At 54.6% G+C, this 137,561-nt stretch overlaps 10 protein-coding genes and 2 pseudogenes across 18 annotated transcripts in view; 8 read left to right on the forward strand and 4 right to left on the reverse strand.

The window, feature by feature from the left end:
• Window positions 1-17,764: 17,764 nt before the first annotated feature.
• Window positions 17,765-20,560, reverse strand: LOC117004194. The gene is made up of 5 exons (XM_033074774.2): window positions 20,409-20,560; window positions 19,324-19,664; window positions 19,001-19,199; window positions 18,586-18,625; window positions 17,765-18,252 (listed from the first exon to the last, which is right to left on the reverse strand). Exons 1-5 carry the CDS (start codon window positions 20,447-20,449, stop codon window positions 18,124-18,126), a joined length of 750 nt encoding a protein of 249 aa, XP_032930665.1. The 5' UTR covers window positions 20,450-20,560; the 3' UTR covers window positions 17,765-18,123.
• Window positions 20,561-21,247: 687 nt separating this feature from the next.
• LOC117004451 lies at window positions 21,248-23,242 on the forward strand (annotated as a pseudogene).
• Window positions 23,243-25,467: 2,225 nt separating this feature from the next.
• On the forward strand, window positions 25,468-28,378 carry LOC117004452 (annotated as a pseudogene).
• Window positions 28,379-29,675: 1,297 nt separating this feature from the next.
• On the forward strand, window positions 29,676-35,099 carry LOC117004547 (signal-regulatory protein beta-1-like). Its single transcript, XM_033075350.2, has 5 exons — window positions 29,676-29,742; window positions 30,066-30,081; window positions 33,450-33,793; window positions 34,004-34,315; window positions 34,465-35,099. The coding sequence occupies exons 1-5, from the start codon at window positions 29,676-29,678 to the stop codon at window positions 35,055-35,057; spliced, it is 1,332 nt and encodes a 443-aa protein (XP_032931241.1). The 3' UTR covers window positions 35,058-35,099.
• On the forward strand, window positions 30,057-31,046 carry LOC117004546 (tyrosine-protein phosphatase non-receptor type substrate 1-like). Its single transcript, XM_033075349.2, has 2 exons — window positions 30,057-30,416; window positions 30,858-31,046. The coding sequence occupies exons 1-2, from the start codon at window positions 30,161-30,163 to the stop codon at window positions 31,013-31,015; spliced, it is 414 nt and encodes a 137-aa protein (XP_032931240.1). The 5' UTR covers window positions 30,057-30,160; the 3' UTR covers window positions 31,016-31,046.
• Window positions 35,100-35,892: 793 nt separating the features above from the next.
• On the forward strand, window positions 35,893-42,399 carry NSFL1C (NSFL1 cofactor). Its single transcript, XM_033075184.2, has 9 exons — window positions 35,893-36,037; window positions 36,704-36,801; window positions 37,381-37,455; window positions 38,543-38,708; window positions 39,025-39,117; window positions 39,767-39,876; window positions 40,291-40,428; window positions 40,918-41,082; window positions 42,011-42,399. The coding sequence occupies exons 1-9, from the start codon at window positions 35,936-35,938 to the stop codon at window positions 42,171-42,173; spliced, it is 1,110 nt and encodes a 369-aa protein (XP_032931075.1). The 5' UTR covers window positions 35,893-35,935; the 3' UTR covers window positions 42,174-42,399.
• A 15,546-nt stretch (window positions 42,400-57,945) lies between these two features.
• FKBP1A (FKBP prolyl isomerase 1A) lies at window positions 57,946-67,010 on the forward strand. Its single transcript, XM_033074970.1, has 5 exons — window positions 57,946-58,069; window positions 58,176-58,223; window positions 64,004-64,116; window positions 64,835-64,987; window positions 65,981-67,010. The coding sequence occupies exons 1-4, from the start codon at window positions 57,946-57,948 to the stop codon at window positions 64,961-64,963; spliced, it is 414 nt and encodes a 137-aa protein (XP_032930861.1). The 3' UTR covers window positions 64,964-64,987; window positions 65,981-67,010.
• Window positions 67,011-68,944: 1,934 nt separating this feature from the next.
• Window positions 68,945-73,041, forward strand: SDCBP2 (syndecan binding protein 2). Its single transcript, XM_033075300.2, has 8 exons — window positions 68,945-69,740; window positions 69,862-69,937; window positions 70,509-70,612; window positions 70,746-70,907; window positions 71,143-71,318; window positions 71,387-71,558; window positions 71,685-71,776; window positions 71,859-73,041. Exons 1-8 carry the CDS (start codon window positions 69,687-69,689, stop codon window positions 71,911-71,913), a joined length of 891 nt encoding a protein of 296 aa, XP_032931191.1. The 5' UTR covers window positions 68,945-69,686; the 3' UTR covers window positions 71,914-73,041.
• SNPH (syntaphilin) lies at window positions 72,286-84,816 on the reverse strand. 2 transcript variants are annotated; one of them, XM_033075292.2, is made up of 6 exons: window positions 84,677-84,816; window positions 84,476-84,535; window positions 78,206-78,282; window positions 77,247-77,447; window positions 75,563-75,712; window positions 72,286-74,768 (listed from the first exon to the last, which is right to left on the reverse strand). In XM_033075292.2, exons 3-6 carry the CDS (start codon window positions 78,247-78,249, stop codon window positions 73,631-73,633), a joined length of 1,533 nt encoding a protein of 510 aa, XP_032931183.1. In that variant the 5' UTR covers window positions 78,250-78,282; window positions 84,476-84,535; window positions 84,677-84,816; the 3' UTR covers window positions 72,286-73,630. The 2 variants fall into 2 exon arrangements, with proteins under 2 accessions (XP_032931183.1, XP_032931182.1); XM_033075291.2 differs by lacking the exon at window positions 84,677-84,816 and having other exon boundaries at window positions 77,895-78,282; window positions 84,476-84,491.
• Window positions 84,817-86,841: 2,025 nt separating this feature from the next.
• On the reverse strand, window positions 86,842-103,910 carry RAD21L1 (RAD21 cohesin complex component like 1). 8 transcript variants are annotated; one of them, XM_033075294.2, is made up of 14 exons: window positions 103,827-103,907; window positions 99,706-99,969; window positions 98,025-98,154; window positions 96,450-96,549; window positions 95,395-95,501; window positions 94,834-95,019; window positions 94,124-94,225; window positions 93,049-93,159; window positions 91,821-92,050; window positions 90,894-90,996; window positions 90,045-90,184; window positions 89,309-89,389; window positions 88,691-88,762; window positions 86,842-87,927 (listed from the first exon to the last, which is right to left on the reverse strand). In XM_033075294.2, the coding sequence occupies exons 2-14, from the start codon at window positions 99,745-99,747 to the stop codon at window positions 87,715-87,717; spliced, it is 1,617 nt and encodes a 538-aa protein (XP_032931185.1). In that variant the 5' UTR covers window positions 99,748-99,969; window positions 103,827-103,907; the 3' UTR covers window positions 86,842-87,714. The 8 variants fall into 8 exon arrangements, with proteins under 8 accessions (XP_032931185.1, XP_042635749.1, XP_032931187.1 ...); XM_042779815.1 differs by having other exon boundaries at window positions 99,706-103,690; window positions 103,827-103,902; XM_033075296.2 differs by having other exon boundaries at window positions 99,833-103,910.
• A 4,603-nt stretch (window positions 103,911-108,513) lies between these two features.
• On the reverse strand, window positions 108,514-115,347 carry PSMF1 (proteasome inhibitor subunit 1). The gene is made up of 7 exons (XM_033075260.2): window positions 115,171-115,347; window positions 114,255-114,407; window positions 113,645-113,727; window positions 112,898-113,074; window positions 111,691-111,744; window positions 109,713-109,871; window positions 108,514-109,588 (listed from the first exon to the last, which is right to left on the reverse strand). The coding sequence occupies exons 1-7, from the start codon at window positions 115,297-115,299 to the stop codon at window positions 109,537-109,539; spliced, it is 807 nt and encodes a 268-aa protein (XP_032931151.1). The 5' UTR covers window positions 115,300-115,347; the 3' UTR covers window positions 108,514-109,536.
• A 21,171-nt stretch (window positions 115,348-136,518) lies between these two features.
• Window positions 136,519-137,561, forward strand: part of RSPO4 (R-spondin 4) — a 7,536-nt gene continuing 6,493 nt past the window's right edge. Inside the window, exon 1 of the mRNA XM_033075103.1 lies at window positions 136,519-137,055. Within this exon, the coding sequence (XP_032930994.1) occupies window positions 136,977-137,055 (79 nt within the window). The 5' untranslated portion in view covers window positions 136,519-136,976. The remainder of the gene's footprint in view (window positions 137,056-137,561) is intronic.

The following is a 137,561-nucleotide window of genomic DNA, read 5'->3' on the forward strand; positions in this document are numbered from 1 at the left end:
GGAGAATGGGGACATCCCCGTGCTGTCCCCTCAGCGGGAGCCTGCAGCAGGAAGAAGCGAGAGCCTGAGGACATGGCAGCTGTAATTGTAGGCAGGGCTGAGGAAGAGGAGGAGGGTGTTGGGGTGTCAACATCCATGGGATTCATGTCCCTGCAGTACCCTGCTTCTCCCTGACACTCCTTCCCAGGGGAGTCACAAGGACACATTCTCCCCTGTCTGCACCTGTCACAGCTCACACTGCCCAGGGGCACTTCAGCCGGGCCAGGCAGGTACCTGGGATGCCAGGTGCAATGCTGGCAGCTCCCAGCAGCGCCCCGCTGTCCCCTCTGCCCTCCCAGGGATGGGGCAGACACTGCAGAGCGGGAGCTCGCAGCTCACCCAGCATCACCTGCAGCATCCCCAGCAGCACACATCGCACCAATCGCTCTCCCACACTGGGCTGGGTCCCCGAGGACAGCGCTGGGTGCCGTACTGGAGGACCCGCTGCCGGCTCCCCCCTCCTCCCCAAGCAGCCGCCAGGGCTGTCGGTTTTATTTAGAGCCTCGCACAAACACAGCCGAGATATCTGAAGTGACTTGGCACCATCAATCTGCGCACGGCGCCCGCCTGCGCATCCCCGGCCCCGCCAGCCTCCCCCTCAGCCCCAGCTACGCCCATGGGGCACATCCAGCCTCAGTTTAGCACTGCTGGGAGCCAGGATCAGCTCCCCAGGCTTCTGCACTCACCTCCCTCTGCGATCCCCTGGCAGCTGGAGGCTGCACTCGAGGGTTATGGCCAGTTCTGCTCCCACTAGAAAAGCTTTTTTGTGACCAGCAGCGTGGTCCTGGAAAGCCCAGTACAGCCATCATTTCCCTTCACAGTGCTGGCCAGAGTGGCCAATAAGGAGCAGGGATGCAGAGGATCCCTGGATTTGGCCTTTTACACGTAGCAATATTTTTTTTGCACAGGGATGGGACACAGGGACACATCACTACAGTCCACAGGCACCTCACAAGAGGAAGCAAAGGGGCAGGTGCTGAGCTCTGCTCTCTGGTGACCAGTGATAAAACCCAAGGGAGCTGCATGAAGCTCCATCAGGAAAGTTTGAGATTGGATATTAGGAAAAGGTTCTTTTCCCAGAGGGTGTTTGGATACTTTCTAAGGCTCCCCAAGACACTGGTCCCAGCTCCAAGCCTGCCAGAGCTCAAAAAGCATTTGGACAATGCTCTCAAGCACAGGGTGGGACTCTTGAGGTGTCCTGAGCCAGGACAGTAGTTGAACCCAGTGACCCTTGTGGGTCACTTTCAGCTCTGGATATTCCATGGGATTAGCAGTGGTTTGTGGAAACCCTGAAGCTCCACCATCATGGGCAGTGCACTCCCCCCAGCCCAAGCCCAGACGCAGGAACCTTCAGGGCAAGTGGGTGCCCAGCAGGAGGGCAAGTACCAGGGACACCCTGCAGCCATTCACAGCCACCTTTCCCGGTTATTTTTACATGGAAGCACAGATCTGGTTGGCTTCAGCCTGTCTGGGATGTTCTACTCGGTTTGAAGGTGCAGACAACCTGTTCTGAGGCGATCACAGCACAGAGCCAGCCCGCACACAAGCAGCAGCCACCGCAGAGCGCTCGGGAAGGGAAGTTAGAGCTTAAAAAAGCTCTGCAAGAGAAGGTACTGCACAGAGCAGATGGCACGGCGCGAGCTTCCCGGGAAGAGCTGCTATTGCTCCCCATTAGGAAGCATATGGGCAGGCTCAGCTGCCTCCCCTCCTACCCATGGCCCTTCCACTTGGCATCACAGGGGCCCTGCTCCAACACGAGAGGTTTGGAGGATACACCCTGGCAGGGCAGCCCCTGCCCTGTGCTTGGCAGGGAACCAGAGGGAGAGGAGCATTCTGCTTCTCCTTGTGTGCCAGTGACAGAGGGACAATACAAAATTTTGGGAGTGCAACTCAGCCATCATCATCATCCTCCTTCTGCACAGACCACCCACAGTGAGCAGGAGGCTGCAGCACTGCTTGGCAGGGTGGGCAGTGCTGCCAGGCTCTCTGTGCTGCCAGCGGGCACCCAGGCTGTGCTCACTCTGCAGCATCTCTGTGCTTCAGCTCAAAACCCCTGCTCCGGCAGGGAGGATTCCAGAGACCCTGGAGGATTCCAGAGCTTGGCTCTCCCTGGCCCCAGGAGCTGGGCAGCAGCCAGCATGGGGACAGGGCAGTGTTTCAGGAGAGCTTTTCAAGAACAAGTTGATTTTCACAGCTTTGAGGCACAGTGAGGAACTCTGATCACGCTGCTAGCACTCATTTGGGGAAGGCACATGCTCCGTGTGGCAGAACTCAGCCACCCCCATAGGTTTGGGTGCTGGGCAAGCAGGGGTCTGCTCCCCTTCCCTGTTCCCAGTCAGAACCACAGGCTCAGTGTTCTTTTTGCATTCCCTTGTTCCCAGCTGGGCAGCTCTGCAGGATCTGCTCCCTCCCCAGGAGGAGCTGCAGACCCATCCTCCCACAGGGACCCCCAGCCAGGGCAACAGCACCCCATCTCTTGTCAGAGCCTGGCAGCCTCCAATGGGAACAATTACAGCCTTGCCAGAGCAATCCCAGTGGAAAGTCTTGCAGCACTGGTTTTGCCCAGACTGTTCTTTCATGCCTTAATCAGCTGCCTGTCTGATCCTCTCCCAGCCCCTGTGGCCCCCGGGAGCAGCGGTGGCTCACTCGGCTGGAGGGGATTCACAGGGGATGGAGATGGGAGAGGTTCCAGTCTCTGCCCTGCAGGGCCAAACCTGGGCCTGTTGTTGAGTCACATTTCACCAATGGAGGTGACTGCAGTCTTTCCTTTTGTCCCTCATGATCCCCACTCCAGCAATGGGATGGCACAGTGGGAGAAGCACCAACAGCCTGAGTGGCCGCATCACACCAGGACACAGCAGTTGTCCCAAAATGCTCATTCACCCTTCAAAATCCAAGCCAGCTTAGGGATACAGTAAAAAAACCACCAATATTTCAGACATCAGCCTGGAAAACACTCCAGATTTGGCATCCCATTTTGGGACTGTGGGCACATAGCCATGCCCAAGCATCAGTGAGTAGCCAGTGCTTGTGGGAGCCCTCCACAATAATGACTCAATGATCTTAGAGGTCTTTTCCAACCTCAAAGATTCCTTGATAAACCAAAACACACAGCGCTAAACATGTGGGACTCACCACCATGGGGAAACTCAGAGCCATCCTGGCCCAGTCCCAGGCACAAACATCTCCCAGCCCAGCCCCCTGAGAGATGCTACTTTCCCAGCTGACCACAACAGAACACCCTGTGGGACCACATCAGAGCACCAGGCCCACACAAGCTCTGTTCTGGCACCTACAAGTCAGTGCAGCCTCCATACAGCCAGAGAGCAGCATGTTCCTCCATCCATCCTCCAGCTTCAAAAACAAATTCAGGACCCCTCAAGGACTAACAAATTTCAGGGCCACCTCACCAAGGTGGACACATCCTATAGCCCCCTCACCTCACCCTCCCTTCTCAGGCTTCAGTCAGCACCCAAAGAGGGCTTTCAGCTGGGAGAGAAACACAAATGTCTCTAGAAGCAGGGAGCACCAATTACACTGCTGATATTTAGGGCTTCCAGCACAACAAATGGAGCTGCAGCTTCATTAGGTACCTTGCCAATTTAATCCGAGACATGCAGTACAGGGGAAGCTTAAATTAGTTTATCTCATGTTAACTTATAACAAGCAATATGTTAATGTGGGCATGGTTTTCATGGACTGTGACCCAGGGAAGGGGCACCCACAGCCCTCTAAACATGGATTTAAGAAGCAGAGGTACGTATCCTACCTGTCTCCTCATACTCCTGTGATGGCATCCACCACCATAAACATCCACCACATCATTCTCTTATATGGGAGAGACCCTGGAGAGGGTGGTGAGCTGCAGGGGCCTTGTTAAGGCTGAGATTGGCAGGAGAAGGGTGAGAGCAGCCAGTGCATGGGCTTTGCCCCTCACCTTTTGAGGGGGCTCATGGGAACTACCTGCAATTGTTTTAGCCAAGCTTTTATTGGGTGATTTAGGAGTTACAGCTGAGTTATTTCAGCTCTGTCAGCTCTTTGTTAAGGTTCTGAGGCCCAGTTAGTGCAGATGGTATGGAGGGATGAATGGGGTGGAGGTGAGGTGCCCCCTGGCATGAGGCATTCTCTGAAGAGGCCCCTCTGTGCACACTGACCAGACCTTTTCTGCCCCCTCCTTAGGCAGCAGGGCTTCAAATCACAGCCCACTTAATTTTAGTGTCCCTCTGCCACTGAACAAATCCCCAGCACTGTCAGGATCAGCTGGTTCCCTCCAAGCCCCTGAAATGACTTTCAGGGAGGATGAGGGAGGGATACAGCTCTGCCTGCCCATGCTGGGCTTTGCTGGGTTGGAGTGATGCTCTGAGTGCCCTCATGGCACTCACACAGTCACCCCGGGCATCAGCAGTGGCAGCAGAGCCCCGTGTCAGACCACCCACTGCCTTCAGAATGTCCATCACTGTCTACCAAGCAGGAAGGAAAACCCACAGGCTATAGCAGGGACTGAATCCACAGGGCAGCTCAGCCATCCCAGGGCTGGCTGTGCTCCCAGGCTGCTCCCACCCCGCAGTGCTGCCCTATGGGACGCTGCAAACGGGTGAATTGACTGGGCTTCCTTAATGCAGCCCAGCACGCTCACACTCTGGGGGAATTCCTCATGGCTGTGTCAGAGCAGGAAAGGTGGTTTATATCCTGTGCCTGGCCTGGAAACGGCCTGCCTGACCTGAGGTGAGGGGTTTTAGGGTAAAAGTGCTGACAGGCTGGGAAAAGCCAGCCTGGTGTTGTCTGGGAAGGACACGGCTGGCAGTGCTGGCGCCTGTGCCTGCTGAGGTACCCGAGCTGGCAGGACTGTGCTGACCTTTGCTGGCAGACAGGATCCTGCCCCTTGGCCCAGAGGAGGGTTTGCTCTCTGCTATGGGTCTGCAACACGTGCACAGCCCCGGGACTAAACTGTACAGGAAGTGGTGCAGTGACCATCCCTGAAAGTGTTCAAAAAACGGGGATGTGGCACTTGGGGACGTGGGTTTGTGGTGGGCTTGGCAGTAATAGGGGGATGGTTGGACTGATGTTGGGGCGCTGTTCCAACCTTGACAGATGACAGGGACAGGGGAACAAGAGAGGTCTCACTCAGGGCAGCTCAGCAGGGACACAGGGTGGCTCCAGTCCTGCACCCTTTGTTCCAGTGATTGCAAAACTGGGAGACATCTGTGCTGTCTGTATGGGGCACGACTGGGCTCACCCCAGCTCTGACGTGCTCCAGAGACACAGAGAGCTTTGGTCCCCACCCTGGGACCCTGCCCCAACCCCAGGAGCAGAAGTGCTGTGGAGGAGGAAGTGGCAGGGGCAGGGGGGAGGGCAGGGAGCTCCAGCCATGCAGGGACATTTCAGAGCTGGGTGTTAATCATTGATGGGAGCTGTTTGAACTAAAGCCTCCCTCCCCCCTCTGCAGGGGGAAGTTCTGCACTGTGCTGGCTCGTGGGGATGTGGTGGCAGTGCCAGTGCCCAGCTCCCTCAGCACACAGCCAGCCCCATGGAGTGATGCTGGAGAAGACCTTGATCTCCCCTTGGTGATACCACCAGGACTGTACTGCAGCTCGGCCGAGGGAAGAGCGATATCATCTCAGTTTCTAATGCCAGTTGTCTTTTTTTTTTTTTTTTTTCTCTGCATCCTCTCCAAGTTCTTTGTTGATTGCAAATCGTTATCATGAAAGCGCATCCGAGGCTGCAGCAGCAGATAACGCTGTGCTGCCGGGCCAGTGGCTGGAGCTCAGCGAGGCTGCACTGCCTGAGAGTCCTGCGGCAGCTGCGGATGGAAATAAAACTGCTAACGTGGGGGATTGATCATGTTCAGCCAGCTCAGCCCATTGCTTCCTGCTTGGCAGAGCCCTTGCTGTGAAGTGCTAAAATCCAGGCTCAGAGGTGGGATTTGTGCTGTGGAACCTGGTGTGTGGGTATCGCCGGGGTGATGCCCCATGGAGGGCTGAGACACGGCACACGAGGTGCAGGAGACCTGGTACAACCCCTGCACTCTTTACTGCGCAGGAAGGTGGTGTGTCCAGCAGTGGGGGCTTCATGGGGTCACTTGTGAAAGTGCTGGATCTGATGCCTCAATTGCTGAGATGCAGGGGGGCTGCACCCCCTGAAACAGCCAGACCAAGCCTTTGGACGAGGATGCTGGCCAGCCCTCAGGGCCATCCCAGCCCTCCTGCCAGGCTGTCCCTGTGGTTCCTATCCCCATATTGTCCTCATAGCAGCTCCAAGGCTCAGGAGCCACATTCCAGACCCGTTGCCTCTTTATTTTGGCCCTGTTCAGATCAAACACATCCAAACTGCCTGACTCAGCACTCTCAGCTCTGTGGGGCTGGGGTTATTCTGGGCCTGCTGCTGGAGGCTGGATGGAGAAAAACACTTCTCCAAGGGGTTTGTGTTGGTCTTTTTTGTGGTTTTTTTTTTAAGTTGGAAGGCAACAAAAATCTGTGGGATTAATTCTGGGTCAGCAGAATCCACCATGCTCCCGGTGACTGCATCACTCCAAGGGGCTGGCCCTGCTGGCCCTGATAAGGAGCTGCAAATCCGAGCTGCCAAGTGCTGCCATCCCGCTGAAGCCTTGGAGGGGGATCAGGGATTTAGAGGGTCTGTGTGATGTCTAACAGGTTTAGAAAATATTGTCTGGGATTATCCACTCGCGGCGGTGACCGGAACCTCTGAGCTGCAGCAGGAGCCGGCACCGGCTGATGTTGGCTGAGGGGGGTCCTGCATGCGGGAAATCTCATCTGTGTGTGCCTGTCTGTGTTCCTGTGCACGTTCCCTCGTGTGCACACGCGTGGATGTGCAGCAGCAGCAGCTCTGGGGTGGGCTGGAGGTGGGAATGGGGCTGGTGGTCCCCTGACACCCCCTGAGCCGTGCTACCAGCCCCGTGCTGGGTCTGGGGTGCCAGAGGGGTGCTCCAACCTTTGCTGTGCTGCAATCCTGTAAGGGCAGCTCCTGACAGCCAGCGTTAATGATATCCACCCAATTAGCCCAGCCTAGCCCCAAGGATTAGCGGATGGAATCATCATCCCAAGGCGTAAGCGGTTAACGCTGCTAATTAGTCATCGCGTGAATCCCAGCCCAAGCACAGACCGCAGCGGCCGCGGTAGCCGTGGGCAAGGGGTGATGCCCACCCAGCCGGGCTCCGGGAGACGGGAGCTGTTTACGGAGAATTTGCCGGGCTCGGGGATTCGTTATTTTTACACGTTGCCATAGCTACTGATACCATTATAAAATTAAGCCTGAACCATGTGGAAGAAATGGATCTGTCAGAAGGAATTATTTTCGGGAGTGCATTGTGGGTCCGAGCAGTGCCCACCCCTGGGCCGGCGGGGGGTGATGGGGGTCCCCGCTGGAGGCTGCTGCATCCTGCCCACGGGCACGTCGCTGGAACGAGGCGCCGGGCAGGCTGCGGGGCTCCGGGATCGCCGGGAGCCACCGGCGCCAGCACAGCCCCTCCGGGCTGGCAGCATCGCTCGGCACGTCCAGGGCGAACAAAAGCCCGCTGAGAGGGAGCTTTCAGGCCGTGCTGTGCTCCCTCCCGCAGCGCCTGCTTTCCCCCTTCTCCTGCCTCTCTCAATATTTTTCCCTTTCCCTGCACTTCTCTGCAGAGGGACGCTTGTGCCGGGCTCGGGGAGCCAGCGCTGGGGCCACGGCCAAGCACAGCCACGCTTTAAGGTCGCTCGGTGCCGGGAGGAGCTCCAGGGACCCCACAGCGTCCTGCCCTAGGGACAGGGAGCTCCCCAAAGGGTTTCCCTCCTCTGAGCTCTTCTCGCTGGACAAAGCCACCTGGAGCATCCCCAGGAGCTTGCACAGCTCACGTCGGGTACAATGTACATGTGGATTTTGGGAGGACCAGGACCACTCCAGAGAGACACCAACAGCTGATCCAGCATGAAGAGCCTCAGGAGCTCCAATGCAGGCAGGACCCCCCTCCCACTCACTCTGGGACCCTCGCTTGGGCACTGGCAGGACCCAGCACTGCAGCTCCATCTGCTCTCCCCGTTGCCGGCTCCAGAGGGGATTGTCCCTGAGCAACGTCCCGTCCAACACTGAAAGCACAATTTGAGTCTTTCATAAGCACTGGATGTTCCTGCTTGTCCCACGGCCCTGGAAACCCCTTTTTAATCACTGCCAGGGTCTTGGCCTCATGGTGTCCTGCAGTGAAGGACCACACGGGCCAAAGGAGTGTTGGGCACAAAGGATGTGCGTGACACTTTTCAGTTTCACTGCCTATCCCCTCTCCTTGTGACTGAAGAGATGAGGAGCAGTCATAGGGCAGGCCCCCATCCACACCACACCCCTTCAGCTCCAGGGATTTAATGAAAACTATTCCAGGGTGGCCAGAGAGGTTCCCAAGTAGCAATAACTGCAATAGCACAACCTCCTACTGGACACCAGAGAACCCACAGGGAAAAGCAGCATCCTCCAAACACCTTCAACTCTTCTCAACTTAAAGCCCTGGTCTGCAGTCTGGGGGTCCCAGTTTGTTTCGTGGGCATGGCTGGGCAGTGCCTGGGAGTCCATCTCCTCCCTGAGCATCCCGAGTGTCCTGCTGCCGTGGGAGGCTGCCCTGTACCCCAGCTGTCCCTGGGGCTGTGCCTGTGGTGTGGAGATGCCCCGGCCGTGCTGGCCAGAGCCCTCACTCTGTCAGCAGGGGATGAGGCTGGCAGTGAGGCTGTGGCACAAAAACAGTTCCTATGACAACCCCAAATCCCAGACCTGTTTATCCCCTTTGGTGAAAATCCACAATAACTGTGAAACCAGGGAATAAGATTCAATAGTAAGACGTGAAATAAATCAGAGCCAGTGTAAAACATGTCACCGTTTTACTCTGGCTTCATTCCTTTCCAAGGAAAAGCCTGAGAAAAAGGGCGCTGCAAAGGGGTGAGCTAACAGATTTGGAATTGGAGGGAGCAGATTCCAACCATTCAGCATCCCAGGACTTCTCCCTCCTGTTGTCTTTTCTGGCTGGAAACCAGGCCAGGCCAGCCAGCAGGCACAAACAAGACCCATGAGGCATTTTTGGGGGACAATCAAAGTGTCTCCAAGACCCTCTTACTCCCTTCAATCCCCTCAAAGCACCCAACTGCTCCTCCAGCTTCTCCTGCTGCTTCCTCCTGGATGCTGGCACAGTGTCCCCATGGCATTGCCTGATTCCCTTGGTATCGTGGGGTCCCTGTGGGGGTCCCAATGGCATTGGATGCTCTCAGACCTGTGGCTGTTTGGGTGATGTTGATGTGCAAAGGGGCTGGCTTGTCTCTCCCTGGATGGACTTGTGTCCACCACAGTCTCACAGTAGCTAGGACAGGGCTGGGGACAGGGATGGGGACAGAGCAGGGGCACAAGGGTGTCTTGGACAGAGACATCCACAAACCAGGCCCTTGGGCTGGAACTGCTGCCCTGTCAGACACTGGAGGAGACCAGCTGGAGTGATGACTGCTCCTGGAGACACAATATCCCCTGGGCACCTACCCCTGTGGCCGACACTGTGGAGTGCCTCTGCTTCTCATCACTGAGCTGGAGCACCCCAGGACAGGGCTCAAGGCATTTATCTCTGGCTCTCCACTTTTCTCTTTACCAGCCCTGGCACCAGCACAGCTCAGCATTGTCCCATTCCCCATGAGTGCAGCCAGCCCTCTCCTGTCCTCCAGGACACGAAGGAGACCCTGTATCTCCCCATTCCAGCCAGCCCACACACTGGGACCATACTTTTCCTCGGTGAATTAAGTCACTGCTTCCCTCCCCTCTCTGCAGTGACCAGCCCCTTCCATCAGCCGCACTCCAGGCTGATTGCTCTCTGTGTTGGAGGCTGATGCTCCCCCTTGGCTCCTGGCACAGCCCACGCTCCCCACTCTGTCTCTCTGGCAGACATACACAGCATGGCACACACCATGGCACACACCATAGCACACACACGAGATGGCACACACACCATGGCACACACACCATAGCACACACCATGGCACACACACCATAGCACACACCATAGCACACACCATAGCACACACACCATAGCACACACCATAGCACACACACCATAGCACACACCATAGCACACACCATGGCACACACACGAGATGGCACACACACCATAGCACACACCATGGCACACACACGAGATGGCACACACACCATGGCACACACACCATAGCACACACACCATAGCACACACCATGGCACACACACCATGGCACACACCATAGCACACACACCATGGCACACACACCATAGCACACACACCATAGCACACACACCATAGCACACACACCATGGCACACACACCATGGCACACACACCATAGCACACACACCATGGCACACACACCATGGCACACACACCATAGCACACACACCATAGCACACACACCATGGCACACACCATAGCACACACACCATGGCACACACACCATGGCACACACACCATAGCACACACCATAGCACACACACCATAGCACACACCATGGCACACACACCATAGCACACACACCATGGCACACACACCACAGCACACACACCATGGCACACACACCATAGCACACACCATAGCACACACCATAGCACACACCATAGCACACACACCATAGCACACACACCATGGCACACACCATAGCACACACCATAGCACACACACCATAGCACACACACCATGGCACACACACCACGGCACACACACCATGGCACACACACCATGGCACACACACCATAGCACACACCATAGCACACACACCATAGCACACACCATAGCACACACACCATAGCACACACACCATGGCACACACACCATGGCACACACACCATAGCACACACACCATAGCACACACACACCATAGCACACACCATAGCACACACACCATGGCACACACACCATGGCACACACCATAGCACACACACCATAGCACACACACCATAGCACACACCATAGCACACACCATAGCACACACCATAGCACACACACCATAGCACACACACCATAGCACACACCATAGCACACACACCATGGCACACACACCATAGCACACACACCATGGCACACACACCATAGCACACACACCATAGCACACACCATAGCACACACCATAGCACACACACCATAGCACACACACCATAGCACACACCATGGCACACACACCATGGCACACACACCATGGCACACACACCATGGCACACACCATGGCACACACACCATAGCACACACACCATGGCACACACACCATAGCACACACACCATGGCACACACACCATGGCACACACACCATGGCACACACACCATAGCACACACCATAGCACACACACCATAGCACACACACCATAGCACACACACCATGGCACACACACCATAGCACACACACCATAGCACACACACCATGGCACACACACCATGGCACACACACCATAGCACACACACCATAGCACACACCATAGCACACACACCATAGCACACACCATGGCACACACACCTTAGCACACACACCATGGCACACACACCATAGCACACACCATGGCACACACACCATAGCACACACACCATGGCACACACACCATAGCACACACACCATGGCACACACACCATAGCACACACCATAGCACACACACCATGGCACACACACCATAGCACACACACCATGGCACACACACCATGGCACACACACCATAGCACACACACCATAACACACACCATGGCACACACACCATGGCACACACACCATAGCACACACACCATAGCACACACCATAGCACACACACCATGGCACACACACCATAGCACACACACCATGGCACACACACCATAGCACACACCATAGCACACACACCATAGCACACACCATGGCACACACACCATAGCACACACCATAGCACACACACCATAGCACACACCATGGCACACACACCTTAGCACACACACCATAGCACACACACCATGGCACACACACCATAGCACACACCATAGCACACACCATAGCACACACCATGGCACACACACCTTAGCACACACACCATAGCACACACACCATAGCACACACACCATAGCACACACACCATGGCACACACACCATGGCACACACACCATAGCACACACACCATAACACACACCATGGCACACACACCATAGCACACACACCATGGCACACACACCATGGCACACACACCATAGCACACACACCATGGCACACACACCATAACACACACCATGGCACACACACCATAGCACACACACCATGGCACACACACCATGGCACACACACCATAGCACACACACCATAGCACACACCATAGCACACACACACCATGGCACACACACCATAACACACACCATAGCACACACACCATAGCACACACACCATGGCACACACCATAGCACACACACCATAGCACACACACCATAGCACACACACCATAACACACACCATGGCACACACACCATGGCACACACACAATAGCACACACACCATAGCACACACACCATAGCACACACACCATGGCACACACCATGGCACACACCATGGCACACACACCATAGCACACACACCATAGCACACACACCATGGCACACACACCATGGCACACACACCATAGCACACACCATAGCACACACACCATAGCACACACCATAGCACACACACCATGGCACACACACCATAGCACACACCATGGCACACACACCATAGCACACACCATAGCACACACACCATAGCACACACCATAGCACACACACCATAGCACACACACCATGGCACACACCATAGCACACACACCATAGCACACACACCATAGCACACACACCATAGCACACACACCTTAGCACACACACCATAGCACACACACACCATGGCACACACACCATGGCACACACACCATAGCACACACACCATAGCACACACACCATGGCACACACACCATAGCACACACACCATAGCACACACACCATGGCACACACACCATGGCACACACACCATAGCACACACACCATAGCACACACCATGGCACACACACCATAGCACACACACCATGGCACACACACCATAGCAGACACACCATGGCACACACACCATAGCACACACACCATAGCACACACCATAGCACACACACCATGGCACACACACCATGGCACACACCATGGCACACACACCATAGCACACACACCATGGCACACACACCATAGCACACACACCATAGCACACACACCATAACACACACCATGGCACACACCATAGCACACACCATAGCACACATCATAGCACACACCATAGCACACACACACCATAGCACACACCATGGCACACACACCATAGCACACACCATAGCACACACACCATGGCACACACACCATAGCACACACACCATAGCACACACACCATAGCACACACCATGGCACACACACCATAGCACACACACCATGGCACACACCATAGCACACACACCATGGCACACACCATAGCACACACACCATAGCACACACACCATGGCACACACCATAGCACACACACCATGGCACACACACCATAGCACACACCATGGCACACACACCATGGCACACACACCATAGCACACACACCATGGCACACACACCATGGCACACACACCATGGCACACACCATAGCACACACACCATAGCACACACCATGGCACACACACCATAGCACACACACCATAGCACACACACCATGGCACACACACCATAGCACACACCATGGCACACACACCATAGCACACACACCATAGCACACACACCATGGCACACACACCATAGCACACACCATAGCACACACACCATAGCACACACCATAGCACACACCATGGCACACACACACCATAGCACACACCATGGCACACACACCATAGCACACACCATAGCACACACCATAGCACACACACCATGGCACACACACCATAGCACACACACCATAGCACACACCATAGCACACACCATAGCACACACACCATAGCACACACACCATGGCACACACACCATGGCACACACCATGGCACACACACCATAGCACACACACCATGGCACACACACCATGGCACACACACCATGGCACACACCATAGCACACACACCATGGCACACACACCATGGCACACACACCATGGCACACACACCATAGCACACACACCATAGCACACACACCATAGCACACACCATGGCACACACACCATAGCACACACCATGGCACAGACACCATAGCACACACCATGGCACACACACCATGGCACACACACCATGGCACACACACCATGGCACACACACCATGGCACACACCATGGCACACACCATGGCACACACACCATGGCACACACACCATAGCACACACACCATAGCACACACACCATAGCACACACACCATGGCACACACACCATAGCACACACACCATAGCACACACACCATGGCACACACACCATAGCACACACACCATGGCACACACACCATGGCACACACACCATAGCACACACACCATGGCACACACACCATGGCACACACACCATAGCACACACACCATGGCACACACACCATGGCACACACACCATAGCACACACACCATGGCACACACACCATAGCACACACACCATAGCACACACACCATAGCACACACACCATAGCACACACCATAGCACACACACCATAGCACACACACCATAGCACACACACCATGGCACACACCATAGCACACACACCATAGCACACACCATGGCACACACACCATAGCACACACCATAGCACACACACCATAGCACACACACCATGGCACACACACCATAGCACACACCATGGCACACACACCATAGCACTCACACCATGGCACACACACACCATAGCACACACCATAGCACACACACCACGGCACACACACCATAGCACACACACCATGGCACACACACCATGGCACACACACCATAGCACACACACCATAGCACACACACCATGGCACACACACCATAGCACACACACCATGGCACACACACCATGGCACACACACCATGGCACACACACCATAGCACACACCATAGCACACACACCATAGCACACACACCATAGCACACACACCATAGCACACACCATAGCACACACACCATAGCACACACACCATAGCACACACACCATGGCACACACACCATAGCACACACCATAGCACACACACCATAGCACACACACCATAGCACACACACCATGGCACACACACCATGGCACACACACCATAGCACACACACCATGGCACACACACCATAGCACACACCATAGCACACACACCATGGCACACACACCATAGCACACACACCATGGCACACACACCATAGCACACACACACCATAGCACACACACCATAGCACACACACCATGGCACACACACCATAGCACACACACCATGGCACACACCATAGCACACACACCATAGCACACACACCATGGCACACACACCATAGCACACACACCATGGCACACACACCATAGCACACACACCATAGCACACACCATGGCACACACACCATACCACACACACCACAGCACAAACCACTGCCCAGCAAACCCTGCCAGCCCTCTCACTTTGTTACCTCCAGGAGATGTTTCCCACTTCCCAGCACCAGGAGTGGATCAGATGCCAGAGCAGTCTCTGAACATCCCCTGGCTGCTCAGAAACCCATCACAGTGCAGGCCACATCAGCCTTCCCAGCCCCCTCCTCTGGCCTTGCCATTACAATAGGTCCTGGCACCAGGCTCATACACCATGCTGAAGAACAGCCAAGGTAAACCTGGCATGGCACCACCCTGTGTCCATGCTCTGGGACACAGCCCAAAACCTGCTTGGAGCCAGAGTGTCCTCTGCCCCTGGGACACATACACTGTCCCAGTACCCATCCAGGCTCTGCACTGAAGTCCCCAGCTGTGGCAGGAGGAGCCAGGTGGGTGCCAGCCTCAACCCCAGCACTGCCCTGTGCCCCCCTCCCCTCAGCAATGGCAGCTCCTGACCTCCCACACACACCCACCGACCAAGCAGGTCACTTAAAGGCATGTGACAACCAGCAGCACCAGGAAAACAGCATGGATGAACAGTGAATCCATGAGCCCAGCACTCCCTGATGTTGCCCCCTGAGCGAGGCTCTGCCCCCTGAGCGAGGTTCTGCTCCCCAGCACGCTCCTACCTTGTGTCCGTGCCCAGGCGCTTGTTTGTGCTTTCACTGCCGGCACACCCCAGGCTGGTGGCTTAAAGGATTTTCCTTTAATAACCACCAAATCCCTCCCCTGGGCAGTAAGCTGCAGACCTGGGCCCTTTCCTAGGTGCAGAGCATTCTGTTGGTGCTCTGCTCACTCCCTGCTTTGCATATGCTCCTATCAAACTGGATTTCCCCCCTCCTGATTCAGCCCAGTGTATATAAAGCCCTAAATCCCCTTGAATTTCATTTCCTCTGGTCCTCGAGGTCTGTCCCCGGTTTCAGTCTCACCCACGTATTTTACATACGTGTGTTCACAGCCTTGATGTGAGATTTCTGCCGGTTTTGGTGTTGTCCCTGCTCAGAGCCTGGGCAACCCAAGTCCTGCTGAGAGCAGCCACTGCCTCAGCTGAGAAATGATCCATGGCACAGTCGTGGCCCCTCTCAGGAAATAATAATGAGAGAGGCTTCATCCCCACACCCCAACCCCACAACCCCCATTGAGGGAGACAGGCTGAGACCGAGGCTGGAGCCCTGACCCGGCAAACTGACCACCACCATGCCTATGGGGTGCTGAGTGTGTCCCCAGGCTGTCCCTGAGAAAGGGCTGACCCCAAACTGTCCCCACCTCACATCCTCAGAGCAGGGGACTCTTATTTAGTCGTACAAATGAATTTCCGCAGTGGCTTTTCTCCCCGCTGTGACAATTCTGTCCCCTCAAGGATCTCCCTGCCAGCCCCACTCCCCTGGGTCACACTGTCTTGTTTCACTTCTCTTTTCTCATTTCACAGAAAAAAGTAGATACAGCTGAAATCTGGTGACTGATCAGCTTTCAAGGTCACAGGCAGCGGTGCTGGCAGCAGGTTCCTCTGCCTGGAAAGCCTGTTTTGGCTTCAATTCCCCCTGCTGGGGCCACACGTGGTGAGAGCTCAGCTGCCACAGCTGGGGAGATTGGGGTCTGTGTGGTGGCTGGGTGTTGCTGGGGGCTGCAGCAGTGCCCAGTGTGGAGGGTGATCTGCAGCTTCCTGCCATTGCCGCCCCTGCCCTCTGGCTCCCTGCCACTGGCCCGCTTCCCTTGGAGGTGGGCACGAAGCAAGGAATGTGCAGGGGGCAGATGTGCATTGAGCAGTGGTTGTGCACAGAGCAGATGTGCAGGAGCAGAAGATGTGCACGAAGCAGATGTGCACACACTGGCTGGGAGTGGAGCTGAAGATGTGCACGGAGCAGGGGAAGGGGCAGAAGGGCCAGCTGGTACCAGCTGCCCTGGCCTTAACAGCATCATGAGCCCCTTGAGGAGGGCACGGAAAGGTGGGCAAGGGCTGGGCCTCAGCCTGCAGCAACCAGGGGCTGCTCCTGAGAGGTCCCTGCTGCCTTGCCAGGAGATGCAGGTTTCATGGGACTGGGCAGGTTCCCTGCCTGGGGCAGGTGGGAGTTGGGACCAGACCAGCAGTAGCACAGGGGGGGCTGTGTGGGGCAGACATTCCCCCAGGAGCCTGCAGGACTGGCACTATTGCTCTAGCTCTGAGCACAGTAGGACTGCACAGAAGGCTGTTTGCTAGCTTTATTGAGGGCAGAGAAAAGATAACACAAATTATGGACCTGTGGGCTGGGAAAGGGCTAGTGGAGGCCCATGCTGGTGGACACAGGTTTGTGTGAGGTCCTCCTGGTGTCATCAACATCAAACAGCTTGCACAAGGCAGAGGTGCTTGGCCTCCTGGTCTCATCCTGTGGTCGAGATGGCTTCAGGTCCTGGGAGAGCTCCTCTGAGATGCAAGCACGATGAGCACAGTGTGCTGAGCTGAGATTGGGGTGCACCAAGCAAACAGCTCCACTTCTTCATTGTGCCCTGCAGAAACATCCCTTCTTCCACCCTGACAGGGCCTGGCCGTGGCAGCGGTGCCACGCGTCACTTGGCACCCACCCTGAGGCTGGCATACTCGGTGGAGGCTGTGCCCGGGCTCCTGCTGCGCCGTGGGGCCGAGGACAGGGGCTGCAGGTCAGCATAGTGGATGTTGTTCTCTTCCTTGCTGCTCTGCTGCAAAAGTGTGCACAAATGGGGAATGCTGCATGGAAAATCTTGCCAAAATAACCCTTAACCACAATGTTGAGAGTTGGATGTGACCCACAAGGATCACCGAGACCACCTCATGGTCCTGCACAGGACAACCCCAAAAACCAGGCTCAAGCCAGGCTGGTGATGCCACAGCTGCAGATGTGGCCCTGTGCTATGGTGCAGAGTGTGCAGGGACCACAGGCAGGCAGCTGCTGCCCACCCAATGCCCCCCCTGGCCCCAGAGTCTTGCAGGGCTTCTGCAAGCCAGGGCATCTGCATGGGATGTGCTCCCCCAAACTCACAGCTCGCTCTTACCTGGCTGGGCAGGTGGGAGCTCTCTGCATCCAGGCCTTCACTGTAGGGACAAGGATAAGGACAGCCATCAGAACTAAAGGAAGCTGGGTCCTTTCCACATCCAGCACAGCCCTCAATTCCCCTCCCATATTTCAGCAGGATGGCTCCACTGAAGGCAGAGAGTAGGGACAGAGTGTTGTCTGCACAAGTGGGCTGGGCTCAGACACACGGTGAGGGGCTGCAGGGGGCTCCCTGGTACTGGGTGCTCCCTACCACAAAGCCTCTGTGAAATGCAGAGAGAACAGTGCACTTACGAGTAAAAAGCCATTTCTGGGGAAAGTTACAGCTCCAGACAAGAAAGGAAGTCAAAATAAAGCAGGTGGATAAGACAGTTAACTCATTAAGGGTGCAGAAGGAAGAGGTGCTGAGTACAAACCTGGGGGTGCTGGGGGTCCCTGCACAGCACTGCACAGGGACAAACGAGAAGCTGCCCATGGCCACTGTCCTGCCCGGGCACGGGCTGCCCACCCCAGCTTGGCGCTTCCTCCTGTACATGCAAAGGGCGATGAAGAGGAGGAGGAGGAGGAAGCAGAGCCCTGCAGCTGCAGCCACCATTCCAGGAACCAGGGTTCTCTCTGTGGAGACAGAAGCAGAGCAGGAGATGGGGGTGGGTGCAGGGCAGAGCAGAACCTCACTGTGGGCAGGGTGGGGACTGTGGGATGGGACCCTGGGAGCAGCGTCCTGCTGGGCTGCACTCACCTTGCACGGACACCTCTGTGCCACGGCCACACTCAAACAGCACATCCTCACCCTTATTCCCCTTGCAAAACTTCACACAGTAGTAGGTGCCCATGTCCTCACGTGTAACGTTCCTGATGTAGATGGTGAAATCTGAGTTGGACCCATTCATTGCTCTGATCACACGGGGTAAGGACTCTCTCTGGTCATAGATGGTCTTGCTCTCACTGCCCCAGCCCTTCAGCCACCTCACAGGACATGGGTCAGCCATTTCAGACGTGGTGCAAGTCAGGGTGAGCGTCTCCCCCGGTGCCACTGACACCTTGTCGTGGGGCTGGTGCAGACTGAAGTTTGACGCATTCCTGAGCAAAGAGAGAAGAGTGACCAGGGATGAGATGTGGGGCCAGGCAAGGGCTGCCTTACAGGCAGAGAAGCCCCAGTGTCCACCAATTTGCAGCTGAGAGATATCCTGGGATGAGGAAGAGACAACATACAGGCACTGGCAGGGAGGAAACCCTTCAAAAAGCGGTTCAAAATGAACAAGGGGCAAATCTGAAAAATGAGCAGAATGCCCAGGGCACTGGTGGAGTCACCATCCCTGGAGGGATTTAAATGACATGTAGATGTGGCACTCAGGAACCACCGGCAGGAAAAACTCCTGAGTGCTGTTGAACATTAACACCCTGGCTCTGTTCCACACCAGCCAGGATCACTGGGGCTCTGAGAGGAATTGGGGATCACACCCAGGAGCCAGCCAGGATCCAGTGTCCCAGGCAGGGACGCTCAGCCCTATAGTCCAGTACAGCCCCCGATCCCTCCTTGTCGCCAAATCCCTCCTGCTCCCCAAAACCCCTCCAGTCCCCAAACCTCTCCTGCACAAAGTCCCCGACACGTGTGACAGAGGCTCGGCAGGGCTCGACCCGGCTCTGCCATCGCCGGGGCTGGGGATGCTCTGCACCCCCGGGGCCGGACTGACACCAAAAGGTGCTCGGGGAAGGAGCAGCGTCCGCCCGACCCGGTGTTTGTCTTTGTCACCCGCCCGCGTTTATGGGACAGACGGGGCAGGGGAGCTCCGAGAGGTTTTTGGGGCCCCAATTCGGACTCACCCGGTTCGGACGGGACAGGACTGGCTTCCCTGCCCGGACATGAGCGGAGCTGCTGCCGCGGCCCTGGGTACTGCCCAAAATTTGGGAAGAAAAAGAGGAAGCGGGACAGGAAATGGAGGCGAACGGGTGGTTAACGCTTTGGTGTCTGCCCGGGGCGGGCGGGGTCGGGCAGAGCCGCCGGGCATGACCCCCGGTGGGCATCACCCTGCTGGACCCCGCCGGGTATCACCCCCGGTGGGCATCACCCTGCCGGACAGAGCCAGGCATCACCCCCGGTGGGCATCACCCTGCCGGACCCCGCCGGGCATCGCTCCCGGGTCACCTGGCACCCAGGGGCTGCTCTGGGATCCGGACAGGGAGCGGCTTTGAGTCCTCCCTGTCTCGGTGAGGGGCAGGAGCACCGGGGCATCGGCATGTGGGACACTCGGGGTATCCCGGGCACTGCTCTGCACCACTCACCCATGGCAGACAGCATCCCACACCCCGATCCTGCTGGCAAGGGCTGGGAGTCCCCTCGGCACCCCAGGGTGCTGAGCCACAGGCTGGCCATGGATGGGGGACCGTGCTGGAACCAGGGTTCCTCTTGCTGGCTGCTCAGTGCCTGTGCCCATGGCTGTGGCACATCTGAGGGGAAAGTGGGGTGGACATTGTCAATATGGACCAGCGTTGTGACAGGAGATGATGTGGGCAGTGATAAGCAAATGGGACATGATTGCATGGAGGAACTGGACTGCTGCTGGCCCCTTTCCTTCCCCTTTGCTGGGTGTGAGCTGAGCACCCCACTAAGCTAAGCTGAGCTCAGCCCAGCAGTATCAAACGGAGCCGAATCCAGCGGAGCAATGTCCAGCTATCAGGGAGCAAGACGTGGAATATCCATGGTTCTGGTGATGCAGCAACTGCGTCTCGTGTGCCTGATGCTCCTCCTGCTCTGCAAAGACCCAGGTAAGTGGGGCCAGCACAGCCCCACCACGTTTCCCAGGTATTCTGCTAGCCTGGCAGTCCTTCCCTGTGCCCATGGGTAACCAGGGATCTCCTCTTGCTGCCTCCCTTCCTGCTTGCTTTTGTCTCCAGATGAACTTTAGTTTACTCCAGCAAGAGTCTGGACTCTCCTCATCCTGCACTCCTCAGCAGCCTTAGGTAGAAGGGACAGGAATATCTCTCTGTCCCTGGCCCCAGGCTCAGGGCTGGGGTCTGATGATGCCTCGTGCTGTGCCCCAGCCCTGGGGCCTCTTGGCAATTCCAAACCTTCCTGTTGCTGTGACCAGGTGTGGTTGCCCAGCAGTTCAGTCTGCACCAGCCCCAGAACAACGTGTCGGTGGCAGCGGGGGAGACGCTCACCCTGAACTGCACCACGTCTGGAATGGCTGGACCAGGTCCTGTGAGGTGGCTGAAGGGCTGGGGCAGTGAGAACAAGACCATCTATGACCAGAGAACGCCCTCATCCTTTCCCCGTGTGATCAGAGCCGTGAGTGACTCTTACACAGACTACACCATCTACATCAGGAACGTTACACCTGAGGACACGGGCACCTACTACTGTGTGAAGTTTACCAAGAGAGACAAGGGTGGGGATGTGCTGTTTCAGCGTGGCAGTGGCACAGAGGTGTCCGTGCAAGGTGAGTGGGGCTCCTGGAGCAGCTCCTGATGGGAACCAGCCCAGCGGGCTCTGCTCAGGCTGCACAGGGATGGGGAAGGGGCTCAGGGCCTGTCCAGGAGAGGATCCCATGAGCCATCCCTGTGCCCTTGTAGGAGACTCTGCTGCTGGCAGGCCCAGGGCTGGGCAGGGGCCAGAGCCTGGTCTGATTGCCCCGTGCTTCTCTCCACAGCCAAACCCAGCCCCCCGATCGTGTCTGGGCCTGAGCAGAGAGTGAGGCCGGGAGAGTCGGTGCCTTTCACCTGCACCACTGGAGGGTACTCTCCCAAAGAAATTGGGGTGAAATGGTTCAAGAACAAGAACTCCATGACAGCTCAGCAGCCCCAGGTCACAGAATGGCGGGTGAAAACCTACAACATGTCCAGCACCGTGAGGGTGACCCTGCAGAAGGACGATGTCCCCTCACAGATCACCTGTGAGGTGCAGCACTCCACACTGCTGGCCCCACTGCGTGGGAGCTTCCAGCTCAGCAGAGTCCTGCGAGGTGAGCGCTGGGGGACTCACACTGGGGTGTCCTGCTCCTGTGGGGCTGGGGTCCCTGGGAGGAGGACAGGGGTACCTGGGGCAGGGACAGGGTGCCCTGTGGCAGCAGAGCCAGGGACACCAAACACCAAGCTCTGCCTCTCTTCCCAGTTCCCCCCACTGTTGAGGTGCGCGCTGAGCCGAGCTCCGTTGAGCTGAACACAACCGTGACCTTCACCTGCCTCGTGAAGGAGTTTTACCCACCAAACCTGTCTATTTCCTGGCTGGAGAATGGAAAGGAGATGAAGGTGAAGAACATCTCCCGGCCGTCGGAGCTCTCCGGGGGCTTGTTCCAGCTGAGAAGCTGGGTGGAGGTGCAAGCGACAGAGGAGAAAAACGGATCCACGATCGCCTGTGTGGTGGTGCACGATGGCCAGGCCCCTGCCAACTCCTCAGCTGTCCTGTGGATCTTCAACACAGCCCAGAGTGAATGGAGCAAGGAGTCCCAGATGCTTAAGGGTGAGTCTGAGCTGCTGGCATGGGGTGCCTGCCAGGGCAGCTGTGTGGTGTCACCCCCTGGGGAAGGTGCAGTCCCAGGAAAGACTCCCTGTGGGGGTTGGGATGCCTCTCCCCGAGCCCTGGGCACTCACATCCTCTGTCCCCATTGCAGGTGAGAACTTTCTGTCCAGCCTCATCCTCCTGGGGCTTGGTATCCTGCTGGAGAAGGCGCTGTTTGGTGGGCTCCTCTACTACCTCATCAAGCGCATGAAAAGCAAAGCACTGGAGATGTTGCCTTATCCTGTTCCATCCCACTCCCTGGCACCACGAGCTGGGTCTCAGGGCATGGCCACTGCCAGCAGTGATGTGTGAAGCTGGAAATAAACTAACCAGGATGCAGAGGCTGCCGTGGGTTGCTCCGTGCCGCCAGTCCCAGCCCCGCCTGTGGCCTTACACCCGCCCTGCTCTGGGGCTTGGTGCTGCCCATCCCCGGGGCTGGGTGCTGCACACCGGGGCTCACTTGGTGCTGCCCATCCCCAGGGCTGGGTGCTGCACACCGGGGCTCACTTGGTACTGCCCATCCCCGGGGCTGGGTGCTGCACACCGGGGCTCACTTGGTGCTGCCCATCCCCGGGGCTGGGTGCTGCACACCGGGGCTCACTTGGTGCTGCCCATGCAAGTGCTCAGAGCCCAGAGCTGTACACACGATGCCTGGTGCCTGATATCTGGTGCCCCTTGCTGGGTACCCCGTGCCTGGTGCCTGGTGCTTGGTAGCTGTAACTCGGTGCTCTGTGCCCAGTGCTCCCAATTTGCAGTTGAGAGATAGCCTGGGATGTGACAGAGACAACATGCAGGAACTGAGAGGAACGAAACCCTTCAAAAACCGATTCAAAATGAATAAGGCACAAATCTGAAAAATGAGCAGCATGCCCACAGAAGTGGTGGAGCCACCACCCCTGGAGGGATTTAAATGACATACATGTGGCACTTAGGGACATGGCTTAGTGGTGGCCATAGCAGTGCTGGGTTAACGGTTGGACACGAGGATCTCAGAGGGCTTTTGCAACACAAACACTTCTGTGATTCTATGATTTGATAAATCTGCATCCTGTTCTGCCATTTGCAGGGCGTGCTGCAGCTGCTTGGAGGGCAGGGAGGTGCAGAGAGAGCCAAGGGGAACTCCTGGCAGCAAAAACTCCTGAGTGCTGTTGAACATTAACACCCTGGCTCTGTTCCACACCAGCCAGGATCACTGGGGCTCTGAGAGGAATTAGGGATCACACCCAGGAGCCAGCCAGGAGCCAGTGTCCCAGGCAGGGATGTGCAGCCCTGTAGCCCAGTACAGCCCCCGATCCCTCCTTGTCGCCAAATCCCTCCTGCTCCCCAAAACCCCTCCAGTCCCCAAACCTCTCCTGCACAAAGTCCCCGACACGTATGGTAGAGGCTCGGCAGGGCTCGACCCGGCTCTGCCATCGCCGGGGCTGGGGATGCTCTGCACCCCCGGGGCCGGACTGACACTAAAAGTTGCTCGGGGAAGGAGCAGCGTCCGCCCGACCCGGTGTTTGTCTTTGTCACCCGCCCGCGTTTATGTGGCAGACGGGGCAGGGGAGCTCCGAGAGGCTTTGGGGGCCCCAATTCGGACTCACCCGGTTCGGACGGGACAGGACTGGATTCCCTGCCCGGACATGAGCGGAGCTGCTGCCGCGGCCCTGGGTTCTGCCCAAAATTTGGGAAGAAAAAGAGGAAGCGGGACAGGAAATGGAGACGAACGGGTGGTTAACGCTTTGGTGTCTGCCCGGGGCGGGCGGGGTCGGGCAGAGCCGCCGGGCATCACCCCCGGTGGGCATCACCCTGCCGGACCCTGTCGGGCATCACCCCCGGTGGGCATCACCCTGCCGGACCCTGCCGGGCATCGCTCCCGGGTCACCTGGCACCCAGGGGCTGCTCTGGGATCCGGACAGGGAGCGGCTTTGAGTCCTCCCTGCCTCGTTGGAGGGGCAGGAGCAGCGGGGCATCGGCATGTGGGACACTCGGGGTATCCCGGGCACTGCTCTGCACCACTCACCCATGGCAGACAGCATCCCACACCCCGATCCTGCTGGCAAGGGCTGGGAGTCCCCTCGGCACCCCAGGGTGCTGAGCCACAGGCTGGCCATGGGTGGGGGAGCGTGCTGGAATCAGGGTTCCTCTTGCTGGCTGCTCAGTGCCTGTGCCCATGGCTGTGGCACATCTGAGGGGAAAGTGGGGTGGACATTGCCAATATGGACCAGCGTTGTGACAGGAGATGATGTGGGCAGTGATAAGCAAATGGGACATGATTGCATGGAGGAACTGGACTGCTGCTGGCCCCTTTCCTTCCCCTTTGCTGGGTGTGAGCTGAGCACCCCACTAAGCTAAGCTGAGCTCAGCCCAGCAGTGTCAAACGCAGCCGAATCCAGCGGAGCAATGTCCAGCTATCAGGGAACAAGACGTGGAATACCCATGGTTCTGGTGATGCAGCAACTGCCTCTCGTGTGCCTGATGCTCCTCCTGCTCTGCAAAGACCCAGGTAAGTGGGGCCAGCACAGCCCCACCACGTTTCCCAGGTATTCTGCTAGCCTGGCACACCTTCCCTGTGCTCATGGGTAACCAGGAATCTCCTCTTGCTGCTTCCCTTCCTACTTGCTTTTGTCTCCAGATGAACTTTCATTTACTCCAGCAAGAGTCTGGACTTTCCTCATCCTGCACTCCTCAGCAGCCTGAGGGACAAGGGACAGAAATATCTCTCTGTCCCTGGCCCCAGGCTCAGGGCTGGGGTCTGATGATGCCTCGTGCTGTGCCCCAGCCCTGGGGCCTCTTGGCAATTCCAAACCTTCCTGTTGCTGTGACCAGGTGTGGGTGCCCAGCGGTTCAGTCTGCACCAGCCCCAGGACAACGTGTTGGTGGCAGCGGGGGAGACGCTCACTCTGAACTGCACTGTGTCTGGAATGGCTGTAGTAGGTGCTGTGAAGTGGCTGAAGGGCTGGGGCAGTGAGAACAAGACCATCTATGACTACAGAACGCCCTCATCCTTTCCCCGTGTGATCAGAGCCGTGAGAGGGTCTGACACAGACCTCACCATCCACATCAGGAACGTTCAGCCTGAGGACACGGGCACCTACTACTGTGTGAAGTTTACCAAGAATGACAGGGGTGAGGATGTGCTGTTTCAGCGTGGCAGAGGCACAGAGGTGTCCGTGCAAGGTGAGTGGGGCTCCTGGAGCAGCTCCTGATGGGAACCAGCCCAGCAGGCTCTGCTCAGGCTGCACAGGGATGGGGAAGGGGCTCAGGGCTGGTCCAGGACAGGATCCCATGAGCCATCCCTGTGCCCTTGTAGGAGACTCTGCTGCTGGCAGGCCCAGGGCTGGGCAGGGGCCAGAGCCTGGTCTGATTGCCCCGTGCTTCTCCCCACAGCCAAACCCAGCCCCCTGATCGTGTCTGGGCCTGAGCAGAGAGTGAGGCCGGGAGAGTCGGTGCCTTTCACCTGCACCACTGGAGGGTTCTTTCCCAAAGAAATTGGGGTGAAATGGTTCAAGGACAATGTCCCCATAAGAGCTCAGCAGCCCCAGATCACAGAATGGAAGGACAAAACCTACAACATGTCCAGCACAGTGATGGTGACCCTGCAGAAGAACGATGTCCCCTCACATGTCACGTGTGAGGTGCAGCACTCCACGCTGCTGGCCCCACTGCGTGGGAGCTTCCAGCTCAGCAGAGTCCTGCGAGGTGAGCGCTGGGGGACTCACACTGGGGTGTCCTGCTCCTGTGGAGCTGGGGTCCCTGGGAGGAGGACAGGGGTACCTGGGGCAGGGACAGGGTGCCCTGTGGCAGCAGAGCCAGGGACACCAAACACCAAGCTCTGCCTCTCTTCCCAGTTCCCCCCACTGTTGAAATGCGCGCTGAGCCGAGTTCTGTTGAGCTGAACACGACCGTGACCTTCACCTGCCTCATGAAGGAGTTTTACCCACCAAATGTGTCCATTTCCTGGCTGGAGAATGGGAAGGAGATGAAGGTGAAGAACCTCTCCCGGCTATTGGAGCTCTCCAGGGGCTTGTTCCAGCTGAGAAGCTGGGTGGCGGTGCAAGCGATGGAGGAGAAAAACGGATCCACGATCGCCTGTGTGGTGGTGCACGATGGCCAGGCCCCTGCCAACTACTCAGCTGTCCTGTGGATCACCAACGTGGCCCACGGTGAGTCCCAGATGGATAAGGGTGCGTCAGAGCTGCTGCCATGGGGTGCCTGCCAGGGCAGCTGTGTGGTGTCACTCCCTGAGGAAGCTGCAGTCCCAGGAAAGACTCCCTGTGGGGGTTGGGATGCCTCTCCCCAAGCCCTGGGCACTCACATCCTCTGTCTCCATTGCAGGTGAGAACTTTCTGTCCAGCCTCATCCTCCTGGGGCTTGGTATCCTGCTGGAGAAGGCGCTCTTCGGTGGGGTCCTCTACTACCTCATCAAGCGCAAGAAAAGCAAAGCACTGGAGATGTTGCCTTATCCTGTTCCACCCCATTCCCTGGCACCACGAGCTTGGTCTCAGGGCATGGCCACTGCCAGCAGTGATGTGTGAAGCTGGAAATAAACCAACCAGGATGCAGAGGCTGCCGTGGGTTGCTCCGTGCCGCCAGTCCCAGCCCTGCCTGTGGCCTTACACCCGCCCTGCTCTGGGGCTTGGTGCTGCCCATCCCCAGGGCTGGGTGCTGCACACTGGGGCTCACTTGGTGCTGCCCATCCCCAGGGCTGGGTGCTGCCCATCCCCAGGGCTGGGTGCTGCACACTGGGGCTCACTTGGTGCTGCCCATGCAAGTGCTCAGAGCCCAGAGCTGTACACACGATGCCTGGTGCCTGATATCTGGTGCCCCTTGCTGGGTACCCCGTGCCTGGTGCCTGGTGCTTGGTAGCTGTAACTCGGTGCTCTGTGCCCAGTGCTCCCAGTATGCAGTAGAGAGACATCCTGGGATGTGCCAGAGACAACACGCAGGAACTGAGAGGAACAAAACCCTTTAAAAACCAATTCAAAATAAACAAGGCACAAATCTGAATAATGAGCAGCATGCCCACAGAAGTGGTGGAGCCACCACCCCTGGAGGGATTTAAATGACATACATGTGGCACTTAGGGACATGACTTAGTGGTGGCCATAGCAGTGCTGGGTTAACGGTTGGACACGAGGATCTCAGAGGGCTTTTGCAACACAAACACTTCTGTGATTCTATGATTTGATAAATCTGCATCCTGTTCTGCCATTTGCAGGGGGTGCTGCAGCTGCCTGGAGGCCAGAGAGGTGCAGAGGGAGCCAAGAGGAACTCCTGGCAGCAAAAACTCCTGAGTGCTGTTGAACATTAGCACCCTGGTTCTGTTCCACACCAGCCAGGATCACTGGGACTCTGAGAGGAATTGGAGTTCACAGCCAGCAGCCAGCCAGGAGCCAGCCAGGAGCCAGCCAGGAGCCAGTGTCCCAGGCAGGGATGTGCAGCCCTGTAGCCCAGTAAAGCCCCCGATTCCTCCTTGTCACCAAATCCCTCCTGCTCCCCAAAACCCCTCCAGTCCCCAGACCTCTCCTGCACAAAGTCCCCGACACGGATGGCAGAGGCTCGGCAGGGCTCGACCCGGCTCTGCCATCGCCGGGGCTGGGGATGCTCTGCACCCCCGGGGCCGGACTGACACCAAAAGGTGCTCGGGGAAGGAGCAGCGTCCGCCCAACCCGGTGTTTGTCTTTGTCACCCGCCCGCGTTTATGGGACAGACGGGGCAGGGGAGCTCCGAGAGGTTTTGGGGACCCCAATTCCGACTCACCCGGTTCGGACGGGACAGGACTGGATTCCCTGCCCGGACATGAGCGGAGCTGCTGCCGCGGCCCTGGGTTCTGCCCAAACTTTGGGAAGCAAAAGAGGAAGCGGGACAGGAAATGGAGACGAACGGGTGGTTAACGCTTTGGTGTCTTCCCGGGGCGGGCGGGGTCGGGCAGAGCCGCCGGGCATCACCCCCGGTGGGCATCACCCTGCCGGACCCTGTCGGGCATCACCCCCGGTGGGCATCACCCTGCCGGACCCTGTTGGGCACCACTCCCGGGTCACCTGGCACCCAGGGGCTGCTCTGGGATCCGGACAGGGAGCGGCTTTGAGTCCTCCCTGCTTCGATGAGGGGCAGGAGCACCGGGGCATCGGCATGTGGGACACTCGGGGTATCCCGGGCACTGCTCTGCACCACCCACCCATGGCAGACAGCATCCCACACCCCGATTCTGCTGGCAAGGGCTGGGAGTCCCCTCGGCACCCCAGGGTCCTGAGACACAGCCTTGCCATGGGTGACAGAGTGTGCTGGAACCAGGGTTCCTCTTGCTGGCTGCTCAGTGCCTGTGCCCATGGCTGTGGCACATCTGAGGGGAAAGTGGGGTGGACATTGCCAATATGGACCAGCGTTGTGACAGGAGATGATGTGGGCATTGAGAAGCAAATGTGATTGCATGGAGGAACTGGACTGCTGCTGGCCCCTTTCCTTCCCCTTTGCTGGGTGAGAGCTGAGCACCCCACTAAGCTGAGCTCAGTCCAGCTGAGTCAGATGAGCCCAGCCCAGCAGAGTCCAACAGAGCTGAATCCATCTGAGAAAAGCCCAGCTATCAGGGAGCAAGACGTGGAATACCCATGGTTCTGGTGATGCAGCAACTGCCTCTCATGGGCCTGATGCTGCTCCTGCTCTGCAGAGACCCAGGTAAGTGGGGCCAGCACAGCCCCACCACGTTTCCCATGCATTCTGCTGGCCTGGCAGTCCTTCCCTGTGCTCATGGGTAACCAGGGATCTCCTCTTGCTGCCTCCCTACTTGCTTGCTTTTGTCTCCAGATGAACTTTAGTTTAATCCAGAAAGATTCTGGAGTCTCGTTATCTCTTAGTCTCCAGCAGCCTGAGGGACAAGGGACAGAAATATCTCTCTGTCCCCAGGTCCAGGCTCAGGGCTGGGATCTGACAATGCCTTGTGCGTTGCCCCAGCCCTGGGTCCCCTTGTCATTTCCAAACCTTCCTGTTGCTGTGACCAGGTGTGGGTGCTCAGCAGTTCAATCTGCACCAGCCCCAGGACAAGGTGTCAGTGCCAGCAGGGCAGACGCTCACCCTGAACTGCACCACGTCTGGAATGGCTGGACCAGGTCCTGTGAAGTGGCTGAAGGGCTGGGGCAGTGAGAACAAGACCATCTATGACCAGAGAACGCACTCATCCTTACCCCGTGCGATGAGAGCAGTGGATGGGTCTGACACAGACTTCACCATCCACATCAGGAACGTTCAGCCTGAGGACACGGGCACCTACTACTGTGTGAAGTTTACCAAGAATTACAGGGGTGAGGATGTGCTGTTTCAGCGTGGCAGTGGCACAGAGGTGTCCGTGCAAGGTGAGTGGGGCTCCTGGAGCAGCTCCTGATGGGAACCAGCCCAGCGGGCTCTGCTCAGGCTGCACAGGGATGGGGAAGGTGCTCAGGGCTGGTCCAGGACAGGATCCCATGAGCCATCCCTGTGCCCTTGTAGGAGACTCTGCTCCTGGCAGGCCCAGGGCTGGGCAGGGGCCAGAGCCTGGTCTGATTGCCCTGTGCTTCTCCCCACAGCCAAACCCAGCCCCCTCACTCATGTCTAGGCTGGGTTGCGGCCCAGGGGCAATGGAGCAAGTGGTCCCAGATGGATAAGGGTGGGTCAGCGCTGCTGGCATGGGGTTCCTGCCAGGGCAGCTGTGTGGTGTCACCCCCTAAGGAAGCTGCAGTCCCAGGAAAGACTCCCTGTGGGGGTTGGGATACCTCTCTCCGAGCCCTGGGCACTCACATCCTCTGTCCCCATTGCAGGTGAGAACTTTCTGTCCAGCCTCATCCTCCTGGGGCTTGGTATCCTGCTGGAGAAGGCGCTCCTCGGTGGGCTCTTCTTCTTCGTCTTCAAGCGCATGAAAAGCAAAGCACTGGAGATGTTGCCTTATCCTGTTCCACCCCATTCCCTGGCACCATGAGCCGGGTCTCAGGGCATGGCCACTGCCAGCAGTGATGTGTGAAGCTGGAAATAAACCAACCAGGATGCAGAGGCTGCCATGGGTTTCTCTGTGCTGCCAGTCCTGGCCCTGCCTGTGGCCTTACACCCGCCCTGCTCTGGGGCTTGGTGCTGCCCATCCCCAGGGCTGGGTGCTGCACACCAGGGCTCACTTGGTGCTGCCCATCCCCAGGGCTGGGTGCTGCACACTGGGGCTCACTTGGTGCTGCCCATCCCCAGTGCTCAGTGCCCTGTGCTACACACACGGTGCCTGGTGTCTGAGACCCAGTGCCCAATTGTTGGTGCAGGATACTTGGTGCCCCTTGCTTGGTGCGTGTGTCTGGTGCCTGACACCCCATGCTTTGTGCTCGGTAGCCCCTGCTCAGAGCCTGTGCCTGGTACCTGGTGCCCGGTGTTCAGAGGGTCCAACCATTCCAGATGTGGTGCAGTTCAGGGTGAACATCTCCCTCACTGCCACCAACGCCTTGTCCTGGAGCTGCTGCAGACCTGACCTTCCTGGGCAGCCACGTCTGAGCACAAAGAGAGGAGTTTTAAGTCATGAGTGATGGGGTCAGCCACGGGCTGCCTTACAGGCAGAGAAGCCCCAGTATCCACCAATTTGCAGCTGAGAGATATTCTGGGATGTGGCAGAGACAACATGCAGCACTGGCAGGGAGGAAACCCATTAAAAACTGGTTCAAAATGAACAAGAGACAAATCTGAAAAATGACCAGGATGCCCAGGGCACTGGTTGAGTCATCATCCCTGGAGGGATTTAAATGACATGTAGATGTGGCACTTAGGGACGTGGTTTAGTGGTGGCTTTGGTAGCGCTCAGTTAATGGTTGGACAGAGGGCTTTTGCAACCCAAACACTTCTGCGGTTCTATGATTTGATAAATCTGCATCCTGTTCTGCCATTTGCAGGGGGTGCTGCAGCTGCCTGGAGGCCAGAGAGGTGCAGAGGGAGCCAAGGGGAACTCCTGGCAGCAAAAACTCCGGAGTGCTGTTGAACATTAACACCCTGGCTCTGTTCCACACCAGGCAGGATCACTGGGGCTCTGAGAGGAATTGGGGTTTGTCTTTGTCACCCGCCCGCGTTTATGTGGCAGACGGGGCAGGGGAGCTCCGAGAGGCTTTGGGGGCCCCAATTCCGACTCACCCGGTTCGGACGGGACAGGACTGGATTCCCTGCCCGGACATGAGCGGAGCTGCTGCCGCGGCCCTGGGTACTGCCCAAACTTTGTGAAGAAAAAGGGGACGCTGGACAGGAAATGGAGTCGAACGGGTGGTTAACGCTCTGGTGTCTGCCCGGGGCGGGCGGGGTCGGGCAGAGCCGCCGGGCATCACCCCCGGTGGGCATCACCCTGCCGGACCCCGCCGGGCATCACCCCCGGTGGGCATCACCCTGCCTGACCCCGCCGGGCATCGCTCCCGGGTCACCTGGCACCCAGGGGCTGCTCTGGGATCAGGACAGGGAGCGGCTTTGAGTCCTCCCTGCCTCGGTGAGGGCCAGGAGCACCGGGGCATCGGCATGTGGGACACTCGGGGTATCCCGGGCACTGCTCTGCACCACTCACCCATGGCAGACAGCATCCCACACCCCGATCCTGCTGGCAAGGGCTGGGAGTCCCCTCGGCACCCCAGGGTGCTGAGCCACAGGCTGGCCATGGGTGGGGGAGCGTGCTGGAACCAGGGTTCCTCTTGCTGGCTGCTCAGTGCCTGTGCCCATGGCCGTGGCACATCTGAGGGGAAAGTGGGGTGGACGTTGCCAATATTGACCAGCGTTGTGACAGGAGATGATGTGGGCAGTGATAAGTAAATGGGACATGATTGCATGGAGGAACTGGAACTGGACTGCTGGTGGCCCCTTTCCTTCCCCTTTGCTGGGTGAGAGGTCAGCACCCCACTAAGTTAAGCCCAGTCCAGCTGAGTCAGCTGAGCTCAGTCCAGCAGAGTCCAACAGAGCCAAATCCAGCGGAGCAATGTGCAGCTATCAGGGAGCAAGACGTGGAATACCCATGGTTCTGGTGATGCAGCAACTGCCTCTCGTGGGCCTGATGCTGCTCCTGCTCTGCAGAGACCCAGGTAAGTGGGGCCAGCACAGCCCCACCACGTTTCCCATGCATTCTGCTAGCCTGGCACGCCTTCCCTGTGCTCATGGGTAACCAGGGATCTCCTCTTGCTGCTTCCCTTCCTGCTTGCTTTTGTCTCCAGATGAACTTTAGTTTACTCCAGCAAGAGTCTGGACTCTCCTCATCCTGCAGTTTCCAGCAGCCAGAGGGACAAGAGACAGGAATATCTCTCTGTCTCCTGCTCCAGGCTCAGGGCTGGGCTCTGATGATGCCTCGTGCTGTGCTCCAGCCCTGGGGCCTCTTGGCAATTTCAAACCTTCCTGTTGCTGTGACCAGGTGTGAGTGCCCAAGGCTTCAGTCTGCACCAGCCCCAGGACAACGTGTCGGTGGCAGCAGGGGAGATGCTCACCCTGAACTGCACCATGTCTGGAATGGCTGGACCAGGTCCTGTGAGGTGGCTGAAGGGCTGGGGCAGTGAGAGCAAGACCATCTATGACCAGAGAACGCCCTCATCCTCTCCCCGTGTGATCAGAGCCGTGAGTGGGTCCCAAACAGACCTCACCATCCACATCAGGAACGTTCAGCCTGAGGACATGGGCACCTACTACTGTGTGAAGTTTACCAAGGGAAACAAGGGTGAGGATGTGCTGTTTGCACATGGCAATGGCACAGAGGTGTCCGTGCAAGGTGAGTGGGGCTCCTGGAGCAGCTCCTGATGGGAACCAGCCCAGCGGGCTCTGCTCAGGCTGCACAGGGATGGGGAAGGGGCTCAGGGCTGGTCCAGGACAGGATCCCATGAGCCATCCCTGTGCCCTTGTAGGAGACTCTGCTCCTGGCAGGCCCAGGGCTGGGCAGGGGCCAGAGCCTGGTCTGATTGCCCCGTGCTTCTCCCCACAGCCAAACCCAGCCCCCCGATCGTGTCTGGGCCTGAGCAGAGAGAGAGGCTGGGAGAGTCGGTGCCTTTCACCTGCACCACTGGAGGGTTCTTTCCCAAAGAAATTGGGGTGAAATGGTTCAAGAACGGGAACCCCATGACAGCTCTGCAGCCTCAGGTCACCGAATGGTGGGACAAAACCTACAATATGTCCAGCACAGTGAGGGTGACCCTGCAGAAGGACGATGTCCCCTCACAGGTCACCTGTGTGGTGCAGCACTCCACGCTGCCGGCCCCACTGCGTGGGAGCTTCCAGCTCAGCAGAGTCCTGCGAGGTGAGGGCTGGGGGACTCACACTGGGGTGTCCTGCTCCTGTGGGGCTGGGGTCCCTGGGAGGAGGACAGGGGTACCTGGGGCAGGGACAGGGTGCCCTGTGGCAGCACAGCCAGGGACACCAAACACCAAGCTCTGCCTCTCTTCCCAGTTCCCCCCATTGTTGAGGTGCGTGCTGAGCCGAGTTCTGTTGAGGTGAACACGACCGTGACCTTCACCTGCCTCGTGAAGGAGTTTTACCCACCAAACATGTCCATTTCCTGGCTGGAGAATGGGAAGGAGATGAAGGTGAAGAACGTCTCCCGGCCGTCGGAGCTCTCCAGGGGCTTGTTCCAGCTGAGAAGCCAGGTGGAGGTGCAAGCGACGGAGGAGAAAAACGGGTCCCTGATCACCTGTGAGGTGGTGCACGATGGCCAGGCCCCTGTCAACTCCTCAGTTGTCCTGTGGATCACCAGCGTGGCCCACGGTGAGTCCCAGATGGATAAGGGTGGGTCAGAGCTGCTGGCATGGGGTGCCTGCCAGGGCAGCTGTGTGGTATCACCCCCTGAGGAAGCTGCAGTCCCAGGAAAGGCTCCCTTGGCAAGGCGAGGGGTGGGATACCTCTGCCTGAGCCCTGGCCACTCACATCCTCTGTCCCCATTGCAGGTGAGAACTTTCTGTCCAGCCTCATCCTCCTGTGGATTGGTATCCTGCTGGAGAAGGCGCTCCTCGGTGGGGTCCTCTTCTTCCTCTTCAAGCGCATGAAAAGCAAAGCACTGGAGATGTTGCCTTTTCCCACTCCGCTTTAGTCCCTGGCACCACGAGCTGGGTCTTGAGGCTTGACCACTGCCAGCAGTGATGTGTGAAGCTGGAAATAAACCAACCAGGATGCAGAGGCTGCCGTGGGTTGCTCCGCGCCGCCAGTCCTGGCCCTGCCTGTGGCCTTACACCCGCCCTGCTCTGGGGCTTGGTGCTGCCCATCCCCAGGGCTGGGTGCTGCACACCGGGGCTCACGTGGTGCTGCCCATCCCCCATATGGGTATCCCGTGCCCGGTACCTGATACCTGGAGCTCGGCAACCTGTGCCCAGTGCCCGGTGCCCGGTACTCAGTGCTTGGTGCCCTTTCCCGGTTCTCTGTGCTCGGTACCCCATGCTCAGTGCCCGATACTCGGTGCCCGGTGCTTTGTGCCCAGTGCTTGGTACCCCGTGCTCGGTGCCTGATACCCAGTGATCGCTACCCCGTGCTCGGTGCCTGGTGCCCGGTACCCGGTGCTCAGTACCCTGTGTCCGGTGCCCGGTCTCCGATACCCAGTGTTCGGTGCCCTGTGCCCGGTGTTTGGTACCCTGAGCCCGATACCCGATGCCCAATAGCCGGTGCCTGGTGCTCGGTGCCCGATACCCTGTGCCCGACACCCCGTGCCCGGTGCTCGGTGCCCAATACCCCATGCCCAATACCCGGTGCCCGGTGCCCGGTGTCCGGCGCTCACTCCGGCGGTGCAGTGCCACCTCCTGGCCGGCAGGGGCCGCTGTGCGCGGGCCGGGCGCCGCGCGTCGCGCCGGTGTTTCCGGCCGGGCGGGTTTGGCGGCGCACGCGGGGCGGTGCGGGGCAGCCCGGCGGGGTTTGGGCGCTGCACCGCGGCAAGATGGCGGACAGGGAGGAGGCGCTGAGGGAGTTTGTGGCCGTGACCGGCGCCGAGGAGGAGCGAGCGCGGTTCTTCCTCGAGTCCGCTGGCTGGGATCTCCAGGTACCTTTGCCTTTGCCCTCCGCCCTCCCCCGCCCGGTGCGGGGATCGGCGGGGTCGGGGCTCAGGAGGCCGTGGCGCTGGCGAGGGGCCGGAGGTCGGTGTCCCGCAGGCTCAGGCCTCGCCCCCGTCCGTCTCCGGGCTCTGCCCCTGCGGCGGGGCCGTGAGCTGGCTGAGGCTGAGACCCCTCCTGGTTCTGTCGTTCACTTTGCAGCGCGAGGTGGGGGACAGTGAGGACGGGGTTTGCCGGGGTTATGTAGGTTTTCCTGGAATGCTGGTGAGGTTGTCCGTGCTGTGCTATTGGCGCTGTCAGCAAACAGACTGAGTGGGAGGCAGCCACCATTCTGACCTGCTCCTGTCGCTGCTTCTCAAACTCACTGTGTTAAATTCCGAGTCTGCTCATGGACGACGCAAAAGCTGCTGGTTGAGAGCAGTAATTTTGGCATAACTGCTGCATATGAAGAGCCCTGACATTCCCTGACAGGGAGGGTGACATCCCTGCAGCAGTGAGTGTCCTGCCATGACACAGCCAAACAGCACAACCTGCTGAGGCCTCGTCTTTGCCAGGACCTGCAACAGGGAAAATGACATGAAGTGTCTTTAGTGTGAGCTACCTTAGGAGGTCCAACCTGACAGATGCTTCAGCTGGGTTGTGGTTTTCCTTTCCAGATTGCACTTGCCAGTTTCTATGAGGACGGGGGTGATGAGGACATCCTGACCCTTCCCCAGCCCACGCCCAGCTCCATATCCAGAGGCACTGGAGCCAGGTGAGGAGGGAGCTTCAGCTCCATGGTGAAAAGCTGACAAAAAAACACACCCTCTAAAGCACTGATTGTGTTAATTTTCAGGAGAAGTAGCTCTGTGTTTAGGTTTGCTTCACCTTGTGTGGCTCTCTAGAAATTGTGAAAACCTGAGTGTTTGTGCACCACAAGCATGGGTGTTATTGCACAACTAAGCCAGAGATCAGTTAGGAAAACTTGCCTCACTGCTCAGGAAAAGCTTGATGTGTCTTTTGACATTAAAAACAGTCTGGTGGTGACCTTTCATTTAAGCAGATCATATCTCTGCAGGAAGAATATTTTCTCATTTTGTGGGACACCTGAGCTGATGAAGCCAAGCATTTCATAAAACACAAAAGTGAATTTTGCCTTACCAAATCCCTTTGAAATAAGGGAACGCTGTCCAGTTCCAAAGAGGAGTTGCTGCCTTTGTCATGAGGGAAAAGTGCTCTTGGGTCAGGTATTGGTGAGCAGAGCCCACCTTGCAGTAGGAGCCTGTTGCAGTGTGGAATGTTCCAGCTGGGAATGTGTCTCGAGGCTGACACCCTTCGTGCTGGATTTTTGCAGTGACCATCGAGTAACCTCATTCAGAGACCTTGTGCATGCGCAGGAGGAAGATGATGAAGAGGAGGAGGGACAGAGGTAAGTTTGCAGCTGAAGGCTCACATTCTGGGTATTTATCCCTTTGCTTTTGGGAGAGCTTGCTGCTTGTGTACAGCTTCTTTGACAAAACAGGTTTACATGGTATGAAGTTCCTGTAATGAAATGTTTGAGGTTTGACAGGGTGGGTTTGTCAGTGCAAAGCCTGTGCTCAGCTGTGTAAGCACCAGCTCTCAGCAGTGAGAGAAAGCCTAAAGTGGGGTGTGGAATCTCTGGGTTAAGAATAGAAAACAGCCCAGATCCTCATTTGTGTCCATAGAGAACAGAAATGCGGGAATTATGCAGGGATTGGTTTTCTTACTGCTTGGGGTTTTGGGGGTTTATTTTGGTTGGGGTTTTGGTTTTGGTTTCTTTTTTGATTAAGTGTTGCTTAAGGGTAAAGTAATGGAGTGTGGAGTCAGAAATAAAACTCTAGGGCCCCTTTGCAGGGGGAACGTGGAGTATTAGCAGGCCAGTCTCCCACAATGTCAGCAGTAAGTAGTTAAATACCCTTAAGGTTGACAGGCAAGGTAAATGGAATGGAACTGATGTATCTGAAGGGGTGGCTGAGCCTGGATGGGCTGTGGTCTGCAGGCAGCTGGGAGCCCACTCTGTGTGTTACAAGCCATCTGGAAGCTAATAAACCCAATCTTCCAGAAGTGCTTAATTGCACTCCACTGACTGTGCATCCATTGCTTCCAGTTGAGCTCCGTCCTTTGTGTGGCATGAACGTGTGCCTTCCCTCAGAATTCCAGCTGCATGTTGCTCTGCCAGGTCAGAGATTTGCTGGAAGCCTTGCTTAGCTGGGTAATCGAGCTGGTACTGGTGTTTAAAACTGGGCTTGTCCCTCTGGGCTGTTCTCTTCCCAGGTCTGAGCATTGTTACCACTTTATTGCTATTGATCCACAGGTAATTTACAGTAATGGACATAAAAAGAAAGTCTTTGCAGCACAGGAGCTTGCACAAGGCTGCAGTGGGAGACACACTGGTGGTAATCAGTGTTTGTACATCCAAGGGGTTTCACTGAGCTGCACAAGCACGAACAAGTGAGCCCTGATCCACCTGACCAGGGCTGGCTGCTTTCTGTTAGGTTTTATGCCGGTGGCTCAGAGAGAAGTGGCCAGCAGATCGTGGGTCCTCCAAGGAAGAAGAGTCCCAACGAGCTGGTGGAGGATCTGTTCAAGGGAGCCAAGGAACACGGCGCCGTGGCGGTCGATCGGACGGCCAAGAGCGGTGGCGAGACGAGCAAGCCAAAGGTGAGGAGTTCTTCCTTCTGTTCCTCGTTTCAGTAAAGGTTCCACTGTGCCAGCTGTTCAGTACTGAGGAGTCCTGGAATTATCTCAGCAGCTACGTCTGGACTCCTCTCAGTGCAGCTCCATTTTGTGTGTCACAGTGGCAAGAAAAGCCGCTCTGGTGTGCCACATTTAGTAACTTGCTGAAGCTGGCACTGCAGGGCAGGAGATGATGCTGATGCCATGAAGCCCCTGTTCACCCACAGGGCTGGTGGGGACAGGGAAGCAGCTCTTTGGGTCTGTGTGGTTCTGTAACCCTGTGCCTGCCTCTCTCTCACAGCCTTTTGCAGGGGGAGGGTATCGCCTTGGGGCTACTCCAGAGGAGGAGTCGGCTTATGTGGCAGGAGAGAGGAGACAGAACTCTTCTCAGGATGTGAGTATCTCTGCTCAGGTTTGTAGCTGTCACTCCAGGGGTATCTCTGCTCCAGCTACTGAGCTGGCCAGCCCCAATAGTTACAAAGCTTGATAGAAATTCACAGGGACGGAAACATGGTAAATACTGCTTCTGGTGGGATTTCCAAGTAGAAAATAATAGATTATGAGGTCTTGGGTGAGCAGTTTTCTGGTGATCTTTTAATTAAGAATCTGAGCCTTTCTTAGAAATGCAGACTGGGAAAAATAGTGTGCAAAGAGCATTGAGAAATCAACTCTTCTTTATCTATTGTGTATGTCTGATATATGCCCATAGATGGGAGCTGACAGCATCAGTTCAAGATTCCCTTGCTCTTGGTTTATGACCAAAGAAAGTCGTGGCTGTGGTGGGAGCCTCGTTTAGATTCCTCACCCAGCACATTCAGCCATATTTATCCAAAAGGGGACCATGGTGGCACCTTCTAGGAATTGACACCTGACCATTACATAAAAGGCAGTTCTTTGAGTTTTTACCTTAGCTCAGAGAAACCTGCTGGAATGTTTCTGCACCTTGAAGCTCCTCTGCCCATGCAGAACTTTTCACTTTGCTTCAGTTTTTGCTGTCACCAGGATGCTCAGTGAGGCTGATTGTTCTTTTGGGGCTGCTGCAGGTGCACGTTGTACTGAAGCTCTGGAAGAGTGGATTTAGTCTGGATAGTGGAGAGCTGAGGAGCTACCAGGATCCGTCCAATGCCCAGTTCCTGGATGATATCCGCAGAGGGTACGTGGTGAGGGGAGAAAAGGGACAGCTGTTTTCTGAAACATGAGTGTCTGTGGAATCAGGCTTCTGAATCCATGGCACATTTCACCTGAGCTTTGTTGCAAGAAATTTGTTACTCTTAATATGGAACATTTGGTTTAGGTAAACAGGGAGTGGGTTTGGTTTATGTGGGGCCTGGAGAGTTTAAAGTAAACAAACATGTTCATATTTGTGTTGAGAGTTTCTGGTGCATTGTGTCACTGCAGGTGAGAGCTAGGGAGAAGTAACCTTTAATTTGTGTCTGTCAGTGCATCTGCCCTGTCAGTTAAGCAAAGGCTCTGTGTGATTCCTGGAATTCCAGAGGTCTTGGTCTTTTTCTCCCTGCATTCCTGCCATGCTGCCTCAGGCAGCTGCCTTAGGACACTCTCTTTGCAGGGAAGTCCCAGCTGAGCTGCGCAGGTTAGCACGGGGTGGACAGGTGAACCTGGACATGGAAGATCACCGTGATGAGGAGTATGTGAAACCTAAAAGTGTCTTCAGAGCTTTTACTGGAGAGGGACAGAAGCTGGGCAGGTGAGAAGATGGTGACACTGGTTTTACTGCATGTAATGTGAGAGAGTCACTCGAGCCTTCCAAGGCGGAGCCTTCTGATTCATCCTTCTGAAAGAAAGGCACTGGGTGCCTGTGGGATGGGAGGTGTTCCTCTAAGGAAACAAGGCTCACTGACATACACTGTGGGGTGGCTCAGCCTCCCCCTGCCAGGAGCCAGATCCCTGGTTTGGAACCTCCATGGTGTGTTGCATTGGAGCAGTTTTTCCAAGTCACACTTTCCCCTGTTAACTTGTGGGTGTCAGGACCCATGGCACCAAAGGGGATGGTAGAGTTTAATTTCTAGACAAATTCCTGCTGACTGGCTGACTCAAAAATCGTGACTTCCAGTGTGCTTGTGCAGGAGCCCTGGTAGCTGGGGCTGGCAGGCAGTGAGCTCGCTGCCTGATCTGGTACCCTGCAGCCAGGTGAATTTGGTTTCTAACAGTTTGCCTTGCGTCTCCCTGTTGGCAGCACTGCCCCCCAGGTGATGGGCACCAGCTCACCAGCCCAGCAGGCAGAGAACGAAGCCAAAGCCAGTTCTGCCATTGTGATTGATGAGTCAGAGCCCATCACCAACATCCAGATCCGGCTCGCTGACGGCGGGCGCCTGGTCCAGAAGTTCAACCACAGTCACAGGTATGAGCACGACAGGGACAGGCAAGGCATAAATGGCCCTGCAAGACAGGGCACTCGTGGGAGAGTGTTAAAATCCTGGATAGCCTGCCAAAAGGAGCTCTGGACATCTTTCTATAGGAGTGAAAGGGAATAAAATTGTTGTGGTGTTTTTGAGACAGCTGCTAACCATTGAGTAGGATTTGTTTTCCAAATTGGGATAAATTACAGCCAGTGACCTGACATCTGGAACTGTGTTATCAGCAGAACTTTCCTTGATGTGACCTTTAAAAAACTGAATCTCTTCTAAAGGCTTTGGAAACTGGCAGATAATTAGGAACCTGGTTCAGTTACTCTGACTCAATTTAGACATTTCTATGAGGCTGTTCCCTGTGCTGAATGGAGCACCAAGGGATGCTTTTACCACAATTCTGTTCCTTCTACAAGGTTAGATATACCAGCTGCTTCATTCAAAATCTGTTGAAATCTTTCTCACCTTCCTGCTCTCATAATTTATACTAATTTCTCCAGTTTCTATAAAGGTCAGGCTCCGGGCAAAAAGTTACAAAAATCTCTGCCTGTGACTGAGTTCAGGAAATGGAGCTTGTGTCACTATGTGGCTGCTCACAGGAGCTGAAATCCTCTGGGTTTTGCTGTGTGTGACGAGCTCAGAAAGTGTCATTTTGTTAATTGTTCATCGTGAAGGGTTTGGAGGCTTTCGGTTTCAGATAACCCCTGACAACACAGACAGAGAACACTGAACTCAGTCTGTAGCTCAGAAAACAGCTGCTACTATTTCACTAAATGGGAGCAGGTTGAGTCAGAATAGCCTGGTGTGGCCTGTGGTGAGAGCTGGAATACAAAAGCAGAGCTGCACACTCTGGGCAGAGCAGTCGTTTGTCCAGGCTGTGCAGTAACAGCATCACTCTGTGTGTTTGATCCCTTCGGACAGGATCCGGGACATCCGGCTCTTCATAGTAGATGCTCGGCCAGCGATGGCTGCCACCAGTTTCGTCCTCATGACCACCTTCCCCAATAAAGAGCTGACTGATGAGAACCAGACCCTGAAGGAAGCCAACCTGCTCAATGCTGTCATCGTTCAGCGGTTGACATAAAGGACCCCAGCTCTGGCCACACAGCCGCGGGGCCGTCTCCTCCCGCGCGTGCGCCGGCGCCGTGCCACGCAGGCCCACATCTGCTCCTAGCTCTGGGTTCTTAGGTCTTGGTTGGACTTTTTCTCTTTAGTTGCATTTCCCATGGGGTTTTTTGTGATGATGGTGATGATGATGATGATCAGTGGACTTCAAAATAAATAAACGAAACGAATTCGTTTGGAAAGGAGCTGCAGCCTCTTGTGCCCCAGATTCCCCCAGGAGAGTTCAGTTACCTTGTGGATTGAGTTACTGCACTCGGAGAGGGGAGGAGGGCAAGGGGAAGGGAGCTCCAGGGAGCAGTTTCTGTCTGGACTGCTCACCACGGTCTTTTCCCTCCAGGGACTGCTGTAAAGTACTCCGGTTTTTTTCCCTACATTAAATATAAACTATCTGAGAATGGGTGATCTGATTGTCAGGATAATGGTTACACTCCTGCAAAAGCATTGTGGGGGAAGTCTTTGTGAAAGAGCTCAGTGTGGGGAGAACTCTGACATGTGTAAGGTGCAAGGTTTAACACTTCCCGTGCTTTTCTGGAGAGAAATTCCTGACCTTCCTTCCCTCAGCAGAGCTCTTGGGGCATACATTGCATACATGTTCTGCCTTTTTCTGATAGGCCAGACTGGCTGCAGGTTTCAATTGCTGTACTGCATTTCTCTGAGAAACGCTGCTGCCGACTTCTTTCCAATAAGGCTCACAGCTGAATCAGCTGGAAGTGACTGGAAGTAAAAGGCAGAGTCTGTCTTACTGGAAAGCAAGTTCTGTTGTGAGAGGTGAATTATTGAAATGATTGCAACAACTTGGGTGGAAAAACTCAAGGCTGTAATACCCTTTGATGTATTTCCTCTCCTCTCCTGAGGACTAACATAGCTGAACTCCTGGAATTCTCCAGTGTTAATCTGTTCTGTTTGTGTTTTGGGCTCAGGTCTTCATCTCTTTCCTTCCTTTGAACAGAATCCTGTGGGTGAATTCCTTAGGCCTAGACAAGGGGCACTGGTAGCGCTGGCGTAGCTACCACGGAGTGTTGTGCAACAGCACTTTGCACTGCCCCTCAGCTGCTTCTGTCTTTGTTCAGGGTTTCCAAGCAGAGCCCAGAGCTGTGCTGAGTTGTGGGCTGCACCCACCGGCTCCATGGGAACGAGGTCCTTGGGAAAGGCTGCGCTGCTGCCCTGCTGAAGGCTGGAATGCTCCCTCCCCGTCCTGCCTTAGGCTCACCTGAGCCCCCTCAGCGCTCAGAAACTTCCAGGTCCTCCCCTTGGTGTGAGCAGAGGGAGCTCGGGAGCAGCCTGGGGAGGGCCGGCAGGTTGGGCAGGTTCAGCGTGAGGAACTCGCTTGGCTGCCTGTAGAACACAAACCAGAGAGCAGCCCTCAGCAAGGGCATTTTTACAGCAGTTTCTCAACTGAGAGCTGAATTAACTCACATTTTTCATTACTAAATGGACATAGAGTGTGCGTAACGACCAATTTGTAAATTATTGTGAAAATTGCCATTAAAAGCCCACAAACAGGAAAACAGCGTTCGACCCTTTCTAATAACAGCTGCATCTGGTCTCAGATTTTGGATCGTGTTCATTGAGGGTGTCTCCTCTTTGGGCTGCTCTGCAAACAGACTTCCTGTGCTGAGCTGTCTTCTACTAAATGAGATTCAGCCTCTCAGCAGCATTTCTAAAGATTATTTTTTGTGACAGGAGAGCTTGGGCTTCACCTGCCTGTGCATCCCTTGGTGTATATTGTAACCAGTGAATAACCTGTGTGAACCAGTGCAGGGAGAATTGAGAAAGGGAATTTCTGTCACGGCTAAATAGAGTCACAACAGCCTCGTGGAGTTCTTGAATCCTGATCTTCACATGTGCCATTTTGGGAATTTGGGACAGCATTTCCAGAGTGCAGGACAGGATCTGCCCCTAGACTCAGAAAGAAAGTTTATCTAACAGAAAGGGTGCAAGTTACTTGTCTCCTGTTTGTGCATTTGTTAGCCAGGGGCATCAGAGCACTGAGCTGGTGTCCGTGGTCTTTGGATGGACTGGGCACATTGGTGCCCCCAAATTCAGTGAGTGTTGGCAGCCAGACAGCATCTCCCCCAAACTGCTGATCCCAAGGTTTTGCTGTGCAGATTCTGCTCACGGATGAGAACTTTCACATCCAGCTTTGCTGCCAGTTCTGTCCTTGCTGGTGGGAGGGAAAGGGGATAAACCCAGGGGCTCAGAGACTTTTCTCTGCCAGGAAGAGAGAATTTTCCCTGGAGCCAGAGGGTGGCAGTGCTGCAGAAAAGCCGCTGTCCCTCGAAGGCTTCTTTGAGAAGCTCTGCTGACTCCTGCTGGGAGCTGCACCTTGTGCTCCAGTGTGTCTGTGGGCACCTCTGGGACTGCCAGCTCCTCCTGTCTCTGTTTCTCTCCTTGTTTTTGTAAGTAATGAGCAGTGCTTATCTCCTGGTGAGCAGCTCAGCTCTGCCTCACTGCCCGGGGCAGTGCTGAGGTGGGATCAGTGACCAAGGTGGACCTGTCTTCTTCTTCTTCCAAACCTGACAGAAGAGCCTGTGGAACCAACTGGAAGTGACATCCATGCAATCTCCTATATTAAACTGTCTCCTTCTGTGAGCTGGTGAAGTGTTTTGCTATAAAATAAAATAAGCTGTAGAGCAAAAATGAGAATTAATGAGAAGGGGTAATACACCAGAACAGGAAGGGAAAAAAAAAAGGAAAGAGACACTGTGATTTTGTAAAGAAAATCACCTTGTCACTTGCACAGTCACATTCCTGAAAGAGTTCAAGGTCAGGTTGGACAGGGCTTGAAGTAATCTGATCTAGTGGAAAATGTCCCTGCCTGGGGGTGCCCCTGGCAGGGGGTTGGAACAAGATGAGCTTTAACATCCCTTCCACCCCAAACCACTCCTTAATTCCATGATTCTATTTGATAGTGTGCCACTGCAGTAGACAAATCCTTATTTCTGACACTCGTGTGTCAGCTTTTGATTATTGGTGAGTTTGACTTCCTCTCTAGTAAAATCTCTTGCCTTCAATTTCTGTGTTCTAACAAAGTCATAGCCGTGATTGGGCTTTTCTAAAACTGATATTTATGGTCACATAAAGTCTTTTTTTTCTCCTTCTTTGCCTGAGAATTGTTTCCCTGCAATTTTTTTTTTTCATTGATCATTTTTCCACAAGGAGGTCATGCCTGTGTTCCTGGTCTTTAACACCCCACTGTTAAGGCAGTGCTCCACATATCACATGAAAACTCAATTTCTTTTCAATTTCTGGGTTAGATACAGCTCAGTTTCAGGACTGTGCTGTTCTGTCTGGAGCTGATGTCTTTCACTGTATCCAACTGTTTTCTCCAAATGCTGCATTTTAACAGTTTTCCTTGGTTGGGTAATTGTAGAACTTCCTGGGATTTTTTTTCCTTCGTTTGCAGTTCTTTGTTTCCTCTTCTTTCCTTTCACATGTCCTCGTTGCTAAGGTTTAGTTCCTGTGTTTTCTGATAGCATCTCACACCATTTCCTGGGAACTTTGCCTCCCCCTCTGTAATGCTGCTTGTGCTGTGGGATGTTTCCTGGCCTGTTTTTCTTACGTGCTCAGTGCTCTGCTTACCTCAGGAGGTTCTGCTATCCCAAGGCCATGCAGTTTTTCAGTGATCCTGCTGTAGAAGCACCCATTTCTAGGTGTAGCTGTACCTTCAGCTGCCTGTTCAGGTAAAACAAAATTAACAGCACAAAAGCAGCACGTTTTGATTGGCTTGTTTTGGCCCCAAACTCAACTAGCTCAGCTGGCAGATAAATGGAAGCTGCATAAAAGATACAGAGAAAGAAATCCCAGTGGGTACAGCAGCACTACTAGAGGATGACTGGAAATTTAGGCCTTTTTTTTTTTTTTGTCTTGTTGCTTTTTGTTATAATCAGTTATATTCAGTTTAGGCTTTGCCTCTCATTTTTAAATAACCCTACATCCTTCCAGAAGGAAAAAAGTGACCTCCTGCTTCTTGAGTAGGTCTTCAGCTCCCTGTGTCTTGACTTAGGGGAGTGATTAAAAGAATGTCAGTTTGCTCCTGGGACGTTATCTACGAGTTCAGTCAGGAGGTTTTCTTTTGAAAGCAGCACTGCTTTACAGATCCTTTGTTACCAAGAAAAAAGACCTTGAATTGATGTTTCTTCTGATTCAGTAGTTAGACTGGAAAATGTGCTCAGGGGATTGATGTCACAGTCACATAAAACAAGATGCTGTGGGGGTCTTCAAAGCCCGGCACTGTGAGGGGAGGAGCAGTGATACCTGTGTTAATCCTTGGGCAGGAGCTGCTGCCTGTGCAGCAGTTTGCTGTTCGAGGTACCTGTGTGAAGGATTGCTGGGCTGTGAAAGCAAGAGAGGGCCAGCCCCTACTGCTTCTGAATGGCCTTGCTGGTGAACCAGACGGAGACTGGTGCTCTTAAATGAGAGATTTAATTAGGCAGTGAAGTTGCTTTTCTTAGCAAGTTGTGAGTTTATTGGTGCTTGTGTGGTAAATGTGGCACCCTCCAAGGCAGGGTGTCTGTCTGACAGCCATCCAGGCAGGGCTGGGAGCTGGAGCCCACATTTTTCAGCTGTGCCTGCTGCCAGGAGTGCTTTCCTGGCATCCCAGCTGCATCCCATGCAAGTAAAGCCTGACAGCTCCTCTCATGCTGAGAGACTCAGACCAGACTTCTCCGAGCTGTCCTGCAGGCACAGGTTCACAAACACATCACTGCTCTGCCTGGTGTGAGGACAACCAGCCATGGCCCTCAGTCACTGAATCCTGCAGAGCTGGGTCTCCTTGTGAACGAGGTACCACTGCCCTGCCAGTGTTATGGTGTGCTTTGGGAAGTTTTATTTTACCTCAGGAAGGAAAAAAGACTGAAGTTATTTGTGTCTGCTGAGAGTTCAGCTGCAAGTCTCCTCCTCATGCAGGTAAGCGGTGTCTGTGCTGTACCACATGGCATGACCACACATGGCTGGGACAATGGCCCTGGGAGCTGGTGGAGTGTCACTGCAGATCACCTGGGGACTTCCATGGGCTCCAGAGTGCTGAGTGGGCTCCTGGGGCAGCATTGATGGACAGCTAAACAAACCATCCAACCAAGGGAGCAGCTCACTGCAGGTGCAGGCCAGGTAATGGGGCTGCCAGAATCCTGCAGGATTCCACAGAAATGGGGGGTGAAATCCTTTCTAGTTACCTGTGAGCAGTTTTTCCAAATGAGTCCCATGTTTCCCAATTACACAGGTCTACAGAGAGTAGTATAACACTAATGATGTCACAGGCTCCCATCTTTGGCAGTTGAACAGCTCCAGTGTCAAGCACCTCTCAATTTACTAATTTATCATTTTGTGACTTATTTACAACATTCCTAAACACTTATTTAGTGTTCTGTCTTGTCTGTACTGAACCTGTCAGTCCCAGCCCTGGGAGTTCCTGAATAGATTCCAGATGTTCTTATTTACTCAGGTACATTTCATGACTCCTCCTTAAATTAACTCTTTAATGGCTTATGAGGGTCTATGGTGGCAACAGGTTCTGTCCTGCCTCATCCATCTTGGTGACTGTTAAGTCCTGGCTCCTTCACCAAGAGAAGGCAGCTGTGCTAAGGGGAGCCCAAGAGCCTTTGGCCACGTGTAGAGCAGTGAAGAAGAGATAAACATTTGGAGGACTTGTTGGTGGAACACATCCAAATGCTTCCATTTTCTGTCCCTATTTGCTGGCTTTAGTCTGTGTTTTACTTTATTTGTTTTCAGGGGGGCTCCCTTGCCTAAGCAGCGCGTCTCTAGGTCACAGTGCCCTGAGAAAATCCTGTTCAGCCAGTGTGGCTTGGGTGGAAGCTGTTGGTATCACACATCCCTGGGCCCTGGGCTGACTGCACAGGGATCTTATGGCTCTGCAGTGGAGAAGAGGGTTCTGGGGAAGTTCCTTTGCAGTGAGTAATTCCAACAGGACCTTGTTTCTCAAGCTGCAGAGCTTTGGTTTCTCTGAGTCTTTTGCTGAATTGCAGAACAGAACACGGGGTGTAGCTGGTGTGTTGATGAGTATTTCCTATTTCTTTCCAAGCATATTTTTAAGCAATTAATAGAAAAAGATCAGTTAGTGATGGAAGAGGCATCATCCTTTCACTCCAGCCCCTTGGTGAGGTTTCAGACCTTGGCACAGAGTGTTACTGGAGAGCTCACTGCTTGCAGCAAGTCACCCAGTGTACAGCAGTGATTAACACTGGGACTGCTGCTTTTCACCAAAATGTGCCCTTCCAGCACCAAGCTGAGCCCTGCTATCACACAGAGGCTGCTGTGAGCTCCCCATGCTGCTCTAGCAATCGTGACATCCTGTCCAGCTCCTGTGGGTGACACTGCCTCCTGTGAGGCACTGAGGGCACGACAGAGCCTTTGGGAGGAGCTGAGCAGGGCAGGAATAAAGCTTCCCTGTGTTTGGGGATAATCGTGCACTGACTTAGCCAGGATGCAAAGAGCTACTCAGCTACTTGGAGAGGTAACTGTTGGTCAGCTCTTTGCTTTGTAGCCTGTGAGCAGAAAATGCAGCTCTGTGCACCTGGGGAGTAAATGAGTGCCAAAGAGCCAGAGGATTAAGTGCTGAGTACAATTTCCAAAGCACCCTGTGTCTGTCCAAATGTAATTGTGTGGTGAGTGGGTAGAAAATGGACTAGGGAAAAAAATAAAAATCAGGATTTGATATTTCCTTTTGAGTTTCCCCTTTCCTCTTGAATGGGGAGAGATGCATTTTGCTTTCTTACAGAGATATATGCCAAGGTACACTGGTGGGAGATGGGGATTTGGATCCCACTGCACTGGCTGTGGTCCAGTGTGAGTGGTATTTGTTATCTGGTATGTCAGTGAAACAGCAGTGAGGAAAGATGCCACTGACTCACTTGTACTGTGCCTTATTAACCAAGTTCTGAGTCAGCCTGTGAAACTCAGGTGGTTTAGATTAACCCCCACTGGACAAGGCAAGGCTGAGCTGAAGATGACACGTTGTAATGAACTTTGCAGAGAGGGTGCTCAGTTACACGTGGACACAGGATGTGGTACAGAGACACTAACACAAATTTAATGCTGCCACTGAGAGCACGGGGAGGGTTTTGCCTCTGTTCTTCTGCCTTGGCTGCTGCAGATAAGTCCAGTCTCAGGGAGTGAGGCAGCATCTGCTTTTAAAGAGCTGCCCAGTGGGATTAGATGTGCCAAACAGATGATTAGCGGGCAGAGTGGTGGTGCCATCCCTCCCTGCCAGCCTTTTCCAGTGCCTGCTGTCCTCTGAAGCCAATTTCTCCCTCTGCTTTGCTTTGCCCAGCACTTGCAGCAGTGCTGGCTGGGAGCTGTGAGCACGGCTGCCTTGGGAACGCTGCTGCTCCCACACAGCCAGCGCCGAGGAACTGGGCTCCCACCACTCTTCAGGCAGGAGTAATTTTTGGTTTCTGATGCTGAGGCTGGTAGATGCTTTGGGCTACAAAAGGGAACTGAAATGCACCTTTCTTGTCACCAGGTTAAAACACTGCACTGCTATGGGAGCTCTCTTGGGAGCTCACAGGCTGAAGGAGGCTGGAAATTGCAGATCTTCCAATATAAAGGAAAAACGTATCCACATGGATGTATCCACACTTCCCATGCTCACTGACCTTGTCCTGGGACTTTGCACAAGTGCCTGGAGTGATATCACAAGGGGGAATGGCTTCACACTGACAAGGGCAGAGTCAGATGGCATATTAGGAAAAAATTCTTCCTTTGAGGGTGGTGAGTGTCTGGCACAGGCTGCCCAGAGCAGCTGTGGCTGCCCCATTCCTGGAAGTGTCCAAGGCCAGGCTGGATGGGGCTCTGAGCAACCTGGGACAGTGGAAGGTGACCCTGCCTGAGGCAGGGGAATGGAACAAAATGAGGTCTCTTCCAACCCAAAGCATTCTGTAATTCTGTCAATAAGTCCAAGCTGGGTTCCAGGTCCTCTTTGGGAGAGAGGGGCTTTTGTTGCAGAGTGACCTGTGGCAAGGACCTGCCTGTTCCCACTGCCCTCTCCCTGTCTATTGCTGCCACTCTGCCTGCCTGCTCTGGGTTTCACATGCTGGTTCTTTGCAGCTGGTGGTTGCTGGTGCTGAGGCAGGAGTGCTGGGCTGGCTCCAACGTGCTCCTGTAGTGCTCTGGAGCTCAGGAAAAGGTCTTCTTCCGTGCATCCCTGAGATTTCATTGTGGGAGCAGCCTGGAATGGGAAACAAATGCTGGACACAGCTTGACCTTTGGAGAGCAGTAGGTTTCTCCACTTGACTGCAGCACTGGGAACTACTGCCCTGAGTCCATGCTGCACTGTGAGCCCTGACAGGGTTCCTGCCTCTGTGGGCAGGGTCTGGCCACACTCCTCCTGCAGAGCAGGTATTTTCCCCCATATCAGCTCCCCCTGGAACCTCACAGATGCTGTACCTCCACCTGTCAAATCCCCAGCCAGCTCAGATGTGCATTTGCAGCAGCAGGTTGATGTGCAAGGCAGAGTCTTCCTCACCCCAGCCAAGGAAGGCTCTGCCTCCCTGCCACGTGCAGGATGCTGAGCTGTGTCTGCTGCCACGCTCCTGGCCATCACAAAGATGCTGAGCTGCACAGGTCAACACAAGGGGCTCTCCCAGAGAGGAGAGTGGTCCGCAGAGAGGTAAGATCAGTGTCCCAGGGTGCTGCTTCCTCACATGCAGAGGCGCATTTCACACGTGCAGCTCACCCTCGCGAGTGCGCTCGCCCACGCGGAGCCTGCCCGGCTCGAGCCGCAGGCTGTGGGGGTGGTTTGAAGTGTTTATGACTCAGGCTCGAGAACACATTGTTAAAGCAAAGCTCTGCGTTGTGGTGTTGTTGCTGACTTTCAAGTGAAATGGGCAGAGCCAGTGCAGAGTGGTGTCCTACCTGCTGAGAGCATCAAGGGAACAAAAGCTACCACAAAAACCGTGCAGCCCTGAGAAATGCCTTTGTCATTTTAGAAACACAACTGCTGTGGAAATAAGATGTTGTATGAGTAAGTGCTTCTCGGTGGTGCAAGCCTAATGCCTCAGCCATCCCTGGGGGACAAGGCTTTTGAGATTGCATGCCTGCAGTTTGGAATACAAGGACCGGACTCTTGCTGTGGGACGTAAAAGGCAAAAAGTAAACTGGGACCAGAAGCTGAGTGGCAGGAACAGGCTGGCACAGAGAAGGCAAACACTCTGCTCCCCTGGGTGTGCAGGGAGAAGCTGGGCCCTCCAGCCTGGTGGGCAGAGCAGCATCAGTGCTTTTTCCATGGCAGGGGCTGTGGAGGAGTTATTGCTAATTGATGCGTGAGGGAAACTCATTCAGTGCCTTCTGGAATGCTGCTTTTTTGGGACTGTGCCCCTGATTTTGTACACTGCTCCCTAGTGCCATTATAATGAGGGTTTGTCATCCCTCAAGGGTAGCTGTTAACCCTGACTGATGTTAGTGGCACAGTGAGCTGTCCCCAGCCCAACCAGGCCAGCGAGTGACAGGTTGCACCCTCACCCTAACAGAGATGAGGGAGGTGGGAATTTGAGGCATTCCTTGGCTCAGTTTCCTGGTTCCCCAGCTGTCCTGCCCCTCAGCCCAGCCTCTTGCACAGCAGCCCTGTGCCCAGTGTTCATCCCTCCTCAGTCTCTGCAGGGCTCTTCTGGAGGAGCTCACAGCCTTTTACAGCTCTCTCTGGACCAGGCCTGGTGCCTGAGATGCCCCACAGGGCAAAGGAGCCTTCTGTGTCTTTCTAAAAGTGCTGTGGATTTTCTGAGTGCAGGACAGAGCCCACCTGCTGCACTGGAGCTGCTCAGGGATCAGGGAAGCCAAAACAAGGTGTGACCAAGAACCTGAGGTGCTCACGAGCCTGTTAGCCCTGAGCATAATCCACAGTGGGCTGTGCTGAGAGGGGAGGTCAGCTCTGGTCTGCACTGTGCTGAATGGCCTCAGGACAGGTCTGCTTGTAGGAGAGTGAGTGTCACCAAAGCCACACGCTGCTCCAGTCGAGCCTGGATGAGCTGTCCACTCTCAATGTGACCTTACCCTGTATCCCACAGGACACTCCTGGTCTTGTTCCATGTTGAGATGTATCACACTAGATAGCAAATTCAGTTTGGGGCTGGGGGGAAGTCAGTGCTGTAGGTTGCCTCTGGGAACGTGCCAGATACTTGAGGATCAGTGTGGTGTTTACTGAAGTTAACCACATCCAAATAAAAGAGATGTTTTGCCATCAGCCCTTTTCCTGCTTGCTGATACATTCCTTGTGCTTCCCCTGCTGATCTATAGAAATCCCCTGGGTTCTGATCTTTGCAGTCTCTCTCCTCACTGCTTCCATTACTGTCACTTTAAGCCTGATGCAATTTGTGCTTTTTAATGTTACAGAACTTGAAGCGTTGGATTGTGGTTCAACAGAACAGGAAAGGACAATGTCAGAGCTCAGCAGAGCACTGTGCCTCAATTAGATCTGTGTCTCATTTGTTAGCAGCCTCTCATCTCCTGCAAATATGCCTTGAGGAGAATCAGGAAAAACACCAGAGATGTGACCCTGTTGACAAGACCAAGCCCAAGAGGAGCAAATGACACAGATGCACACTGATCAGCTTTTGCCTTGGAGCTCTGGCTGGTGGAGGAGTGGGTGTGGGATCAGAGAAAGGTTTGGTTTGAAATGGACCTTAATGCTTATCTCATTCTAACTCCTGCCACTGGCAGGGACACCTTCCCTAGACCAGATGTGCCAAACCCCACCCAACCTGGCCTTGAACAATGAGATGGGGTTATCTGCAAAGAGGTTCAGCAGTCTGGGGCAAAGGCAGAGTTTCAGGTAGCTGAAAGGCATTGGAAATTCATTCAAACTGAATCAAAATCACATGATTGTAAATATTGGTGGTGGAGATGCTTCTGGGCCATTTCAACACTTGGAGGGGTGTCCAGGGAATACAGATGAAACACTGGCTGGAACAAACTGCAATGTGCTGCTGCTCACAGCCTTTTCCCAGGACTTCTTTCCCTTTCAAACTGTTGTTTCCCTTTCCCCTCCCGGCTGGAGCCCTTCCATGTCTCTGATCATTTTCCTTGGAAGACACTGGGGTGCAGCCTGCTACTGGCTTCCTGGTCAGCAAGAACCCAAGGAGAAAATACTGGCAAAAAGCTGGTCCCATGGTCAATGTCCATGAAGATACCTCAGGAGGGTCTTTGTTGTTTAAATTCCTTGAGTGGTAGCACAAGGAGGCAGCTGGGACACTCCACTGGGATGTGAGGTTTTTGAGGGATTCAGTGCTCTGAGAGTCCAGTGTGGTGGAACATACAGAGTCAGCTGTGCCAGCAGCTCTTCTCCAGGCTCCAACTGGGGGCAGATTGTGCATGCACAGCATCACTGCTGCCCCAAGGTTCTCCTGCAGAGCAAGGACTTGAAGCAGTTAAGCAAGAAAATAAGAGATGTTAGAAACCCAGACATTATGTTTTCTCTCAAATGTTGGTGCTTCCTCTCACAGATCTTGATCTTGCAGTAGCTGGGCTGTGGTTTGGAGGCTGGGGAAGAAGCTGTTCTGTGTAGCTCACTTGTGCAAGGAGCAGTGTGACCACCTTATCTGAGGGTCTCATCTGACCAGCTCTGCTTCCTCCTCAGGGCTGCTCCAAGCTCTGTGCTGTCCAGGGTGCTCTGCTATAGCATGGTGTGATCCCTACCCCGCCTCCCTGAAATTCCTGTAGCACTTGTTCAGGTACAGCTCCTTCCAGACTGTAAAGAACATGGTGCCTGGGGCTGTCTCACACATCATCCTGTGCTGCCAGGGATGGGGCCTGGCCAGCTGGGGAGTCCCAGCCTCTCTGAGAAGGGACCTGGAACAGAGCCTGGGAGGGCTGCAGCTGGGGAGGATGAGGAATGGATGCAGTTTGAAGCCATTGCCCATTGTCCTACCCCTGCCCGACTTCTCACCAGGTTTCACAAACTCTTGGGTTCCTTTTAACCCATGTCAGGTAGAGTGTGGCAGCTGGGAAGAAACCCAGGCTGGAGAGGCTGAGTTCATCCAGACACAGATTTGCTGTGCTGTCAGGATGTGGGGAAAAGTCATTGCTTCCTGTTGCTTCCTGTTCCCTGTCCCAAAGGCCTGGTTTGTGTCCCAAACCCCTCCCTCTCCCAGCTGGCAGGCATGGGGAGGGGGTCCTGCTGCAGCCCCTGTCCTGCCACCTCACCAGAGCTTCTTCCTGGGCACGGCAGATCCACGCTTTCATCTGGACTGCAGTGCCCCAGAGCAACACTGAGACATCAGAGTGTGCAGGTGTCACTTAGCCTGGTGGGAACACAAGCACAACAAACACAGGGGTTGTTTTTGAGAGGAAACTATTTTTGACCCGTTTTTAGGGAAAATACTGCCGAGATAGTGGATGTCTTTGTGCTCAGACTGCCCTTTCACAGGGAAAGGTTTAGAATTTCTTTGAACAAAGGTGAAGTTGAAGCCAGCAGTGGGTTAAAGCATGAGCAGAAACAACACCAGGCATCAGGGGGGTGGGAGTCAGCTCTGTCCACCTGCCTGGGCCATGTCACCTGAGTCACTTCTGGGAAAACAGGACAGAATGGGCTATACTGCCTCCAGCCAGCAGCTGGGAGGGGCTGGCAGCTTGTCCTGGGTTTTGACAGGTTGGGAGGTTATAGTAGAAGTGTCAAATGAATTTCAAGAAGGGCTGAACTTTTAAATCGTAGCCCATAGCTACATCTCCCACAGCAGCATCTTCAAAAGCTGCTGGCACCCCCACATCTCTCCTGGCAACAATGAGGGGGGAGAGGGGGGAAATCAGCCATCCTGGGGCTCAGCCTTGTGCAGAGGCAGAGAGGGAGGCTGGTTATTTTTAAGGCTGGAGCTGGATCTGACCGTAGGCTGACCTTGCAGCTCTCCAGTCTGGTGCACACTGGCAGGATTTGAGCAAATTGCTCCCCAGTTGTGCGATGAATTAATGCAAAGCCTTAAGTCTCATGGTGCAACACTGCGATCAATGGGGCGATGGTGTTTGAGAGCAGTGTCAGGACGGTCACAGCAGCCCCGGTTCAAAATCGTTTCTCTGACGCACAAAGAACCTCATGTTTTTCACTTTTTTTTTTTTCCCCTTTATTGTTGTTTAGTTTTATGGAGAATGAAAGCTCTTCCTTGGGACCACCTGGCTCAGTCTGGTCAGGTGCTGGAATGCATTGCACCCTGCTACTGCTTCCAATCTGGCTGCCTCTGGATTTAGGAAAAGCACAGGAGCAGGGTCCCTGCCCTGGTCCTGCTGGCCACACTATTGCTCATCCAGGTGCCACTGCCCTTCTTGCCCTCCTGAGCACACACAAGCTCAAGTTCAGCTGCTGCTGTCCAGCACCCTCAGATCTCCTCCCAGATTTCCAGACACTTTGTCCCAAATCTGGAGCACTGCATGTGGTTGCTGTGACCTGAGGGCAGTACCTGGCACTTGTCCTTGTTGAATCTCATACCTTTGGCCTTGGACCATTGATTCAGCCTACCTAGATCCCTCTGTAGATCCGTCCTTCCCTCCAGCAAATCCGCAGCTGCTGGTGTGTGTGGTGCCTGGCAGCCCACTGCTGCCTGGGGTGGTGTTTCTGTAGCTCAAAGAATGTCCCTTTTATTTTTTACAGTATTAAATCTCAATGGTCACGCTTGTCCCTCTTGGCATTTCTGACTTTGTCAGTTCTGTCAGCGGATGAGCCTGAGGGCAGGGAATGACTGGGGCAGTAATTCACTAGTTTTCAAGCCTTTGTGCTTTCTCAAGAGTTTAGGCACCAGAATGTGACCTGAACCTGTCCTGGGTTTGACAGCTGGACCCTGAGCAGTGAGGGGTTGGTCAAACCTGGCTGAGCACCATGCCCCTGTTGCAGTGACCTTGCTGCTGGTAAGATGAGCAGGTTATGCCAGGGATTTCAAAAAAAAACCCAAAAAAACCCAAAACACCCCACCCAGAGCAAGAGCTGCTGTGTCTGACGTGTGCAAGCGTGCCTGCACCAGTGAGGCAAGGGCTCCAGCATGGGCTTACATCCAGCAGCATTTTCCCCTTTCAGATCCTTGTTTATCACTAGTTCCTGTAGAGAGCACACCCAGCTCTCAGCAAAGACAGCATTACTACAAAGGGATGAGAACATGCCCCTTTTTCTACCCTTTATTTTTCACCTTGACCCAGGGCCTCACACATCTGCCCTCCTGATGTGGGAAGTCAGGGACCATCAGACTTTTGGTGTGTTGGAGGTTAAATGTAAAACATAATGCTATGGTATCAAACAAGAAAAAAACCCACCCTTGGTATTTCAGTATTTAAAAGATACAAGCAAGGGCCAGAAGCAAGTAAAACGTGCTTCATGCTATTATCTGTTATTTTAAGAATCTCCTCCTCTTATGTCCCATTTTAATGCACTTGCTGAGAATCCTGGCTTTCTATTAGTCTCTTGGCTGTCCTTGGAACTTCTCTGTTCCCCTGTGGAGGCTCAAGTTCACCTCCTTGAAGTAAAGAAATAGGACACTTTGAGGCAAAAATCCTGTGCCTGGAGTGATTCTTTTTTTGACCAAAAAAGAAAATAGTTGCTGCTGTTATCAGAAAAAAGTCCTTTTGAGTGTGGGATTGTTCAAACCTGCATATCTTTTGCTGAGCCTGTCCCAGCAATACAGGGGCAGCACTGACCTCCATTTGCACAGTGGGGAGCAGCATTAATCACAGAATTGTTGTGGTTGGAAAAGACATTTAAGATCATCAAATCCCAGCATGACCAAGGCCACCACTAAACCATGTCCCCAAGTGCACATCCACATGTCTTTTAAAGTCCTTTGGGAATGATGACTCCACTGCCCTGTGCTGGTGTCTGATCATCCTTTTGAACAAATTTTCATCAATATCCAACACAAACCTCTTCTGGCACAACCTGAGGCTTTTTTTCTTGTCTAGTCCCTTGCTCCCTTGAGCAGAGCCTGGCGCCCACCTGGCTGCACCCTCCTGTCTAGGAGCTGTAGAGAACGAGGCCCTGAGCCTCATTTTCTCCAGGCTGAGCCCCCCCAGCTCTCTCAGTCTCTCCTGGTGCTCCTGCCCCTTTCCCAGCTCTTCGATGTCCTTCTTGAAGTGAAGGGCCCAGAACTCATGATAGAATTCAAGGTGCCTCAGCAGTGCCAAGCAGAGGGGACGGGCACTGCCCTGGTCCTGCTGGTCACACCGGGGCGGGCACAGGCCAGGATGCTGTTGGCCTTTGGGGCATCCAAGGAGCCCTGGGTCTGCACTGTGGCCTTGACTGTGTCCAGTCCAGTGGAACAAAGGACATGAGAGAACATGGTCTTAAGATGCACCAGGGCAGGTTTAGATTGGACCTTAGGTGTAATACCTTCACAGGAAGGGTGATTAGACTTTGGAATGGGTTGCCCAAGGAGCTGATGGAGTCATCGTCCCTGAGGTGTTAAAGGAAAGACTGGACGTGGAGCTCAGTGCCCTGGTCTGCTTGACATGGTGGTGTTAGGTCAGAGGTTGAACTCGCTAATCTCAAAGGTCTTTTCCAACCTAATTGATTCTGTGCTGGGCCACGCAGCCCGCGGCTGTGCGGGCTGGAAATGGCGATAAAGGGGCAAAGCCCGCAGGGCCCCGCGCCCGGAGGGTCCCTCATGGCCGGGCCCGCGTTCCCCCGGCAACCGCGCGGTGCCGAGATGGCGGCGGGCGGGGGGGCGGAAGATGGCGGCGGCCAGGGCGGCACCGCCGGGCGGGATCTATGGAAGGTCGGGCGGGATCTATGGAAGTGACGGGCGGGCTCTATGGCGGTGACTGCCGCGGCTGCGCACACGCGGCCCCTCCTCCGTCGGGCTGCGGGCGCTGCGGGTGCGAGCGGCACCGGCACCGGCATGGGCGTGCATGTGGAGACCATCGCCCCCGGCGACGGTGAGCCGCGGCGAGCCCGCTCCCCCCTACCCCTTCTCCCTGCCCTCCCCGCGGCTCCCGGTGCGGGTCCCGGTGCCGCGGGGTGATGGCGCGTGTCTCCCCGCAGGGCGGACGTTCCCCAAGCGCGGCCAGACCTGCGTGGTGCACTACACGGGTGAGTGCGGGGCGGCCCCAGGAGCGGAGGGGCGGCAGGGTCGGACCGGGCTGGACACCGAGGGAGCGGGGCCTGCCACCCCCCCGCCCCCGGCTGCCTGCAGGGACCCCGGGCGCGGCGGCTCGGATGGGCCGCGGCGCTCTGTGGGGAAGACGGGGGTCCGGGCCGCTATGGAGGCCTCTCCGGGGGGCGCTGGGGTGGGCATGGAGGTCCTGTCGGTGCCCCGTGGCCGTGGGGAGCCCCCGTTATCCCCGTATTACCCGCAGCCTTTTCAATGAAGGGGCCTTTCCCACGCGTGTCCAGCCTTCTTTTTGGGGGTGCACTGGGGAACGACCCGGAGGGGACGCCGGGCGCAGGCGGGGGCACCCCGGGTAGAGCCGTGGGGGTCCCAGGGCAGCCGAGACCCGTGGGCTGTGGGGCGGCGGGCCCGGAGCCCTCACGGGCTCCACGAGTCAGCCCCGGGAGCTTTGAGGTCTGCGTCTCCATAGCGGGGTCCCTCCTGCCACAGCTCCCCGCAGGAGTGCAATCCCCTCCCCGGTCCTGCCCCAGTCCCTCCTCCCTTGTGGGGTGACACCAGGGTACCCGTGGGGCCGCCCCGGACCCGCATCCTGGGGTTTTTTGGAGGGACCCCAGTGTAGGTAACCAGGGCGCTGTTAAGTGATCGGGGCTGTGCTTTGATGAGGGGCTGCCCCAAAACCAGGGAGGGTCATGTCCTGCACCAGCCTTCTGCGAGGAAGGCTGGGGGGTAAGAAACCAACCTTGGGACCCCAGAAAAATGCTTTGGGGATCACTCTGGGGGCTCTTGTCCCCCTCGGCTGCCTTTTGTACAGCGTTGGCTCATCGGCATGGTAAAAATGAGTTAATGACTCATTTGTGACTGTTTTTTGCTAATAACCAATTCCCTTTCCCGCCCCAGCGCTTTTTGCCTCCCCTCGCTCCCCTTGGGGGGCTGGGGGTGCCCCTCTCTGCAGAACGGGGCCTGGCCTGCTGGGAGGGCTCGGCGGGCATCCAGCCCATCTGCTGCTCTTCCATCTCCCCCGTCCTTCCCGTTCCCTCGTCAGCAGGGAGAGGAAACAGCTTGGTCTGCCCGGCCGCCCCGTTTCCTCTGCCGGTGGAAGAACAAAGAGAGGCTGGCAGGCAGTCAAGTGGCTCCCGGTGGGCCAGTCCTGCCGCCTGCCAGCCCTCCCGGCTCCCAACCCTCTGGCTCTCTGCGCCGGCTCTATCCTCCTGCAGCGCTGCTGGAGCTTGGCTGATCTCCCCCAGCTCCGTCCCCCACCCCAGCAGAACTGTTTGGGGTCACCAGCATCCTGTCCCCACGTCACGGTGCTTCAGGCAAAGTGCTACGTGGTGACTTGCTCACAACGGACCCTCCCCAGCAGCAGTCATCTGCTGCGCCTGGGAGCGGTTCTCTAATTTCCTTTATTTTATTTTTTTGTTATTATTGTCTCCATTTGTCCTTTATCCCCACCCCCATTCCGTCTGCAGGCAGCTCCTGCCCCCCCCGCCTCGGCAGGCAGCAGGAATCAAACACCTCCAGGCCCTGATGCCATTTCCCTGCGTCGGCAGCGCAGTTCCTGCAGCCAGCCCTGCCAGAGACAGCAGCGGGGTTTGGCTCATGGGGAACCTTACAAACCTTTGATTCCCAGCCCGGTTGCAACGCTCTCCGATCCCAGAGCAGCATCAAGGATGGTGGCACAGTGCAGTGCTGGAGGTGCTGAGCTCCAGGACTCCTTCCAGAGCCCTGCGTTGGCTCCGTCCCCAGCTGCCCTTTGCTCCAGTGCTGGGGAGATCCCGTCTGTGGTATGCAGGAGGCAGCTCTCCCTGTGCTGCCTATGGATGTACAGTGGTTTGGGTAGAAACCACTTGGAAAAAAAACAGTGATCTAAGGGTGAGGGACTGTGGGGAGGCAGCTTGGTCAACCAGTGGCTGCTTCTGCCTGTGCCCAAGCTTCTGCTCCATGGGGCATGGCCCTGCTAAGAGCATCCCAGGATGGACGGACAGCTGGGGTGCAGGAGGGCAGCGCAGAGGAAAGAGGTGGAGAGAAGAGCAACCTCTGGGCCTCCTCCTTGGAGATGCCAGTTGCTTATGCTGGGATTGCAGAGATGGAAATGTATGGGGGGAGCTGATGGAATTGAACCTGTTCCCTCTCCTTCCTTCCAGGTCCTGAGTGTTTTTGTGGAGAGCTTGTGCCATGGGGTGTCCAAAAAAGCCTTTGATATGAAATCTGCTATGCTGGGCTCTTTAAGGAACTAAATCAAGGATAAAGTTCCCCGATGTGCCCAGTGTGTTCAGCACACTTTGCTTTGCTTGCAGCAACTGGCATGGAATGGAACAGAGTGTGGGAGTGAGTCAGTGGGGAGAGGATGTGAATTGGGGGCCAGCAGAGCTAAGCCCCCCTGAGTCAGAGCAGGGAGCAGAGTGGGGGTGCTGTGCAGTTGGGGCTCCTGCAGTACTGATGCCAGGGGGCCCAGCTGTATGGGGAGACTGTGGGCACCCCACTACACTTCAGAAGGGGAAATGGGGGGCCATAGTCATTCTGGGGAGTGCCAGGACAGGAGAAAATCTGACATGGATTGGCCAAATGGCTTTGCCTGTTTGGCAAAGCGCACTCAGCATGTGGGGTCTCTGAGGGAGTTGGGCTTGGAGCAGAGAGGGATACTGGAGGAAACTGCATTTCTCCAGCAGGATAGCACTGAGGGGACTGCTGTCCACCCTAGCACCTGTGCACAGTCCCTGGGGCAGCTCCCCCGGCTGCTCTGGGTGCTGTCCTCAATGCTCTCCCACTGCTCAGTGAATGCCCTGTGGTTTTGTTTCCTCCCAAGGCGTGTGACTGCCAGTCCATGGTTTGTGGCAACTGTGGGAGCTCAGCGCCATCTCCTGCACCCCTTCCCTGACTGCACTGGGGTCCTCTGTCCTGCCAGGCTTTAACAGTAGTGGGCAGAGCCTCTCCCCATCCAGCTGTGGATGATAATGGGGTGGGCTTAAGTGATAGAGAGTGCTGGTGGAGGCAGGATTGAACTTCATCCAGGCATCCCTGCCCTGAGCAGGGGTTTGGAGCATGCTGGGTATTCCAGGGCTTCTGGCAAGGGTTTTCTATCCTGTCCCAGCTGGAGCAGAGGTGCCTGTCCCACTGCTCTGGTCTCTTCCTGCCTCTCCTTGGGAGGCTGGCTTTGTGCCGGAGCCCCTGGGCAATGGCCGTGCCAAGGATCAGCACCCCGGAGGGGATGGAGGGGTGCGGGTGGGGCTCCGCACCCCTGGCAGAACCCGACCCGGCAGGTTTGTCCCAGGGCTGACTCTGCCTGCTCCAGCACTGCTCTCTGCTGCCTCTGCCCGCCCAGGGGGCCCGGAGCCAAGTCGCACGTTGCAGCCAGCGTCTCCCAGCTCCTGCCTGCCAAGTGTGGCAGAGACCTGGCAGCACCATGCTGCCCGGCTGGGGCTGTGCTCCAGAGCCCCCACTCCATCCCATGGCTGCTGCAGCCTCAGCTGTAGGGCTCTCTCTTCTTCATCACTGTGATTTCCTGAGACCTCTGGGAGTTCAGATTCTTCTAGGATAGAGCCAGGGCAAGTTAGTCTCCATAATCCACCTATGTGAGCTCTGCCATCCTTGCAGGACTGAGGGTGACAAATATGGAACCCATATGCTTGGATAAGCTGGGATGTGCCAGGGGCTGTCTGCTGGTCCTGGGGCTCTGCTGGAGCAGCTGCTTTTGCCAGAGGATGCTTTGCCTCCGTAATAGCTTTAAGATCTTGTTATCTCCTTGCTCAGGGATGGCAGGGATGAGGAAATGGTTACTCATACTTGTCCAGGGCTGGAGAAATCTCCCAGGAGGCTTGTGGGCAGAGGAAGTGCCTGAGATGAAGATGCAGTCTCCGAGGGATTGGAGACTCTTTGTTTTTCCTGCTGGCATGATGGGGGAGCACGGCCAGGCTCCCACATATGACCTTCTCCATCCTGATTTGGGAGAGCTGAGTGATCGATCCCTCAGGCTGCTGCAACCAGCATAGTCCAACAATCCCTCTCTTCTGCCAGCTCTGAAACAAGTTCCTGAGGCTGGATTGGGACAGGTGAGCTTGGCAGCGGGCTCAGGCAGTGCCATCCACTCCAGGGTTGGCAGCATCTCCTGCACTGCTGCTGATGCCTCTGCATTCCCTGGTCAGGACAATCTAATGGGATTCACTTTGCCTGGCTGCAAATGCCCCGCGGGCATCCCAGTAGGCCTGCTTGCTGTGACAAGCAGGGCGTTGTGCTGCATGGCCTCTGGGGTTTTTCCTTGATGGGTGTCCAGGGCGAGGGTGGCAGAGCTGTCCTCTCTGTGCCTCCTCAGCCACCTCGACCCGTGTGAGCGCCAGAGGGCTCGGAGCTGAGTCAGGGTCAGCTGGGGCCACAGCCAGGCAGCGCTGCTGGTGCCAGCCGGCATGGCCTGCCCCATGTCCCTGCTGCCAGGCGGGAGCAGGGCCAGCGGACAGGAGCGAGGAGCAGTGCCAGACAGGCCTGGAAGCAGGTTCAGCAACAAGAGGTTTATCCTGGAAGGAGGAAATGAGAGAGCTCCAGATTTACTATTCCAAAGTCCAGGGCTACAGCGTGACCGGCTGAGCTGATGCTCAACACGAAGGGATTTTTGCTGTCTGTTAAATTAAAAGCTTAATTCTGCTCCCTGAGAGGAGCCCACAGGTCTGGGTCCTTATTGCCCCTGCAAAGATGATGTATTTTCTCCCATTCCCTTCTTTCCATTGAACATTTCCCATCACTGTGGCTGCTGGTCCCTTTGTGCCGTTCCCTGTGGTCACTGTGCAAGTAGGGGCTGAGCTTCCCCATCCCATCTTTTTCACCAGACACATTTTCCCTTGCACATGTGCTCTGGCAAAGGGAAGTCAATCTGCCCCATGCCATCCTGAGGAAGTTTGGTTTTTCAAGACTGTAGAGCACTTTCCAGCCAGGATAGCAGGATTTTGGGCTTTTTTGTGAAGTGAAGAAGTGTTTTGGAAGAAAGTTTAATTTTGCTCTTATCACAGAGGGCTTATTGTACAGGGCACTGGCTGTGTTAATTCAGAGCTGGAGCTGACTGGTGGAGTTACTGCTCCTATAAGGCAGTGCCAGCTCCAAGATTCCCCAAGAAGGTCAGGCAGGGAGCAAGGGAGGGGAGGAAATTCCTCCTTAGCTCATGTTGGGGAGTTATATTTAGCTCTGGGGATATCAGCCTGGCTCAGCCCATGCTGAGGAACGAGGGCTGCCCCAGGCACATGCATCCAGCACTTGGTGCTGCCTCTCCCTGTCGTCATTCCTGGGTCCAGGAGGGATTAAGCTTAGATCAGCTGGGCACGGGCAGGGCTGGAGGCCAGTCACAGCCTCCAGATGGGGCAGTGTCATCAGTGTTTTGGGTGCCTGGTGAGGAGTGAGAGGTGTGTTTTCTGGTGGGATGGGAAGCACGAGGTCGGATCATGCTGCCTCATAAATGGCTGTCGGTGGTGCTGCAAGGTGGGCAAGGTTTTCTTTCCTCATCCATCTGCTCCCCTGTCTGTCCTTGATCCTGGCCCAGAGGAGCAGTTCTCTTTGGGTCAAAACATTTAAATATCATCCTTCTCTGCCCCAGAATGGGTGATGCTGCAGGGGTTTCCCTTCCTGTACAGGTGCTTCCCAGGGAAGAGGAGGACAAGCTGAGACACATCTTTGACTCAGAGCCATGTGACTGTCACTTGCTCAGGCTGCCAGGTCACAGCATCTCACATCAGTGCGCGTGGCTCTGTCCCTGTATCACCATCACCTCCCTCTCTCTCCCCAGGTATGCTGGAGGATGGGAAGAAGTTTGATTCCTCCCGCGACAGGAACAAGCCGTTCAAGTTTGTGATGGGCAAGCAGGAGGTGATCCGTGGCTGGGAGGAAGGAGTCGCTCAGGTACCCACAGCTCCTCTGCCTCGCGCTCCCCGTGCCAGGCTGTGCTGCGCCAGGAGCTGCAGCGTGGGCAGCAATCAGTGTGCATGCAGCTCGTTCCCTCTTTTATTATTTTTTTATTTTATTCCCCTGTTCCACCCCCTCGGCGCTGGGAGGTGTGGGTGTGAATATCACCTTCTGCATTGCCACCTGCCAGCTGGCAGGAACAGAGCCGGGCCAGGCCCCAGCAACACCTACGGCACGCCGGTGACTCAGCGGTGACATTTCTGCACTGAGTTAGCTCTAAACGAGCACGGCGGGAGCGCTCAGGCCTCCTGGGCTCCAGAGCCCACGCAGAGGGAGGGCTGGTGGGCACAGCACAGCTCCAGGCTGTGATCCCACGCTGTGGGCACAGCACAGCTTCAGCTCCTGCCCGTGTGACGCTGCTCATTCTGTGCCGTGCTGGTAACACAAACAGGCACAAGTATGCTGGTGGCTGGAGGGAATGGCCTAGCATTCCCTGCCTTCCCTTGTGTGAAGGACATCTCAAGCCCTGCTCCTTTTCCAGCCTGTGCTGCCTACCTTTTCCCTCTGACATTCTTCCCATTCCTCTGGTTTGTGCAGCCTGGGTCCTTGCTCTTGGCCAGTGTGGGGAAAGCAGTGGGGACAGGTGTGTCCTCTGTCACTCACCTGGTAGTTGTGCCCATCTCCTGACATCCCTGTGTTTCTGTCCCTGCCCCAGATGAGTGTTGGTCAGCGAGCAAAGATGACCATCTCCCCAGATTACGCCTACGGCTCCACTGGCCACCCAGGGATCATCCCACCAAACGCCACTCTAATTTTTGACGTGGAGCTCATGAAATTGGAATGACCCATCCCAGCACCCTGTCCTCGGGTAAGGAGGGGCAGCTTCTGTCAGGGACTGTGTGGATTGAGGACAGCTCAAGGCCCCTGTGTTTGATCTTGGGACAGTGTGGGGAAGTGGGATGGGGGCGAGAGGAGGGAGTGGGCAGTAGTAGGGAATATGAGATGAACAGAGCAGGTTTGTGGCTGTGGGTAGAAGCTGCCCTTGGGAGTCTGGTGAGCTGGGGTTCAGGTCACTACAGTGCTACATGCAAAGTTCCCAGCCTGGCAGAGCAGGTTCATGTCATGGAGGTGTAGCAGTGCCAGTTCTTTGTGCTTTGGGTTCTGAGTATTGTTGCTGCACCAAAGCGGTTGGGATGCCACACCTCCTCCTGTCTCTCATGCTGCCAGGGCATGAGGCTGATGGTGTGGGCTGGAGCCTGTGACTGGGATCCAAGGGTTGGAGCACTTCTGCTATGGAGACAGGCTAAGAGCTGGAGTTGCTCAGTCTGGAGAAGAGAAGGCTCTGGGAAGACCTTGGAGCACCTTCCAGAGCCTAAAGGGGCTCCAAGAGAGCTGGAGAGGGACTTGGCACAAGGCCCTGAAGTGACAGGGCAAGGCAGAACAGCTTCACACTGACAGAGGGCAGGGTTAGATTAGATATTAGGGAGGAATTCTTCTCTGCGAGGGTGGAGACGCTCTGGCACAGGCTGTCCAGAGAAATTGTGGCTGCCCCATCCCTGGAAGTGTCCAAGGCCGGGTTGGATGGGGCTTGGAGCAGCTGGTCTAGTGGGCGCAGGCTGAAACGAGATGGGTCTTTAGGTTCCCTTCCAACCCAGGCTATTCTGTGTTTCTGTGGGCCTCTGCTCTGGGGTGGGGTCCCCACGGTGTGGGCAGGGTGGGGCTGTGCTCCCCTCTGTGATCAAGATTTGAGTGCTGCTCTGAGGGCCCCCTGTGGTTTGTGTGGAGGCTGCCATGCCCTGGGCATGCTCCCTCCTCATGGGGCAGGCAGCTCTGTCACACTGCTTCTGCTCTCTCCCCATAGGTTTGGCACATGGAGGAATCCAGAATCTCAGCTTCAAGAAGAGTGCACATGACTTTGTACGGAGCTTTTCCTGATAGTCCACTACACTCATTGTATAACCTTACACCTTGATTGAATGCCTTTGGTCACTAAGCTTTGCGTCTGACTCTTCCTCCTTGTATCGTGTTTTTATGTCTTTTTAAACTATACACCGTAAACCTCAACTCTTTTTGGGTCAAGTTCTTAATCTTATTTTTGTTCCAGGTGTAGACTGCGTTTTCCCAGTAGCACGCAGATGGGCTGACCTTAGATAGGAGTCATTTGAACAAAAGGAATCCTGTTAGTTACTCATTTTGGTGCAGATTTATGATGTTTTCAAACCAGAAATTGCTGCTGCTGCAAAAGCCATAGCAGAGTGAGGTTGTTGAGGCTGAAGGGATGCAGAGAGCAAGGTAGCAGTAGGCTTGTTTATAGGAATTCTGCCTGGAATGGGACAGCAAGGGAGCCTGGCTTTTCCCTGCTCCCTGGGGAGCGTCACTGGGGGCATTGTGGGCTTGCTCTGGGAAAGGAGTGCTGCTCTGCCCCTGCTTCACCCTGCCATCTCACGGTGGGCCTGCCTTCCCTTCCAGACCACTTTTGGGTTTAGGCAGTTGGGTTTCTACCAGAGCTCCACCACACCCTGAAAATCCCATAGCATGGAGCTTTCTTTAAAGAAAAAGGAAAACTGGACAAAGGGAAGGTGCTGTCTGCAGGGGAGGTGGTGGGAGCTCAACTCAACAAAAATGCCTCTGTCCTTCTCCCCTGTGGAAAGGAACTGTCAGCCCCCTGTTGTCCCTGCTCTGAGCACACCTGCCCATTCTCTCCTGCCACCTGATGCTGGTCATCGCTGCTTGCCTGGTCTCACAGGTTGCATAGCTGTGCCCTGTGCCCCCTCCCTCTGCCCTACCCAGTCCATTGGTAACAGAAATTCCCACTGGTCACTTCCTTCTCCACCGCACAAAGGTATCAAGTTTATTATCGCAATAAAAACGCTTTATGCTGGCTTTTCTCAGCCCTGTGTCCTGGAGGTTTTTCCCTCGCCCGTCTGTCGCTCAGCAGGGGTGGGGCTGGGCTCTGGGGGTGCTGTGTGGGGTGCTGTGGGTGCTGCTCAGGGCTTGTAGGGTGCTGTGCCAGGCTCATGGGGTGCTTTGGGTGCTGTGCCAGGGTTGTTCTGCTGTGCTGCTGTGCCTTAGTGTGAGTCTCAGGTGCTCAGCCCTGGGAGCACAGTATGATGCCTGGGGCTCCTGTGCTCTGTGGGGAGGTGATGGTGGCCTGCTGGAATTTGCATAATTAATTGCCTCACCATAACCTCTTAAGCATTGCCCTCACGGCCTCATGCCCTTGTGGTTGTGACTCAGCCCCGACTGAAAGCATGAAGGATAGATGGATGTATGTTCCCATGGTCCTTGCAGCTCCAGGGAAGCCTTTCCTTGTATCTTTCTGGATTTATTTCAGTCCTTTTTGAAAGCATGTGGCTCAGGGAGCACAGCAGATCACCTGCTTTTTGCTTGTTTGCATGCAGGACCTGCTCAGGCACCACTGCAGGCCAGTGCTGGCAACCTTTGATCAGTGTGCCACAAGTGATAACACAGCCACGATCAATAACACAGCCTGGCCCAGCTGCCAAGCAAAGTTTATGTGTAATGGGTCCTGGAGGGAGCAGTGGCCCTGGGGCAGGAGCAGCTCCTGCCATTGGGATGCATCCAGGAGCATGGGGCTTGCACAGGACTGTGCAGGGATTAACACTGCCCTTAATTGCTGCTCAATTAAGCAGAACACGAGCTTGTGGGGCACCAGCACCCTGCTCTGTCCGTTGCTGTGGCCGTTTCTGGGTGGAAGCTTGAGGCCAGTTTGGGTTTCTCTTCCTGCAAAGCTTTTTGCTTTAATTATTAACTGGTGCCAGGCAGTGCCATGGCTTCTGTCTGGGGCTAAGTCAGGGCAGGGGGGGAGGCTGAGGGAAGCCCCCTGCCCTTGGGCCCTCAGCCCCTGCATAGCTCCTGCAGCACCCATGAGTGCAGGTGGGGGGTAAGTCCTTCCAGCTGTGGTTTTGTGGGGATGAGGGTTTCAGGGAATGAACAGGCTCCAGGGAGCAATCCTCTCTGTCTGTGTAGGACTCTCTCTGCTGCTGGAGCTTGGGCTGTTTTTGTCCTGGGCTGGTCAAGGCAGCTGGGCACCATCCAACTAAAAATATCACCAGTAAATAAAACACTTCCTCCTGGCCTGGCACGCCAGAGCGGAGGCACAGGGAGCTGGGACGTGCCTGGCTGCGGCTCCACGGTGGGACTGGCCCCATGCCAGGGAACTCTGGGCTGGTGCCACCAGGTCCAGGCCTGCCCAAGCACCCTCAGCAACCCCCTGCCTGGCTCCTGGGGACACGGTGGCCCATGGCATCATCAATGCCAACAGCAGAATGTCACCACTGGCTGCTGGAGGGCTGGGTCCCCAGGTGACATTGTGATGGCCCATGGCAGCAGGATGCCCCAGCCACCCCATGCTGAGCTCTGTGCTGCCTCAGTTTCTCCACCTGCATGGGACTCCCACACCTGGCACGTGTCCCAAGTGATGGCTGGAAGGGTGTGTGACACAGGATCCCGGTCACGGCCGCGTCAGCCCCACGTGCCAGGGCAGTGAGGTGTCAGCAGAGCCACCACCCACGCAGGGGATCACAGTGGGGAACCCCCTTTGCCCCCCAGCAGGGCCTGTGGAGCCCAGCAAGGATAATGGGGGGGTGGAGGGGAGGGGGCAGTTGGGGGGTCAAACCACTTGCTGGGGGTGGCAGGAGAAGTGATATGGGGGGGGAACCCCACCATGGGGGGTACAGCCCCAGCCCTGCTCCCTGTCCTCCCAAAGCCATCCCTGTCCCCATCCCAATCCCTGTCCCATCCCTGCAGTGCCAGGGCTTTGTGCATTGTTGCCTTCATCTTCTTCTTCCTCTTCCTCACCTGTGCCCTACCTGGCCAGGTGCAATCAGCTGAGACTGTCTGGCCCCTCCCTGGGCTGGGCCTGGCTATAAAATCCAGGAGCCAGGCAGAGGGTGTCACAAGGATCTGGGAGCTGTTGGAAGGTGAGTACAGGGGTACCACGGTTGGACTTGGGGGGTTCTTGTCTGTTGGATGCTGTTGCTAACCCTGAGCTGTAGGTGAGATTCTGCCTGGTTCCCACAGGGCTCAGAGCTGGGTCTGGATTTAGCCCCTACACTGTGAGTTTTGGATGGTGTTTTTTTGGGGCACACAATGCCACAGAGTAGGTTTGGGGGGCACAGCCTTGGGCACAATGTGAGGTGAAGGGGCTGATGGTGTGTACAAGGGCTGCTCCCATGGGACATCTCACTGCTGTGTCTTGGTAATGTTGGAATGGCCCCACTGGCCAGCTGGCCATGGGGAGCAGAGGTGTCTGATGAGGGGCAAAGGGGCCATTCCCATGGGATATCTCACTCCCCTGTCTGGGTGGGGTTGGGATGGCTCTGTGGGACAGGCGAACACGGGAAGCAGGAACTGCCTGGCACACAGCCATCCATATCCCAGCCATCAGGAAGTGGTGGTGGTGGTGACCCTGTTGACATAGCCTTGAGTCACACTGGAGAGTCCAGGTGACAGCCCATCTCCGGTACACGGGCTGGGAGGGATGCTTGGAGAGAAGCAACCCAGTCCTTGAACTGCCCCATCCCTGTCCCCAGACAGCAGCAGCGATGGCAACACTCTACCCCTCCCTGGAGGACATGAAGGGCCACCAGGTCCTGCAGGTCAGTGCCAGCTCAGCAGTGTTACAGGGGGTGAGCAGACCCCAACGGGTTCCTTTGGGGTCTCACCTCAGAGGGTCCCCAGGGTGGCAGGCACAGCATTGAGCACCCTGTCTCTTGGCAGGCACAGGCAGCAGCTGGGGTGAGGACTCCTGCCACCACAGTGGTCACAGAGAAGCCAAAGCTCACCTCAGGCACTGGTAAGGTGGGACATGATCAGTTCACACTGCAGGGGCTGTCTGGGTGGGCAATGATGCTCAGTGTGGGGGGAACTAAGCTGAGCCCCCCTGCAACTCAGTGCATGGGTTGGGGATGGGCTTTTGGGGTCTTTTTTGCTGGCCCATGGTCCCAGGGTGTTGCTTTGGTTCCTCACACGGGGCACCATTTGTTGCTTTGTGCCCGAGCCCCCTGAGAGAGACAACAGGGACACCGTGATTCTTTTGACCAAAAAGCTTCTTTACACCTTTAAAAGCACCTTTTATAACCTCCTAAATGTATATCTATAAGCTCCTGTGATTGGCCCAAAGTCTGGCTGTCCAGCCTCCTTTTGACCAATTTTGGCTTCTTGCAGCCAGGGAGGGACCATCAGACCAACCCCTAACTTTTCTCGACTTTTCCCCTGGTGGGCTGTGTCCCACCAGTGTCCTTTTCCATATTTGGTAGAGTATAAGCCAGCTTATACTGTGACACCAGGGGTCTTCTGGGATGGAGGGGGCAGTGGCTGTGGGTTGGGGCCCCAGGAGCTGAGACCATCCTTGGTATGTCCCTCAGAGCCACCTGTGCTGTACCCCAACCTAGCTGAGTTGGAGAACTATATGGGGCTGGCGCTGTCCAGTGAGGAGATCCAGAAGAATCTGCACACCGAGGACAGCACCGTAGGTGTCTGGGCTGGCAGCTCCCTGCCCCATGTCCCTCTGGTTCCTCATCCTGCATGGGAAAGGAATGCAGCCCTCCCAGGGGCTGAGGTGCACAGGGCCCTGTCCCCACTGACCCCCAGCTCCCCTGCAGGCGCTGACCCCCGTCGGGCCCTCCCCAGGCCAGCTGGTCGCCCCCCTGAGCGGGAACAGCGCGGGGCTGCGGCGGGCAGAGATCAAGCCGGGTGTGCGCGAGATCCACCTGTGCAAGGACGAGCGGGGCAAGACGGGGCTGCAGCTGAAGAACGTCGACCAGGTGAGGGCCCGGGCATGGCACAGGACAGTGTGTCATGGCATGATGTGACATGGCATGAGCATGACAGGAGAGCACAGCGTGACATGGCAGTGTATCATGGCACAGCAATGTGTGGCATTAAATGTCATAGCGTGCCACAGCACAGCTGGGTGCAGATGGCATGGTATACCATGGTGCAAGGCCTGGCAACTAGTCCCTGCACCAGCCCTGTGCCACCGCTCCATTGTGTCCCCAGGGCATCTTCGTGCAGCTGGTGAAGGCCAACTCGCCAGCAGCGCTGGTGGGGCTGCGCTTCGGGGACCAGGTGCTGCAGATTGATGGCAAGAACTGTGCAGGCTGGAGCAGTGACAAGGCACAGCGCGCGCTGAAGAAGGCAAACCCTGAAAAAATCGTCATGGTGGTGCGGGACAGGTGAGTGGGTGGTGGCACTGGGGGTGCTGGCAGTGCCGGTGGCAGCACTGATGGTGCTCTCCCCTCAGGCCCTTCCAGCGCACCGTGACCGTGCACAAGGACAGCACTGGCCACATCGGCATCGTGGTGAAGAAGGGGAAGATTGTGTCACTGGCCAAGGACAGCTCAGCTGCCCGCAACGGGCTCCTCACCCACCACTGCATCTGCGAGGTGAACGGCCAGAACGTCATCGGCATGAAGGTAGGGCTGTGCCCTGGTGGTGCAGGACATGCCTGGGGAGTCCAGGATGTCGCCAGAGAATCCAGGAGGGAGGAGGATACTGAGCAAAGCTGGGCACCCCATGGACCCCCTTGCTCTCTCCCGCAGGATAAGCAGCTCACGGAGGTGCTGGCAGGGGCTGGGAATGTGGTGACACTGACCATCATCCCTACCGTGATCTATGAGCACATGGTCAAACGGTGAGAATGTGGGGCTGCAAGGACCCCCCACCCCACAGGGACCCCTGGGTTCCCCCCACTGACCTCCCTTCCCTCTGCTCAGGCTCTCATCAGGGCTGGTGAAGTCATCCATGGACCACTCCATCCCTGACCTGTGACACCATTGCTGCTGTTCTGGGAGCTGATGCTGGAGGCCCCAAGGGCCTGCTGAGGGGACCCCACAGCACCTCCAAAGGAGCTATTTTAGCACAAAACCCCTTATCCCTTCAGAGTCTGCTGGCTGCTGTGTAATTCTTCCTCTCCTCAGCAGGGACAGAGCAGGTGTCCTGTAGCAGAGTCCCATTGTCCCCGTGTCCCTGCTTCGGCCACCCCCCTCAGGGAGGATGCCAAGGGCTGGCTCCAGCCAAAGCAGACACAGACCCAGCGACATTTATTACATCCACCACAGACAGCAAGTACAGGACAGGGGAAACAACAAGAGGGGGGTTACAGCTTGTTCAGTTCTGTATTTAAAAAATATATTATATAGATTTGTCTTTCAAATATAGTCGTTACATTTATTTCTTGGCAAAGCTTTGGATAGTCTAACAGACGTGTACACAGATCCACAAATACATTGCACGAGAGGCGAAAATCCCAGCTCCGCTTACATCTGCCCCGGCTGCCTGGACACTGCTGCTCCCCAAACCTTTCCCCTGGTACCTGGTGCTGTGCTGGTGGCAGAGCTGCTGTCCCCACTGCCCCCCAGCACAGGCAGAGCTGGCAGAAGGGGGATGCAGGGAAGTGTGGGGCACACAGGATGTGGCATGTGCCCCTGTGGGGACCGCTGGACACCGGCGTGTGGAGCATCACCGGCTGCCAGGACACCTGGCCAGTGGCACCCATGGGTGGGGGAGCGGGCTTGGGTTGGGGTTAGGGGGAAACACTGTTAGTTCAAGTCACGAAGAAACCACAGACATTCGTGGGGTGGGAGTGCGGCGCACCCGGGGGAGCCCCAAGTCCCGCGCCCCAACAGCCCCGCTGAGCAATCCTTGCTGTCTTTGTGTTTCAACAACAAAAAAAAGGCATTTTTCCGGAGGCCACCAGCAAAGCAGGGGTTTGGGTGGGCCCGGGTGGCAAAGGGCTTGGCTCTGCCTGCACGGCACTGCCCGCACCCCAGCAAAGGCATCCGAGCTCCAGCACATGGTGGGATCACCGGCATCACGGCTGACAAAACTGCAGGTCCCGCTCCCCGGCAGCCAGAGTCCCAACAGCCGGGCTTCAGTCTGTACCCAAAAAAAAGTGAATATAGTGCAAAGCAAAGGGAGGGAGAGCCCACGGCTTCCTCGGGGTGCTCCGTGCGTGAGCTGCAGCCCGGTTCCATCCCAGGGTGGGGAGGCATCTCCTCGGGAATGGGGGGCTGGCCCGAACCGCTCCGGAGCTGATCCCTGTGTCTGGACAGGAACCCCCATCCCCTGCCCACAAACAGACACTGCATCTGGAGCAAGGAACCGCTGCATCCCCAGCGCTCCACGCTGCCAGAGGTTCCTTGCCATCCATCACCCGCCCGTGGCAGGGCTGGCCCCGGGGATAACCCTGCGACAAACAAAAAGCAAGTGCGATGGAGGGAGAGCCCCCCCGGCGGGTGCGGCCCCACAGCCCCCCGCAGCCAGAGGCACAGGCAGGGGTGTCCATCGGCGGGGGGGACGCTGGGTGCCAACACCCCTCTTCCAAAAAACGGTTCTTTCCCTCCTCTAGGACAAAGGAGTTGGGGGGCGGGCAGCACACCTCGATGCACCCACAGATCTCTCGGCCCGTTCCCACCCGCCAGTGCCAAGCCGGGGCTTTACAATCAGCAGTCGGGTCCGTGGGGGCGGGCGGAGGGCGTCGGAGGGGTCAGGGCTGGGCAGCGCCTCCGGGGCCGGGGCTAGCGACGGGGCGACAGCCCATCCTGCGGATGGAGTGCAGGGCGACGGTGCAGCAGCCCCGCAGCAGCGAGCTGATGTTGTAGATGGGCTGGCCCTGCCGCCTCTGCGAGCGGCACAGCCAGGCCACCGTGGGCACCGCCGGCACCACCACCGCCAGCAGATCCACGATGAAGTGGCGGCTCCAGTAGCTCTTGGAAGGACTGGTCTCGCAGCCGGTCACCTCCGTCAGCTCCTCCTCCGCCACGCAGGCGATGGCCACCGAGGGGCTGGCGCTGGGGGGCTGCCGCACCGCCGGGTTGCAGGGGACACCCCCCTCGGCACTGGCAGCCGCCGTCGCGGCGTCGGGCTCGGCCACCATCAGGTCCGTGGTCCCGGTGGGGTTGGCGAGCTCGGGGACGGGCATCGTGTCTTCCATTTCAGAGACCCAGGCGGAGGTGGGGCTGCCCAAGCTGCAAGCCTGCGACTTCATCACCTTCTCTAGGATGGTGTCCAGGTCGGGCTGGCAGGGCACGAAGTCCGTCTGGATGGCCCGCTCCTGCATGCAGCTGGCCTGCACCCCTGCCTCCACGCTGCTCCGCAGTCCCAGCACCTTCTCGTAGGTGTTGCTGGAGGGCAGGCGGGAGCCGGGCTCACCCCCCACCTCCAGCGGGTCCGTGTGGCCCGGAGCATCCTCCATCCCCACGAAGCCGCTGTCGGCTCCCTCGTCCAGCGAGATGGTCTGCGAGCCCCCCACGTTGCGGTCCCCGGCTCCCTGGTCGCTCAGCTTGGTGTAGGTGGAGCTGCGGGTGAGGGATCGGGCCGGGGACCCCCCGGCCGACTCGCCGGCGCCCTCGTCCTTCAGCGCCCCGTTCTGTGCCACCTCCATGCTGTGCAGCAGCGTCTCCAGCTTCTTGTTCTGGATGTTGATGTCCACAAAATACTTCTGGAGGCCTTTGTCCTTCTCCAGTAGGTTGTTCTTCACTGTGTCGATGACCTGCTTCAGCTGCTTGATCTCCTTGCGAGCCTCTTTCAGCGCCAGCTGTGCCTCCACGCGGTGGCACTCCTCCTCGATCCAGTCCTCCTGCATCCGTGACAGCTGCGTCTTCAGGTCCTCGATCTCAGCATCCCTGCGGAGACGGGAGGGCAGCACCGCGGCGCTCAGAGGGCTGCAGGGACAGACCTGTCCCCGTGTGCCCAGCACGGGGTTGCAATCAATCACCCAGGAGCACTCCCGGCTGGGAACAAGGCATGGATCCAGTGGCTGAGGGACCCTCAAGAGTGATGCTCAGGGGCCCCCAGGAGTGACGCTCAGGGACCCCAAGGATGGATACTTAGGGACCCTCAGGAGTGCTACTTGGGGACTCTCAGGATTGATGCTTGAGGACCCTCAGGACTGATGCTCAGGGCTCCCTGGGATCACTGTTTGGAGCAATGGGAGCTCAGGGATCCCTGGAAGTGATGCTCAGCCTTCTCCCAGAGGGGCTGCAGTGCCCAGGTCTCTGGAGGGCTGCGGGGGGGTGGGCAGGTGCCCCGGGCGGGCGCGTGGCAGCTGGCACGGCGGCGGGGCCGTGCCTAAGCCTGAGAGGAGCAGATGGGGATTAGCCACCCTCTGACGCTGAAATTCAGCAAAAGCATGGCAGGCACTTAAACAGGGTGAGGGGACAACACAGCGACTGTAGGTGGGATGGGGGGGCTCTCCAGTCCCCAGATCTGCAGCTCCCAGGTCAGACAGGCAGCAGTGCCAGACCCCACACGCCAACAACGCTGTGGTACAGCTGTGCCCTCGGTCCCTGGGCACAAGCGTGAGGACAAGGTGCCATGCTGGAAACAGACACCCAGAAGGACCAGTCCCAGACAGGAGCTGTCACAGTGGGTGGCAATGGCTGGTGCTGGCACTCCTCCCACGGGCTCACACGCTCACCTGTCCTGCAGCCGCTCCTGTGTGTCCTTCAGGCGAGCCTTCAGGTGCCGGATGCAGACCTCCTTCTGCTGCAGGGGAGTCAGGTACTGCTCCGGCGTCGGTGGCTTTATCCCATGGTTGTCACTGCACAGGTTGTACTTGGACGAGCGCCTGCAGGGACACAGATGTCACCCACTGCCAGTGCCAGGGTCAGCACAGGCTTGACCCAGAGGTACAAAGGCCTGCTCTCGGGGTGCTGCCCCATAATACACCCCAAAGGAGCCCTGAGAGTAGGAGGGGCAGGGTGGGTGCATGAGGGTGCTGTGCCCTGGCAAGAGGGGAAGTGTGGGTGACTTGTGTGTTGTGCCTCTGGCAGGACAGACAGGGTGGGTGTCCTTGGTGCTGTGCCCTGGCTGGAGGGTGGGTGCAGCTCCTGGAGACACCGGTGCTGCTGGCACATGCTGAGCCCTCTGTGGTGCTGGGGCACGATCAGAACCAGGGCACCGAGGTCTCTGTGTGCCCAGAGTGACCCTCCTGGAAACAACTGATGAGCAGGGAGACCTCAGGGTGGGGTCAGCCCCACCAGAGATGGAGGCACAAGATGGGGAATGGAAGGGTTTGGGATGGAGCAGGTCTCGAGATGGTGGCTGTCCTGCCCATGGGACCAGGCCAGGGAATCCAGCATCTGCTCTGGGCTGGGCCAACAGCACACCTGGACCCTCCTTGTGCCACCACTGGCACTGGGGCAGATGAAGTGACATCTCTGGCCCAAAGCCAGTGTGGACAGCAGGGGCTGGCCAGGGACAGAGCTACATGGGGAAGCTGGGAAGCAGGTGGAGAGCTGGGAGCTGCACGAGTGGCTCTGGCATGGCAGTGGGAGGGACAGAACTGGGAGTGGGGGAAACTCCCTGTGTATGGAAAGGAGGCATCCCAAAGCCCCCTGCGTGGTGTCCATCAGCCCAGCAGCCTTTAGCCATATCCAGAAGCGTTGTGTTAGAAGCATCCATGCCTTGGAATGCCCCATGGCAGCAGGATGACCACTGACCCCAGTCACAGCACACATGGGACCTGCTCACCATGTCGCCCTCAGGCCCCTCAAATCCTCCCAGAACGATTCCACCTCTGGGAGCTGGCAGGGGGCAGGCGGGCAGTGAGCAGTGCACCACGGGCTGCTGTGCCTGCAGGGCTGGCGCTGGTACCCATGCTTGGTGCCAGCTGTTTGTGCCCCAAACACAGCCAGAGCTCCCTGCTGAGAAGCCAGGGCGCCACCAGCTCTTGCCAAACCTTTGCCGGGCAACACAAGGGGATGGAAGCGAAGCTCTTGCCCTCGTGCCTTTGGTCTGGAAGGATCCGGGTGCTCCTCGGAATGCGGGAGTGGCAGGAGGGAGCGTGCAGCGTGCAAGCCACAGCCACAGCAGGACGGAGGCAAGAGGACGGGGATCCCTGGGTGGCAGGCGGGGGGACAGGGAGCGAGACAACACAACAACAGTGGCGGAGGGGTTTGGAGGAGGAGGGTAGTGAGGGTCTGTGGAGAAACACCAGCAGCTCCGCCAGCTCCGGCTCCCCCAGCCACAAGCGCACAGCCTCGCTCCAGCTCCTGTCCCCGCTCCTGTCCCTGCTGGGCACCGGCACCGGCAGCACGGGGGGCTGCTGCCCCTGCCCGGGGCACCCAGCAGCCGCTCTGGGGCCACGGGTGATGGGTTACCTTGGGGTGGGGCTGCTGTCGCTGCCCTTGCAGGAGCCAGAATTGCTGCTGCTGCTCAGCGAGGAGGTGCCGTAGGTGTCCCTCCCGGGGGGCGAGGGGCGCCTGGAGGCAGGGAGAAGAGGCTGTGTCTCAGGCCGAGTGGCTGAGGGCGCTGAAGACTTAAAGAAGGAGGCAAAGCCACTCCGTCCATAAACCCCGCGACTGCCAACCACCACACCGAGAACACACAAGACAAAAGGACAAAACAAACAGCAGGGATCAAAATTGCACGGACATGGCGACGGGCACAAAGGCAGGGCTGGGGGGGATGTCCACCCGCTCCCCTTTTCCTGGCGTGGCAGCCCATGGATGCTGGCACAGCATCCTTGCACCCTGAGCACCTCGGGAGCCCCTGGGATCCCCTTGTAAGCCCCTTAGGAGCCCCATAAGAGTCCCCTGGGAGCACGGTCCCAGCATAGCTCGAGCCACATCTGCCAGAGCATCACCTAACATGGGCAGCTCTGCCCCTTCTCCCTGCCCACGCTGAGCCTGTTCCTCTGTAACAACATTCCAGGTCATGGAGACATTGGGAAGGGAATAAACGCTTTTTCTCTCTTTTTTTCTCTTTGTCACTCAGCTCAAGAAGACATTTTCCAAGGGCTAACATACCTCCCAGTTTCATTGCCCCAACCCAGTGCTCTCCACCACTGCCTGCCTTCGCCTGGACGGACGTAGGGGTCGGTCCTGGCTGTGGCACAGACGGACAGAGGGACGGGGCGTGCAGCACTCGGGGAGCTGCATGCACGGACAGGGAAGTGCTGTGCAGCGGGCAGTGCCATGCAAACCCCTGAAAGCTGGGCTGGGGGTTCGTGCTGCGAAGTGGCAGCTGGTGGTGGAGGTGTGGGGATCGTGGGGATCGTCTCATCCCGGCTGCAGGCGCTGGTGTCCAGTCCCGAGGCCAGAGGTTGAAGCATATTCACCTTCGTGATCCTGTGGACGCGCGTCTGCTCCCTGGCACTGACATGGCCACGGTGCCACGGGTCCTGGGCACAGGGAACTGCGGGCAAAGGCAACAGAGAGAGCAGGTGAAGGCAGGGAAATGGCCCTGATGAGATGGGGACACTGTGGGGTGAGCCCTGCCTCCAGGGCATCACTGTAGTCCCCAGGGCCACCAGCAGAGGGACAGATGAGGACAGCACGCCCTGCACGTCTGGGCTGGGCTTCCCACTTGTCTCCTATAGCCCAGAAATGCTGGAATGCTGCATGCCCGTGGTCCCACTGGGGACACAGGCACTGTGGGCTCAGGGCAAGGGGTGTTCTTAATTTAAAAGGCAGACCAAAAGCAGAGCAGGTGCCTGCCCATGGTCTGAAGCCCCTTTCCCACCACAGGACAAGATCTCCCTTCTCCCAGATCCCCATCCCTGCCAGAAGCAGGGTAATGCCACAGGGACACAGAGTGCCTGCAGTGGTGGCATTACTGGGGGCAGAGATGGTACAAGGGCTCTGACTCAGCCATGGAGCTCCCCAGGCAGGCAGCTCTCCCTGCAGTGGGCTGGGTGCCTGCTTTTCCTTAATTAAGTGCAAATCCCCCATTCAGCAGTGAAATCAGGTGAGAAAGAACAGATCCCTGCATGATGAGGCAGCAGCTGCTAATCCCTAGGGAAACGTAGACCCTGCTTTCCTGTAAATAAATAGGCCAGATCCAGAGGCTTGCAGCACCTCGGGCACACACAGGATGTGAAGGAGTGAGGGAAGCATCTGCACAGCACCCACATCCTGCCAAGCATCCCATGGCACCACTGGGATCCCCAGTGTGCTCCCAGACTGCCAGAGATCAACGGGCCAGGGGCAGCACGGGGGCCCTCCCATCCCCAGGCCTGTTCACAATGCCAGCATTTATCTCAGATTTTGGCAGAGCAGTGCAGGAGATGGGATCTGCCAACAGATAATCGATGGGTGACAGGAAACACTCCGTGCTGCTGGCCCTGCTCCAGGGGAGTGCGAGGAGTGGGACAACAGGGGAGGCAGAACAGGAAGGGGGGCACATCCAGCTCAGCCCAGTGCAGCCTTCTGCAATTGCCACCCAAGGTTATTTTTCTTCCATGACACCTCAAAGCCCACCCTGGCCAGTCCAGGTGCCTCCTCTACCCAGAATTTTCTGCTCCCTGATCCCTAAACCAGGGCACCAAGGATCCCAGTGCTGTGAAGTCCCAAGCCCCAGCAGGCACAGTGCCCCATGGCAGAGGGGTGCCAGCACTCCTGGGACACTGCAGGGAGGATTTTGGGATCCTGATGCTCCCATCTGGGATGGATTTGCCCGGAGATGACCTGGGCAGGGGAAGGCAGTGTTCTATCCTGCTGGATCACTGCTCCCAAGTGGGCAGTGAGCTCTGCTACTGCAGCAGCGTGAATCAGCATCCAAGAGCTGTGCATGGCCTCACGCTGGAGGGAGCATCCTCCAGGATTCTCCATCCTCCAGCAGCACCACATGGGGCTGCAGCACAGCCTGGGCACCAACAGCTCTGAGCAGGGATTTAGGGAGATTTGAGAGGGTTGATTCCTCACCCTCTTCTCTGGAGTCCAGTGGTATCTGGTATTATCCCAGAGTGCCCAGTATCAGCTCAGCTGTGCCTGGATCTTCCCCACTCATGGCAAGGTCACCCTCGTGCTCTGAGCAGGGGTTTCTCTGTGCCCCACTGACACCAGCAAGTGCCAGCACTGTAGATGGCATGTGTGTGTCCAGCCCATGGGGCTCCTGAGAGCACCCCACATCACACCCAGGCACCTGTTGCCAGCATCCACAGCCTGGAATGGCTCTGTGGGGACACCTGGATTTGGCTTCATGTCTGGGGACCTCATTTCCTCTTCCTCCTCCTCCCACTGCTGCAAACTTGCCTGGTGCCCACACTGAGGCTTGATGCCTCCCAAAGCACCCAGGGTGTCTGGAATTTAATCAGTGATAATAAATTGTCATTATTCCCAAAGGATCAGTGGGCCATTTCAGTCTCCCCAGAAGCCTCACTGTGCCCACAGCCTGCCCAGGACAGGCAGGGTGGGCAGATTCAGCACCAAAGCTGAACACACACCTTCCCATGTGGCACGTGGCTACTAAAGGCAGAGGAAATTATGAATCTGCACTCAGAATTACCCCAACATATCCAGGATGAGTAATTGGAGCACCAATGGATCCTCACCAGGAAAGCAAGGGGAAATCCAGGATTAACCCTGGTCTAGTGGGTGGCATCCCTGCCTGCAGCAAGGGGTTAAAATGACAGAATGGTTTGAGTTGGAAGGGCCCTGGAAGATCATCTCATTCCCGCCCTCTTCCATGGGCAGGGACAACTTCTACTAGACCAGCTTGCTCCAAGCCTTGTCCAACCTGACCTTGAACATTTCCAAGGATGGGGCATCCACAGCTTCTCTGGACAACCTGTGCCATGCTTTCCATACTCACAGAGAATAATTTTTTCCAAATATCCCATCTAACCCTGCCCTCTGTTAGTGGGAAGGGATTCCCCCTTGTCCTGCACTCCCTGCCCTTGTCCAAAGTCTCTCTCCAGCTTTCTTGGAACCTCTTTATGCACTGGAAGAGTCTTTTAAGGTCTCATTGGAGCCTTCTCTTCTCTACCAGCTCTCTCAGCCTGTCTCCACAGCAGGGGTAGTCAGGGCAATTCATGGACCAAGACAAAGGTGATTTGGGGGGCACTGGCCTGTCTCCATACTGGGGGACCAGTAGGACCCTGCTCAGCCCAGCAGCTCTGTGCCTGCCCTGACTACCTGGGAATGCCAGCATGGGCCAGGATCCAGCACTCCAACTTACACTAAATCCAGAGACTGTTCTGCAAACCAGCTGCATGAGGTTCAGCACTCTGCAAATCCCCTAAAATGCAACCTGAGGACTGAGCAGGGTGGACATTACCCATTGCAAAGATCAGTGTGTTGCTGGTGCTGCCAACAGGAAAACTCCCTGTGATCTCCCAGCACACATGGAATAGAAGGGCAGAGCTTTTACAAACAACAGCACAAACCAGGCTTTGTTTCGTGCAGTGGAATTAGCCTGGGGAATTCCTGATAAATAAAAGCAGTGGGGCTTGATAAGGAAACAGCTGGAGCCACAGAGGGCTGGGATGCAGAATCAGCACAAGTCCCCCACACTGCCACTCTCCCAGGGGGTGACATCTCCTGGAGGGTCCCCAGTTCCTGCTGACCTACGGATCACACCATGACAGTGGTGGATGGCAGAGAGTGACAGAGCAGTGACAGAGTGGGGCTCAGCCTGGTGCCCCAGAGGAAGATTTCCCCAGGGTCAGCTGGATCACTGCCTCAACAGAGATGCTTCTTCATCTCAAATCCTACCACTTCCTCAGTTCTTGCTGGATCCCCTGGCTGTGCCAGTGATGGACAAACCAGCCTGGGCAGGTATGGCCCTTCCTAGATGCTTCTCACATGGGAAACAGGGACACAGGACCCCTGGAGAGACCCTCATCACTGGCTCAGTGAAGCCTCTGATGGTTCCTCAGCTTGTTGCTCTGAGGGTTTCATGGCTGCAGGCTCAAGAGTTTGCTCCCATAAGCTTCCAAAGCTCAGCTTTCTGTGGGATTCAGAGGGATCCAGCTGCTGCCAGCTCACCCCATCCCCACGGGGAACATGAGGGAAGGTGTGAGAGTCCACAGCTCACTGCCAGTGGCAACCCTCAGTACAACACTGCTGTGCCAGCAGCCACCACATTTCCCCGGATTTCTCGCTCACTGCTTCCTTTGTCAAGGCTCCCATCATCCTGCCTGCTGCTGGATTCCTGTGTTTCCCTTGGCACATCCTGTGTGAGGAATCTTTTGCAATGGTGGCACCGAGCCCAAGTGTCTGAGAGCAGCTTCACCCACTGCAGAGACCCAGGAGAGGAACCGTGGTGTCCCCATGGGTCCTCTGGGAGATCTTCAGCTTCCCAGGATGAATAAGATTAAAAGCAGAGGGAACACGGAGAGGGAAACCACAGCTTTGTTTTTCCAGGGGCCAAAAAAGGCTCCCAAGAATCTACCCTGCCTTCCTGACACCGGCTCTGCTTTTCTACACACTAAAAATAAGCAAAGCGCTGGGTGTGACCAACAACCAGCAGTTGATGTGGGGCAGAGCCCTCGTCCCTGGACAGTGGCAAGGCCAGGGCTGCTGGAAAAGGAAAAAGGACTGGGATACAGCTGGGTTGCAGTAGGAAGGAGTGGGATCCAGCAGTCAGGGCTGGCAGAAGTGCTGGTGCAGGAGGGGGTCAGCACTGGGGTCACCACCTGGGCAGCTGGGGGCAAACATCCATGACTATGTCCACTCCTCCTTCTGCCATGGGGATTTCTGGGATACAGGGATTGCTTTGCTTTTGCTCTAAGAAGATTCCAAGGATATGGAGCCTCTGCTCCAGTGTAGACGGGCTCATCCCAAAGCTTCACCTGGGCCCCAGGCAGAGGGAGATGATGGAATCACAGATCCATTTAGGTAGGAAAATACCTTTAATGCCTTCAAATCCAACTGCTAACCCAGCACTGCCAAAGCCACGGCTAAATCCAGCTCAGGGCAGAGCCAAGTGCTCGGGGCACAAGCAGACAAACTCCATGGGGTGTTTATGCAACACCACCAGAAAAATCAATGTTGCTAAGAGTGCTTGTATCCCATTCCAAAAGGCAGGAGTATCTCCTTTTATTCTCCTGTTTGTTATAAAACGCTGAGTTGACACCCAGAGATTACAGGAAAACAGACACCATTTGGAAAGCTCGGGTTATGCAGCTCATCACTTTTCCAGCTGACCTGGCTGCAACTCCAAATGGGGAGGTGGCAATTCCCAGCCCTCATTAGCTAAAAATAAGGTGTTTGACCAGAGGGCAAAGGCTGGGCTCTCTATGGGGACTCTGGAGCCAAAGAGAAATGGGAAAAGAGCTCCATGACAAATGCTGTAGCAGCATGAGAGCAGGACTGGGACACTCAGGATACAGACCCTGTGGTCTCATCCCGGGCCAGGAAGGTCAGCAGGATGGGATGGAGGTGACACCCCACTGCAAGCCCATCCTGCAGAGGTGCCCTGGCAGGAGCCGAGCTGAGCTGTGTGAGGCAGAACAGCCCACTCCTTCAAGACACAAAGGCAAAAACCTGGAAGACAAACCCAGCTTCCAGTGCAACAGCTCCTCCCCTCCTCGGTGCCTCGGCGCGGCGGAAGGGAAGCAGGTCTCCCCTAACCAGCATCCACCTTGAGCGAGGGCTGGGAATGACGGCGGTGCCGGGGGATTAGCCCTGGTCTCCACACCGCTGGAATGGCCTACTTTAACCACACAGCACATCTCCTGCCTCAGCCCTCTGCAGCTCTTCCGAGATGGGAGCACAGGCATTGCCCCTCTGACCCCCATCCTGCCACCCCTGCACACCAGGATTTGCATCTTCCGGCACAAGGTCATTGCACAACGTGCCTGTTGCCCAGAGAGGGTGGGAACACTGGCATTTTATAAGCAGAACAGGCACCCAGCAGTGGTTTCTGTGTGAGAGCCACAGCGCTGACCTTGTGGGGAGGAGAGAACAGAGCACCCGGCTCATCAACCCACTCGGGTGTTCCTGTGTCCCTCTGAAGATGTAGCATGAAGCCATTAAATAATAAAATGTCAATTGCAGAGCAGCTCCAGCTCCTGCAACACCCCATGACACCGGAGACACTTTGGGATGCTGCACAAGCAGATGTGGGGCTGGTGCTTGAAGGGAGAGTCTGGTGCATGTGAAGTGGGTCAGGTGCATGAGATGTGGGTCTGGCGAGTGCAGTGCAGTCTGCTGAGTTCAATGCGTGGCTGCTGCTGCTGTGTGGGTCTAGTGCATGTCCTATGGGTCCCGGGCTGTGAAGCAGGAGCGGTGGGTGTGGTGCGGGTCCAGGTGGGTTTGCAGTGTGGGTCAGGGTACATAAGATATGGGTCTGATAAGTCAGACACGGGTCCAGTGGATGCGATGGGGGTCCAGCGCATGCCGTGGGCTCTGGTGCAGCAGAACGGGTCTGGTGTGTGCAGGGGGGTCTGGCACACGCAATGCGGGTGCGCTGCGGGCCCGATGCGTGACCCGCCCCGAGCACCCCGTGCCCCGGGAACAGCCCCCGCTCCCGCCCCCCCCCCCCGATGCGGACCCGGCTGCACCCCCCGCCTCCCTCCACCCCGAATCCGCAGCCAGGAGGGGATGAGTCACGGCGGCCGCGGGGCCCCGCACCGCGCCCCCCGCACCGCGCCCGCACCGCTCACCTGCGCGGGGCCCCGCCGATGTCGGGGACGGCAGCGCCGGGGTGGGGGGGGCTCAGCGACCTGCCGGGGAAGGGAGAGAGCGGACGGTGAGCGGCAGCGGCGCGGGGCCCGGTGGGGTACCCGGTGCGGTGCCCGGTGCGGTGCCCGGTGCGGTGCCCCCCGCCCCACCCCGCACCCCGCGCCCTCCCCCGCCTCCATCACCTGCGCCGGCCTCCATGGGTGCGGCGGGGCGGCCGGGAGCGCTGGAGGGATGAGGGAGGGATGAGGGAGGGATGGAGGAGGGAGGGATGGCGAAGGGAGGGAGGGATGGATGGATGGAGAAGGGAGGGAGGGATGAGCGGTGCAGCTGCGTAATTTGCTCCCTCCTCTGCGATCTTAAAGCGACGGCGCCGCGGGTGCCTCCCCCCGCCCCTCCCGCCGGGCTCCCCCCGTTTCTATGGCAACTCCCCTCTGCCGGAGCGGCACAGCCACCTCAAAAAAAAACACCAGCCGGGTTTTGGGGTCCCTCCCCGTCTGCGAAGCCCCGCGGGCCGGGTGTGCCCTGCGCCCGGTGGCCCTGGGCTCCTCGCCCCGCGTAACCCCGGAGGAGGAGGAGGAAGAGGAGGAGGGAGTCGGGGCGGCTCCGCGCTGCGGCCACCCGGCCCTTGGAGTCCCCCCAGCGTCTTAGTTTTCATTTTAAGCAGTTCAGCTCCGAGGAGATCCCTGCCTCTAATTAGTGACGCACTTTCATAAAGAAAAGTCATTAAATAACCGGCATTCTATGCCCCATTTCAATCCCTCTGGCTCAGCCCTAATCGCCGGGGCTGGGGTGGAGAAGCAGCATCAGCCACCCCGAGCTGCTGCCCCGGGTTGTGACTGGCGTGCGGGAGGTTTGGGAGATGAGGCTGAAGGCTGGCACGGCACGGCACGGCACGGCACGACACGGCACGGCACAGCACGACACGGCACAGCACGTCCCGTTCTCCAGCACAGCCCGGTTACTCATGGCACTTCCCACACGCTTCCTGCTGTAACTGTCAAGATCAACCTTCCTAAATTATTTGCTGAGGAAACGTCTCGGGAGCCCCCCCGCCACATCCTGCAGCCTGTGCGGGGAGCAGCAGGGCACCGGGCCCCGGGGCGCTCCGTGCCCGCGGCCAGGAGTGCCCAAGGTCGGCTGCGGACACCCCCGTGGGGACCAGGAGCGTGGGAGATGCGCATGTGCCTGTGTTACAAACATCCACAGAACGTCCAGCGTGTGCGGATCCGCATGCGGACTCGTGGAGGGAAATGTTAATGTGGGAAATAGTCACAGTCAGAGCAGAACCTGCGCCCAGTTTGGGTCTGGACCCGAGCCCCATTGTGCTTCCCAGACATTCCCAGCTCTCTTTGTCACGCCCCCATGGTTATTCCAGTTTTGACAAACCTGTTTGGTAAATGCTTGTCAGTCTTTCCTCCAGCACTGTTTCCTGCATGATTTGTACCTCATTTATCCCGACACACAGACTGTTTTCAGTGTATATATATATCCTGCCTCCCATTTATTCCTGCCCGCCTCCAGCTGCCTTTTGTTTCCCTCTTTCCCGGTGAATCCAATGCACAGCCTCTCTCCTTGAAAGGAAAATTAATGAGTTATCACATCTGCTGCCACTGGAGCAGCTCTGACCATGTGGCACAGGCAGCAGCTCTGCTGTGAGATGCAGAGTCATTCCTGATGGCTTTGGGAAAGAAAAATGGTTTCTCCTTCACGCTGCAGTCTGCAGTGCTTGGTCTCCCGGGATACTCTGACCTGAAGAGCGGGAGCACCACTCCAGGGAGACTGGGCCTGCTGCAGGGAGAGAGGGAGAGCTTTTCACCAAACCCAAACCCTTTTCCCATGTCAGCTTTGGAAGTGCCAGATCTGCCATAAGGAAAAAATGAACTGCCCTTGGTTCCAGTCTTGGCCTAGCCATGCTCCTGTTCCCACCCAAAATCTGCATTTCTTTGGCAGAAAACCGAGTGGTTTTGATCATACAGGGATGCTTTTCCCTTCCTTACACCCAGAAAAGGAACATCCCAGAGAACAGCAGCAAAGGCTCATTACTTATTTAATCAGATGTTCCTGTTCAGAAAGGACACTCAGCCCACGCTGGGGCTTCACCTCTTTTAAAGCCTTTTTACCCCCTTAAACAGACCCTCAAAACCAAACCTCCCCAGATTCTGTGGGACAGGAACCACACACATCAGTGGGCCCACAGAAACAAGGGTGTCACTGAGGTGAGTGAACACCTGGAAGTCAGGTTAGAGTATCACCCATCCTTTCCCATTTTAAGTAAAATCACCAAGTCCCTGAGTCCAAGATGAACCCATAGGATTTGATCCTTCAGAAGAAACAGCAACAAGCAAAGGAAACATCTTCTGATTTTATTGATTCCACGTGAAGGAACACTGATGTCCCCACAGCACCAAAGCACCCGAACAGGGCACAACCACCCCTCCTCCAGCTGGAAACCAAGAGCTTCAGAAAATGATAGTAAAAGGGATAAAATTTATCCTAAATTAGATAAAAATGTAATGAACTAATAATATTTCAGTTAACAACCATTTTTAAATAGGTCACCTCAGGAATAAAGGTGTAAATAAGTTTAAAAGCTTTGTGAAATCTGAAAATGCAGGATTTCTAGGAAATTTCTTGCTGCAGCTTCTGCACTCCTGTAGGGCCAGTGCAACCTCTGTCTACCTGAACACACAAAAGCAACTGGAGACAGTACCCTGCTAGATCTTAAAATATTAAATACCGAACATTCTTTGATAAGAACAATTAAAAATAGACTCATTTTTTTTCTTTTTTTTTTTGCTACAGAGTGTAAACAGATAACTCTTACTGATGGTATTAGAGATTTAACAGAAACAAGCCTTGTCAAAAATAATTTAATCTCCAAAGGCAGTCTCTGAGAAAGGTTTGGAAGGACTTTTATAAAAACCCTCTAAGGACTTCTATAAAATTCCTTTGAGGTCTTTTATAAAATCCTTCACAATGTAAGTCTCTTATGTAGAATATATATTTTAGTGGTATTTTATTAGCATATTGTCTAAGTATCATAGAACTCATCATGTAACTATAAATATTAATAATAAGCCCTGTAGAGATCACCTGGGGCAGGACCCCTGCACAAGCCATGTCTGGGTGGTGTAGAGAACAGGGAGCTCTGCTCATCTGCCGCAGTTTGACAAGACATTCCATCCTTTTTCCAGGAAAACTATTTGCTGGAAAATGCAACCTAAGCTGTATTTTGATCAGTTTGTCTGATCTTGTCAAACATGGGCCCAGCAGTGGCTGTGAGGTCAGCAAAGGGCTCGTGCTGCTGCAGCTTGAGCACCTGCTGCTTCTTCAGCACCAGAAAGGTGTAAAATGTGGCTGCAGCTTCTTTCCGGTTGTTTCTCCGGCACAGCTCCCGAAAACTGAAGGAACACATGCCTGACCTCTTCAGTTGCTGCATGGGGGAAATAAGAAAGGGAAATGAGGGAAATGAGCCAGGTCAGCTTCTTCACCAGTAAAACTGGAGTCCAAACAGAGGACACTGCAGAGAGGGAGTATCTCTGCCTGAATGCCTCAAATAGGATCCAATCTCTGTAGAATCATGGAAGCACACATTGGTTTGGGTTGGAAGGCACTCAAAGACAATCTCATTCCACCACCCTGGATACCTTCAACTAAATAAGGTTGATCCCAGACACATCCAACCTGGCTTTGAACACTTCCAGGGATGGGGAGTCCACAATCTCTCTGGCTATCTTCCACCTTTGTTTATAGAAGTGGCTCTTAACATTTAATGCCATAATAGTGTTGGTACTTACGTGTGTTACTAAAATCTACAATTCCACCAAATTCCATTACACCAGGAGTGCTTCCATCGTGCTTTGTGATTGATAATAAATATCCTTGAGCAATTCTTTGGTTTCAGAGTTATCTCTTGTTTTTTAAAGGCTGTACTCAGGTGTAAACATTTATTTATTATTTGCACAGAACTTTTGAAATATGTTCCAAAAATTCTAGTAATTCCAGCAGCTGTGGAAAGGAACACCACACATCAAGCAGCCAGAATCCTGATTTTCCACAGAAATACCAAAAAAAGTACATGCTGCAAGTGAGAGGCAGAGACACAATGGACAGTAGAAGGAAGAGATTTTCTAACATGATCCAGCTGAAATCAACACCAGCTCTTGGTATCTAATAACAAAATCCAGCACTGGTACCTGTAAAGTTTTTTGTAACCGAAGAGTTCTTTTGCGCCATCTTATTTCTTCACTGTCTTTCCTGGTTTTCTCCTTGAGAGGAAGTAAACAGAAGGTTAGTCAGGGTGTGTAATAAGTCATACATCATGAGAAAAAGATCAGGAGTTACAGCCTGACTGAAAATCCAGACGGAGTTCAGCATCTGGATGGCCAAACTCAGGGAATTCGGAGCCTCTGACACCTCTGTGCTCACACGAGGTTGTGTGAAACAAAGGAAAGAATGTGACCTGTGTGCTTTGTGCTACAGAACCAGCTCAGTGCCAGATGCCATGGACATGGTCCCAGTGAGGCAGTTCCACAGCCAGGTACTGCTCTGTGGGACTAACAGGATTTGTACTGGCCAGGGGCTTAAAGAGATGTTCAAATATTTGGCTTGGGATTTTGGGCTTAACCTCTGAAGTCTGCAGCTGACTGCCCTGGTTGCAGAATACCTGAACATCCTCAGAGCCAGCAAGGTTGAAATTATTTCCTTCTCACAGGAAGCAAAACTCCCTGTGAGTTCATGATACTATCTTTTTTTTTTTAAGAAACAGGGTTCTCTTCTGAACTAAGACAGGGCCATCAATTCAGGACACACACCTTTGGCACTTCCACCTGCTGTGCTTCAGCTTCCTGACCCAGGGAATTTTTTGAGCTCTCAGAAAAAGCTGCTCCATCCTCCTGTGAACACAAAAAAGACAATCACTAGGCCTGACCACTTATGCACACAGTGCAATTCTCATTACACAGTTCTGCTCAAAGAATTTATGAAGCTTTTCAAAATTAGTTAATAGCTGCTATTTCTCCCAGGTCTTTCCTGATACAGGGAAGGGATTCATCCTACAGATGAATCTAAACCTGTGGGCAGAAATCAGGCATGGAGCACATGTTTTCTGCTGCCATTAGCTCCAAGTTCATCACTTTTCCACATTAATGAGCCTCATATTCTCTAAAGAATGCCCTTTAGCACAAGTGAAGATGGAAGAGATATTGCTTAAGTATTTCCTCAATATGAGACACAAAATGTAAGTTTTAGTCTTTGCATAGATTATATTTGTCTCTCCAGTACAATATTTCATATTTAATATTAAGCTCTCATTATAGTGATTAAAGTGTAATCTATGCTGATTAATAAACATTTTAATTCATCATTCATTGTGGGAGTTTACCAAATTATAATTAAACTTTCATCACACAGGCTGCTTAATACTCTCTTGACTTGCTTTAGCATCTTTCCAAACATTAGTAATTTCTTAACACGTTTTAAATGTAACCTTAGCAAAAAGTGAAACCAATAGACAAACTAATGTCTCTAAAACTGAGGAAAACTGCTCACTATAATTTCACCACAGTTCTCATTGCTTTCATTTCTGTCATTCTGTGATGTCAACGTAAAGGAATCATTTTCAGTTTTTCTCGTAGTCTCAGAATGAGCTGGCTCCTGCAGGTAACTTGGCTCTTCTACTGGCAGCATCTCTGTATTAATAGAAAACCAAGGTTGAAGAGGCAGTTACTGTGAATCACTGTCCTTAAAAAAATCCCACCAAAACCCAAAAATCACACCCAAGTGCAGAGTCTTTGAGAGGAAGAACCAGAATAAGCAAATATCAAAGAAACATCATTCCCAACAGGAGCATTGAAGAAGAACCTTCCAAGGCAGGTTTTCCTTTTCCAAATGTTGACCTTTATGGACTCACAGGAGGTGGGTTTGTTAATTAATTTTTGAGGCAGGTTAGGTTCCCAGCAGAGCAAAGGAGTGCAAATGGATACATCCTTCTCAGAAGATCTAAAATGAGACATTTCTTCGTGCCTGATATTAACCAAACACATCTTCCAGATACAAACAGAACTATTTACATTAATTTGGAATTTTGGAGAGCAGTTTGATTAAGTTTAGAATAAATGGACAGCTTTAAAAAAAATTATATTAAAAAAAAGGCCACGGGCAACATTACCCAAATCTGCAGTTTCAGAGATAATTAGAGAAATAAAAGATGAAACTAAACCAAAAAACATCTCCATAAGGAAGAAAAGAATTGGATTTCATTTTCTAAGAAACAAAAGAACAGCAAAGTAGTAATTTGTGGAATACTGCACACAAACACCTCTTGTGTCTCTCAAACATGATGTAGAAAAGAAAATACTTTCTAACAGCTAATTCTGCACAACAGAATTAAAATATTACCTGTAGTATCTTGCTCTTTTCTCATTTCTTTAATTTCAGACATCCTCTGTATTCCATCTGCTCTCATCTTAAATCTGTCAGTCTTGAAGCATTTTTCAAACAACTGAAATAATTATTTTTTCTATGTTTGCTTTCAGAATATTTGTCAGATTATTTACAAACATCAACACAAAGATATGAATTCGAGCTGTATGTTAATGACTGCAACCCAGAATTTCAGTATTTGAATTAGGTCACTCTTAAAATCTGCAGATTTTTTTGTTTGTTTTTAAGCAACAGCCTTCTGCAGCTCCGACATAATTCCATTAAAAAACATCTTAGGAGCAGCTTGGATAATTTTTCTTGAAGCCAGCCAGTAAGGAAGGATGAAAGAAAGAAACATCTGCAGTTTTCATCCTCTTAAAGAGCAAGTTGTAATTCTGCAGCTGGACTCTAAGTGGTGAAGCTGCGCTGCTGCAGTGAGCCCCACCAAATCCATCAGCAATATTCTAATAATAGTGTCTGATGCACCTTTAAAGTAAATATAAACAAAAGATGTCTCAAATTGATTACAAAGAGGAAATAAACCAGAAAACAACACAACAAATGAGAAAGTATAAATGAAATGGACAGAAAAGTAAAAAGTTGGGTCTCAGTATAAGATCAGTCAGGTGCCAGTGTACGAAACAAAATATCAGCTCTTGTGTTCCTTTTGTAACTTTTCACTTGTTGGAGTGCAGGAGTGTAAAGCCATGACTCCACAGATGATGAAACAATTAGTGGTGAGTGTGCAAACCATCATGTGTCCAGTTGGCCTGTACTGCAGAGCAATGCTCAGTGCACACCTGCAGCCAGCTCCAAGTTTGGATCAAACAGAGTCTGCAAAGCCTCTCTCAGTCAGACCCCAGCTCTGCAACAATCCTGGCCCCACAAGGAATTGATCTTTACCTTTTGCAGCTGAGTATGAATCATAGGCTGTGCAGGATAGAACAGGAGTTTATCCACACCTCCCCACTCCTTCCACATCATTGTTTTCTTCGTTGGGGGAGCAAGGTCCAGCGTGGCCAGGAGGTCTGTGGAGTTGGTGAGCTGCTTGTGAATGGTCTGGCAGCTGAGCTCCTTCTCTGCATCCACCAGCAGCTTCCTCTTTCTTTGTTTTTTGTTCCTCTGGGTGACAGCTACATAAAGCAAGTATTAATAACAAGTCTTAAGGTCTATCCCTAGGACATTAAGCACACAAAAAAAGCTCAATGAATCAACCTGGCTGCCAACCTTCTGAACACTGCCTAGACTTGAAAATCAAAGTACAAGTGCACAGGACATTCCTTCAAAAGTTTCTATGAAGTTTTCACTCTTTGTATTTTTTTGCTGGAAATTCCCGTATGTTTAATTGTGGAAGACAAATGACTGTTTTAATAAAGAACCAGGAGAACTTAATGAGAACACATGATAGAGCAACAAGACTGAATAAGCTGTCTTTAATCCATCAGGAAGTTAAGCGCTCCAGGAACTGCTGATGCACTCAAGACATTTCATTACCTCATAATTAATATCTGTATTTGTCAGTTTAATCCTTTAGCAATTTAACCAAGATGTAAACACAAAAGGGAGACACAGATTAGTTATATAGCCATAACTTCCTGGATATTATTTGGGCAGGCCAGAAAATTCCAATATTGTAAACATTGCTGTCAACATGAGCTTGTTTATTCATAAATAGCCACCAATGTGATAATGGACATTTAGATTTCCTCTACAGAGGAAATGTAATACTTTTCACCTTGGATCTTGTTAAAAGTTCACAAAGCAATGTTTTCCAAAGGCTTGAAAGTTTTAGGATTGTGATTTTAAATGTAAAAGTCACTGATGTGTCACTGGCAATTAAAGTTTTTCAGGTGAATCTTCACTACCAGACCCAAAGCCAAACTTGCAATGCTACCAGAGCTGAAGAGCAACAAAACTTGACTTGGTACATGGCAGAAACTGCAAGTAAAGATTTGGGCAGCTGAGATAAATTAACCTGACACTGGGTTTGTACAATATTTACTACAAAATGGAACTCTGACAGCAGCAGATAAAATCTAAGAATAATCTGTATTGCAAGTATTTTCACTACTAAGAAGCAAACCAAACCTAGTTAATGTGAACATTCATCAGAAACTGATCAACTTCTGACCTGTATCATCAACTGGCTCAAGCACAAATCCTTCTTCCTGGAACAAAAGGATTGTCTCGTTCATTGTGTGATTTACATCCTTAACGGTTGTGTCTGCACAGTTGGACTCAACTGCAAGAAAACCCAGCAAATAACCCAAATTTAAAAAAAACCCCAAACCAATATGGACTAATTTCTCAATCACGTGACAGAGAATGATATCAGTGAGAAATAGGAAACTGTGGTTTTGTTTATAATCTCACTTATGTCCACTAGTTCCTCCTCAAACTGCCCTGCACACTTCCCTTCACTGATCCCACAGTGACCAGGCTGTAGAAGAGACAGAAGAACCAATCTGGAGAAAAACCCACCCCACAGAAAGTGTTTAGGGCAAAGGTGTTTGGTTTCAATCCAGCTCCAGGGAAGTGGATGGCAGTGTGGACATTTCTGTCAACAGAAAAGGAGTAAGTAGCACCAGCAATAGAGCAAGGAGAGGCAAGAGCCACTCTATTCTCTTTAAAGTTGTTCCAGAATTCTCTGTTTTAAGCTAACACTCTGATGGGGGAGTAAGGATTTAAGATAGCAAAAATTTCTCAGGAATAGTTATCAAAGCTTAATTTCTTTCATCAACATCAAACCAAGAGAAGATTAACAACACCTTTATGAGCTATTTAAGTGTCATTTGTGGCAGAAATATGAAGCCAGAAATAGAAGCACAGAATTGTTTCTGTTGGGAAAGACCTTTTAAGCTCTCACTAGGAAAGTTCACTGTTACAGGACAGCCTTATTTGGGTTTCTTTCCCCCTCAAAAGAGACATCATGCTGTGAGCAGCAGGGTGGACCAACAGCATATCCAACAGCATGTCACATGAAGGTGTTTCTAAGCAATGTCAAGTTACAAATTTGGAATCCCTAAATCAAATAATATTATCCTAAAATAGTGGGTGAAGCAGTTTAGAGGGGAAAGAAAAAAAGCAAAATAAATGAAGAAAGGAAAAAGGCACAAGGATACTACAAAAAGCTGGATGTGAGTGACATTAGCATTAACACAGGAACAGAGGGTTTATGTGAGATGGAGCAGACACTGCAAACTCACTGGCTGTGCTGTTCTCCGGCAGATCTTGTGACAAAGGACGTGCTTCGTCCACATCAAGAATGTCTTTATCTAGGACATTTTTCTCATCCCTCAACAGGATTTCTTAAATGCAAAACACATAGTTTTAATCATCCTAAGCTTTAGTAGTCATGAAATAGCCTGATCCAGCCTAATGTTAGTCAAGGTTAATACTCTGCAAAGAAAGCAAGCTCAGCTTCTGCAGATGGCCGTTAGTGGTATGGCTGTCTGCAACAGCACACAAAGGAGGGGATTAGTCCCAAGTTTGAGATTTCCACCTTTTTTTTTTAAATTATGGCCTTGACAGTGTTAACAGGTATCAATCTGTAAGGTTTACATAAATACTCTAAGCCATAATGGTGTAGAAGCTACTTTGCTGCCTTTGTTATTATAACTGTAAGTATAAAAATGCTGCATCATTTCACCTCTGAAAATAGAAATTAAATTGTTAAACATCTAAGCATAAATTTAATGCCTTTAATTAAAAAATAATGAAATATAGCCTTTAAACAAATTTGACTTGGCAGTGTCTAAGTGATCACAGATCTAGTGAAAAAAATATGTATGAAAACAACAAGTAACACAGAATTTATGCTTGACAACAATTGCTTTGATACTGCCTTGACTGTTTTCCTGTAAGAATAAAAACATTTTGAAAGGAACTGATTCTGTTTGCCCATGGCAAACCCTACCAATCATATCTACTGCATCCTCCTCATCCCCAAAATGGTCATTCTGGAAGCAGTAAACATCTTCCTGCACCACAGATTTGTCTTCGCTGGTGCTGGCTGAGTTGGGGTCGGCCACCAGGCTGTTACTGCTCGTCAGGACACTGCCCTCAAAGAAGCTCTGTCTCCTCAGTGCATCTGCTTCTTCATCTGAGGGAACACACAATTCCTGATCCCTCATCTGTGTGAGTTTTGGAAACCCAAATTTATTAATTTCCTGATTTTTCAAGTTGTTTTTAAAAGATTGCAAGACATCCCATACCTCAAATGGAATGAACAATAAACAGTGTTATCTAATTTAGTAAAAGAGGAAATTTTTGGTTTGGTTCTCAGTCTCTGACACCAGATCATATTGCTTACACAAAATTTTAAACCTAAGACAGCATGATAGGTCAATCAGCAAAAGCATGAAACAAATGCACCTTTAATCACAGTTTTTTCACATGTGGAAAGGCCTCACATAAAAGTTTCACATAAAACACACTTCCCCTTATTAAATACTTCCACTTTCTCAACTTCTCTCACCAAAGTCTCTATCACAGAGGAGTATACTGCTTTCATAATCCTCTGTAAGTGTGATTTCTTCAGGTTTGCTCTGATTCAAGGTAAAATGTTCAGCAACATCAATGGCCCTGATGAGAAAAATATTATAAAAATACAGGATGAACTAAAACTCACTGAGCATTCAGCTGGAATGTGAAAACTCGTTTCTACACAACCTTCACTCCTGGAATTTTATCACCAGCCCCCATATTTCTCCATTCTCTTTTGCCAGTAAACTCATGCTTTTGTGATTTTGCTTCCACCCAAGCCCTGGTATTCACTAGGCCCTTGTCAGAAGACAACTAATTAGTGAAACATTTTTTAAATCAAATGACACAAGTCTTTGGGAGGGCAGAAAAGGCTCCTTTACAGAGTCAGCAATCTGAGGCACTTGAATAAAGTGTATTATATTGCAGCTGTACTTACAAAATAATAAACCCTTACTGATCCCATCAAACCATATTTATGAGGAGGTACAAAACAACCCTCAGTGGAAATCTCTTGTCCTGGACCTTCAGGGCATCAGAGCCATCAGAAACATGACTTAGTCTCCTGCTTTTTATCAGTTTTCTACATTAATGCTGCTTTGTGTAAAAAAAGCCTAAGAAATAGGCTGGCTTTTTCTCAGGAGCCAGGCTGACAAATGCTGATAAAACACCCCAGCCCCAGAGAGCAGTGGAGCAGAAACAAAGTTACCCAGTGGAACAGTGCAACACTGTGCGGTTACCGGCCGTATCTTTCAGGATTAATACAAATTAATACAAATTTTTGTCTCTTCTCTTGAGGTTGCATCCTTCACTCAGATAATTTAAAATCCTGAAGTCTAAGTTCAAGACAGAATTTCATTGTGAAGGTCTGTTGATTAAAGGAAAACTACCAAAGCACAACATCTGTGGCTGTAGCCTTGTAGAGCTCAGAATTTAGGAGAATTCAGTTATTAAACTGAAACAACCAACTATGAGTCTCGATCAGACAACAGTAAGTATAGCTTTTACTTCTCAAAATACTGAATGAATAAAAACTAGGGAAGCATTTACTTTACATCTGGTAGTGGTGTTTCAAAATCATGAAATTCTTCAGGTAACGTAATGGACTGATAAGCAGCCTCAAAGTTCTCAACTGGAAGGTCAAGAAGCCCTGAAATAAACAGACAACATAACAAAATAAGTATCAATAAAATAAAAGCAGTGTTCCCTCCCAAGTAGGTATAATAAGCCCATAAACCTGTCAGGAGGGGCTGCTGCCATTCTAAATCACAGAAGGGTAAAGCTTAGGCACCCGAAAGTGGAATTTCAGTTTCCATGTCCTTAAGATGATCTATTTTTTACAGACAGATACAAAAGAGTCTGCTGTAACAGGACCTGAAATATGTAAGTACTTGTGTTGATGAACAGCTGCTTTAAGTCCCTGGAAGGTTCTCCCAGCTGACGTTTAGCCCAGAGTTTTTCACTGTGTTTTCCTTTCCTCTGCTCTGTTTCCCTAACACCGTTCTCCAGCATTAAATAATTATGTACTCAGACTGCAATTACTTGGGAATCAGAGAATCCTGGAAAAATTCACGTGAGGAGGGATTTCTCAAGGTCATCCAACCCAACCTTTTGCTCAGAACAGGGTCAATTTCAAAGTCATTTCACTTTTGACAATTTCTGTTGATGGTGATTTATTTCACAGCAGCCCTGAACAGCCTCTTTCAGCACTTTACCACCTCAGCTGAGATTCTTCTCCCCATTTCTATCTAGGTAAAGTCTCTGTTGCTGCAGTGGTGACTGCTGTGTACTTTTGATCTGTGTGGTGCTCTCCAAGTTGCTATAAGATCTATCTCCAAAATAGCTGCAAGCTGTGGCCGGCAGATTTCAGTTGGGTATTAAGGAAAAATTCTTTACTGAAAGGTTTTTCAAGCCCTGGCACAAACTGCCCAGAGTAGCGCTGGAGTCACTATCCCAGGAGGGATTTGAAAGATGTTGTATTTGGGGACATGGCTTAGTGGTGGCCTTGGCAGTGCTGGGTGAACAGCTGGACTGGGTTTTGGAGGGCTTTTCCAGCCTAAATGATCCTATGATTCTATAATTCTGTGATCATATCCTTGAGAATAATGCAGAGTAATTATTCACTATTTTGCAAACAGACCAGGTCACAAAACACATTAAAACTGGCAGTAGACACTGGTGTTCTAAGACCTTTTTTTAGACAACAGTGCCTCCCATTTATTGCCTAAGTACGACAAACACAGAGCCTGTTGGAAAAGGCTCCAGTCATCTCAGCTCCCTTCTCTCTGTCTACATGGCTAGAGCTCAAAACAGACTGTCAGGTCTGGCACTGACACTGCTAGACATGTTGTTGGTGTCATCAGAAATTAATATTAATTATCTAGCAATGGAGGTTGAACTGGAGCATCTTCTTGTAAGTCAGCTTAAGATACTGCTTCTGTTAAGGGAGTCAAAGACCTGAAATGGCACTAAATTAAAGACTAAACATCAGTAGCAGGCGCCAGTATGCCCAGTTTCTTTTGGGGTCAGTAATGTGTATTTATTAGAAATATTAACAGAAAAATTAACTTTTAAAATGAGAGCTGTACAGGACACAGGTGAAAAAATGCTGAATTTTGTGTATACCTGGGCGAAAGGCTGTCCTCATTTTGGTCAGAGCTTCACTGCAGTCTGCCAAGAGGTACTTTGCTTTCCTGTGGTAAATCCGTACCACCCCCAGGAGTAAGTGTCCAGAGGTTCGCAGAGCTATAGCTAACTGTGAGGATTTAAATTTAAAAAAAAAAAAAAATTAAAAAGTTGTTCAGGAGTTAGTATTTCTGGCAAAAACATTAAAATATTACACAAAGTAATAGAGTTCTCTAGGAGAGACCAACACATCCTCCCCAGGAGATCCTTCCTCATACCACAGCCTACCTTTGGGGAGAGGATTTTTTGTATGGTGGCCTCTAAATTGCACTCAAAAATATGTGCCTTGGTGAGCTTCTTCTCCCAGTGGGCAGCCAGCCAGATTTTGGCCAGTGGCCCTCGCTTGTTGATGAGCAAATGGACGTAGAACATGGTGCCTGGCCAAAGGTCTCAGAGCAGTCCTGACAAAATTCCCTGAGCTGTTCCCCTTGCAACAGGAGATGGGTCCTGGGGCACCAAGTGGGATTAAGGATTTAGTGGACTCTGAGGGGATGGGGTGCTACGGGGAAGGGAGAATTTAGTGGGATCTGAGGGGATGGGGGGACACAGCCAGGCACTAAAGGGGATAAGAGGACTTAGGGCATCTGAGGGGACAGGGCACTCAGGCAGATATTGAGGGGATGTGAGGATTTAGTGGGATCCAGAAGGGCTGGTATTACCCAGCTGGGTGCTGAAGGGATGAGAACCCCAAGAGCACTGAGGGAATGAAAGGATTTAGCAGGACCCTCAGAAGGCAGGGGAGGATTTGGCGGGGTCCTCAGGGGATGGGTCAGGGTAGATTTAATGGTGCGTGAGGGACAGGGGGATCCAGCCAGGCCTGAGGGGATGGGCTGCCCAAGCCGCTGAGGGGACGGGGGATTTAGTGGGATCTGAGGGGACAGGGCGCCTGAGCAATGCCGGGAGGGGCGAGCTGGATTTAGCGCGATCCCGAGGGACGGATGGACACAGCCGGCCGCCGAAGGGCCCTGGGGGATGAGAAGCTCGGCGGGCTCTCGGGGATCGAGGCGGATCAGCAGGCGCTGCGGGCTCGTGGGGCGGGCGGACCCTCCTGAGGCCTCAGCCGAGGGCGGGAGGCGCCGCGCGGGGCCCAGGCCGGGCCTGCCCTCGGGGCCGCTGCGGGGCAGCTCCGGCCGCAGCCCCGCGGGGCCCGGCTCCACTCGCCACCGCTCCGCACAGCCACGGAGCCCTCGGCAGAGACCTGCCCCTGGAAATGGCTCCCTGCTCCTTCCCGGGTTCACTGGCAGTACCCACGTGTGGCCGGCAACACGGTGCCACACCCCCCATTTTAGATTCATGAGCGTGCAGAGCAACGTCACTTTCCCCATCCATCTCCTCCCTCCCCTCTCTTCCTCCCGTCTCCTTGTATTCCCCTTCCCTGTTTCTTCCTCTCCTCCTCCCAACCGGTTTCACCCTTGATATTTGCAGACACCGCCCCATCTCTTTCTCTGCAGGTGAGCAGCTCCTGCGTGGCTCCAGACATGTCTGATGAAACTCCCATAGTAAAAGAAATTTGCAGAAGAAAAACCAAACCAAAACAAAAACAAACAAACAAACACACAAACAAAACAAAGTAAAAAAAACCCCAAATAACAACAACAACAACAAAAGCCTCGGGTCAGACCTCTGTGCAGAGGGGGAAGGCGAAAGATGCACAGCCATCCATCTGTGTCAGCTCCAGCCAGCCCTGAGAGAAGACAGTATGTTTGCACACTTTGGTGTCACCAGCCAGGAAAAAAATAGTTTGTCACCCTCTGGTTTGTGTTTTCCATGCTTTATATTCAGGCAGAACACAGCGAGGCTCCCGTTGCTCCCAGGCACAGCCTCGAGCATCAGCTGTTGCCATATCACAAGGCACCTGTGGTTTTCCCTGTCTCCCTGGTGTTAGCTGAAGAAAAAGAGATCTTAATTATCATCAGGAAAGTGCTGAACCTCATCCCAGTGTGGCTGTACAGCTGGCCATAGTGGCAAACAGGACTCCATCCCTCCAGCTGCTTTTGGGCTGGGGCTCAGACATTTGGGGAAAGAGAGGGATTTTTGCTATAAACCATCCTTGGAGTGGTATTCCCCAACGGGGACTTGCAGGAACCTCCCACGAGCCCCAGAGCAGGTATCCACTGCTCTTCCAGGGCACCAAACCTGTCTGGGAACTCCATGTCCTATGAGAGGGGAACCATCCTCACTGATGCCCACTGTGTAGCTCCAGTCCTCCCCAGCACCAAGGCTGATATCCAGCCCTGCCTGCCTTGCTGGTGGCAACAGCTCCCCAGAGCAGTTTGCTGGATCAGAAACACCCCCATCCATGGGGAGTACTGGGGTGTCGTGTCTGGGGTAAAGGGACTGACAGTGACAGGCAGGGAGGCCGTGATGTGCTGGGAACCTTTGGTCCTCCCGAACTGCTGGATCTCTCAATGATGCAGAGCCAGCTCCTGAATCGCCTGGCTGCTTTTTCCCTGACCTCTGAGTCACCTTGAGCCGTGCTGGCTGCGGGCACTCGCTCTGCCATGGGATGCTGTGAATGCTAAGGAGGCAGGAATGAAACTTCCCCTCAGTGGTAAGGTTGGATAGGGGTCAGCACTGCCAGTGGGCACCAGACGGCTGTGCACTCCCCAAAACTGGGCTGTGCTGCACAGGGCTGTGTTAGGAAACAGCCAGGTCCACAGCCTGTCTAGCTCCATCACATTCCTGCTCCTGCTGTCCTCTTCTGCCTGCCTGAGGCTCTCATTTGCTGTCCCTCTCATCCATGTTCAATCATTTTGTCTGAGGAGTGACATGTTCCCATCCCTGGCTCCCCGTCTGGCTCCTTCACCCTATTCCATCTCCCAGACTTCTTCCCTCCCTCCTCTTTCCTTTTCTTTCCAAGTCGTCTGTCTCTCCCCTCCAGCACTCCTGCAGTTTCATTGTGAATTTTGGCAGTGCTCCCTCTGACCTTGGCTGTCTCTCTCCTCTCTTTGCTCCTCCACTGGCAGCATAGATCTTGGCTGTCTCAGTCTCTCCTACTGTTCCCTTAGTGCCAGCACCTTGGGCATGGAGTGGCCTTTGCCAGACCCCAGCCTCATGCTCAGTCACTCGGGATCAGACTGGGGAAGGTTTTGGGGCTTCCCAAGGCCCCTTCAAAGGCCTGGGGTCCCTGCCAGCTCCCATGCATCAATGGCAGTGGGATCCTGGGACAGCACAGGATGCATCCCTCCATCTCATCCATCACAGGCTGATGCATTGCTGTGGGATTGGGGTGCAGGAGCAGCCCCCCAGGCAGCATGGAGCCCTGATGCCATGCAAGCTCAGCCCTGTCCTTGTATGAAGGTAGGTGGGAGGCACAACATGAGTGCCTCTGCTTCTGGCCCACAAATCCCCATCCTGGCTGGGCTCCTGACCTTGGCATCCCTGGGTGCACGGGCAGCAACAGGGCTTGGGTGCTCCAGAACAGAGGGCTTGACCACAGCTCTGCTCAGGAGCAAACTGGTGGCAGTTCTATCTTCCCAGGGAATTTGGCGATGGTGAGGTAGCAGATCTGCTCCTGCCCATCTGTTCACAGCGACATGCCTGCCTGCTCCAAATCCATCTTTTCCTGCTGATTCGGGACAATCTGTGTCCCATGACCTACTTGTCTCCAAGTATCTCCTGCCTTCCTGTGGAGTGGGTTGGTACTAAAGCCTCTCTAAATGTAGTTAATGTGTCAGGATGCACTTACATTTATATTTAATTCTGCTTCTTTCTTGGCCCACTTCTGGCTGCATCTCTGGGGACACTGTGCTGAGAAGCCTCTGTGTTTCACAGAGTCACAGAGTCACGGAATGGTTTGGGTTGGAAGACACCTTACAGATCATCTCATTCCAATGGCAGGTCCATGCCCCTACTGCAGCTCAGAAACTGGAGGTGCCATGTGTTGGTCTAGAGGGTTCCAGTCTGCATCATGGATAGACACTGTGCCTGGATAGGTGCTGAGCCTGTGCAGCCCTCAGAAAACACAGATACACCTCTTCATTTGTGTGGCACGCCCTAAAACTCTCTGACCCTTTTAAATCCATTTTAGCTGTATCTGACAGAGACCTCAGAGAAAATCCCTGCCCTGTCATGACACAGGTGGCAGGAGACTCCCATCTCCATGTGGAGCAGTGTCCAGACACTGTGGATAACACAGAGCCCAGTGTAGCTGCAGAGGAACGTGCTGTGTGCACGAAGGGGACAGGGTGCAGGGCACAAGGGGCATCCCTGCAGCCCCAGCACTGAGCTCACCCAGCGCCTGCAGCACTCACTGGGTGTGCTTGTGGAGATGCTGGAAGCATGTGAAGGTGTTGAAGGGAATGGCAATGTGATGGACAAACCTTCCTAGCAGCTGTCAGCAGCCCACCCGCTACTGCTTGGGTTTTACATCCACATCTCCAGGCACTGCTCCAAATGTGGAAATAGACCACGTCGTATTAACAAACGAGGGAAAGTGTGTGGCTGCCAGCAGGTCGCTGCTAGGGCACGTGCCTGGTCTGGTGCCAGGTCAGGGAGAAGAAGAGTGCAGGCACTGACATGAATGCTCTGGGGAAAGTGGAATAAATAACGTGCGTGTGTGTGTGAAGGGGGGGCGTTATGCCATAGGACTGCAATGGGATTGTGGTGGGGCCAGGAGCTCCTTTGTCCCAGGCTGGGGCATATCATGCCTGGCCCAAACCCAGGTCAACCCCCACTTTTCCCAGGAATTTGGGGACAGGCTGAGCAACGTCCATATGGGACCTCTCTCTGCTTTGTCTGGAGCTGGGGATGCTCATCCTGAAGCCCCAGTGTCTCTGGCCCAGCTCCGCCTCGGGTCCCACAGAGCACTGCTGCTTGTGGGGGGCACGTCCTCCAGGCAGACCCACAAAACCCACCGTGTGCTCTGTCCTCTCCAAAGCCCCTCCCCACGCAGCCCCCGGGGTGCCTACGGAGGGTCCCGGCGCTGTCGAAGGGGGTGCACAGAAGGGTCCCTGTTGCACAGGGTACGCGCACAGCAGGTGCCGGTAATGCACCAGGGCGTGTGCATGTGAGTGCATGTGTGTGCCCCCCGTACGTGTGTGTGTGTGCGTGTGCGTGCGGCGGCCGTGCGCGACCGCAGCTCGGGGCACCCACCGCCCGCCCCGCGGCGGCACCGGCACCGGCACCTGTCCGGGGAGCCGGGGAGGCGGCGGGGGTAGGCAGCCCGACGCGGGGGACCGGGAGACGAAACGGGGCAGCTCAGTGCGGGCATCGGCGGGGAGGGCAGACCGAGCGGAGAAGCGGGAGCGGAGCCCGGTGCACGGGGCACAGCTCGGTGCGGGAGCGGGGAACCGGAGGGCAGAGCCCGGCGGGAGAAGAGGGTCCGGTGAGGGGCAGTTTAGTGGAGTCACAGGGACACAGGTCCCAACAGGGGGTTTCAGAGGGATTCGGGAAGGTGGGTCGCGCGGTACGAGCCTGGTCTGGGAAGGGGACAGCCAGGTGGGACGACGCGGTTCGGAGAGGCAGGTGCCGGGTTCAGGGAAGGGGAGCAGCCCAGTCTGGGGGTCGGCTCCGGGGAACGGGGACAGTCCGGGCGGGGTCTCAGCTCCGAAGGTAGCCTGGTTCGGCTAAGCGGGATCCCAGGAGGAGCAGCCCGGTTCGGAGACCTACGGGGCGGGGTTGGCAGCTCGGTCAGGCGAAGCGACTCCGGGGAGGGGAAGCATCCTGCCCCCGGGGTTCGGCTCTGGTTCGGGGACCCGTTTCCGACCCAGAGGAGCATCCCGTCCCGGTTCCTCCGCTCACCTTCGTGCGCGCAGGCCGGTGGCGGTTCCATGGCGTCCCCGCGGGCGGCGGAGCTGCGGAGCCCGGACGAGGCGGCGGCCGCGGGTGCGGGGGCTGGTGGGGGTGCGGTTGCGGGGGGGCCGGTGCCGGCGGGCCCGGGGCTGGCTCTGGCGCTGGGCTGCGCCCTGGGCGGCGCGGCGCTGGTGGTGCTGGCGGGGGCCGTTCCGCGGGCGGCGCGGCCCGACCCCGCCGTGCCGGCGCGGCAGATGGAGCGGCTGGAGGCTCGGGCAGCCCGGCTCCGCGCCCGCCTCGACCGCTGCACCGTGGCCGGGCTGGCGCTGCTGGCCCTGGGCGGGCTCCTGCTCGCCGCCCTGCTGCTGGCCGCCGCCGCCGCTCGCCGCCGCGCCCGGGCCGCCCGCCGCACCGGTGGCACCTACGGCTCGGTACGGCTGCGGCTGCGGAGGGTGTCGGCCGAAGGGACGCGGGCGCTGCTCGAGAGCCAGCTGAGCCCCCCACCCCAGCCCCCCGAGGGGCCCGGCTCCTAGCCATGTGCACCCCAGGGACCCCCCGCCGCTGGCAGAAACGAGACCCCCTTGCTGCACTTCAACACCGATACCATTGGGTGAAACTTCACCTACTCCAGCCTTCAGTCACCATTCTCACCTCCTTGAACCCTTCCTGATTGGTGCTCTGACCCAACAGCACCGGACTGACGAGGCTTTGGGGTACTCCACCAGACTGCATGGCCCTGGCCTGGGTTGTTCCCCACCACCAGCACTGGGACAGCATGGCCTTGGGACCTCCTGTCACCTCCCCAGCACCTTCCTGGATGGGATCTTGCCACCAGCATCATGGCAGTGGCACAATCCAGGCAGCCTTGGGATTTCTCTGCCACGGTCGGTTGCAGCCTGGACTGGATGTGAGACTGAGCTCCTTCCCACAGCCAGGACCTGACTGCTCTTCCCAAGAGATTCGTTTCTGCCATCAGTGACCATTTTTAGCAATAGTTTCCTGTAAAACTCTGGCGCAGAGCTGGTGCTTGCACTGCTTCGGGCAGAAGATGAGGCAGCAAGCATGCCCACCACTCATGGGGTGGAGTCCAGCCCCTGGCACCCCCGAGCCCTCACACCCCACCAGCCCCATTCTGCACAGCAGGATGAAGGCCGGGACACACACCTGCACTGTGCCAAGCATCCCGGTACCACCAGCAGCCCTGGAATGGCCTCTTCAAAAACCATGGTGCTCTGTACAGAAGAGAGTGGATGATTCTCAGTGCCTCGAGGTGATGTGGTGGCTGTGTCCCATGCTGGCCTGGCAGTGCTGCTGCTGGGGTGTTCTCATGCCGGCCTTCCTGCTTATTCAAGGGCCGTTATCTGTGGTGTGCATCTCGGGAATTAAATATGAAGTATCATTAAAGCACAATATTCTGTGAAAAGAGAAATGGGTATGAGCAATGTGCTGGGAAAGGGAAATAATTGTCCCATTGGAAAATGCAGACCCACAAAAGGTGCTGTTTGTCATGAACTACCATCAGTTTTCAATCCATCCCATAAGCTACCCACTTCAGACATTCTCAGGCAGGGACAAATTCCTCCAGACAGCCTGACACAAAGAAAAGTGATTTTTACGTCTGCTTGCCTGGGTAGGGTTTCATTCCAGGGCTTCCAGTGTCTCCTTATATGCTGGGAATGGTGTCCTCTGTCCTGTGTTTCCATATAATGCTTCACAGATGATTCTTCCTGCTGCTGTGAAGGGCTACATGCCTCTCTCATATGGTGACATGCTGTGTCACCACATCACCAGCCATGCTCTGTACTTTTTTGTAGGATCCCAGGAAACAACCTTGAATCACCTCACACCTGCAATCCTGGTACCCAAGCACCTTTTCTTGAGATGAAACCACACTTGGAGTGAAATGGGTGGCTGAGCCCCAAAGAAGCATTGCCTGTCCCCAACAGCCTTGGGACAAATGGCTTTAATCAGAGCCTGAGGGGCCAAATGAGGGGATCCAAGGAGAGCAGGGGGGACAAATGTCCTTGTGGCTGTCCCCAAGGGGCTCTAGGGTGGAGGAGAGGGTGATGCCATAGGAGGGAGGGAAGAGAGGGAAGGAAAGGGAATAAGAGAAGAAGAGGAGGAAGGGGGAGCTCTGAGTCTTCCCAAGCAAGGCTCTGCCCTGGGAAGGCAGATGTGCCTCCTGCAATTCAGCATTGGCCCTGCATTTCTGGATTAGAAAAATAAACCTGTTAGATTGAGAAATCATCCTCATCCCTTTTTTGTTGCTTTAAATGAGATGGAAGGAGGGTTTTCAGGATGAAAAGCTGAGCCTGGTGAAGGTTACAGCTGCTATGCACCTGCTGTATGTGAACACAAGAAATATTCCCATGGATTAGGGCACGAGGCTGTTCAGGAAACTGCGGGAAGGGCTGTTAATAGCGTTGTCAGCATGTTGCTGGACTGTGCCTTGAATCCCTGCAGGACTAGGAGGAAGCCTCTACATGGAGAGAGATATACTTACAATGAACAAACTGTGTCAAGGAAGGAGCACCATTAAAGAAGATTTCCCACTGAGAACTCCAGGGCTGGGATGTAATCTTGTACACAAGCTCCCTTGGGCTGAGGTGTAGGGTGGCTGTGGCAGAGAGACATGGAGCTGTCTGACCTGGCTGTCCCTTCATCACTTTGGCAGGCACTGGGAAAGAGGAACCAGCATGTGGTGCTTAATGTGCAGAGGAGTAGTAGGAAGCAATCCAAAATATTCCACAGTGCTGAGAAAAATCTGGCTGGGAAAGGCTGATGCTGTGCTGCCTGAATGGAATGAGGGTCAATGGCTCTCTAGTCCCCCAGTGCTGGTGTTTTGGGGTGTCTTTCTTTGTGCCAGGGGTGAGCACAGCAAGCAGGGAGGGCCCAGTGTGCCTTTCCCTGTTCCACATAAGGGGGGCTGCTTTGTTTTGCTGCTGGGCCACACACACGGCTTCCCTGTACCCGGGATCCAAGGGATGTAGCACCGGCTGCACGGTAATTAGTGCTGCCGGGGGGGTTCTGCCATCCCATCGGGAGCATGCAGGCAGGTGCTGTGAGCTGGGCGGGCTGGCAGATGGCCTGAAGGACTCTCTGGGGATCGTGAGCCATTACCAATAATCCAGTGCCTCTCTTCAAACGAGTAGTGGAAGTGCTGCTGCTGGAGGAGGGAGGCTGAGCCTGTGCCAAGACCGCACACCCAGCCCCAGCCACTCCTCACAGCCTCTCCATAAAAAGTAACGCGGGGTGTGTTACTGTGCTCCTGTGCATGTTAATGTCTCCTGTCGCTTCGGGCAGAAACAGCAGTGCTGGGGAGAGGGACACATGGCTGGGGGCCTGAACTGTCCCTTCTGCTTAAGGGAGACCTAGCCCTCGCAGCCACTGTGGAACAAACCTGCAATGGGGGCTACTGCTCCCCAGCCATTGTCAGGGAATGGGGTTTGTGCTGGCCACAAACCCTAGAGATGGAATAAGGAACGTGCTTGGGATCACGGGTCCTCAGGAGCTACCTCTGCCATGCTCCAGCTGCTTTGGTGGCACTCAAGCCAGCTCTGGGAATATTCTTTTGTTCCCACTGTCCTGTGACATGGAGAGGAGGATTCCTTGCCTCCTTTTACCCACCTCTTGAGGTGATGGCTCAGACCTGGGAGCCCAGAGGCTCAGGCACAGGCCTGCAGCAGACACTTGTCCCCTTTGGAACCCAGTCCCCTCCTCTGCCACCTGTTTCCCAGCTGCACAGCACCACGGACCCGCCGGGGCTGGGCGCTGCAGACAAAAGCCAATTCCTCACCCTGCCGCAGCCTCTCCCCGGCTGACTCGCTTTAATTAGCCCCATCAAAGCCGGCTGCGCCTCTCCCTCCTGGTAGGTCGCAGAACATGATTAATTCAGGCACAGAAAACAGCCGCCCCCCACAGAGGCAGCCTCTCGATGAGGCCAAAGCTGTTTCCTCTCCCCCCATCCAGTCTCTCAACCCCAGCAGCAAGGTTGGGGGTTTCTTTCTCCTGGAAGGAAGCTGTGGATAGGCACAGGCTGTCCCAGGAGCCAGGGGGGCCAAGCAAGAGCAATGGCCTCACCCAGCCCTGTGTCTCCATCCCTCCCATACTGCTCTGCCCATGGGCATTGCCCACAGCCCACCCCTGGGTCTGCAGCTGGGACTTACCCTGAAAAACCTCTGGGTAGTGCAGTGGGTCTGGGCTCAGAACTAGCCCCTCCATAAATTGGGATCCTGCATGAGCCATGGGGAGATGCAGGGGATGCTCCAACTGTTCCCAGCAGAGATTTCTCCAGCTGGTCTTCCCTGCTCCCACATGTGCAGGGCCCAGGATGGCACACACATCACAGCTTTATTAACTGCATTTGTAGGCAAAGAGGTATTAAAATGAAAAAGCCTTTTGGGAAAAGAGATAGATGGGGGGATCCCTTCCCCCTTTTTATTTCTGCCAACGCAGCTGCGTGCAGTGTTCAACAGCACTCAATGCCCCGGAGAGGCAATTACTGCAGGAGCAGGGCTGTGCTGTTCTCCACTTCATTTTCCTAATACAGTTACATCGTCTTGGAAAAGTGCTGCTGATCAAGGGAAGGTACAAAGCGGGTTCCCAGTGTGGATCCTCTGCCTCAGGAAGGGCTCTGGGGCTTCCCTTTGCACAGTAGAGAACAGCGGGGCCACCTCAGTAAACACCACTACAACGCTGTTGTCAGGTTTTTATTTCAGTCTCGTGAACATTCTTCCAAGAAATCAAACCATGAGAAGAAAAATAGCGTGAGCCCCTGACAGGAGAGATGAGCTGCAGGCCCAAAATCAGCTGAGCTGGGGAATCTGTGGGGAGGGGAAGTATCTAGAGAGCTCAGGAGCCTGAGCCATGCAGATCTCGCCCATTCTTCCCAAGCCAGCCAGGCAGAACCACATGGAACAAGATTTTTAGTAGGAAAACATGCTTGAGAAACCTCTTTTGTAAAGCTCCATCCCTCTTACTCCAGATCCATGCTGTGCCCAGTGGGCACCCCTTCCCACACTGCCTGCAGGGCTTCACAGACAATCCCAGGAATGAAGAACACCAGGGCTTCAGGGAAGAGAGGGGGCAAGGTGAGCCAGGAATTCAGTCTATGTCTCTTCTCATCCACATCAAAGGTTTTTCTGGTGCTGCTCTTCAAAGCCAGCAGGCACAGCCACAATCCCAGCTGCTGCTGGGGGTCTGCCCATGGAGACCCTGTGGGCTGGGCTTTCCAGCCCTTCAATCAGTGCCTTGCTCAGATACAGAGCAAGAGAGAAACCCACTCTGTGGGGAGCCCACTCCAGCTGTCCCCTTCAGGAGGTTGCTGTGGTTTTCTGCAGAGGAGCAGCAAGGAGCCAGCTCCCTCCTCACACCCACCACTTGTGGGACCACAGCAGCAAGCTCTGCCACCCCAGAGAAGCAGAGGAGAGATCCCACAGCACCCAGGCCATTCCCAGAGCGCCGTACCCCATGCTCCCATCTTGCTGGGTGCAAACGGCTGGGCACCCTCAGAGGAGCAGAGAAAGAAATGACCTACTACTGCCTCCTCTTCTGTTCTGCAAACAGGGAAGCCTTTATAGCTGATGGGAAACATGGGAATGTGGCCCAACAAGGAGAGAAGGAAAATGCTGCTGACAAGATCACGTCCATCAGACGAGGAAGAGGCAAAGTGCCCCTGTTTCCCAGAAGACTTGTTCATGAGCAGCCACATGGTGACTCCTCACATGAACATGTCATCGTAGCCTGGAGGAGGAAGGTGGTCAGGATCCGGCCTGGAAAGAAATTCAGAGCAGAGTCAAACAGAAGTGAGAGCTCAGGCCTGCAGCAACAGGGATGAGCTGGGATCCAGTGGCAGGCTGGAAGCAGGCTGGAATGCCAGCATGACCAAGGACCTACCCGGGTCGCCCAATTCCCAAGGGGCCAAATGGGTCAAATCTGGCGCCTGGTGGAACAGCTCCTGGGGGAAGCCGGCCTGGGATGCCTGATGATGGGTCAATGCCAGGCTGTGGAATGCCAGAGCGGAGAGGATCCACAATCATTCCACCACTCCGACCTCTGGAGAGAGAAAAGGCAGAGGAGGAGATGAGATTGGCAATGGAGACAACTGAAGAAATGCCGAGCATGGGAAGACAGGGTTAAGCTGACACATGGCATGTGGGAAGGAAAGCTGAGGCAGCCCGTGGCAGAAAGACAGACAGCCCTGAAAAGTATCCCAGAATTGTCTTGAGTAGGAAGGGACCTCAAAATTCATTTCATTCCAACTCCCTGCCACAGGCAGGGACATCTTCCATGACACCAAGTTGTCCCAAGCCCCATCCAATCTTGAACACTTCCAGTGATGGGGCAGCCACAGCTTCTCTGGACAACCAGAGGTCTGGGGTCTCATCATCCTCACAGGAAAGATTTTCTTCTCAATATCCAATCTAACTTGGCCTGCTGTCAGTGAGAAACCATTCCCCTTTGTCCTGTCACTTCAGGCCCTTGTCTAAAGCCCCTCTCAAGCTCTCTTGGAGCCCCTCTGGGCACTGTAAGGGGCTCTAAGGTGTCCCTGAAGGCTCCTCCAGGCTGAACAGCCCCAGCTCTCTCAGCCCGTCTCCACAGCAAAGGTGCTGGCTGTTCCCTCAAGAAGCACCATGCCTGCTGGCCCTCACTGCACGTCCCATCCCTGCCTCCCGTCCTGCCCTGCACAGTGTTGCAAGAGCCAGCTGGGCTCCCACAAGCTTTTCCAAAGAACTGCCTGGAAGTCATTTGCTGACCACGGCGGCTCCTCGGAGCTGCCCCACGCTGCGAGTGCCATTCCTCTTGGTCGGCTTTGTGCAAATGCGGCTGGAGCCTCCGGACACTGCTGCCATCGTACAAGTCATTAACAACCGTGCTAATGAGTTCCATTAGGCCAGAACAGCTGCCCAAAGCGCCCCGGGACAGCCAGGTCCCATGAGTCTATTCCTGGGAATCTGGGTCTGCAGCCCCAGCACTGGCAGGTGTCAGCACACAAATCTGCTTCCATTTACAATCTTTTTTTGTCATTTACACAGAAATCTCTATGAAGGGCTGAAGGCAGCAAGAAAAACAGAGACACCCTCCTCCCAAAATGAATCCCCTCTTCTGGTGCAATCAGGTTTCCTTCCAGTCCCCCCAGCTCCAGGCCTCTCTTTCCAGCTGAGCAGAGACATTTTTAGCTGTCCCTTTTCTAGCCAAGACCATGGAGAAACAAGTCTTGCAAGAGGGGAAAAAATGCCATCCCCATAGGAGTGTGGTTCCAGAGAGGAGTCTCCTCTGGGCTGCAGGACACTCCACAATGACACCACAAGCTGGTTGTTGTCTGACTGTGTGCTTTTAACTGGAGCAGAAGATGACAGGTTCTCCTTGCCTGACCAAACCAGATATCAAGGATGTATCTGTGAAGCTCAGTCTTCCAGACAGCCCAGCCTCTGCCCAGGCTTTCTCCAAGTGCCTCAGACAGCCGGGAGGCTTGAAACAGGACTTGAGAATCTGTGAACTCGGCTTTCAGCCTCCCCTTCTGCAGACTGCTGGGCTGGAGACACAGCAGCTGGTAACGGTTTAAATTAGAGGCTTACATTCACTTAACGACGTATTCAGCTTTGATTTACTGCAGGAATTACTGTGTGTTAAATGAATACAAGCTGATTATTAAACAGACACAGATTGCAACCTATCATCTATGCAAGAGACGGGATCTTATTACGATATTAGAACCATATTGAGCTTTAGCAACTGTCAATTGGTCCCTCACAATTTGCACTGAGCAACTGCCCCCACTCAGAGACACTTGGCTGGATACTGTTCCAGTGGTCTCCAACTACCCCACATCCCCCAAAGGCAGAGCAGGGTGTGCTCCAAGAGCCATACTCACCCAAAAGGATCCAGGTCTTCTCCACCAACAGCAAAGGGACTCAAGGGGGAAGGTCTGAAACACAGGACACAGCAAAATGTTCAGGAAGAGCAGAGAAGCTGAGTGGAGCTGTGCCCATGGGTGCTCTCCCATGGCAAACAATGCAGCACTGGGAGGGCACTGAGATCTGTGGGACCCTGCATGGGGTGCCTGCCATTGGGAGCATTCCCTGCTCTAGGGTGTTGCTGGATGAGGACACTGATGTGTGTGGCAGCAGCTTGCTGAGATAAAGGGAGCCCTGTTGTTCCCCCTGTTGTTCCCACCGCTTGGAGCAGGAGCTGTCCATGTATACCAGGAGTTTCCATGTCAGGGAATCCCTAAGCAGTGCTGGGCTAGGCCAGGCTCTCCAGTATGTCCCAGCCAGAGGCACAGTCCCACTTCTAGGAGAGTGGGGACAGTGGGGTGGTGGGCCTGCAGCCAGCTGGCATATCTCTCTGTCCATAACCCATGCCAGTAGCATGCTTTCAGAGCAGTGCCCAGCTCCAGCCTGTTTCCAGGCCTCTCCATGGAGCCTCTTGCACCCTGAGTGGCAGCAGACAGCAGTGGGGTGACACACAAGCCAGAAGCTACAGCTGGTCCCCAAGAGATAACAGAAGCATTGCAGTGTGTCTTGACTTCCAGCCAAAGGGGATCAGAGTGTGCATGTGCAAGAGGAGGTAACCAGCCTGGAAGGGATGGCAAAGCAAGTGCCATGTTTCCCCTCTACCCAGCACTGCCAGCAATGGTTCCATGGGCAAAGTGGGGTCAGGAGAACAGGAAGTCTTGCACCCCACCCTGGCTGCGTGCACCTCTGGTGTCCCTCCTGAAAGCTGCTCAGCCACACAATGGCACTGTCCTTCCCACTGGTGTCCTTGCTCTGCCAGCCCCGATGGTCCCGCAGGAGCAGGGCCACTGTCCTTCACCCCACACCTCACCTCCCAGCCCCAGATCCTGCCTGTTCCCTCCTGGCTTTGTGGGTCCAACACACAGCTCCAGAAAAGCCCATCTCTCTCCAGCAACCAAATCAAACCCAAACATCCAGGCTGATCCAGCTGAGGAAGATCTGGATTCTTTTCACTCTCCATGACACATGGGTGAGATGGGAACCTGATGTGTAGTTTGGGGAGCTGTGCCAGCACCACATCCCCTCTACCAGGGGGCTCTCAGCAGCCACACACTCTTTACTCACCTGGATGGGGCCCTTGTGCCCATCGGCTGCCGGGGAGGGACCCGCAGAGGGTTCTCATCCCACTGCACGTCCTCTTTGAACTCAGGCTCCTTTTTGGCCTTTCCTGCAGGGGGCCCGAGGGGAGCAATGATGCCTGAAGTAATTCTTGTCCTCAGCTCCTCGGTGTTCTTGAACACCCTGCAGCAAGGAGAGGGAAGGTAGTGGGGTGGGGTGGCCATGGCACCAGGACATGGGGTGCTGGACAGGCTGCAACAGGCACTGGGAGGGGAGAGACAAGCCCGAAGTGTCCCTGGCACAAAACATGTCCCCTACTGGCAGCAGAAGGGACAGGAAGGGGTAACAAAGTCTTTACCCCATTTCATATGGGCCACCCAGCCACTCACTTCTGCTCCAACCCAACCAGTTTGCACTGGAGGAAAGCACTTGACACTCCGGATGTGGCTGAAGCTGTCACACTCCCGGGCAGCGTCCACCCAGCACAATGTTCTGGAAACAAATGTGCTGGCCTGGCCTGTTCCCACGTGGGGTGGCCTTCCCCTGGGCTCCAACCCACAGTCCCACTGTCCTCTATATCTCTCATGCCAGTGCAGAGGAAGGCAGGGAACACAGTTCTGGCTGCATTTTAGGGCTGGCCTGGTTTTCTACTGGGGAGTAAGTCCTCCAGCTCCTCCCAAACTGATTTCTGCCCCCCTCTCCATGCCAGTAGGACATTTGCTCCTGCAGAAAATACCAGGAAAGTGAGATTACTTGTGGAAATCGTCCAGGTGCTCTGGGTTGATGTAGTTGGCCACTGCTAAGGTCACATCTGCCACTTTCTGAGAGCCACGATCCTGGAAAAACACAGGTAAAGCAGAGTGAGCAGCCTGGCAGAGCTGCAAATGAGGGACAGAGAAGCTACAGCAAAAGCCCCAGGCTGGGGATACAAGGAATGGGGCTCACCTGCTTCCCACCCTGTCCCTGGGCCAGAATCCCCAGGAGCAAATCCCAGTGCACAGCAAGATTTTCCCTGCTCCCTCTCCCCAGTTCAGGCTGCAAAGGGTGAAACACTGAACAAAGCCACTGGAACAGCTGCTTGTTGGGGGCTGCAGAGAAGTTCTAAGCTAGGAAAGGGACAGAAGCAGGGCAGCTCTGCGCTGGAGTGTTCAAGGCCAACTGTCCCACTGCCCTGATGCAGTCAGGGTTTGACCAGCTTCATGCTGGGCCACATCTGCACAAAAACACACCCTGGGTCTGCCCCATCCTGTGGGACAAACACCACTTGCAGGCAGAACAAGCAAAAGCCAACATGTAAGAAACTGTCCCTGGTGTTCTTTTCAGCCAAAGGACCCCAAACCACAGGGGCAACGTGGGTGCTCACCATGACATTGAGGATCATACTGTCCTCCACCATGATGGCCTTCAGCAGCAGCTCCTGGGCATCATCCATGGACTTGTAGCGCAGTGTATACACCTCCTTGTTGGCTTCCCAGCCAGCAGGTAACAGCTCTGACTTCCTTTCATCAGGACCTGGCTGCAATGGAACAGATGGGTGTGGAGACCCTGCCCAGGAGTCCAGCATGACCTCCTAGGGCTGGGGATCTTGGCTGCACAGGGAGATCCAGGAGGGAACTGAGATCTCTAGGAGGAGATCCTTCAATGCCTTCCAGGTTTTGACAGCACAAGCAGGACTGTATTTTCTACAGGCTGGCCCTGTCTGCTTGCCAGCCTCCCACTCCATCCCTGCACTGGAAGTGGAGGACACAACCACTCTTTACTGGAGCAGAAGGAGGTCAGGAACACCCCAATGCTCTTCCCTGCCAGACACCTTTCACCCTTTTATTAGAGTTCTGCCCCACCACCAAGCTCCACTTAGCATAGCACTACACTAATTGTCTTCCCGGAGTCATACTGATCACACCAGCATCAAGATCTCCCGTCCTGCGACATCTCACAGACCACCAGCATCAGGACCCTCGGTGCCCCCAGTACCGGGATCCTCTCAGCATCGCCATTATCCCAAGAATGGGACCCCCCTACAGCACCGAGACCCCACAACACCGGGACACTTCCAGCCCCGCAGCCACCCTCTCCGTCCTCCACAGCAGTCCTGAGACCACTCGGACCCCGCACCGGCCCGGGTGCCTCCAACACCGCCGGCGTCGCCCGGTTCCCCCAGCCCCGGCAGCGGTCGCCCGGCTGGGCCGCACGGCGCCGGCGAGCGGCGCTAGGAAAGGCCGAGGCTTCACCGCGGCCTACCAGGCCTCCCCGGCGGCGCAGCGCGGCTCGGCCCGTACCTGGTCGCCGGTACCGAGGCAGCGGTAGCCATGCCCAATCAACTCCCAGTGGATGCCGCAGACCAGAGCGTCCTGCGGACGGGAGATGGCGGGCCGTGCCCAGGCGTACAGCGGCTCCAAACCGGCCATGGCTGCTCCGGGCCGGGGCGGAGCCGGGCCCGCACCGCCCCTCACTAGAGGGCCCCCGTCCGCTGCGCTGAGCCCGAGCCGCCTCCTGCGGCCATAGAGCTACTGACTGTTCTGTTGTGATCGGCACTGCTGAGGCTCTTCGAGTTCTGGGGCCGGTTTCGGGCCCCCCAGACAAGAAGGACATTGAGGGGCTCAAGCGTGTCCAGAGAAAAGAATGGAGCTGGGAAAGGAGCTGGAGCACCAGGAGCAGATGGGGAGCTGGGGTGACTCAGCCTGGAGAAAAGGAGGCTCAGGGGGAATTTTCTCACCCCCACGACTCCCCAACAGGAGGGTGCAGCCAGGCGGGGGTCGGGCTCTGCTCCCAAGGAACAGGGACAGGACAAGAAGAAACAGCATCAAGTTGTGACAGGGAAGGTTTACTTGGATATTAGGGAAAATTTCTTCACCAGGAGGGTTAGTGGTGGGCTTGGTTATGCTGGGGCAACTCAGTGATTTAAGTGGGCTTTTCTAACCTAAAGGATTTCATGGTCCTGTGAAGGGTGTCTGTCCAGCACCATCCAGCAACCTCCAGGTTAGACACTCTGAGCCTCCTTCCCTGCTCCTGGCTCTTTCTTGTCGTCAGAAAAACATTTTAGTCCATGCAGGGTCTGCTTGTCCTGCCATAGCAAGCCTTCATGTTGAAACCAAAGGGACCAAAGCACCTAACAGCCATTGATGGGTTTATTTAATCCGTTCCATAACTCACTTGTCTGGGTCACAGTGCTTCTAACACCTAAATTCTATTGAAGTTGCCATTGAAAGGCATTCAGGGCCTTTTTTTCCTTGCCCCTGGGCTAGAGCCAGTGTCCTCAGTGTGGCTGGCAGGAGGCTGGGGCTCAGGACAAAGCCAGGGAACACCATCATCTGCTGTTTTCCTAATCTGAGCTTCAGCTCCTTGGGGGATGCTCATCTTGACTTCATTATGTGTCAATTAATTCAGTAATTTCACGATTATAAGCTGCAACATTTTGACTAAAATTTTGGTCTGAACCCAAAGTGTGGCTTATAATCACGTACAGCTTATATACGGACAAAGAAGGAAAAGTTGCTGTTTTAGTTTGGAGGACAAGTGTCTGCTGAGAAAGGCAGGGAGCTGCAGGAACCTGGATTTGGGATTGGATTTCCTGGCTGTGCCTCGCTATCCTGTCCTGTGCATGGGCATTGCACAGTGGCACTGCAATTCAGTCCTGGGGTTGCACAATGGCAGCAGCTGCGTGGAGAGGAGAGGAACAGAGCTGTGCTCTTGGGAGCTGTGTGAGGAGGAGTGAGGCTGAAGAATGCACTGAAATCAAGCCATGACTTGCAGCAAAAGAGGCTCTGTAGCAGTGAGATGCACCTGGCCACAACTCTGTGTATGCACATGATGCGGGATGATGTGGATTTGAGCTGCTCAAATTCAGAAGCGGAGGGAAAATTATCCAGACTTGACCTGCAGTGTGAGCTGAGCACAGGGAGAGATGCTGGAGCTGTCCCCTCCTCAGTCCCTGCTCCTGTCCCCTGGCTGGAGCCCAGCTCAGGCCCATTCCCAGGTGCAGGCTGCCCCTGGCACAGGCTGTGGGTGAGTGCAGTGTGAGCCTGCAGATCTGGCTCTGTGCTGTGGGCACTCACCTGGGTACCAAGGAATTTCAGAGCTCTCTGGCAGCACTTTTGTGCCACAAAGTGAGGAGTGGGGTTTCAAACCAATGCTTTCTGCTCTCAGCTGTCCTCTTCCCTGCAGGAAAAGGAGTTTTTATACAGCCTGGCTGGATCTGTGCTCACGAGCTGATCTGACCAGTGAGGAGGATAAAATCAACACTCTTTGGTGTGTTAGCCAGGAAATCCAAGTCACCACACAGCTCTGCAGCCATCTTATCTCCTGCTCCCACTCCCACAGCCTCTGTGCTGGTGCCCTGAAACACTGCCACCAGCATTAGACATAACAGCAGGCTTAATTAGAGCGTGGCAGCCTGCCAGCATCCAAGAGGCAGAGCTGAGCTGGCTGCACTGCTTTCAAAGGGGTATTAAAAACCCAAAAACAATCCACTGGGAAATAGCAGGGCAAGCTTTGTCGCCCTGAGGTTGCTGTGGGTCAAGCACCTGTTTTGCCTCAGGTTCATCCCCTGGGAAGAAGAGTAGAGCAGGGGCTCTGTGGTCCCTGACCCCACTCCCAGGATGCTCCCAGGGGTGCACAGTGTGGTGTTGAGTCACATCTCCACCCTGCCCTGCTGGAGAGGGAGATGGAAAAGTGGGATTCCCCCCCCACCATCCCTGCAGGCTGGGATGGAGCTCAGGAATTTTTTCCCTTCTGTGACAAAATGAGATGACACAATGTATTTCCATGGTTATCACAGCAGCACATCAAGGTTCCTGGGGCAATGGATTGCCGGACAGCCTGGGGGGTTTCAGTGATTTCTTTTTTTCAGTGATGCTGTTTTAACTCAGAGAGTGTGAGCCTCCCAATGAATCACATCCCAGTCAATTAGAAGTTTCCTGTCAGTCGTGACTTCTTGGATATTATTCCCAGCAGTGTCAATGCCATGCTTGGAGCCAAAATTGAGCTCAGCCAGGGAGAAACCCTCACTTGTGTAATTGAGGAGAGGCCCACCCCAGACCCCTCTGAACCTCCTCAGAACCCCTCAGGGACCCCCAAAATCCTTCTGAACCCCCTCAGGACCCCCCCAGAGCTCCCCTGAACCCCGTCAGAGTCCTCCCAGGACCCCCCAGACCCCCTCAGGACCCCCCCAGGATCCCTCTGAGCCCCCTCGACCCCCGCAGGACCCCCCAGACCCCCCCTGAACCCCCTCAGGACCCCCCCCCGACCCCCTCAGGACCCTCTGAACCCCCTCAGGACCCCCCAGAACCTTTAGCAATCTCGGTCATGCATGTGAAGAGACATCAAACAGGAATACAATTTCGGATTAGAAGAAACAATTTAGCAGTTAAAGAAACAAAAAAATGCAGCACTACTAACGGTAAGTACCCCAGAACTCGGAGAAGGCGGGACTCAGGGATATCCCCCTTGTCCCTCCCAAAAAGAGTGAAGGGAAAAAAAAAAAAAAGATAGGAGGTATATTAGAAGAAGGTAAATAGAAATTACCAGATGAGAGGGAATTAATATCTAAGGATTATACCAGAAAAATTCCAGAGACTACATTTGCAAACACATTGGGAATCACAGGCTCTGGCAGAACAATTTCTGAAATTCTTCAGGTGTAAGGGGATTTATGAATTAGCTAAACAGGAAGTGCAGGGGTGCCTGATATGCTAAAAGGTTCACAAAGCCAGGACACGACAGGTAATTTGGGGTAGTTGCCCTATAGCCTATCGTCCATTTGAAAGAATCCAAGTGGATTTCACTGAGTTACCAAAGGTTGGGAGGTATAAATTCTTGCTGGTACTAACAGACAAACGAACTTATTGGGTAGAAGCTTACCCAAGCTCGAGGGCTACAGCCCAGACAGTATCTAAATTCCTTCTGGAGGAAATCATCCCCCGGTATGATATAATCAACAATATAGACTCAGACCAAGGAACACATTTCACCTCAAAGGTTATTAAACAACTGGCTGAAGCCCTAGGAATTCGGTGGGAATATCATACACCATGGCATCCCCAGAGTTCTGGACAAGTTGAGAAAATGAACCAGACCTTAAAAGCTCAACTATCAAAATTAATGATATAAACAAAAATGTCCTGGCCAAAGTACCTCCCCTTAGCATTATCAAATATTGGGACAATGCCTCACTCTGAGACAGGGCTATCTCTTTTTAAAATGTTATATGAGATGCCTTATGACCACAGGATGCCAGTGGGACATCCAAAAATAGAAGATGGACAAATACAACCCTACTTGATAACAATAAATAAAAATTTACAAAAATTGCGAAAACAAGAAATTGTCACACAAAATGCTCCTTTGGGGTTCGCCATACACAAAATACAGCCGGGAGATCGCCTGCGAGGAATCCTGGTGAGCCTGAGCCTGGCCATGTTCCACCGATTAACGCATACCCAAGGAACTCTGCAAACCCTGTGGCACAAAGCCGTAACAATGAGTGTGGGGGATGCCCACTAATTAGCGCCCTGACTCGCTCTGTCCTGGCCAGCTGCACCCGTGAAGAAAAGGAGGAGTACTAAACATTTAACGGCACTCAGTATGTGAGGTGTAAATGGGGAAAGAAAGTGATATGCTATGATCTCAAGGCAAGACATGAGAAAGGGCAGTCAGAGACATTTGCTCACAATATCCGGAAGAGACATGCCAATCAAACACCTCTTCCCGCTTGTGGGCAATGCAATCGCTCGGTGTGGGTAGGGGAAAAACAAAAGTCCGTATATGTAGCGTGTGTCATAGAAGGAAAAATATATTGGGTGGGCAAAAATCTTAAGTTTGAGAATGGATTAATCTCGGACGGTAAACCAATCATCATCGACCTACTTGAAGAAAATGACAAACGGGTTTGTGCCCAATTCAATAACACTTTTTGTTTCTCCAGAAACAAGGAAGGCATGGATTGTGAAAGCAAAATAGAACAAATAGAACAGAATGTTGTGTTGAAATTGATTATAGAAAAACTATAAGGGATCTTGCTACAGAAATAAAAAGGGTGGCACATGTCCCAGTCCAGAAGTGGAATTCCATTCTCCAGGCATCTTGGTGAGAACAGTTATTCTCGGGAGCATAGTGGAAAAAAATTTTATTCTTTATCCTGTGCTCAGTAGCTGAAGTCATCTTCCTATCATGCTTGATACCTTGTTTCATCAAATTAATACACTTAGTGGTGCAGAACATGCAAATAGCCGCTATGCCCATGGACCTAGAATTTACATCTATCTTTAAGATGAATAGTAAAGCATCCAAATTACTGAAATCGGGAGAAGGAAAGGTAAATACCAGTGCAGTAAAGGCACTTACAAAATTTGAAGAACAAATAGGAAAAAGTAATCTCCCTTACATAAATTATCGAGAAGAGTCAATGAAGGGATGGAATAGCAGTGATAAATCTGAAGAAAATTAAAAGGGGAACACAAATTAATTTGGTTATATAGAAGTGGAAGGATTGTGATATATGTTGTTATAATTCGTGTTTATATATAAGAAAGTTGTATAAAATAAATAAAATGAACTTTTCAGCCACTGCCACCCACACCCGAAGCCATGGACAAAGGCCTTAATTAGCATCTCAACAAACCTAGCTCAAGATCCTGAAACAACCAGAGGGAAAGATCATCGATAAAGAACTGTCAAGTACCACATATCAGAGCCGATCACCTCCACCCATAAGTGAGAAACCAGCACTGCCAAGGAAATTACACATGAGTAGGGAGCAGACACAGCCCTCATCGAGGCGCAGGAAGGACTTTTGTCCAGGGTAGCACCAAGAAAAGTTTAATCTGAATGAGAATCCTCAGCAGAAACAAAGGGAACTCTCGCCTCAGGCCAGAAAAATCTGTATAAAAACTGGATTTCCCGGGATGGCAGTAAGAACACAGGCTGATCTGATGCGATACAGGTCAGATCAGCTTAAGACAGAAAAAGAACAAACCCCAGGTAAACCCCGGAGAAACCGAAAAAGATTAAAAAAAGGGTAAGTTGCCCGAAATAACAAGGGACAGCCCGCTGGGTTAAATGGTAGAACACGGGGAGGGTGCGGCTTATTTATTGACAAAGACATCAATGTTGCCAACACACTGGATATGCGGCTTATACTCCGTGCGGCTTGTATTCGTGAATTTACTGTAATTTTATCAGTCCCACAGCGGGACTCAATGGCCATTAGCAGAAAATGACTCTCTGGAGGAAGGATGGATTGTGAAAAGATAAAGAACAATGCCCTGCCTGGTTTCAATGGATGGCCCATTAGCAGAATATCTGCCGTGGAGATAAGGATCACTGCCCCCACCCTCAACAGATGGTGATAGAACAGATACCTTTTATCACACTCTGTATTGTAATGTGCGGCTTATAATCAGATGCGGCTTATGTATGGACAAAGAATGAAAAGTTGCTGACACCCGGAAGTGCGGCTTATACTCAGTGCGGCTTATAATCGTGAAATTACTGTAACTCGCACTGCTCGCTCTTTCCATTTCCCTCTCAAGAAGTCACTGAGGCTGAACAACCGACCACAGCCTGGCAAGTCCCATGGGAATCACCACCAGAAGACACCACACGTCCTGCCATACTCTGCCACTCCTTTCTTCAGGAAAGACGGCTGGATTTATCAGAAAAGCTGCTGTGGGTTTTCCACAGGGCCAGGATTTCAGCACAGGAGTTCCATGAAAGAGGCATCGGATGGGGATGAGTTGGAAACAGCAGGAAATGCCTCAGCTGAAGCTTCTCCATTACTGAGATGTGATTCAGAGCAGCGGCAGCATTTCCACCCCATGGCTCGGCTCACTCCCGGGCAGCAGCCGCAGTTTCAGGCTTTAACGGCATCCACATTTCACTTTCCCAGGACATCCCAGCCCTGGGTGGGCCAGGAGCCTACCAGTGGCTCCATTTGAGTGCCCACTTCTGAGGCAGAGTTTGAAATCATAGGTCTCCCTCCAGAAACCTGATCTGGAATCTTGTGTCCCACTGCTGCTATTGGACTCCTGATATGTTCCTGCAGAGCTGCTACACAGGTTCCTGCAGGTGCAGGAGCACAGGGTATTTGGGATTGGTGGCCTCAGGAACTGTCAGTGTCTCAGCAGGATCAAACTGAAGTTGTCAAGCTGTTTTCCATCCAAATTGCTGCCATCCCTGTTCACTCACCATCCACTCCCCACCCTCTTGCCCCTCACTACATGCTCCCATCCAGCCCTCAGCTTGTCCTCCTGTGGCCTCATCTCCATGTTCATCCTTTATTTTCCCACACCTTGTTGTGTCAGCTGCCCAGGACCACTCTTGAGAAGTGACTTTTGGTGCCAGGTCCCCCTTGGCCTGATCAGCCTCTCCATGGGCACAGCAAGGAGGAAAGCAGGATGCCTCCATGCATCCCCTCACCATGGGACCTTCCTGGGAGCCTGGCCCCTGCCATACCTGAGCCCATGGCCCCGGGGCTGGCTGCCACTACCACTACATCAAAGCCATTATTCCAGCGCCCATGGTGCCATGCTGGCCCACATTGCCTGACTCCCCGTTGTCTCCTTCCTGCGCTCCCGTGCTTCGCTCATTCCGTGGCTCATTGATGATGAAAACCACTGACCACATGAAAGCAGCCCCCTAATGTGAGTTAGGGGCCTGCAAACTGCGTGGGAGGTACGGAGAGCCTGGCTCGGGCTGGAATCAACAGCCAAGTCACTAACGAGGTGATGAGGATTGCAGAGCTGGCGCAGTTTGCAGCACGGCGAGTGTGTCAGGGTGGCTGCCCAGCATACTGGTGCCCTCATTGGAGCAGCCATATCCTTTTTGTGACTGCTGGAGCCTAGCTGGGGGCAGGAGTGATGCTGTGAGAGCTGAGCAAAGCCCTCAGAGCAGCCAGTGCCCTGATGCCTCGGACGTATTTATGATGATTCACGCCCAGCTCTTGCACCAAGGAAACTGTCCTTGGCCATTTTCTTCTCTTTTACCCAGGAACATGATCTGCAGAGATCTGCTCCCTGACAGAGTGTGGATAGGGGTGATGTCCCAGGGGAGGCAGTAGCTGGAGCTATCCCAGCTGGACGGCGGTGCTTGGAGCAGGTAAAAGGCTACATCAGCCGGGGTCACTTCCGTCACACAAACCGCAGTCTCCCCTGACCTTCATACTTTCCCACTGCCTCACTGCTCCCGTTGCATGCGCCCACTGTGGTGTCGTAACGAGCAGAAGAGGAAACAGATTTCCCAACCGCCTGCCCCGTTGGCAGCCCATGAGCCCTCCGTGCTGGGAATGGCAGCCAGCACGGCCAGGGCAGCTGGCTCACCCCTGAGCTGTGCTGTGCACGCTGCGTGTGACCCGGAGTCTCACAGGAGAAGGCAGAGAGGGGCCGTGGATAATCCCTGGCTGATGTTCAGGAGTTTTAGGCTGCTGCTCCTCTCCCATGGATGGGAAAGCCCCCCATCCATCACCCAGCGTGAGCAGGTCCGGGTGATGGATGGCACTGTCATGTTTTCTACCAGAATCCCTGTCCTGCTCCATGTGGGCAGCAGTTTCCTAGCACACAGTAGGAGGGAAAGATGGGATCCCCTGCTGCATAGCAGGGAGAGCCAGCAGCACTGGAGTAGCTCCTCCACAATCTGCTCAGTGCCTCAGGGCTTCCTGGCTCAGAAGGAGCCACCTGATTGTGACTGAAATCACCAGGGACCTGGACCAGGGCAGGAGTTCTTGGAACAGGCTTTTCCCCTTACTTGCCATCATTGCATTGAGAGGGGAGATAGTCACCCCATGAAAATTTGGCCTCCCCTTCATTTCCCCTAAATTCAATTCCAGGGAAAGATGACACTGAAGCAGGAGAAAGGAGTTTTTTCTCCGGGGAAGAAATGCAAACCACATGCAGGCAGGCTCAGGCAGGAGGAGGGACTGGGGCTGCGAGAGCCGGCGCTCAGCAGCGAGGCCGAGCTAAAGTCAATTAGTGCTTCAGGACTCCAAACACGCCTGAGTGCTGCGCTTCAAGCAGGCGTGATCCCTGTTGGAGAGAGGCTGCCAGTAGGGTTTGAAAATAATTAGGAAACCCAGAACCCCAGTGCTTCCCAGAAAAGCCTGTTAGTTCTGCGGTGGAAACCTTGTTTGCAGGGAGTGCATCGCACAAACAGTCATGACTCATCAACTGGATGGAGCTAAACTCCATTTTTCGAAGGTCAACATGCTGAAGTCCCAATGAGCTTTACCCTTGGTAGGGCTCCTACCATTGTTGACATGAATTCCAGGGATGCCCAGCACACCTGAGAGTAATGGAGGATGGTTTCAGGGGATGTATTTCATCCAGAGACACCAAGAGCTTCCAAGAGGGCAGTGGTTATGGGGAAACTGAGGCACACAGAGTTCAGACCACCAGCCCACTACCTCCAGCCAGAGCCTGCACCCCAGCAGCCCCATCCCTGCAGCCTGGGTGGACACTGCTCTTGGGGGATCTCAGCTGTGAATCCGAGCTGTCCAGGACAGCCTTAGAGGAACAAAACAAGACAATCAATCACCCTTGCTTCATCCCGCCCCAGTCTGCATTGTGCAGAGCCTGAGGGACTCCACATCAAAGCAGGAGCAGCTGGCTGCCGGGGTGTCCCAAGCTGGCTGCCGGGGTGTCCCAGCCCCAGACGGGCAGCGCCCTGCCCACGGGCTGCCTGTCTGCACTGCCCACACGGGCTTGGCCTCTGCTCACTGCCTGAGCCCCGGCAGCAAAGCCGGGCTGCAGCGCTGCTCCCTGCTCCGAGTACGGAGGGAGATGTCCGAGGTCACGGCGGCTGCAGGGAGCACCAAAGGTGGGGGTGCATGGGTGCGGGGACACCACTGGAGCTGGCAGGGCTGGCAGCACATTCCCTCTGCGGAGGAGATCAGGAAGTGGCACTGCTTATGGGGGAAGAGCCAGTCCCATCCCAAGCTTATCCTGGAGCTGCGGGAAGCCTGCAGAGCAAAGGCTGCTCCTGCCGCGCAGCTCCCGCTATCCTCACAAGACCCTTTTCTTTGCAGTTCCTTCCATGCCACACGGCGGGCGCTTCCCCCGGGCTGCAGCCCCAGCGCTGCTGCAGACAGTACATTCATTTTTGGATGTCTTTTGCAGCTCCCCAGCGTTTCTGCCCATCCCAGGCACGCACGGCTGGGATGAGGCAATGTTCTCGGGGAATATTGGCTTCCCGGCTGTTGGGGAATATTCCTTGATGAAAATGGTCCAACATACTGCCCTGTGGGGCTGGGGATGGTGAGGGGGTCCAGTTGTGGTGGGCTGGGCTGCACCATGGTAAACCAGCAGCATTGACTATCTGGGATGGGGTGTCTGGGCAAGGGAGAGCACCTGGAGCAATGCCGTGTGTGGGTGCAACTGTGGAACAGCAATTTGGGTGCAACACTCCAGATATCCCGTTTTCCTTCTGGCAAAGGGTCAGGGTGGCTCTGCCCTATGGCCACAGCATCAGACAGGGCAAGGAGGATGGGTCTCTAGCAGCCTGCAGGACACACGTGCCCGTGGTGGGTAACAATTGACATTTTTTCCAGTTCGTTAATTAAAACACAGAACAAAAGTTACTAAAGTGTGAAGCTGGGTGTTTACAGGGAAAATTCCTCTTCAGGTGCCAGGTTTATTAATAGAAGAGGGAAAAACAAGGGGGAGAAGCAGGGCCACAGCTGGACAAGGAACATCTGGGAAGGATATGCTCTTGTGGAGGTGGATGGTGTTGGGTGTGTGTGGGATGGGGGTGTGAGGATCGGGGTGTAGGGAGCACCCGTGTCACCCCGCCACCAAACCCCTGTGATGTTGAGTGGCCGTGGGGAAGCCATGCCATGGGTATTGCTGTGAGGCAGGAGGTTCCCAGCTCACCCTGTGGGACCCTGGCAGGGCTGTTCAGATCCTTTGAAGCTTTCCCCATTAACTGCCACAAACTGGTCAGGATCCAGGCTGATGAAGCAGGACATGCTGTCAGCATTGCCACCAGAGCTGCAGCTGCTGGGACAGAAGAAAGACATGCTCAGCCAGGGTTCATGGTGTGAAGTTTGGGGCAGCAAAACCCCTCTGGCCCCTTCAAGCTGCCCCCAGGAGTGCAGGGACTCCCAGCAGCGTTGGAGGGTAGTGGAGCTGTGCCCCCCGACCCACATGCCACCCACCTCTGCCAAGTGTCTGCACACAGGCTGGCATTTGCACTTCCATATGTGACACATTAAGATCTGTTTAGAAGCCTTTTATTGTCATATTTTGTTCTTTATTTCCTACAAATTCAATTTGCTGAGGGATATGTGCGGATTGTGAAATTATTTTGAGAATAGTTCCTCTGGGTTTTTTAATTTCCTTTGTATTAAATTTTTTGCAGTGTTTAAAAGGCTATGAAAAATTTTATATTAAAGAAAAAAAAAGAACAGGAGGGCAAAATTCCAGGGAGGAAAGGAAAAAAACCCAAAAACCCAAGAAGGGGGTTGGCACTGGGACCAACCACTGCTGCCTCTGTCATGGCAGGCGCCGGGGATGGTCTGTCACTGATGCCCCCTCCTGCTCCCACTTCATCCTGCATGGAAAACCAGGCTGGGAGAGGTGTGGCCACTGCCTCAAAACGGGTGCCAGAGTGGGACCTGCCATTTGCTGAGGCCTGGATGATTGTGGTTTTTCCCAGCACTCTGCCTTTCCCTTTCCTTTGCTCTCCATATGGGAGCAGGACATGGATGCTTTGCACAAGGCTGTGGAGCCCCTGCCTGCCTTTCCAACCCCTCGCAGTCAGTCAGTGCAGACATAAAAGCCCATGGCCACTCCCGGCAAGAAATTCCTGACAAGAAAATCTTTGAATTATTCCCAAGCTGTGACTGTGGAAAGCCAGGCTGCTCCCCCTCCCCAGATGAAGGGCTCCACAGCTTGGAGGCATTAGGGACCCCTTTCGCTGACGGGATGATGGCCAGTCGGGAGCCACCCTCCCGCCCTCTGTCCCCTATGCTGGGTGTTTCCAGCTTCTTCAAATCACAGACACATTTTTCATCTCTTTATTTCTACCATTGTCATTGTCATTGTTCCAGGCTGGTGCAAATTGGGAACTGGCCATGCACTGACACCGCTGCTCCCTTTGCCCGCAGCCGCCTTTGTCCCCAGAACCAGCAGGAGGGCCCATTCCAGGCATGGGGGTGGTACTGCATCCTGCTGCCAGTCCCCCTGGGGCTTTTGCACCTTGGTCCATGTCCCTGCCTGGCACAGGACCTCTGGCATGCTGCATCCTGCCTCACCCCAACATCATTCCCCCTTTGCAGCCTGCCCGAGGGGTGCTTGGAAGAGTGCAGAGGTTTGTGAAGAGTCTGGTGAAGGTCTAGCTGAGGCCCCCCATTGTTTTGAGAGGGCTCCTGGGGCCTCAGCAGCACTGAGGAGGGGGCTGGAGGGTTTGAACCAGATAGAATAATCCAGTTCCAGCTCTCTTGCCATGAGCAAGGACATCTTCCACCAGACTGTCCTACCTGGCCTTGAACATGTCCAGGGACTGGAAACTCAACCTCAGCAGCCTCAAGGGACCCCTTTGCAGTGCCAGGGTGCCCAACCCTTACCACAGCTATTCAGGGATCTGTAGGGTGGTTAGTGCCTCTCAGCACCAGGGGAGGGACATGATGTGGAAAATAATTATGCAACAGGATTTATCCATTATTAACATGGAAACGGAAGAATTCAGTGAATGTGTAACTTCGATCGAGAGCAAGATGCCAGGGCTGCAGAGTTGTCCAGTGCAGCAGGATGTGCCAGACAACCAGCAGCACCAGCCATCTGGGAAGAACAGCAGGATGTTTGAATAAGCTAAGAACAGAACAGCCTTCCAGGGCTGTGGGGAATCCCTGCAGGGATGCAGGGACAGATGTATGGATGCAGGAATGTGGGGACTTGGGGGAGGCAGACATGCAGGGACCCAGAGATGAAGGGATCCGGAGATTCAGGGTTGTGGGAATGCAAGTCCTGACCTGATGGTCGCTCTGCCCATCACATCCCTGTGCCCATGAAGCCCCTCTCCCTAGCCCCAGGGTGCTGAGGCCTTCTCAGTTCAGCCTCACTCTGCTCCTCTGACCCCTCCAGGGAGCTTGGCAAGACGATGGAGGAGGATTGCTGAGCAGATCCCAGCTTTTGATCTGTTCTAGGAAAAGAGAGGCCACACCAAGAACTTTCTGAAATTCCTTCCTGAAGCCTTGGCTGGGAGCCTCTGCCGCTTTGCTGAGACATTCAGACCCTGGCAGCACTGGGGCTTGAGCCTGGTCTGGCCACACCACCCTGTCTCTTCCCAGCACCCAGGTTTAGGGAGCTGCAGCCTTGGCAAGGGCTCCCTGCTCCAGCCTGTGACCCTGTGCAGGTGTCTGGATGTGGAGCCTCCCTACCAGCCACCTCCTGGCTCCTCTTTGCCCCTGGAGTCACGAGGTGGTGGCTTCTCCAGGCCACCAGCATTGCTTTCCCTGCCACATGCTGGCAAATTCCTTTCACATGAACAGGAAATATGAATTCTCCTCTTCTCGTTGTTTTTTTCAAGGAAAAAAAAAAAAAGTAAAAAAAGAAAATCTAATCAAATGCTGTTTGTTTGTGGTCTCGGTGATCTCCAGTTGTTTGGTTGAGGCTCAGTGAGATGCCATTGGGATGGCCAAGGACAGGGAGACTCCAAACCTGCTGCAAACCCAGGTACTCCCAGCCCAGCCATTGTCAGCAGGGCTCATCCCCATGTGGGGACAGACAGACATCCCCATGGCTCCCCCGGAACTGGGAGTACTGGAGCCAGAACTGGTTTGGCTGATGGAACCATTGCTGGCCCTGCTTCTGTCGGGCTGGCTAGGAGAGTGTGGGAGTGCAGGGATTGTTGTGTGTTCTTCCAGGAGGGCTCAGATTAACAAACCAGCGTTGTTAAACAGCTCAAAACATCAGTAGCCTCTAATTATCCCCTTTTCCTAAGGGAGGAGGCATTTAGCACCTGGGGAGCCCATGCCACAACATCACTCATCACAGTGTGATGGGATTTTTCCTCGATGCTGATGTCTGGAAGCAGCCCTGCTCCAGGACCACAGTGGGAAGGCACTGCTAAGCCAGGACCCTGGAAATGCCCATCCATGGGAAGCACTGCTGTGATCCTCACAGGAACCTTGTTCCTGGGTATGGCCCAGCACAGGAATATCTCAGCTCCTGCAAAGAACTGATGCAGGTTTATTCTCTGTCTCCAGGGCAGCTCTGAGCAGCATCAATTCCCTTGGGATTGGCATCACTCTTTGTAGCCCAGAGCACCCCTAGGCCGGGGCTGGGACCTCAGCAGGAGGGATCCTCTGCCTGCAGGAAGGTGCTGGAACTTCCCTACTGCAATGGATGGCTGGGTTGGTTCTGTTGGGAGCCTCCCAGACAGCCAGGAAGAGTGGGGATGGATGGAAAGAGATGAGGGCACCAGCTCGTGATGTCTCTCCATGTTGTGGTTGTCTCAGAGCCGAGACAGAGGTCTCCCTGTGGTGGGGAGCCATGAAGCTCCTAAAATGCCGTGGGAATGAGAGGTGGCAGCTGAGAGCGCCTGGAGTGCGTGCGGCGTGCGGAGGAGGCTGGGGATATTTGGAAATGTTCTTTTTCTGCTTTCATAGTGCAGCATGCATTTTTTACTTCATTTAATCTTTTTTGCTCAAATTCCCAAGTGAAGAATTCTTTCCATGAGCCAGAGCCTGCTGCCACGGCTTTGTGCCCGGCCATGGCACTAGGGACCAGTTGGGGACCATGCCCTTGTATCCCTCCTCCAAGTGCAGTAGCATGGACACTCAGAAATGGGCATGAGGCTCAGGACACCCAACTGGGATCCTCTTCATCCCTACTTCAGCTCCACTGTCCCACCCAACCCCTTTTCTCCCCACTCCTGCAATTTGGTGCTTTTTTGGGGTGATGAACCTCCTCCCAGCTCGAGCGGGAGCTGCCCACAACCCATTTTAAACAGCTCAGGCTTTGTCTTAATTCCAGCTCCTGAAAATTGAATTTGTTAGTGGCATAAACAGGATATAAAAGACTGAAAAAAAATAAAAAGGAGAGGGGAACATTTTTCTCCACGCCTTTTCCTTCAACCTCTGAGGACCATATCTGCTGGCACTCCTGAGTGTTAGTCAAACTCCTGATGGCAAACAGGCCCTGGGGACCTGCTCTGTCCAGCATCACAGGATACTCCTGATCCTGGATTTTTAAATACAAAGGTCACAATTTCTGCTCTTTTCCTTTTTTTTTCCTCTGGTGTTCTCCAAACTAATGGTGGTTTATGGTGCTCTTTGACGTCAGCCACAAATGGGGCTGCCAGGTGGTAATAATTTTCCCAAATGTCGGCTAAATACAATTATCACTCCATTTTCACTTCAGAAATATTAAAGTTTGTGTTTCTCCTGTTATTAATTCTGAAAAAAAGCCTTTATAAGTCACCGTGGCACACGGCCGCCGGCCCTGGGGTGCTGGCAGCCACGGCGGGGCTGGTGACCATAGCCCAGGCTGGCCCTGCTGTGCCACATCCCTGGATTGTTCTGGAGGGCAGGGATGCCAGGCAGTGCCCTAGAGACCCAGGGACAGAGCCAAGAGTTGGGATGTCAGCAGGCCTAAGTATGGATCCTGAGGGTGAGGAGGGATCCATGTCCCTGTGGGAGACCCAAATTTCAGTTCCTGTGGACCATGAACTTAAATCTGGTGTTTCCCAACCCCGTGCCAGCACAGCAGGGTCCATCAAAGGCCAAGCTCCTAGACACGCTGCTTCCTCCTGGCTTGGTGTCCAAAGCATGAGCACATCCCTGCAGCTTTGGCCAGGGCAGGCAGGAGCTGAGGAGCCGCTGGTTTTGTCACGGAATGATCACATCCTGCTGCCAAGAGGGGTCCATGAGGGTTGGGATGCTGCAAAAGTCCAAGTTCGGCTGCAACCAGAGGACCCAGGACAGTTCCCAGAGCTGAGACACTGGGGTTGGATTATCAGCAAAATGGCATAAAAATGGACTTTGAGACAGACACACCATCACAGCCTTTGGTGGCCGAGTCCCAGCTGAGTGACGCCAGCACCAAATCAGGCTCTCAGCCCTGGCACAAGCTGAGGTGCAGGTGCAGCCACACATCCCATGTTTTCCTTCCCTGAGGGCACACAAATGGGCACCTTGCTTGCCTTTCACTACCCAGGGTTACCTCAGCCTCTCACCACATTCCCTGACTGGGAGCACATGCACTGGGAGCTGCAGCTGTAGCAGGGCTGGCTGTGGGCACAGGAGCCACGACTGCAGAGGCTGCTTCCACAGCCCTCCCTGGGCTCTGTGGCTGTGGGGGGGAATTTCCCCATCCCCAACCAGCAGCCTGCTCAAAGCCTTTGTCTTCTGCTGAATTCCAGCTGGTGAGAGTCATCCACCAGAGTCAGAGGATTTACCCTCCTGGGGAATGATGTGCAAGGGGGAACCATGTAGTCACATTAAAGTTATTTGAAAAAGAATGGGACTGAGTGCTGTCTCACGTGGAGCCAGGAACATCCATCTGACTGATGCTTCCATCTGTCTTTCTCAATACTTTCCTTAAATAGTCCAAATATTAAAAAAAAAATAAAAAAGAAAAAAAAAATCTATTGGAATTTGGCATATATGGTTCTTAGGAGAATAGAAGAGGGCCAGATACTAAAATACCACTGCCTCACTCCCTTCCAGTAACAAACACATGATTTTCATTGCAGAGAAGGCAGATAGTCACATCTGGCACAGAGGAGGGTGCTCCATGGTCACTGATGCTTGGCTTCGCTGGGAGAGCAGGCTGTGCTGCAGGCTGAGGGGTCCTGTAGGGCACAGTAGCAGCACCCGACTCATCTGGGGAATTCCAGCTCCCTACAGCAGAGGAATCTGCAGTCCAGCTGTTCCAAACCCCAGGCTTGCTGTCCTGCACTGTAAGTCCTGTCTCCTGCCTTTCCTTGGAGAAACTTCCCTGAGCCTCCACTGTGCACAGCCAGGAGGACTGGCTGCAATGGTGGGAATTGATTCTGGAGCGCTTTTCACACCATGTCTCAGTTCCTCGAAGACCTTGCCTGTTGTTGCTCTTACTATCACCTCCTGCTGGCTCTACCCAGGAACCCTGTGGTGCCCACAAATGGGAATTGGTTTATTATGGCCTGGCACAATGTTGGTGACTCCTCGTGTTTGCTCGTTTCACCCATTCAGCTCCGCTCAAGGAGCGATGCCAGATTTTCAGTGACAGAGTTTCAGTTGCTCGTGTGGGATGGAAATTGATGTTGACTTCAAGGATGGAGCTTGGTGCAAATGCCTTTCCCTGCCCCAATGCTGGGACAGAGTTGGATAAAACCTTCAACAACTCCCAGCCTTCATGTTCATTTCCTCCTTTCACATCCACTGAATACCGAGGTCCCAGGTCAACATCCTCCATCCTCCCAAGCTTCTCCACATTCCACCATCCTCATCTGGCTACCTGAGAGCTCTGCCCCAACACCACATCCCCTTGGGAAATCCCAGCTCAGCCATACCCAGCAGAGCAGAGGAGCCCGGTGTGGGGCCGCCGTCCCTCCCAGCGCCCGTCGGAGCTGGCCGGCGCTGAGCCCACCCGCGCCAGCCGCCGGGTGTTCTCCCCGCTCTGACAGCTGGACGGAAATTGGAAGGCGACGCTGACATGTGTCAACAATAACCAGCGAACAAGCGCCAGCGGCGGCGGCGGCTGTCCCCACCACCTCGAGGAGGCTGGCCACTCTTGGCTGAAATCACGGCACGTTGCGGCTGGAAGCTGGAGTATTGTTTCAATTATTTCCATTATATAAAGTCAGGCCATTTAATATATTCTGCCTCAAAGGGGCTCAACTAAAGAGATAAAATAAACACTGAAAATCTGCTCTGCTGACATGTACCAGGAATTCAGTTTCGACACCAAGCCTTCCCTCCTATCTTGCTGCTCATCTTCCCTTTCCTCTCAGCTCCCTCTCCTACTCTTGCTACCCCTCGGCCTCTTGATGCCAATTCCTTCTTTGGGCTTTGCTCCTGTTTTGGCAGCTGGAGCACTTGAAGGCTGTGCAGCCACGCTGGCGTCCAGGACTGGAGCAAGCCAGAGGAGCCAAGAAGAGAGATGGAGCTCCAGAGCTCGCTCTGGGATGAAGGACTTGATTTATGGCAAATCTTAAGCCTCTTGGGATGCCATATTCCCTGAGAACAGCAGGAATGGCGAGTGGCACAAACCCAGGAATGGCTGGAGTGTGGCATGAGGAGGAGGAGAAGAAGGAAAAAGAGGAAGAAGAGGAGGAGGGGAGAGCAAATGTGCCATGAGCATGCTGCAGGCTGCACTTGGCAAAGTCAGCACTAAAATCAGCCACCTTCACGCCTTCCTTCTCATCTGAGAGAGCTGACCCCAGCACTGAGGGACCTCACAGCTCTGTGCTGGCATGGGAGGTGGTGAGTTGGGCTGCCAGGAGGCTGGAGTTGCTTCCACCAGCTCTGACCAGACAGGAGCTGCTTCCCATTAATGCTTCCCACGGCATCAGCTTCCCCAGAGTACTCCTCCCTCGCAGGGCTGTGCTAGTCCAGGTATTCCCAACACGTTGGCGTTTGGGAAGGAGCACCAGCCACACCAGCAGTAAATCTGTTACTTGGTCTTTCCCAGCACATTTCCCTGCTTGGAGCTCTGCCTCTCCTGGAGCGGGGTCATGGGCAGTGCCACCACCGGGGACCCGGGTGATGGAGGGAGTGTCACGGGATGCCAGTGAGGGCTGTGCTGCGGCGTGAGTCGGAGCTGGCATTTCACAAGAGCAGGGAAAGGACCTCTGCCGAACTGGCGCGAGAGCAGCTGTGACTTTCCATTCCTGTGGGAAGTGGGCTGCCACCGTCCAAGCATCTGGGCTTGTTATGATGGGAGAGGAATGCCAAGTATTTTTCTTCCTTATCCACTACCATCCGCTCAAACCCTCCCCTGATCAAACCCACATTCATCGCCTGGGATGCACTGGAGAAGATCCCTCCCAGACCTCATGGCTGCTGGGAGCTCATGGCACCTGTGGAGAAAACCCCGCCCTCATCCAGGGGCTCCCTCCATCCCCCTGCCCCTTCCTGCCTCCTTCCGCTGCTAGCCAGCTCCAGACATTTCACTTTCACTTAACTACCTTTGCTAGGAGCATCTCTGCACCTGCATCCCTATGCCTGCATCCCTGTACCTGCATCCCTGTGCCTGCATCCCTGTGCCACCACCTCTGTCACTACATCCCTGCTGCCCTGCGGGCCCGGCGGGACCGCACTGTCCCCTCCAGAGCCCTGAGCATCCCGAAAACAGCCACTGGGCTGGTGCCACGGGCGTGTGCCCTGGGGCGCCTGCCGTGCCGGGAAGCAGGCGGTGCAGCTTTGGAAGGTCATCAAGATTTTTCCGAAGATGAAAGTGTGCTCAAGTGTCAAACAAACTTTCCAAATTATCTTTCTGGACACTTTCTCCCTTCTGCTTTGGAAGACGGAGGAGGAACATTTCATTCCCTCTGTGCTGGCGTGGAGCAGGGCTGCGTGAGGAGCCGGGAGCTGCCAGCGGCACCCGCGGCTCAGCCCCGCTTCTTTCTGCCCGACATCATCCCTGAGTCACCGCGGGGGCTGCCCTGGCATCATCAGCTGGGCTTTCCCCTCCCCGCAGCCCCCCCAAACCTCTCCCAGCACAACAGAGGGCTGCCAGGTGCCCATTTAAACAGCAGACACCACCTCTCCTCTCACCGACAGCTGGATTTGGCATGAATAGACAAATTAAGGGAAACATGTGGATTTCTCTGCTGTCTCAGGGATACCTGGCACACAGCAGCAGGGGCATGGGGACAGCGGCTATGCCACCCTTGGCAAATCCCCCGCGTTCCCAAACAGCTGGGACTGGGCTGAGCAATGCCACGTGGTGCCCCCAGGATCCAGCACTAACGAGAGCTGTCTAATTAGTGCATCCTCCTGTGACGGGTCACCCTGGCAAGGCTTGTGCCGACATCCGCTCACCCATGCCAGCAGCCAGAGAGCGTGACCAGGAATGAGGTGCTTCCCTGACCCTTGCACAGCGTTTGCCTTCCAGGTCTGGGCAAGGAAATTCCCTGTCGGCTCCAGGGCAGCTGGGCTGGCACCCAACAGGACTTGTGGAAGCTCCTTGCCCTGCAGCACCCGCGTCTCATCCTGGTCACGGCCATCCACACCAATGCAGCTGCCTGCAGCCAGGATTTGGAGACGCTCAGATATCCCCAACGCCATTGCCATATTCCTATTTTTCTGTGCTGGGATGGCAACAGCATCCCCGAGTCCACATGATACCCCAGCCCTTGTGAACTCCTGATGGTGATGCCATGTTGAAGGTTTGGTTGTTTATGGAAATTTCGGCTGAGCCAGATGCTGCAATTTATGCATTTTATGTGTAATTTTTCAATTTATTTCATAATTAGAAAAAAACCCCAAAGTGATCCCAACCATTATTACTCCTGGTTTCCTCAGTTATTACTCTTGGTTTCCTACAGTGAGGCCAAAGGGGTCTGAAATGGCTCCTTTGTTGTCTGATCATTAACCCTTCAGGAATGAAATGCAGCAGTGCCGGATGGGAGCGGTGGGGAGAGAGGCTCAGGGGGGCTGGGGGAGAGAAGGGAAACAGGAGGGAGAAATTCGAGGGGTAGAGAGGAGATTAACCCCTATGTACTGTCCCTGGGCATGGTTGGACACCCCAGGACGCTGATAGACACATCCACTGCAGTCCCTTGGGTGCTCCACTCTGGGGCAATGGCTTTGCTGGTTCTCAGTGGCCCCCTGCCCATTTGTCTCTCCCAGGCAATGCAGACCCAGAGCATCCCGGGTGGAAAAGAGCCCTGCAGCCCGTTGGTGTGTGGGATGAGCAGGTGGATGATGTTCTGCCCCAGGGTGCTCGGAGGGGTGCCCAGAAAGTTTCTCTGTGCCCCCTCTCGGGGGAGGAGAGGGGCACCATGTGCTGGTTCGCACGTGGTGATGACAGAGGTGAATGTCACTGGGGCTGTCACTGGTGGCCAGCGGCCTTGGAGCCCTGGCTGGGAGGTCACCAGGCTGTTCGAGGGTACGGCTCCTGGCACAGGGTTGGCATGACGGGATGAGCACGTGGGTATCTCAGGATGGGGACCTGCACCTTGAGGTCACCTCGGGTACCTGGCGAATGAGGGGTCCCCGTCCTGTCCTGAATCCCACTTCAAGCACAGCCCCTAGGGTGGGTTTTGGGGGGCACAGCGTAGGACAAGCGGTGTGAACAGCTGTATGGGAGCTGCATGAACAGCTCCGTGAGCTCGTCTTGGCTTGGAACAGCTTGGCACAGCTCGGCTCGGCTCAGCTTCGCTCCCGCAGCTCGGAAGGAGGTGAGTTAAGAAGCACTCGGAAAATCAGAGTCAGCTGCAATCCTGGGGACAGCCGGGGCAGACCCACAGCCGCCGCCGGAGCTGCCGGAGACCCACCACGGCTCCCGGCGATCCGGAGACTCAGCCCTGCCCGGGGGGCTCAGCCCTGCCCGGGGGCTGCCCTGGCCCCCCCAGCCCTGCAGGGTCTAGGAGCGGGGGGCTGAGCAGGGGGGGCTGAGCAGGGGGGGCTGAGCCGGGGGGGCCGGCGCAGGCAGCGTCACCCTCCTGGCTCCACCCCCCCAAAATCGCAGGGGGCTTCGCTGTGACCCCGGCGCTGGGATGGCAGCGGGACAGTCGGACCGCGGCGGGACGGCGGGACGGTTCCCAGCCGAGGTGGTGGCTGGAGTGCTCCGGGGGGATCCAGCCAGGGCGTTTGCCAGTCGCTTTGTTGCTGCTGGGGGATTTTTTACTTTTTTTTTTAGGATTATTATTATTTTGAAAGGGAGGGTGAGGAGAGGGGGCTGACACTGACTATAAAGGCAGAGCTCCCTGGAGCAGCCGGCACTTCCCCACCATGAGCACTCCCCGGGCCTGACAGCCCCAGCCTGCCCCACTGTCGCCGTCTCAAGCTGCTCTGAAGTGTGGCTGTGTGTCCGAAGCTCGGGTTGGGATGGTGTGAGCCCGGAGCCGCTCGTCGCCCTCCCACCACCCCTCACCGGCTCTGGCAGGAGCCGAGCCCCCCAGCCGCTTGGATGATTTGATTTCTTCCCTGTCCGACATCACTCCTGCCCAGATGCAGTGGATAATATTCATGTTGCTGTTATTCATCAGCTCCATGGAAATGCTCACGCAGAACCGGTGGAAGAAGCAAGGTACAGTGTGCGCAGTGGGCTTGTCCTGCTCGGGTCCTGCAGGGTGGCTTTGGGACACCAGGCTGCCTGTCCTGCCTGCACAGAGCTAGAAGGAGTTGGTAACCAGGGCTGGAGGTGTAAGGAACTGGCATAACCCCAACATCTCTCCTTGACCCCCTTTGGGGACCGTCTGTGTTCCCCTCTGGGTGCGTGGCATGGGGCTGGCTTGGCAGTGCAGGAAGATGCAGAGCACAGCCCCATAGCACTGCCTGCCCAGTGCCAGCCCTGCCTTTAGGGCTAGCAGGAGACAAGGAACACTGGCTGGCACTGGGACCAGCTCTGCAAACCCCTGCACAGCCAGACACAGTGGGGATAGCACAAAATGAGCTGGTTTCCCCATATTTCCTTTCTCTGTGTAACTCACTAAGTGCCTTAGGAGCAAAACCTCCTGGAAGGGTGCTCAGAGCCACAGCAGGCACTGCCTGTCCCCTGCCCCATCCTTTCTCCATAAAGATGCACCAGCTGAG

The sequence above is a fragment of the Catharus ustulatus genome, chromosome 17 (assembly GCF_009819885.2).
Source record: "Catharus ustulatus isolate bCatUst1 chromosome 17, bCatUst1.pri.v2, whole genome shotgun sequence".
Lineage (NCBI taxonomy): Eukaryota > Metazoa > Chordata > Aves > Passeriformes > Turdidae > Catharus > Catharus ustulatus.

Bases quoted from the DNA above. Each gene is read 5' to 3' on its own strand.
- PSMF1 (XM_033075260.2), bottom strand. From the start codon at position 115,299: ATGGCCGGTTTGGAGCCGCTGTACGCCTGGGCACGGCCCGCCATCTCC. The intron at 109,872-111,690 runs GTGAGTATGGCT...TTCTCTCTCCAG, and splicing joins GAAGACCTGGATCCTTTTGG to AGGTCGGAGTGGTGGAATGA. The intron at 109,589-109,712 runs GTAGGTCCTTGG...ATTTCTTTCCAG, and splicing joins TTGGGAATTGGGCGACCCGG to GCCGGATCCTGACCACCTTC.
- LOC117004547 (XM_033075350.2), top strand. From the start codon at position 29,676: ATGGTTCTGGTGATGCAGCAACTGCCTCTCATGGGCCTGATGCTGCTC. The intron at 33,794-34,003 runs GTGAGTGGGGCT...TTCTCCCCACAG, and splicing joins CACAGAGGTGTCCGTGCAAG to CCAAACCCAGCCCCCCGATC. The intron at 34,316-34,464 runs GTGAGGGCTGGG...CTCTCTTCCCAG, and splicing joins GCTCAGCAGAGTCCTGCGAG to TTCCCCCCATTGTTGAGGTG.
- SNPH (XM_033075291.2), bottom strand. From the start codon at position 78,199: ATGCTTCAACCTCTGGCCTCGGGACTGGACACCAGCGCCTGCAGCCGG. The intron at 75,713-77,246 runs GTAACCCATCAC...GTGTCCCTGCAG, and splicing joins GACAGCAGCCCCACCCCAAG to GCGCTCGTCCAAGTACAACC. The intron at 74,769-75,562 runs GTGAGCGTGTGA...CCGTCTCCGCAG, and splicing joins CAGGAGCGGCTGCAGGACAG to GGATGCTGAGATCGAGGACC.
- LOC117004194 (XM_033074774.2), bottom strand. From the start codon at position 20,449: ATGTCCGGGCAGGGAAGCCAGTCCTGTCCCGTCCGAACCGG. The intron at 19,665-20,408 runs GTGAGTCCGAAT...CTCTTTGCTCAG, and splicing joins TCCTGTCCCGTCCGAACCGG to GAATGCGTCAAACTTCAGTC. The intron at 18,626-19,000 runs GTTTGTACTCAG...TTGTCCCTACAG, and splicing joins GGGACCCCCAGCACCCCCAG to TGAAGGCCTGGATGCAGAGA.
- LOC117004546 (XM_033075349.2), top strand. From the start codon at position 30,161: ATGGCTGGACCAGGTCCTGTGAAGTGGCTGAAGGGCTGGGGCAGTGAG. The intron at 30,417-30,857 runs GTGAGTGGGGCT...TCCCCATTGCAG, and splicing joins CACAGAGGTGTCCGTGCAAG to GTGAGAACTTTCTGTCCAGC.
- FKBP1A (XM_033074970.1), top strand. From the start codon at position 57,946: ATGGCGGTGACTGCCGCGGCTGCGCACACGCGGCCCCTCCTCCGTCGG. The intron at 58,070-58,175 runs GTGAGCCGCGGC...GTCTCCCCGCAG, and splicing joins GACCATCGCCCCCGGCGACG to GGCGGACGTTCCCCAAGCGC. The intron at 58,224-64,003 runs GTGAGTGCGGGG...CTCTCTCCCCAG, and splicing joins CTGCGTGGTGCACTACACGG to GTATGCTGGAGGATGGGAAG.
- RAD21L1 (XM_033075299.2), bottom strand. From the start codon at position 98,456: ATGTTCTACGTCCATTTGCTCATCAACAAGCGAGGGCCACTGGCCAAA. The intron at 93,160-94,123 runs GTGAGTTTGCAG...GTTTTCTTGCAG, and splicing joins GCCGGAGAACAGCACAGCCA to TTGAGTCCAACTGTGCAGAC. The intron at 92,051-93,048 runs GTCAGAAGTTGA...TGCTTTATGTAG, and splicing joins TGAGCCAGTTGATGATACAG to CTGTCACCCAGAGGAACAAA.
- NSFL1C (XM_033075184.2), top strand. From the start codon at position 35,936: ATGGCGGACAGGGAGGAGGCGCTGAGGGAGTTTGTGGCCGTGACCGGC. The intron at 36,802-37,380 runs GTGAGGAGGGAG...GGATTTTTGCAG, and splicing joins TCCAGAGGCACTGGAGCCAG to TGACCATCGAGTAACCTCAT. The intron at 40,429-40,917 runs GTGAGAAGATGG...CCCTGTTGGCAG, and splicing joins GAGGGACAGAAGCTGGGCAG to CACTGCCCCCCAGGTGATGG.
- SDCBP2 (XM_033075300.2), top strand. From the start codon at position 69,687: ATGGCAACACTCTACCCCTCCCTGGAGGACATGAAGGGCCACCAGGTC. The intron at 69,938-70,508 runs GTAAGGTGGGAC...TATGTCCCTCAG, and splicing joins AAAGCTCACCTCAGGCACTG to AGCCACCTGTGCTGTACCCC. The intron at 70,908-71,142 runs GTGAGGGCCCGG...TTGTGTCCCCAG, and splicing joins AGCTGAAGAACGTCGACCAG to GGCATCTTCGTGCAGCTGGT.